The sequence below is a fragment of the Narcine bancroftii genome, chromosome 1, assembly GCF_036971445.1.
Source record: "Narcine bancroftii isolate sNarBan1 chromosome 1, sNarBan1.hap1, whole genome shotgun sequence".
In the NCBI taxonomy this organism is placed as follows: domain Eukaryota; kingdom Metazoa; phylum Chordata; class Chondrichthyes; order Torpediniformes; family Narcinidae; genus Narcine; species Narcine bancroftii.
Window position 1 is genome coordinate 470,500,394 of NC_091469.1, and position 144,179 is coordinate 470,644,572.

The 144,179-nt window shown below is 41.0% G+C and overlaps 1 protein-coding gene across 2 annotated transcripts; it reads right to left on the reverse strand.

The window, feature by feature from the left end:
* Nucleotides 1-18,317: 18,317 nt before the first annotated feature.
* On the reverse strand, nt 18,318-118,187 carry dnajb6b (DnaJ heat shock protein family (Hsp40) member B6b). 2 transcript variants are annotated; one of them, XM_069914735.1, is made up of 11 exons: nt 118,060-118,187; nt 100,674-100,771; nt 84,495-84,604; nt 76,345-76,404; nt 74,329-74,433; nt 70,263-70,373; nt 69,208-69,349; nt 66,493-66,563; nt 33,405-33,617; nt 31,140-31,229; nt 18,318-19,716 (listed from the first exon to the last, which is right to left on the reverse strand). In XM_069914735.1, exons 2-10 carry the CDS (start codon nt 100,736-100,738, stop codon nt 31,141-31,143), a joined length of 966 nt encoding a protein of 321 aa, XP_069770836.1. In that variant the 5' UTR covers nt 100,739-100,771; nt 118,060-118,187; the 3' UTR covers nt 18,318-19,716; nt 31,140. The 2 variants fall into 2 exon arrangements, with proteins under 2 accessions (XP_069770836.1, XP_069770837.1); XM_069914736.1 differs by lacking the exons at nt 18,318-19,716; nt 31,140-31,229; nt 33,405-33,617 and having other exon boundaries at nt 65,811-66,563; nt 118,060-118,183.
* Nucleotides 118,188-144,179: the final 25,992 nt, after the last annotated feature.

Here is a 144,179-nt window from a genome sequence, read left to right on the forward strand (position 1 = left end):
ATAATAAAATGTAAAACCTCATACTTGTCTGAGTTAAATTGGGGAAGCTCTACCCTGACTGACACCCCCACTGCACTGAGTTAGGTTGCACAGACTGATAAGCTGTTCTTACCTGTTCAGGTTCAGGTTCAGAGCCTTTAATGCATCTTGAACCAAAGCCTCAGCCCTTGACTCAATCGCAGCACTTCTTCTCAATCACTGTCATTCCTAAAATAGCTGCCCCCCCCCCCTTTTTTCTTATTCTCCTTTTATTGGCTACTGTGCCTCAAAGAGCCAATCAAATGTGAGCTCCACCTCATCTCTTCTCCAACCACAGCAGCTCCTCCTGGTTACTGCCGTTTCCAAGGCTCAAGGAACTGGAGCTAGAGTTGGACGAACTCAGGATCATCTGAGAGGCCGAGAAGGTTATAGGTTGCAGCAATTGTCAATGTGGTGTTAGGTCTGCTTTGTTCATGAATGAGTGAGACAAACACCAGACTGAGTCGTAATCAGGGTTCTTTGTTCTTTATTACCGGATTGTAACACTTGCAACTAACCATGTTAGTCGGAGAATGCATTCTGCCGTTATCAGCAAAATGATGATTTTTTATACCCTTGGATACGTGCTTAGAACATCATCATATCATTACTTGTCCAATGACTAAAACTGTTGCTATCCTTTCCCTGCTAGCTTCCTGCCTCTCAATCCATCAATGTCTCTCTTATCTTGTAAGTACAAAGATGCATTCACATCTTGTTACAGCCCTGCACAGGGTAACTCCTTACACATTCCCATCTCATGATGTTTTACCTAACAGGAGTACAAGGACACCTCCCCTTCTTGTTACAGCCCTGCACAGGGTAACTCCTTACACATTCCCATCTCATGATGTTTTACCTTACAATGGTCACATGGAAGGAACAAGCGGCACTAGGATGAGTAAAGGGAGGAAGCAGAGAATATAGGGATCCCCTGTGGCCATTCCCCTCAGCGAGAGCTGCTGCCATCAGGAAGGAGGTACAGATGCCACATGACTTCGACCTCCACGTTCAGGAATAGTTGCTACCCCTCAACCTTCCTGAACAACTGACTCATTTAGAGTCTCATTTGAAGGATTTGTACTTTGCTCATTATTTATTACTGAGCATTTATTCTTCAATATTTGCCCAGTCTGTTTCCATTTCTTTCTTCTTTGCAGTTTACAGTTACCAATAATTAGAAGTTCTGCCCAGCCCGCAGGAAAAAGAATCTCAGAACTTTGAACAAACTTTAAACAAGTATATGGCTTTAGATACTCCTGAGGGAGAGGGGGACAGAATAACCTATCAAGAGAATAGCAGTAACAGCGAGGTCATTTTACTACCACTATCACTCCACCTGACCACACTTCCTCATTGAAGCTAAGACCGTCTCTGAGACTCAGTGGGGAAGCATGAAGTCTGGTAGGATCACTCAATAATTAGGGGAACAGATGTTTCTGTGACTGCAAGCAAGGCTCCAGAATGGCGTGTTACCTACCGAGTGCCAGGATCCAGGATGTCTCCAAGCAGGTACCGGGTATTCTGAGAGGCCAGGGAAAGAGGCAGGAGATCATGGTCCATTTTAGTACCAATCACAGAGTTCAGTAGAAGTCCAAAAATCTGGATGCTAGAAATCCAGACCACCCAAGAATTTTGACTTTTCAAAAATTCTCAAACTTTTTTAATTTTTGTAAGCGCCACAGATGCAGAATTTTTCTTTTTCTTTTAAACTGCTTGTTTAAATAAATGCTGTATTTGTTAATTAATAAATGATCAAAATTTACCTGTTCATCTCTTATTTATTCCTCCTTAAATTTGAATTTTAAAAGTACTGCCCGAGAATCCGGAAAATTCAAAAATCTGGACCGACCCAATCTCTAAGCAGTCCAGATTTTTAGGCTTCTACTGTAACAAGTTACTTCCAGTGTCATAATCTTAGGATTACTTCCTGTGTCACATGCTAGTGAGGCAAGAAACAGGAAGGTAGTCGATTTTAACGTATGGCCAAGAGGCTGGTGCAGGAGGAGGAGGTTCAGACAGTTGGATCATTAGGCTTTTTTCCAGGGTAGGTGGGACCTGTACAAGAAGGAGAACTGGAGAGAGACGAAATCCTGGTGGAGAAGTTTGCTCATGCTACTTGAGAGGGTTCCAACTTGAGTGCCGGGAGCGAGAATCTGAGTAACAGAGCACCAAGTGGAAGTGCTGATGGGATGGCAGGAAGTGAAACACGAAAGTCTGCTATGACAGATTATGTTATATTGTATATAAATACATTTTAAAGGAGATAAATTGTGGTAGGTTTTTGTGTAGGTCACAAACAAACACTTCACAACACAGATCTCATTTAAAATGCCAGAGCTCTGCTCAAGCCAGACAGTCCAGGCTCCGGGTGCCATTGCAAAAACTTTGAAGAATGCTTATAAGGATTTCACAAGTAGGTGCTAGTTGGACATACTGTGGAGTAATGGATTGTTGTTTAGGAAAGCAACAGATGAATGGACTCGGAAGATTGAGTCCAGTGCTGCAGTCTGTCTGAATGCAGTTTACTGTTCTAAAAGGATCATGTGGTTTTCTCAGAGAGAGAGTGAGAGAGTGTCTGTGAGAGAGAGAGAGAGAGAGAGAGAGAGAGAGAGAGAGAGAGAGAGAGAGAGAGAGAGAGAGAGAGAAGAGGGAGGGGAAATTCAGTTCAGCAATAGCAGCTGGGACTGGAACAGGACAAGCTGGCAAACTTGTGGAAAATCCCCATTTTGAAGACAGGTTCTGAGTTCAGCCTGTTCAAACCCCTCATGGTCTATACAAGAGGAAATGACTGGCTGTATAATGTTTCACTTGAAATAAGGGAAATAGAAAAGGAACTCTGTGGTGACCTGAAAGAAAGAGGTTATCATCTGGAAAACCCTGATGGGGCAAGTTTCTTTGGCAAGACACTGAAGTGGCTGATCGGAAGGCATTAGTTTGTGTCCAACGAGCATCAAATCTCTTTCTGAAACCTAACAAGAACCCTCCTGAGCAGTAACCATTTACCTTTCAAGCACCAAACCCTGGTGAAATTCATATATGTTAAATTCTGTGCACAGTATAAGAATTGTCTGAACTTGGAGGAATGAAAAGTGAGATTGGACTGTGAATCAAAGAACTTTTTTGAACTTATACACATGTGCACTTAGAATTAGAAGGGGGTTAAATTAAGTTAAGTTAATAGTAATAAGTTAGAATTTGATCCTGTTTTTATGTTTAAAGAAAATTAAAAGTAGCTTTTGTTTAAGTAACCATTTGTCTTGGTGAATTTCTATTGCTGCTGGATTTTGGGGTCCTCTGGGCCCATAACACTGCAAACGCTGTGATTGTAATAAAAACAGAAAAATTCTGGAAGCACTCAGCAGGTCTTCCAGTGTCCATACGAGGTAAAGATATATGACAGACAATGGGGCCTGATCCCTTCTTCAAGGGAAGAACAGGCAGACAGGCACCTGAATAAAAAGGTTGGAGCAGGAGGGAAGAAAAGGCAGGAGGAAGAGCACAGCCCTATAGGCAAAAGGCCATCATTGAATGTGGATAGGAGGAAAGGAGAGGAAAGGTAGGGGGTGGCTCTGTAAACATGGTGAAGGAAAGAAGACAGAGGGAAAGAGAGAGAGGGGGGAAGGAGACATAAGGAATGGGGTAGGGGAGAGATGTGGTGGGGGTGGTGGGGTAACAGAAGCCAAATGTTGATGTAAATACCATCTAGTTGGGGCGTCCCAGATGGAATACAAGGAATGGCAGAAAATCTGACTGGAAAGGGCAGGTCACTGTGAGACTGAGGTACTGAAATATGTTTATTTATCTCATGGTGTATTGTGGGGAAGTAAGATGAACAGAGCCTTATTTGGTACTTGGAATTATGATGTTGTGGCTGTTACAGAGACATTTCCACAAGAGGGACAGGACACACAACTCAATGCTCCTGGGTTTCGGATGAGATTGACTTTGTATCAAATTGAATTTTTATGTTTGGCTTTGGCTGTTTCTAAAAAATGTTTGGCAAAACATGAAAATCTGATTTGGTTTTAGGAATGCCAAGATGCTATATTGAAATGAAATCCTGTATTCCTTTACAAAAGATAATGTATAATTTGAGTGATAAATATCATTTTTTGTAAAAGTATGGAGCCATCTTTAAAAACTCTTGGTATTAAAATTTGATCTCCCAATTTGCTCCGGGGGACATCTCCATTTCCACAACTAAAAAGTTGATTATGATGGTTTTTAGTGACAATCTCCTTCTTTCTTTCTTTGTAGGTGGGTGGGGGAAGAGGGAGGGTGTTTGTGGGGTGGACGAAAGAGGTTGGGGGGGGGGTTTTCATTTAATATATAATGTTTTGTATCAATATATTATAACTAATGTCATGTGATTTAAATTGTAAATAAAATATTTTTAAAAATATGCTCCTGGGTTTCGTTTGTTTAGACACGATAAAGAAGGAGGTCGAAGAGCCGGAGGCACAGCATTAATTAAAAGGGAGAATGTTGCAGCTGCACTCAGAAGGTGGGCTCAACCACTGAGGTGGGGTGGGTAGAGATCAGGAATAAGAGAGGTGTAATCAAGCCTATACTATAAGCCTCAGAGTAAAGAGGAATAGATATGTAGACAATGTAGACAACAATTTTTTCAAAAGGTTTGCTTCCTGAAAGAAAATTGGAGATTGTGGTAGACAACTTCAAGCTGAACATAAAGATAATTCCAGATAATTTCACGTGGCAAGTCGGAGAAACATTAAATTAACTTTGATTGAATAGCATATTTAATTAGATAATGATGCTGAGACATTGCATTAGTTTAACTGACCTAAAAGTGTTTTCCTACTGATAGTCGGCCAGCATTGATGGATTCCAATTGCCCTGATAGAGATTTTCCATGGTCGCAGTGTCCTAGTGAAACTTTTTACTATGTTCGTCACTGACCGCACTGAGATCAGCAGAGAAGTCCAAGTGCGAAGGCAGAAGATGAATTTTCAATGACATGTTGCATTTCGTGGTTTTGTATGCTTGAAGTAAACTTAAAATTTTAATTAAATTTAGATGTACAGCACGGTTACACGCACTTTCGGCCTATGAGCCCGTGCCACCCAATTGACCAACAACCCCCAGTTCGTTTTGAATAGTGGGAGGAAACCAGAGCCCCCAGGGGAAACCCACGCAGACACAGGGAGAATGTACAAACACCTTACAGACAGCGTGGGACTCAAACCCCATATCCAACCGCTACACGAACTCTGTCGCAGGAAATCACAAAAATAGGTTTGATCCAAAAAACGGTATATGATAGGAAATTTTAAGGTGATTTTCGTGATCAGCAGCCCAAAATCCATGAAATTCACCCAAAAGTGTTCAGGAAGCAAAATCCTCCTTGTCCAGTGTTATGGAAAGTTGCAAAAGCAACAGGGTTGTCATAGCAGGAGATTTTAATTTCCCCAGTATTGACTGGGAAGTCAGAGGCTAAGATAGGGCACAGTTTGTTAATCTCTTTTAACAGGGGTTCTTGAGGCAACTTGTAGATAGTTCAACCAGGAAGGGGGTCTTACTAGATCTTGATTTAGCAAATGAGCCTGGCCTGGTGATCGATTTCAGTCGGGGAAATAGTGATCACTCATACACAGATTTTAAGGAAGCCATGAACAAGAAGGAACATGGGCTTTGTAGAAAGGAAATAATTTTGTGGTGGTGGGGGGGGAGCTTAAAATTGTGACATGAATAGACAGGAGCCAGGGAGATACCTGGGAGGGAGCAGCTGTTGTGGGCAAGCAAGCCCATAAATGACACGGTTACGTTCATTAGGATGATTTAATTAGAGTCCAGGACCAACATATTCCTATGAGAAGGAAAGAGACAGTTGGCAAAGTAAGAGAATATTGTATGACAAGAGAGGTTATGAACTTAGTATAAACTAAAATGTAGCATCTGTGAGGATCAGAAAGCTCCAATCAGACAGGGCCCTGGAATAATATAAAGATTGCAGGAAAGAATTCAAGCAAGGTATGAGGAAATCCAAAGGGAAATGCCCTTGGCAGACAGGATTAGACATTGAAACATGAAAGTCTGCAGATGCCTGGATTGGAGTAAAAACACACCGAAATGCTGGAGGACCTCAGCCGGACAGACAACTCAATGCTCCTGGGTTTTGGATGAGATTGACTTGGTATCAAATTGAATTTTTACATTTGGTTTTGGCTGTTTCTGCCGACCTTTCAGCATTAATTGGAGACACATATATATTGCCAACGTTTTGGGCCTGAGAAGGGTTCAGGCCCCCAAACGTCAGCAATATATCTTTGTCTCCTATGGACCCTGAAAGACCAGCTGAGTTCCTCCAGCATTTCGGTGTGCTTTTTTGCAGGATTAAATAGAATCCCAAGGCATTTTACACTAATAATAAAAAATAAAAGGTGCGATTCTCACAAAACCTCTTTTAGGTTGCATTGCAGCATTGCATTCTGATAGGTTTGCAGATCAATCTGTTTTTATCTGTAACTTTGTCACATGCACGGGGACTGTGTTTTCAGGCAGTGCTTTAAACCCTCTGGTGGGCTAGGAAGGAAATGCACAGAAATGCCTTTGGAACCCGGCTGGTCTCGCAGCGCTTTGAGACAAGCTGAGCTCCTCCAGCATTTCTGTGTTTTCACTACGATTATAGCGTCTAAAGAATTTCATGTTTCAGAAGGAAATGCAGATAGCACTTCCAATGGAAAACATCAAAAAGAAATGGAACATGTTCGTTATATATTTTTGAAGACCACCTGGTTCATCTACCAAGATTCGTCAATTCTGCTACTAGTTTATCATGGCTGGCATGGATATTGCAGGCTGAAGGGCCTGTTGCCATGCCATTCTATGTTTTTTTTTAAATGTAAACATACGGCATGGCAACAGACCCTCTTGGCCCACGAGTCTGTGCCACCCAAATACCCCAATTAACCTACAACCCCTGTACATTTTGAAGGATGGGAGGAAACCTGAGTGCCTGGAGGAAACCAAAGTGCCTGGAGGAAATCCAAGCAGACACAGGGAGAACATACAAACACCCTACAGGCAGCACCGGATTCAGCCAGGGTCATTGGCATTGCATTAGCATTGCTCTAACTGCTACACCAACCGTGCCACCCTACTTGTTTCATGAATTGCTTTACACCTGAAGTCTACTCCAAGCGAAAATTCTTTCTGCCTGAAGAAGGAATGCTTGCATTAGTCCAGGTTACACTGAACCTGAACATAAGGAGAAAAAGGCCATTAACTCTGCTCCGACACTCAATTAGATCATGACTGATGTTTCACCTCAGTATCACTTTCCCGTATTAACCCCGCATTCCTCAACTCTCTCAGCATCTTGTCCTTTTAAAATGCTTCTCAAAATTAATTATTTTTCTGCATTTACTGTTGTGGTCATCTCTAAATTTGCTTGCAAACTCCCTGGAGCAAAGGCAAATCCCAAACCCCAATACTATAAACCCTGTGGCTGCTCTCTGCACAAGCACCATTGATAATAAAATGTGGCACAATGAGCTATTTCATCAGAATTTATTGTCGTGAACATGACATGAAATTCATTGTTTTGCAGCAGTATCACAATGCAAACATTATATAAACCAACTTAAAAAATAAATAAAAATAGTGTTGGAGTGTCTGTCTCCTAACGCTACTAGCTCCTGCGTAAGGTCAGAGGGATTGCTGTCCCCGACGCCCTGTGAGTTAAGTACACGAACGGCCCGTTTGTGCCGGTTGAGTTTGAAAGAGTCGAGTAAGAACTGATGAAAGATATTTGCATTCCATGGTGGTTCACAAAAGAGTTGACTCTTGCTGCTGTGACTGGATCCAGGGCACTGACAACGTGCCAGAATTTGGTGTCTTCAGCCGTTACGCCTCGTTACTTGAACTGTGCCTCAGCTAGTTGCAGCCAACTGCGCAGCTGGTTGGCCCAAAATGGCAGCAAGTGGGCGCCCATGGCATTCATCATAGACGGCACGGAGCAGAAATGGCCACGACTGTGGCAGGTTCATCGCCAGCAGCTTCAGGAGCCACTGAAAAGGCGGTAGGGTCCATGCTGCTGCACGCTCGGTAGGTCTCAAACTTTTGAAATCCATGTGGGGTCACCACTGTAGCACCCACAATATGGTGGCGCTGCAAAAAGAAAGGAACACATCTGCACCGAGCAGAGTGAACCAGTAACTGACTGTTTATTCAAACAGACTGCACTACAAAAGCAATAATGCAAAACCCCCACCCCGCCGTGCTGGCTCAAGGGAGTGACGCCAGTGCACAGTCTCCAGAGCAGCGCTCACTCCCCACAGTCCGCTCTTTAACCCTGGCACTTCTCCTCAGTGAGGAGCCAGTCCCTGCGCCGTGTGTAGGCTGCAAGCTGTGGCGATTCGGCGCCTTGTGTACTGGACCGCTACACCAACACCCCCCCTCCCCCATCCCCCCCAAGAATCGCAAACAGTTCTCACACTCTTTAGGAGGGCAGCCATGTTGCTGCAACTGAGGAGTAGGGAAAGGTTCCGTGCCGTCTAAGTGGGCTCCATTTCAAACGATCCATAGTGAACATGTCCTGTCTACACCCAACGTCCAGAGTAAAAACCCTTTTACGCACTTTTAAAGCTCCATCATAAGGGGGTTCTTGGATACATGACTGGCCCTGTTGCGTCATTTAACTGCCAGTAGTCTCCACACGGGTGCCATCTTCCAGAGTTCTTGGGGACCACAGGTAGTAGGGAGGCCCAAAGGCTGTTCAAGTAGGGGACGATACCCAACTTTTCCATGGTTGCAAATTCGGTTTTGGCTAGGAGGTGGTCGTCCTGGGGAAGTCGTCTTGCCCTCATGCAAACTGGTGGTCCAGTGGTCTCAAAGAAATGCTACACACAGGTTCCGCATTGTGGAAATTCAGGGCTAGGTGCGATGGAAAATCAGCCAGTAGGGAGGTGTGCTCGTTCTGATTGGAGGCTTGGACTCCCATCAGCTGGAAATTTAATTGGGGAACGATGAGGGGAAAAACCTGGGAGGTTGCTGCGTTCACTAAGGCAGCACCTGGTTAAATCCACCAGTAGTTCATTGGCCCACAGAAAGTCTGCCCCTAGGAGGGCCTGACCCATGGAGGTGATTGTGTGCTCCCATCGGAAAACTGTGTCCTTGGTGTGGATAGTCACAAGTCGAGTTCTGTAGCTGGGGATTGTAGAACTGTTGGCTGCCTGAAAGGTAAAACCTTGGGGGTTGTTTCTCTGCTTGAAGAATGTGGGCTGTGTGAAGCAGATCTCGGCACCAGTGTCTACGAGGAAATGTTGCCCAGTCTTCAGGCCCCATAGGTAAAGGAGGCCCTTTCTGGTGCTAACCACCGAGGCCACTAACGACGTCCTGCCGGGTGTGGATCCGGGGAAATTACAGGCAGGGATTCAACATCGGGCAGTACGGCCCCATCGATGGTGGTAGAAGAAGTAATCAGTAGTCTCGTTGGGACGGTCGCCACACTGCGTCTGCAATGGCTGCCGGGGTGGGGGACGGAGTGGTCCTCACCAAACAAATAGGCTGGACATGGATTGAGTCTGGCTGAGGGGTTTGGATAAGTCAGTCTGCTTCCTTGGCCACGAGGTGTGGGTGAGCAAAGTCTATATTAGAGATGGCTGGACTATCAACTTCAACAAGAATAGAGCTTCAAACAGGAAACATTTGGGAGTGCCCGTCTGCTAACACTACTAGCTCCTGCGTAAGGTCGGAGGGGTTGCGGTCCCCTAGGCCCTGTGAGTTAAGGACATGAACAGCCCATTTGTGCTGGCTGCATTCGAAAAAATCGAGTAAGAACCAATAAAAGATACTTGTAATAAAAGATTCCATGGTGGGGTGGTTCACAAAAGAGCTGACTCTTTCTGCTGTGACTGGATCTAGGGCACTGACAATGTGCCAACATTTGGTGTCTTCAGTCATTATGCCTCTATACACAAAATGTGCCTCAGCTCGTTGCAGCCAGTTGCCCCAAAATGGCAGCAAGTGGGCGCCCACAGCATTCACCGTAGCTGGGACGCAGCAGAAATGGCCGCGACTGCGGCAGGTTCATTGCAGGCAGCTTCAGGAGCTGTTGAAAAGTTGGTAGGGTCCATGCTGCTGCATGCTTGGTAGGTCTCAAATCTATGCGGGGTCACCAATGTAACGCCCACAATATGGTGGCGCTGCAAAAAGAAAGGAACACGTCTGCACCGAACAGAGTGAACCAGTAATTGACTGCTTATTCAAACAGGCCACACTACAAAAGCAATACTGTAAAACCTACCCCCACCCCACCCACCCCACACGCTGGCGCAAGGGAGTGACGTCAGCGCACAGTCTCAGGAGCGGCGCTCGCTCCCCGCAGTCCACTCTTTAACCCTGGCGCTTCTCCTCAGTGAGGAGGCAGTCCCTGCGCCATTGTGTGCTGGCTGCACGCTGTGGCGATTCAGCCCCTTGTGTACAGGGGCGGACTGGACTGCTACAGTGCAAGAAAAAATTCAAAGTAAGGCAGTGTCTGTGGTTCATTATTCATTCAGGCATCTGACGGCAGAGGGGAAGAAGTTGTCCTGGTGCCGCTGGGTGTTCGTATTCAGGCTCCTGTACCTTTTTCCCAATGGTAGGAGAGTGATCTGGGTGGTGGGGGTCCTTGAGGATAGAGGCTCCTTTCTTAAGACACTGCCTCTTGAATGGAGTGAAGACCAGTGCCCATGATGTTGCAGGCTGAGTTAACAACCCTCTGGAATACTTTCTTGACCTGAGCATTGGCACCTCTGTACCAGATGGCATTGCAACCAGTCAGGATGCACTTCACAGTGCACCTGTAGAAGTCTTTGTGAGTCTTCCATGACAGACCGAATCTCCTCAAACACCTCACAAAGTATAGATGGTGGCCAGCTGTCCAACTTGATTTACCTTCCTCTAATTCGTGTTGCACTGAAGTGACTGTGAAGTTCTCTTGGCTTGTTCATTTCTTTTCTCATTATGCTGTCTATTGGGTCGACAAAGATTGCTGGTTTTCCCCCATTTTATCTTGGTGAGTCTCACTACTATTGGTGAAATGTCCTGCCTGTCTGCTTTTCCCTGCTCAGACCACATCTGGGGTATCGTGCTTGCTGACTCTTTGCTCGGCTACTGTATGGATGATTGAATTTACCATAAATAATTAATTTACCACAGACTGTGTCAGCTTATAACTTTTCAAGAACACAGATGGTGATCGCCTGATTTCTCCTTTGTGATCTCTAATTTCCTCAAAGATTGTGAATGCCTGATGAGTTTCCCCACTAGTTGCTCTCACACCTGTGAATTTGCTGCATTTATAAAACTGTTCAGTTTATCTAGGACATCCCATCCAATTCAATCAAATGCCTTGGTGCAATATTTTGGGATAGCATATAGTTCAAGTCTTCCCTGATGGAGTCATAAAGCCATGCCACATGGAGCAGGCTTTATCCCATTTGGCCCCTATACTTCCAAACTATTCCAATCTGCCCAAATGTCCTTTGAATGCTCCCTCACCACCATTTGGGACCCCAAACAGTCCTTTCAAGAGAAGCATCACTACACTTGTGTATCCGCGGGAGTTACCTACTGCATCTTGCCTTCTCTACATCTGGGCACAGACTGAGAGACTGCTTTGCTGAGCACCTTTGCTCTGTCCGCATCAGTGACCGTGATCTCCCAGTGGCCAACCACTTCAATCTGTGGCCTACTGACATGCTCACATCGGTTCATTGCCTCATGTACTATCCCACCAAGACCACCCGTAACTTGGAGGAACAACACTTGATTTTTCTGTGCGCTCTCCAAACAGATAATATTAACATCGACTTCTCCAGTTTCTGCTGGTGTATTCTCCTTTGCCTGTTTCATTCCTCCAGATCTTCACACCCTTCCCTCTCCATTCACAGACCCATCCCTCCTACCCTTGCTTGCTGGTGTACCCTCCCTCCCTTATCCATCTATTACTTGGGATCGTGGTCTTCCCCTGCATCTCCCCCCCCCCTCCCCTAACTATTGTGTATGAGTGCCTGCTGACATTTTTCATACCTGATGAATAGCTCATGCCCGATATATTGGTTATGTAACTTTAACTTTGCTACAGTGGGGCAAGGTTTAAACTAATTTGGCAGAGGTATGGGAACCAGAGTGATAGGAAAAAGGGTAAGGAAGATAAAGTAATGGCCATGAAAAGTAAAATAGGAAAACTAATGTTGGGAGGAAAAAGTAAAAAATCAGATGGTGCAGTGAGTTTTCAAGTCAATGGTAATCTTAAGAAAATTACAAAGAAAAATAGTGGGCAGAAAAATCAAAAGAAAAGGTTACAGAAGTCACTAGATATTAAAAGGACAAAGAGCATCAGGGCACTTTATCTGAATGCCCGCAGTATTAGGAATAAGGTTAGTGAACTTGAGGCGCAAATCGGTACCCATGCCTATGATTTGGTAGCCATCACGGAAACATGGCTACAAGGTGACCCTAAATGGGAATTAAACTTTCAAGGGTATCAGGTGGTGCAAAGAGATAGACAGGATGGTAAGGGAGGTGGAGTTGCACTCTTAATCAAAGAGGAGCTCCAGGCAGTAGTGAGGAATGATATAAGATCTAAAGAGCATAATGTTGAGTCCATTTGGGTAGAGATAAATAACAAAGGGAAAAAATTATTGGGGGTGTTATCTATCGCCCACCAAATAACAATAGTTTAGTGGCACAGGAAATAAATAGAGAGATAAGTGAGGCATGTAATAATGATACGGCAGTCGTCATGGGGAACTTTAACTTCCACATAGATTGGGAAAATCAAGTTGGTCGTGGGAGTCTGGAAGAGGACTTCATAGAATGCATCCGCGATAGCTTTCTTGAGCAGCATGTTAAGGAACCCACAAGAGAAAATGCTCTCCTGGATCTAGTGTTTTGCAATGAGATAGGTAGAGTAAATGATGTAATAGTCAGAGACCATCTGGGAAATAGCGATCATAGTATGATTGAATTTCTCATTCAGATGGAAGGGGAAATAGTTAGATCTAAAACTAATATATTATGCTTAAACAGGGGTGACTACCATAGGATGAGGGAGGAATTGGGCAGAGTGGACTGGGAGCACAGGCTAATTGATGAAACACTTGAGGAACAGTGGAAGATTTTCAAAGAAATATTTTGTAATGCTCAACAAAAATATATTCCGGTCAGGAAAAAGGGCAGCAAGGGAGGGAAAAATCAACCGTGGTTAATAAAGAAGAATATAAAATTGAAGGCACAGGTGTACAAAGCTGCAAAGAGCAGTGGGAAACTGGAAGATTGGGAAAACTTTAAGAGACAACAAGGGGTTACAAAGTGGGTAATAAGAAATGGGAAAAAGGATTATGAAAGTAAATTGGCACAAAATATAAAAACAGAAAGCAAAAAATTTTATAAATATATAAAATGGAAGAGGGTGGCCAGAGTTAACTTAGGACCCTTGGAGGATGAGAAAGGAAAACTGGTAGCAAAAAAATGAGGAAATGGCCGAGGCATTAAACTAATATTTTGTGTCAGTCTTCAAGGTGGAAGACACATCCAGCATGCCCAAGTGCGGAGTTAAGGATGTGAATGTTGGGGAGGGCCTTGATAAAATAGTTGTTACAAAGGAAGTAGTGATGGAGAAACTAATGGGACTAAAGCCAGACAAATCACCTGGTCCTGATGATATGCATCCAAGGGTTCTGAAGGAAATGGAAGAAATTATAGTTGATGCATTGGTGGTCATATACCAAAATTCCTTGGATTCTGGGCAGGTCCCGGCAGACTGGAAGACAGCAAATGTCACGCCACTTTTTAAGAAGGCAGAAGACTGGAAATTATTGGCCAATTAGCTTGACGTCTGTAGTTGGAAAAATGCTTGAAGCCATCATTAAAGATGAAATAGTGAAACTTTTGGAACGTAAGGGTTCAATCAGGCAGACGCAGCATGGTTTTAGAAAGGGAAGATCTTGTTTGACAAACTTGTTAGGATTCTTTGAGGATATAATGGGTGCAGTGGATAGAGGGGAACAGGTTGATGTTGTATATTTGGATTTCCAGAAAGCGTTTGATAAGGTTCCTGTAACAGTAAGTTACAGGAAAGTGGAGTCCAGGGAAGTATATTGGCCTGGATTGAAAATTGGTTGTCTGACAGGAGGCAGAGAGTCGGGATAAATGGGAGTTTTTCAGGTTGGCAGAGAGTGGTAAGTGGGGTGCCGCAGGGGTCAGTGTTAGGCCCACAACTGTTCATCATTTACATTGAAGACTTGGAGGTGGGGACAAAATGTGGTGTAGCCGAGTTTGCGGATGACACCAAATTGAGTGGAAGAGAAAATTGTAATGAGGATGTGGAGAGTCTGCAGAGGGATATAGTTAAGCTGGATGAGTGGGCAAGGGTCTGGCAGATGGAGTACAATGTTAGTAAGTGTGAGGTTATCCACTTTGGTAAGAAAAATAAAAGAGCTGAATATTATTTAAAGGGTGAAAATCTACAGCATACTGTTGTGCAGAGGGACTTGGGAGTGCTTGTACATGAATCGCAAAAAGGTTAGGTTGCAGATGCAGCAGGTTATTAAGAAGGCAAATGGAATGTTGGCCTTCATCGCTAAAGGAATTGAATTCAGGAGGAGGGAGGTAATGTTGCAACTGTATAAGGTACTGGTGAGACCGCACCTGGAGCACTGTGTCCAGTTCTAGTCTCCATATTTGAGGAAGGATATACTGGCTTTGGAGACGGTCCAGAGGAGGTTTACTAGGTTGATCCCTGGGATGAAGGGGTTGACTTATGATGAAAGATTAAATCGTCTAGGATTGTATTCGCTCAAGTTCAGAAGAATGAGAGGAGATCTTATAGAAACATAGGATTATGAAGGGTATGGATAGGATAGATGTAGGAAAGTTATTTGAGCTGGCTGGGGAAACTAAAACAAGAGGACACAGTCTCAAGATTTGGGGGAGTAGATTTAGGACAGAGATGAGGAAAAATAGTTTTTCCCAGAGAGTAGTGAATGTTTGGAATTCTCTATCCAGGGAAGTGGTTGAGGCTGCTTCATTAAACATATTTAAAATTCGGTTAGATAAATTTTTACATGACAGAGGAATTAGGGGATATGGGGAGAAGGCAGGTAGGTGGAGTTAGGTCATAAATTAGATCAGCCATGATCGTATTGAATGGCGGAGCAGGCTCGATGGGCCATTTTTGGCCTACTCCTGTTCCTACTTCCTATGTTCCTATGTGTATAAAGTACACTGTTTGAAAAAAACACAATGCTGGAGAAACTCAGCTGGTCAAAGAACCAGCCTATCCAACCTCTCCCTGTAACTCAACCCCTCTAGTCTCTGCACCCTTTGCAGCTTACTGATATCCTTCCTCGAGCTGGACGACCAGATCTGTACCATAGTACGCCAAGCAAGGTCTCACCAACACCTTAGAACCATATAACACGACAGCACAGAAACAGGTCCTATCAGCCCTTCTAGTCTGTGCTGAACCATTTTCTTTTTGTCTGGTCCCACTGATCTGCTCCCAGTCCATAGCTCTCCATACTTCTCCTGTCCAAATTTTTCTTCAATGTTAACATTGAGCCTGCATTCATCACCTCAGCCGGCAGCACGTTCCACACTCCCACCACTCTCTGCGTGAACAAGTTCTCCCTAAACCTTTCCCCTTTCACTCTTAACCCATGTCCTCTAGTTTGTATCTCACCTACCCTCAGTGGTAAAAGCCTGTCTACATTTACTCAGTCTACCCCCTCATAATTTTAAATACCTCCATCAAATCTATCCTTGTTCTTCTTTGCCGCAGGGAATGTTAGGTTCTGAAATCTGGACAACTGAGTAAACACCCTTCTACATCTGCATTATTAAGTGCTAACTTTTATAATTAACATCCTGCTCAGGCAAGCATGACAAAAACCTTCATCATCGCTCTGAATCACCACTTTTAGAGAAATAAAGAAAACGCCTAGGTTTCTCTTGCCATACACCAGGCTCTACAACTTACTGTGGAAATCTTGCCCGGGTTTGACTTACGAAATTGATACCTTGAGGAAAAAAGCATTCAGAATATCTATCAAATCACTTGTTTAGTTTAAGATTCTTATTTTTTTTTCCCCGATCACATTAATGTAAAAACCAAAGGAATAAATTAGGGCATACTTGCTGTCTTTGTCTGTAACCCTTTTGTGCATGATACTCTGTTTACCGGGCGAGTCTTTCTCCCTCTACGATTGGCAGAGACCGCAAGTCATTTCCCCTTCAGTCTTAAGACATCTATTTCTGTTCAGGCTTGTTTAGTGTCAGTTCACTGCAGCTGCCATGAGCCAGGATTACTCTTTTAAAGACATTCCAATGGTCTTGTCCTCGAATGTTGATGAGCATTCTCTTGCAAACCATTTGTCTCAAATCTATTACTGTTCAGATGCTGTGTTCGCCTGAAGTGCACAGAGCTGGCCTTGTGCCATAATTTGAGCTTGGCTCATTAACATCTTATTAAACAGTTCTTGGCACACAGTATACCAGGGTCAACTCATTAATGTAGTAGCATGCTCCTGCTGGTACAGAGCACAGCAGGGTCAGGGCTGCTGATTGACCTTGTGTGACAGTCGAAGTGATTGGAGCACCTTTTCTACCTTTTACACAGCTGTGGCTATCATTTTTTGGCATCACCAGTGTGGCCAACACAAAACATAAATTGGCATGTTAATGCTAGCATTTACTAATCTTTAAGCTCTTTAGGAACAAAATATTTTTTGCGTGCAAATGCTAAACGTATGCATGAATATTACAACACACCAAAGTGCTGGAGACACTCAGCAGGTCACTCTACAGGAAGTACCGAGTAACCAACATTTCAGGCCTGAGCCCTTCATCAAGATATGAGCAAAAAGCAGGCAGACTCCTGAATAAAAATGCAGGGGGTGGGATGGGGAGAAAGGGTCAGGGGGAGAAGCACAGGCCAACAAGTAAGAGGTGGATACAGGTGGGAGGTCGGAGAAAACGGCTGAGAAGTGATGGGGGGAGGGGTAGCTCTCTGAATTGGGATGGAAGGGAGTGTGGAGCTGTCTCCTTTCCTCCAACAAATCTCTCTGTGGTTGCCATCATTGGTTCTGGCACACTGCATGTTAATTAAGAGGGCACGCACATTGACTGGTCTCAATGACTGGGCTGAGGGATTTGGGCGGCACCATTCTCTGCTTGTTATTTTAACTATGAACTACTGTATATACTCGTGTAATAGTCAACCCTGCGTAAAAGTTGACCACCCCCCCCCTTCCCTTTTGGCCCAAAAATCACATATTTTCCACATATCGCATGTAAATGTCAACCCCCCCTAGTTTGATCCTGACACCCCTCACCCACCTCCCCCCCCCCCCCGCCCTATCAAAGCTCCTGACGTCTGATCATGAATCTACACCCTGGCCACCCACCCATCTGAGCTCCTGACACCTCGACCACAGATCCTTTCTCTGGCCACCCATCCATACGAGCTCCTGATGCCCCGACCACAGTTTCACGCCTCAGCTGCCCACCCACCACAGCTCCTGATGCCCCAACCATGGATTCTCACCTCAGCTGCTCACCCACTGCAGCTTCTGATGCCCCAACCACGGATTCTCACCTCAGCTGCCCACCCACCGCAGCTCCTGATGCCCCGACCACAGTTTCACGCCTCAGCTGCCCACCCACCACAGCTCCTGATGCCCCAACCACGGATTCTCACCTCAGCTGCCTGCCCATCAAAGTTCCTGATGCCCCGAACGTGGACTTACCGGGGGCAAAAGTAGTAGCCATGTAAAAGTCTACCCCCCCTACACATTTGACTCAAAAAATGAGTCCCCAAAACTTGACTATTACACGTGTATATACGGTAGTGAGTCTTCCAGCAGTCATAAATGTTGCTGCAGGTTAAACTTTGTTCTCTGAAGCCATCAGATCATTTCAAAAGCTTGAGGTGGGTGGGTCTCTCATTAAAACGACTTATCTTAAAAAGCTAGAACTTGATTTTCTTCGATCTCCAGTATTTACTGGCATCTGAGAAACCTTTCCAGATTTCAACCTGGAGCACGAATTACATACAAGGCATGTGGCCTCTTTGTAACACGAAAATAGACAACCTATCTCATGAAACAAAGTTGGCTGCCTGAACTCCCAGTCCCAGTGAAACCAGAAACAGTCGAGGCGGTTTGGATGCATTTTGAGAGACAGATTAAAATCACTATCAGTATTTTTTCTTTGGTCTTTGTCCTGAGACTTTTGTGGGGCCCAAATCCTTTACCTAGATCAAGTTTTGAGGAGAAAAAAACACACACGGCTTTGATTTTGTAGTGTTCTTTTTATTTTGTTTGAGGCAAAAGGGGAGACCCCACTTTACTGAACTTAGAAGGATCTGCAATCAAACTTGCCAGTTGTTATTCAGTACTTCGATAAGCAGAAGGCACAGTCATACCAATTTAATGATTAAAAACCAGAAGCAGAAACTAAATAGTAACACAAGCTCCCTCTTGCAGAATTTCAGTACTGATATTTATCATAGTAATTGGCTACATTTACACAATTTTAACTTTAACCAAGTGCAACACAAATTGCTACCAAGGTACCAACGTTTTACCCAAGGTGTCCCAGAGGCAATAAAAATTTTAATTACATGTAGTGATTACCTTTTGGCAAAACACCAGCATTTTGGTAAACAAGTGAAGAAAGAGGTCAGCTAACTTAATTCAAGAAAGTTTAAAAAAGTAAAGCGAAATAACAACATCTTTGCAAGAATGCAATTAGGAAGAAATATTACACCATTAGAAGTATGAGGGAAGCCATCCCAAAATATAAAGCTTATTTTTAAAACAAAGCATGCATGTATGCATTCCTGCCTGCAGTATTTTAATTTTACTAGCACAAGAGTTGAATTGGCAGCATTCAGTGAATTAAAAGATTACGGGATAAAGCTCCATTCTGTAAATTGATTCATTACATTGTGCAAAGCTTTGATGTGGAGTTGTTCTGTAGGAGGTTCAGACTTTTAGTGGAGGATATTAAACTTTAACCCCATTAAGCAACTGAAGGAGATTTAAATGATTCTCTGGGCTTATCTGAAGAGATGTGGGACCACCATACTCAACCATTACTATGAGAGAAAAAGTTATTTCTTGAATTTCTGTTTGTGGGACATTGTGCATCCATTGGCTGTGTGTTGGTCTTCATAGTGATCAGACTTTGAAAGGAAATGTATTTACTGTAAACTGCTTTCTGATTATTTGTAGAGAAGGGTATTCTTCAAAGTCTTGGAAGCCTCTACCCTGACAGCATCTTTACAGAACAGACAGCCGCAGTTTACTTTTGGTCGGCAACCAACAACACGCACATTCTCAGCATGACTTTTTTTTTGCACAAAATAGCAGATAAGATCTGCGTTAGAAATTCATTTAACTTTTGCCATTTGGGATTTCTACTATCCAATCTGTTTTGCCCTTCAGATACAGTCATTTCACATTTACAGAATGGCTAAAAATTAGACAAGAAGCAAGGGGTTTCAGCAAAAATAGACAGGAAGTCACCACACAGCATCACTTAAAGATGATCTATTTTATCAACACTGCAATTTATTTATGTTTTTTGTTTACTTTCCTTTAGAATATTTTTAGGTATGCTTCTCTTTCTCTCGTGGAAGCTTCAACCACATCACGATTTATTCCATGACTGCCTTGCTGTCTTGACCTATATGAAAACATTTTTTGACAAGTCATTAAATGATGGTTAGTGCAAAACTCTGCGTCTGAAATTCCATTGTCAATACTTTTCATACAGATATTAGATTACTTCCTTGTGGTAACTTAGTACGTTGAAAATATATCTTGACTGAATCTGAGAATTGTATGCTCAGTGTCAAGGTCTGGCCTGCTTTTGAAGTGGAGTGGGAGTTGAAAGAATTGGGGAGAAAGCTGACTGCAACCATTTGTGCAGAGTATCTGCTTCACACAGATACTCCAACTCACACGTGAGTGCACAAGAGCTTGAATTTATAACAATATCCTTAAGCTAGTGAAATGCCCTAAAGCATTTCAGATATGCTACCAAAAGTATCTGGCTTGGAGCGACTAAAAGAGAATTTAAGCACTTTGTCAGAGATGTGAATGTTGTTTCAGAAAGGAGGGTGATGTCGATGGGCAGAGAAGTTTAGGGAAGGAATTCCAGAACTTGGCATCAAAGCAGCTAAAGGCATGACTGTCACTGATGCAGCTCCGCAAATCAAGAGTGTATTGATGCCACATGCATGGAGATCCTGAAACATTCTGGGAAAAGAGCACCTCTTAGACTAATTTATTTTTCTCTTTTCAATTAAAATTCAGATTCATTGATTAACTAATACGAAATTACCCCTCATGTAAGGAAATGTAAGGGCGACATTGTAGGCACAGCGGTTAGTGCAACACTGTTACAGCACCCAGCAATTGGGACAGGGGCTTGAATCCTGCGCTGTCAGTAAGGAGTTTGCCTGTTCTCCCCGTACTGCGTGGGCTTTCCCCAAGGCCTCCGATTTCCTCCTACCATTCAAAACATACCAGAGGTAGTTAGTCAATTGGGTATAATTGGGCGGCATGGGCTTGTGGGCCAAAAGGGCCCGTTATTGTGCTGTATGCATAAATTTAAACATTTAAATTTAAAATTTCAGTTTAATTTAAATTTAGAAATGTCTCTTTGATATATGACAAAATGCTGGTGACACGAATTGGAAAGGATAATCTCAGCAGAGGGGTTCAAGTCCTCCTAATGTTTTGGAAAGAAAGCCTGCAAAAGGCAAGCTCCTTTACATTCCACTGAGTCAATGTCACCTCACAGTTTTGGTGCCATGTGTGCAAAGCATTGTGGTGTTCTACTTTCAGCTGCAAAATGGCAAATTGGAAGCTTCGATAGTAAATCACAAAATTCTGCAGACACTGTGGTGGAAGTAAAAACACAAAACGCTGGAGAAACTCAGCAGGTCAAACAGTAGCAAAGGCAAAGGTACAGAACCGACGTTTCGGGCTTGATCCCTTCATGAAAGTACGAGAAAATGCCCGCAGGGATCAGATCAAAAGGGGGAAAGGGGTGGGGAAGTGGTGTGGCAAGGCAGGAGATGATAGGTTTATAGATTTTATAGATGAAAGGAGGGAGGGGACAACAGCAATGAGGGGAGGGGGATGGTAGGATTGAATGGATGAAAGAATTGGAAGGGTAAGATAAGGGAGAAGAGGAAAGAAAAGGCATGGAGGTTTAATGGAAAGCAATGTTCATGCCATTCCTTATATAATTGGAAACTTCAATTTGAAACACACCAATTTCATTCAATAAACCTAATGCAACTTATTGGCTAGCATCAGAAAAGATTGTAAAACCACGAAGGGAGTTGAACAAGTCTGAATGAGACATGACTGCAGTCCCAAACAATATGGTTACTGCCCTAATAAATCATTCAGTTGAACAGCCACTGCTCCAGGAAACAGACCTCTTCATTTTCTCGAGCAACTAGAAACAAGCAATGATTGCATTTAAAGAACTCACATCTAGAAAACTGAAACAAGAAGAACAAAATGGAGGAAGGCTGGAAAGGCACTCATTGCTGAGTTGAAAGCCAAGCCTGTTTATTGAAAATGAGACCAGTTATGCACAAGCTAGTTTTGAACCAGCCTAATTCAATCGGGATCCACTCATTTTTGAATAAATTTAAATTCTGCCCGACTTCAAAATGGAAATCCTGAATTTTGTTCCAGCTGTCGGGTATTTTTGGGCATGTAGGTGTGACTTGTAGCCCACTGATTTACCCCCACTTATATGAAGTGATTTACTTAATTGCAACAAAGACTTTGGAAGTTGTAATAATTTATTCAAATGATTTGACACTAGCAGAACTCTAGTCCATTGGCGAAAGAATGGTGTGGAGAGAAGTTTTAACAAAATGTTTCGATAAAATTATAAAAAGAAACTGATAGCCTTAATCTAGTCTCGACTTGAGACTGACTACCAAATTATTTGGTCACACAACAGATGCACAAGTCATCATCTTCTCAAAAGAACAAAGAATGGGTAGTGATTGTCAACCACTTCCAGAGAACTGAAAGTGAATAGCTGAATGAAGTAAAACATGTGGGCAGGGAAGAAGCTGGAGGTTAGCATGTTAGTAAAAACAAAAATGTTTCCTACTGCAGAGGCTCCCACTTAAAGCACTTCATCTTTGAGACAGGGTTGCCAGATTTGGCTCCTTTGGCACCAAACAGCAGAAATTTGACGCTTTCTTGAATCGGTTGGTGGCAGAAAGTGCCGATTGGTGGTTTTTTTGTGGTTTTGGAAGTTTTTAGACTCTTTTTAGTTCTGTTGGTACTTTTTACAACTTTTTTTTAATTGCTTGGCGTCAAATCTGGCAATCCTACTTCTAGATTGGTGGAATCTACTGAGAACATACATATCCCCAAATATTAGTATGAGCTGGTACTTCTATCATTGATTTCAACCATCAGGACACAAATATGAATATCTGATGGGCAAAATGTAGGCCTTCAGTCTCCAGACAGATAGAAAATAACTCATTCTGCTTGTTTTAATCTTGTGGAGATGATACCCATCTTCAGTGTGATCTCAGCCTGCTGAGGAACTTCTCTGGTCTGGGATATGTCTTTTAAATCTTGTAATCTTTACAATAGTAATTTTGCACCTTGTTCTGCACCATACTGCTGCCGCAAAACAACAAATTTCAAGACATGTTCATGACAATAAACCTGCCTGATTCTGAATGGAAATTAACTGAAGTATCCCTTGCATGTTCAATTGGTGTTTCCAGTGAAACAATAAACCACGTTATCCAGAATTCAAGCAACCGGCAAAAAAAATTGCGGAGAATAAATAGATAAAAAATACAAAAATTTATAATTGGCATCCCCTAGCAGATTGTTCAATAATCACGCAACACGCAATTTCAAACAATGGGAAAATTCACTTATCTACCCATCTCCAGAGATACCGGATACCGGGAGTTTTACTGGAAATCCAGTTTTCTTTTTCTAGTTGGTGCTCAAACTTCAGCCAATTATTACATTTTAATCTTAACTATCCCCTACATTTGCCTGCACTAGTTACTAGATGCCAGAGACAAATAAGCATGGGTGACCTCTAACTCACCATGGCTCAAAGGACAATCATGTTTAACTACCAGGAGATCTACCAGTAAAAGCACAAGAATTCTGGAGGAACTCAGGATGTAAAGATATACAACCACGTTTTGGGCCTAATTCTTTAAGGTCTCAGGCCCAATATGTTGGTCTTATATCTTTACTTCTTACGCAAGACCTGCTAGGTTCGCATTTTTACAACAATCGCAGCATCTGCTAACTTTGGTGTTTCACTCCATTTGGTTGCTCCACCGAGATGCCTGTTTGAGGGATGATTACCCTGAAGAACTTCTCCCCTGATACCTCAAAGAAGGGCTCAGGCGTGAAACGTTGGTTTATATATATATATATTTTTTTTTTTGTTATTATTTTTTTATTTATATATATATATTTTACCTCCTGTGGACTCTGTGAGCCCTGCTGAGTTCCTCCAGCATTTTTGTGTTTTTACTGTAAGCACGGTGACTGCAGGCTTTCGTGTTTCACTCAACAAAGTTTGCCAGTGTGATCCAAAAGAAAATACTTCTTCAGAATCTACAGAATAAACTTCCACATATCTTAATAGCAAGGTAGAAACTATGATTTACATCTCATTGAGAGCCTCTAACTGGTGGAACACAAAATGTACTGGTAGACACAGGTAGACTAAGTACTGGCAGGAGGCTGCTTAGATTGTTACTTACCTACCCCAACATTAGGGAAAGATTGGCACAGTAAGAGAAAATTGTAACAACACAAATAAATATTTGCATCCTCACTTGTGGAAACCCCTTTCAGATACAGTTGTTTTGTTATTGCCAAAACCTACAATTAAACATGGCAATAACTGAGAAAAATGAGCCAGTTCTGAAATGGAAATCAATCTAACATTATAATGAACATTTCAGCTCAATAAAATAATGAAACAAGCAAAAAGCAAGTCAACAAAAAAGGCTGAAATAAGAAAGTCAGGAGATGTTGTGATTGTGGTAAATACACAAAACTGCTGGCTGGAAAAGCTCAGCTGGTCCTGTAATGTCTAGAGGAGGCAAATATATCTAACCAGCGATTCGGGCTTGAGCCATGACATTTATGAATTACGAATGACGTTAGTGTCACGGTTAGCGCAATACCCACACTCCTGTTTGGCACCGAATCATGGGTCCTCTACCGGCATCACCTACGGCTCCTAGAACGCTTCCACCAGCGTTGTCTCCGCTCCATCCTCAACATTCATTGGAGCGCTTTCATCCCTAACGTCGAAGTACTCGAGATGGTAGAGGTCGACAGCATCGAGTCCACGCTGCTGAAGATCCAGCTGCGCTGGGTGGGTCACGTCTCCAGAATGGAGGACCATCGCCTTCCCAAGATTGTGTTATATGGCGAGCTCTCCACTGGCCACCGTGACAGAGGTGCACCAAAGAAAAGGTACAAGGACTGCCTAAAGAAATCTCTTGGTGCCTGCCACATTGACCACCGCCAGTGGGCTGATATCGCCTCAAACCGTGCATCTTGGCGCCTCACAGTTCGGCGTGCAGCAACCTCCTTTGAAGAAGACCGCAGAGCCCACCTCACTGACAAAAGGCAAAGGAGGAAAAACCCAACACCCAACCCCAACCAACCAATTTTCCCCTGCAACCGCTGCAACCGTGTCTGCCTGTCCCGCATCGGACTTGTCAGCCACAAACGAGCCTGCAGCTGACGTGGACATTTACCCCCTCCATAAATCTTCGTCCGCGAAGCCAAGCCAAAGAAAAAGAATTACAACATCAGCGACACAGTTCAAATCCGGCACTTTCTGTAAGGAGCTTGTGCATTCTCCCCGTGTCTGTGTGGCTTTCCTCCGGATGCTCGTTTCCTCCCACCTTTCAAAATATTCGGGGGATTTGAAGTTAATTGGTGTATTTTTGGGGGGGGGGGGAGGCTCGTTGGCTCGAAGGGTCTGTAACCGTGCTATACATCTAAATTTAATTAAAAATAATAATTTGATTAATATAGTAATTTAATAATCTTTAGTAAAAGGGATAAACCTCAATCGCACAAGAATTTTTAATAGTATAACTGTTGGTCCTTCATTAGGCAGCTACAAGGACAATTATAAATATGTGCTAACCAGTGTGTTATTAAAGAATATTAAACACTTAGCTATTAAATTCTGCAACATATCACAATATTAATAGATTTGATGCAGCACTCTTGGCTCAGTATTGGAATATCCGTATCTACCTGTAAGTGGGAATGAATGAAACATGTTGATAGTTACAGTGGTGAGGCAACAATTTCTCTGGCTCCCTTCCATAAAATATCCTTGGGCTTTCCAGAAGATCAAAGGCTGCACTAAATTTCATACTTACACTGCCCTCCATAATGTTTGGGACAGACACTTTTTCCTTTACGGTATTTGCCCCTGTGCTCCATAGTTTTAAATTTCTAATTAAACAATTCCAAAGTAATTAAAGTGCACATTCCAGATTTTATTCAAGGTTATTTGTAAACATTCTGGTCTCAAAATGGCCTTGTGGACAGATGAGACCAAGATTAACCTGCATCAGTGTGATGGCGAGAGCAAACTGTGGACACAAAAACAACTGCCCAAAAGCCAAAGCATACCATCTTTCCCATGATTTGCATCTTGCAACGTAGCCTCTGTATTTCAGTTCATGAAGTCTTCTGCAGACATTAGTCATTGACACGTCCATACCAGTCTCCTGAAGAAAGTTTCTGATCTGTCAGACATACGTTTGGGGATTTTTCTTCGTCATTTGCAGTGGCGGTCTTCCTTGGAACACTAGTCCCTTTACAATCACTGAGCTCACCAGTACACTCTTTCTTCTTAATGATGTTCCAAACTGTTGATTTTGGGCATCCTAAGGTTTGGGTGATGTCTCTTACTGTTTTATTCTTGGTTTTCAGCCTCATAATAGCTTCTTTGACTTTCACCGGCTTAACTTTAGTCCTCAAGTTGAAAAATGGCAACAACAGACTCCAAAGGTGATCAAAAGCTTAGAAGCAGGCCTAGCTCTCTTATACCTGCACCAATGAAGCAATTAAACATTCCTGAGTACTCACAAATACCTGTGAAGCCAAACGTCCCAAACATTAAGGTGCCCAGAAATGAGGGGGCTATATATAAAAAGTGCTGTAATTTCTACATTGTCAAACCAAAATGCATACAAATAACCTTGAGTAAAATCTGGAATGTGAACTTTAATTACATGTAAATTGTATGATTTACAAATTTAAAACTGTGGAGCACAGGGACAAATAAAGTTAAAAAAGTGTCTTTGTTCCAAGCATTATGGAGGGCATTGTATTTGCTAAAGATCTTCTGAACTGCCTTTTCAGAGCTTGGCATAAGGACAACATTACTAACCAACAAAGTAAACTCTTTCTGGAATATATTTACAACTCATTCATTAATTTACTATTATCTTTAATCTATATTAGTTGATAGTTAATATATTTCTCCCTTTCTCAAAAGATTTGCCTGTGATCCTCTCACAAAGGTGGTGATAAGCAGAGTCCTCCTTGTTGTATCTTAACCACTCTTAGAAATCAGTATCCTTTAAAACAGTGGATCTCTTTTTCTTTCCACTCACTTATCATCTTAAGTAATCCCTAACTAACCAGAGCACCTACGGCATCCTACAGTACGAGTGTTCTGTGGTTAGATACAGGGAGTGAAATATATATGGCTTTCCACATAGCACCAATGTGGGAAAAAAAATATTTTTACATGCATATTGTGCTTTAAACATTCTGCGCTACTCCCAATATTCTATCATGAATCATCCTAAGGAATGTCTATAAAATGTGACAGAGAGAAAAATCATTCGATTTTCTGGGCTCCTCTCAATCCCACCATTTTTAAGCTTGTTTTAGATGAGAAGGTCTAAATTTTTTTTTTCTCGCCTTTGTTTTTGTACAGGGTGATGATGGTGGCATCACGAAGATCCTGAGGCAGTTTACCTTGGTCCCAACAAAGCTTGAAACTTGTCCGTGAACTACTCTTTGCAGATGATGCCGCTTTAGTTGCCCATTCAGAGCCAGCTCTTCAGCGCTTGACGTCCTGCTTTGCAGAAACTGCCAAAATGTTTGGCCTGGAAGTCAGCCTGAAGAAAACTGAGGTCCTCCATCAGCCAGCTCCCCACCATGACTACCAGCCCCCCCACATCTCCATCGGGCACACAAAACTCAAAACGGTCAACCAGTTTACCTATCTCGGCTGCACCATTTCATCAGATGCAAGGATCGACAATGAGATAGACAACAGACTCGCCAAGGCAAATAGCGCCTTTGGAAGACTACACAAAAGAGTCTGGAAAAACAACCAACTGAAAAACCTCACAAAGATAAGCGTATACAGAGCCGTTGTCATACCCACACTCCTGTTCGGCTCCGAATCATGGGTCCTCTACCGGCACCACCTACGGCTCCTAGAACGCTTCCACCAGCGTTGTCTCCGCTCCATCCTCAACATCCATTGGAGCGCTCACACCCCTAACGTCGAGGTACTCGAGATGGCAGAGGTCGACAGCATCGAGTCCACGCTGCTGAAGATCCAGCTGCGCTGGATGGGTCACGTCTCCAGAATGGAGGACCATCGCCTTCCCAAGATCGTATTATATGGCGAGCTCTCCACTGGCCACCGTGACAGAGGTGCACCAAAGAAAAGGTACAAGGACTGCCTAAAGAAATCTCTTGGTGCCTGCCACATTGACCACCGCCAGTGGGCTGATAACGCCTCAAACCGTGCATCTTGGCGCCTCACAGTTTGGCGGGCAGCAGCCTCCTTTGAAGAAGACCGCAGAGCCCACCTCACTGACAAAAGGCAAAGGAGGAAAAACCCAACACCCAACCCCAACCAACCAATTTTCCCTTGCAACCGCTGCAATCGTGTCTGCCTGTCCCGCATCGGACTGGTCAGCCACAAACGAGCCTGCAGCTGACGTGGACTTTTTACCCCCTCCATAAATCTTCATCCGCGAAGCCAAGCCAAAGAAGAGATGAGAAGGGAAAGATTTAAAAGGTTTTCACACAGAAGGTGGTGGGTACATGAAATGAGCTGTCAAAGGAAGTGATAGAAGCCATACAATTATAACATTTAAAAAATATTTGGTCAGCACCTGGTTAGGAAATGTTTAGAGCAGAGATTCTCAACTTTTTTCTTTCCACTCACATATTACTTTAAGTCATTCTTCAAAACCACAGAGCACCTTTGGCAGGGGTATGCAACCTTTTTTTTAGAAAAAATCTCACATTCCACCTAAAGCAATCCCTACGCTATCAGTGTTCTGTGATTAGTAAGGGATTACATAAGGTGGTATGTGAGTGAGAAGGGAAGGTTGAGAATCACTGTTCTGGACTCAAGTGTTACTGAAATATTTTGCTTGACAAAATTTGCAAAATGACTCATTTCCTTTGGAGTTATGAAACCATGCACATAACGAGTCAATTAGATACAGTTAAAACAGTGGTTTTCAAACTTTTTATTCCCACTCACATACCACTTAAGCAATCCCTCACGAATCACAGATCACTTTTGGTGTAATGTGAGTTTTAAAAATAAAGGTTACCCATCCCAGACCTATGGCATTCTATGCCGGAGTTACTCTGTGGTTAGTAAGATATAACTTAAGGTGGTATATGAGTGTAAAAAGATTGAGAACCACTGGTTTTAGAGGGATATGGTTCAAATACAAGCTCAGGAAAACACCATGGTCATCCTGGACAAGTTGTGCCAAAAAGCCTCTTTCCATGCTGCATGAATCTACATCCCTGGTTTTCAAGCAAAACCAGAACCTGCTTGTGTCTTCCATTCTCCTCACTTAAAAACGAGGCCACAGAAATTAAGACCCATTCAAATCTTTCCATTTTCCCTCTATTCTTGTAACCTCCACCAACCTGCACCCTTCACCACACTGGTCCTACCGTACAAATTCTCCTGCCTTTTCCAAATTTCTCCCCATCGTCTATCAAGGTCTCGCTCACTAGAATTCCACAGCATCATCCTGCTAATAGCCAATCTCATTTATATTTCTATGATGAAACCACACAACGACATAAATTTATGAAGTGCCTCAAGGGTTTTTGACTATAGGTGCAGTAAAAGTGAAAATTGTTTTTGGCCGAAGAAAAACTGGCAATATTACAGAATAAAAATCTGCGGCAAAGTGGCTTGCTTGAAGCTTGGGAGAAAATTGCTGAGCCCCCAGAAGAGCTATTTGCAGCATCATAAGAGATGGGTGAGGTACCAAAAGACTGGAGGGTCACTTGTGTGGATTCCTTAATTAAAAACGGCAGAAAGGTTAAGTCAGTGGGTCTGACATCAGTTACTAAAGGAGATTCATTTGAACAGGATATACCAGCATTTGGATAGGCATGACTGATCAGAGAAAATCAACATGGCTTGATGTGTATGGAAATCATGTCTCAGAAATTGATGAGTTTTTGAAGAAGTGATAGAGTATTGGGTGGTGAACATTATCTGTATGGACTTTAGCAAGGCTTCTATCAAGTTCCTACATGGTAAACTCGTTGATTAGAACACAGAATCCAGGGTGCGCTGATCAACTGGACTCAAAATTGGGTTGGTGGTAGGAGGCAAAGGGGAGGTGATGGTGGAAGATTATTTTTCTGATTGGAGGCCTGCAACCAATGGTGTGTCACAGAGGACAGTGCTGGATTCACTCTTAACATCTTGAATGACAAGATAGTTAACATGGTGAGCAAGGTTGTGGACGACAGCAAAATCTGTGGTGCGGTGGGTTATCCAAGTTTACTGACAGAGAGAGAGAGAGAGAGAGAGAGAGAGAGAGAGAGAGAGAGAGAGAGAGAGAGAGAGAGAGAGAGAGAGAGAGAAGCATGAGATAAATCATCTCAAGCTAGAGCAGGACTTGCACAGTTAATTGGAGAATCTGGGAGGTTCATAGAACAGAGAGATGTAGGGATACAGATACAAAGTTGTTTGGAAGTGACAACACATGTAATGAAAAAGGTGTTTGTCACATTTGCCTTCATTGGTAAGAGTTTGTGTGCAGAAATTGGGACATCACGTTGCAAGACATTGGTGAGACTATGTTTGGAGCACCATGTGCAGTGATCAACCAACATGTAGGAAACTATATCAGATGGAAAGGTTGCAGTAAATAGGTTAACATAGATATCACTGGGACGGGAGGGCGTGAGTTATGAGAGGCTGGTTAGCCTGGATACTTTTTCCTGAAACATAGGAGACTGAGGGATGACTTTATAGATGTATATGAAATCTTGAAGGGCATAGATAGAGTAAATAACCATAGTCTTTTTTTCCCCAAGATAGGGATATCTATAACGAGAAAGCATGAATTTATGGTGAGAAGAAAAAGAGTCCAGAAGGTTTTTCTTTTTCTCACAGAGGGAGATGTGTATATGAAGCAAGCTACCACAGGAACCTGTTGAGGAGGATGCACTTGTGAGGTTTGAACCATTCAGGTGGGTACTTGGATAAAGGACTGTAGAGAACTAAAAAAAAATCTGCCTCAGAAACTCAGTGGGTCGAGCAGCAGCAATGGGAGAAAAACGGCTTGGAACCCTACATTCTTAACCATTCTTTCTCCCCCACTGATGCAGCTCGACCCACTGAGTTTCTCAAGTGGGATTTTTTTATTTACAGATTCCAGCATCTGCAGTCTCTCATGTGGTTCAAGGCTTGGAGGTAATTGGGGCAAACCGAAACAAATGCGACTAGTTCAGTTAGAAAACCTGCTTGGCATGGACGAGATGGGACAAAGGGCCTGCTTCTGTACTTTACGATTGTATGACTAAATTCCATGAACTTCTATGACCAACTGGAAGTACTAAAATCAGAGAATTAATTCTCGCATGTCAACCCACTGCTTTTGGAACGCATAACAAATCTCCCCTACAAAATTAGAAAACATTCTCATGTTTTGTATTACAATTAACTTCCGTAAAGAAATATCGATCAACCAGAAAAATAACTGTATTCTGCTGGAATTCAGATGTCAACCACTGCACCTTATAGGTAATGCTTCACTTTTGTTGGCCGCTTCTTCTTCAACTCCTCCTTGTGCCGTTGCTTCCTCCTCTTCCCTCCTTCTCTTTGACCTGTGAAAACAACATGATTTCATTACCCTGTCAGTTGATCATTTTAAATGAGAGGCTGGTCAGTAATGGAGTTATGTCACAGATCATCCAAGGTATTACTAAATGGTAGAACAGGTTATTAAATAGCCTTATTCACGTTACTAATCCAGTAATCTACTATTGCTACACTATACTTGGAAATGAATTACAGAAATGGTAAAGCACGGAGCATTTTTTTCATCTTAAACCAGAATATCTTCTTTGTGTGGGTATCGATAGCTGTTTAAACCAGACTGGGAATATTTAGCAGGGCAAGGCAGCTTAAACATTAACATGAACAAAGTTAACAAAGTTAAGAAAATAAGGAAGGCTAGAGAAAACAAAAGGGAAGGTGGAAAAAGGGAGAAATTAAATGACACAGGAAGTGTCAACGTAATGGGCTAGCAAATAAGATACCTGTCTGGGGAAGATGCAACCAGGGGAAGAAAAAAAAATCAGAAATTAGCAAAGGGGGGGAGAGAAGGGAGGAAAGAAACATAAAGAGATAATAAATCTGAATGAGTTACAAGACTTGAATGAGTTATCATCTACAACTGTTGAATTCAAGAGAATTATGTCAGCAGATGAAATTGTACTCCTCAAACGGACGTTTGGTTTCATTGGAACATTTTGGTAGGTGAAAGACACAGACTGTAAACTCAAGTTTATCCTTCTAGAGTGCATGGAGCATGTTCTGTGGGGCAGTTTACCTACTCAAAATTTGATTGCAGTGTGGCGGCTCACCACCAGGCAGGCGAACTGGCCCCGGCGACCTTGCGCCGTCGGGGGCTTTCCCTTCCTCCCAGCACGGGGCTCACGTGACGCCCAGGTGACGTCAGCACCCTCCAGCGCGGTTCTCAGCCAGATCCGGGCTGGGAGTACAAGTGCAGCCCAGCAGCCTGCAATAAACTAGTCTGCTCACTGAGCTCAACCTGTCTGTTTGTGTGTGTTATTGCAGGAGCACTGTCGCTGCCGCTACAGCAGTATCTTTACAGCATTTCTAATTTTTATTTCAGACCCAGCATGCATTGTTAGTAGATATTTTCTCATTCATTTCAAGTTACCCTTCCAAATTTTATCTTTCCTCCCCCTCTGCCTTGTTAGCAGTATAGCTCTAAAGGTTGTGAGATCTTTATTAAACTCCTGACAACTTTGATCTGTTATGTCCTTTATACACATATAATCAATCCTACTACAGAGAAATCCTGGTATCCAGAATTCAAGCAACAGGCAGCCTCAGGTAACCAGCAAAAAAAATCCATATATTAGACTTGTCTGATGAGCAGAGATCAGTGGATCGTGAGGCAGCGGATGAGTTTTATTTAGCCACCAGAAAATACTTATCTGGCATCTATCAATCCCCATAGGTGCAGATACCAGGGGTTTTACTGCATTGCCAAATATCTTTATTGGATATTCACAAAGTATACCATTCCAGCTTCCCAATCATTATGATTTTGGAAAGGAAGCAAGAATCAGAAATGCTGTGGCAACCCCAGAATGCAATAAGGACAATTAAATGCAGAATAAGTTAAGATAGCTTTTGATAAAAGTTGTAGAACATAGCACAGAAAGCCATTCAGCAATCCTTTGAATATCTGTTCAGCATCTCATATCTCCGTAGGCTTTATATGCCAGAGATTTCTCCACGGCCTGTTGCATTTCTTCCTAGCACTTACCACATATTTAGATACTTAAGGGAAAGTTTCTCCTTGCTGTTGGTCAGAAATTATTTCTTTTAGGTTAAATTAATACTGTCCCTTGAATTGGGGTGGCACGGTTAACGTAGTAGTGAGATCAACAATGTTACAGCGCCAGTGACCTAGATTCGAATCCAGCGCTGTCTGCGTGGAGTCTGTATGTTTCCCTCATGTCTGCAAGGGTTTCCTCCAGGTGCTCCGGTTTCTTCCCACCCTTCAAAAAATGTACGGGGTTTGTAGATTAATTGGGTGTTATTGGGCAACATAGAAAGGCCTGTTACCATGCTACATATCTACAAATTAATGGCCTTGTTTACCAAAAAGTGAAAAGCCAGAACTAAGGCTAAGAGGTTCTGAACAAGAACAGTAGTCCTTATCTAGAAAACCATTTTCCTACTTTGATCAGAGCCCAATTGCTCATTGACAGTTTCACCCATCTCGTAATTTGTTTGCACACCTGCTGCATTGGAACTGGCAGTTTCATCTGGGATACTGTAGACCATTGTTGGTGACCCGGCATCTTCATCCTCTACAACGTGACACTGGTAGTCATGTTTTAGGTAGGATGTGGAATGATGACGTGAGGGGTGGGTGTACGACGAATGACCTGGCAAGGCCTGCTGTCCTCGCTGTCGAAGCTCTGTTGCTAAGGCATGTTCATCTTCAACTCCTGAAAGAGAATGTAAACTCATCAATACAATTTCACCAGTGTGGAATTAGCCAGCACTTTCTAAAACAATGTCAGGTTGTATTTGGCTTTACGGCAGAACCAAATTATTAAGAGGCCGAACTTCATTTAAAGGTGACCACAAATCTAGGGACACGGAATTTGCAGAGCAAAAGAGAAACAAACTCCTGGAGGAACTTAGCAGGCTAAAGCAGCAGACGGTAGAGGGAAAAGAATGGGACTTGGCTGAAATATCAACAATTCCTTTATCATCAGTAAATCTAGGTTAATAGTTCTGACCAGTACTAGGAGAAGGCAGTACGAGGGCAGAAGCTAAGTTTCAGATGAAAAATTAAATCTAAATGACTTCTTGTGTGGATCCAAAAGAGCCAGTGGTAATATTTAATGATGAGAAGTTTTCACAGGGTTCTGCCAATACTTATTCCACAGCTAACATTATAAACAAACAATTAATTTGGGTATTACCTCCAGTAGACTTTGTAGATCCTTGAGGTGTGCTACATTTCCCATAGTACAACAAATACATCATGGACGTTCCTTGATCGCGAAGTCATTTGAAATATGGTGGCATCATGAAAGGAGCTACATAATTTCTTCTTGATATTTGGGCTAAATTTGTGGACAGTTTATTAAACCCTATTTTACAATCATACTGATTGAATTCTTCTGTCTTTGAATTCAAAGAGTAGGAAGATAATGTAAAATAATTCCACTGTATTTCAGAATCAGAATTTAGTGTCATGAACAAGTCATGAAATTCAGTGTTTGCTGCAGAATCATGAACCATCTTACACTAATATATTTTTTTTTAATTAGTAGGGCATTTAAAGTAAGACAGTATCTTTGGTTCATTGATCATTTAGGAATCTGATGGCAGAGGAGAAGAAGCTGTCCCAGTGCCATTGAGTGCTCACCTTTAGGCTCCTGTCCCTCCTTCCCAGTGGTGAAGATGGTATTTCCACAATGAGTCCAATATAAACATTTTTAATTACTAATTGATACTGATATACTCTCTGAACTTCATTTGAATTATTCAGTAACCATGCTTAACAAATCTAACATAGACCTAAGTTATTGCATATGCAATGAGAATTATTCATATTTTTTTCAGAAATAGCAAATATTGCTTGAGTTTAATTAAATTTCCACCAATAGAAATTGATTCGCAAGCAGATTGGCTAAAATTGTGGTTGGCACAAAACTAATGAAAGTGGTACCCATCAATGTTGAATGAAAGTCACAGGAAGATTGAAATATACTTGGGATTAATAGAGACAGATAGCAGATGAAATTCAGAGAGAAAATTGATTTGTAATACATGGGGGACATAAAGATCCAGAAAGCAACCATCAGGACCATAGAATGCACAGAAACAGGATCTTCAGTTAAACTAAAAATTTGCCTATTTCCACTGCCCTGAACCCAGACCATAGCCTTCCATGCCCCTCCCATCTATGTACCTATCCTACATTTTTCTCAATTGTCAAAATTGTGCCTGCATTCGTCACTTCAGCTGGCAGCTCGTTCCACGCTCTCACCACTCTCTGCGAGTGGTGATCCACGTCCTTTAGTTCTTATCTCCCCCATCCTCAGTGGAAAAAGCCTGCTTCCATTTACTCTATCTATACTCCTCATAATTTTGTAAACCTCTATCAAATCTCCTCCCCTCTTTTTCCAGCGCTCCAGAGAATAACGTCCTAACACCTAACCTTTCCCTGTTACTCAGCTCCTCAAGTCCCAGCAACATTGCTGTAGATCTTAGCAAAAGCGTAACAACGGCTCAGAGAATTTTGATTCATGAAAATTTTCTGCTTTTGGTAAAAGTAAAAAGAGTGGATAAAATAGTAAAACTGATTCATCTTTGTCTGGAGCTAAAAAGTGATAGCTGCACTTGAAATGAAAATCAAGTTATTTCAATGATCAAAACATGCGAAGAGGACAATGTTGCTCATTCATTCAAATAGATAGCACATTTTCAGAATTTATTGCTCAGAATACCATGGTAGGGAGGAACAAATTACTTTGGTTACACCCTCTTTAAGAGAGAAGAAAAATAATTTGTTCTGAAGCTGTCGAGATTTTACACCATGAAATGGAGAATCGTAAGTAGCAAACCTTGCTCCTATGACTTTGTATCCTACCTATTAATACAAGGACACAGAAAAGCTTTTAAAACCACGCATCTTTGCTGAGAAACAACAATTAAATCCTTTAAGGAAAGTGATGCTTATTTTGTGAAATCACCAGGCTGAACTTTGCTCTCATTAAATCTAGAGAGATAATTTCCAAGTGTTTCAAGTCCTTCATAACTGATGCATTGGGTGAATTTAACACACGATAATGAATAGATGTTGCTCTGGTGTCTAGAAAATATATGCAAATAAGATATGAAATTGTCAGATATACAATTAAATAGAATTGACTAGATTATGAATAAAATCCCACACAACCTTTGCATAGCAATGCATGACTAATTCACCTCAGACATTGCTTTAACTTGAAAGGAGCATACTAATGGAATACAATTTCACATTGCTCAGAAATTTCAAGACAATAATTCAGTTGTCTATTAAAATCCACTTGCATTCTTAGCAAAACAATAGTTACTTATCTTATGTCATATGACTTAAATTAAAATATCGAGCACACAGATTATAAAAGCAATTTAGCATTTTCTGAGAGGTGAGGGAGGACTATTGTAAATGCAAATAATTATTTTGGAGCTGTTCCAATCAAGCTTTGAATGAAACACAGGGAGGCCTCACATTCATACATTTCAGATCTCAATTATAATACAACCTAACAATTGGAAGTTTAATCAAATTGATGAGCTTTGTTGTAATTCATGTCATTTATCTACAGGCCCCGTTTGCACCTGGAAACTGCATGAACTAATTTGTCACAATGAATGGGACAAAACTGTACAATTTTGTTAATGAGTTTAGGTATGGGTGGCAGGGACCATGGATATTATCCACTTTACAAGGGTTAAGTCCATGAAGTCGGTTGCCCACCAATTGTCAATCCAAAAATAGAGAGATTATTTTTGTCAGTTTTCATACTTTTTAATCCATCTTCAGTCTTTGATACGATCGGCCTCCTTCAATTACCTCGCCACTTGGATGGTCCATGTGTAGTCAGTTTTTGCATCTTATAAAACTGGAGAAGGCCTATCCATTGAGCTGTATTGTTAGCTTTGGCCAATCGTGTTTGCATAGGATGACACAAGGGTAAATGTTGTCAAGCATTTATGGGGATTCCACTTTTCCAGTAGATGTAGTGTAATAATAATAATGCTAATAAATCACAGTGAAAACAGCACAACAATGTTCTGTGGCGTTTGAAAGGGTACTCAGTATTTACTACTAGTTACTCAAGGTGCACTGTAGCAAATCTCACACTAAACAAACATTTCCTTAGCAGCCTCACAGCCCCCAATTGAAATGAGTTCCCTATTAACCAGTTAAAATCATTCCTGCAGTTTACTGTTGTGATAAGGCCTTAAGAAACGATTATTTTACTAATATAATACTCCTGCCATTCATCTCACCTTGACCGGGGTGGGGGGCAACTACAATTGAAATTTGTAAAAAAACTTTTTAGCTCTTTCCAAGTACTTCACATGATATTTACATGGTCTAAGAAGATAAAAACTTTGGAGCGCAAAAAGTTTTTCATTAAGAATTTTAGTGAATGAGGATAGAATGCCATTTTGGCCTTGCACCAAGAACATAAGCAATAGGAACAGAAGGCTGCATTGCCAAATTCATAAATTAAACCAAAAGGAATTTTATGCAAAAATATTCCGCTGGAGAAACTCAGCGGGTTGAGCGGCGCCAGTGGGAGAAAATGAACTGTTTGCGTTTCAAACTGGAACTACTGAAGATCTTTCATCAGTGGGAGGGAAAGTATGGTCAACATTTTGGGTCGGAACCCTTCATTATGACCTTGATCTCAATTAGGGATACCGACCCAACGTTGACTTCTTTTTCACCCATTGATGTTGCTCGACCTGCTGAGTTCCTCCAGCAGGTTGTACTCCGCTCCAGATTCCAGCCCCTGTGTGTCCCAAGAGGAATTTATGTCTGATATAATTAACATTCAGTAGATTGGTCCAAAAGTTAAAGCAAAGGGGTAACTTGAATTATTTTTTGGTTTTATTTGCTGCTGTAGGGTATTTTTTATACCCAGCATACATACTGTATTTTTGCTGTGTAGATTATATGCCTGTTATTCCAATTGGCAATTTGAAATGTTCCATCTAGGAAGGAAATCAATTAATTTTGCCTTTTCATGGCTGTTTCAATTCAATGCAGGTCACAGCTATTTAAGAGGCTAAGTGTTTCTGTCTTTCAATTAGTTGGCCCTTTTATGGATGATTATACCCAAATGGAAAACCGAGAGCTGCAAAGCAGAGCTAAAAGAGGAGCGGGGTCCCAAGAACTGTCAGAGGTCTGCATGCAACATTTGAGTAGCATAATTGGTAATATCTGGGTTTGTAACTAAAACAAAAACAAAACCAAGTGTCTAATTTTGAGGATTTTTTTTTCAGAGATTAGCTACAGTGTATAGCAGAAGAGGAGGCTGTTTGGGCCAATTTTGTGTTTATGCACCAATCTTTTCTCAGCTAAATCCATCAGTGGTAACCCCCTATTTTCTTCTTCATCTTATGCTTGTATCTAGCCTCCCCATAGATGTATCTGCATTATTTCCTTCAACCATTTTGTATGTAGTAAGTCTCATATTCTCATCACTTTTTAAGGTAAGGACTTCTGAATTCCTATTGCATTCATTGGTAACTATCTTAACAATGGTTTCCTGTTCTGCTCGAACAACGAAGAGAAATATTTTCTCAACATCAAATCCTATCGTTAATTAAGTGCAGTTCTGGTTACTCCATGACAGGAAAGATGTAGAGATTGTGGAAGAGATTTAACGGAATGCTGCCTGGATTAGTGAGCATGAGCCAAAGGACTGGTTGCACAAACTTAGATTGTTTTCTCTGGAGCATCGGAGGCTGAGAGGAGACTTGATAAAACTTAATAAAATTACGAGATGTATAGATAAATAAGGCAGTCAAAATCTTTTTCCTAAATAAAAATATCAAATACTAGAGGACATACATTTAAGGTACACATAGAACGATAGGAGCTTGACATGGGCTGTCACGGATAGTGGTGCAAGCCGAAAGGATTGTGTTTAAGAGGCTTTTAGACAGACATACGAATATGTATTATGTGCAAGCAGCGCAAAGTTCATTCTCCTCGTTTGTGTGTAGGTACCCTCCTAGCGCCCCGGTTTCCTCTACCTTTCAAAACGTACGTTGTTTTAAGAACATTGTGTTCAGCGCAGGCATAACGGGCAGAAGGGCCTGTCTTTGTGCTGCAATGTTCAATGTTCCATCATTTTAAAGGCCTTGGAAATGAGTCAATCCCTCAGCTTTTGATGATGTTTCCCAAGGGGAAAGAATGACAGTCTATCAATTTTAGAAAAAAACCCAAGTACTTGTTTAGCTTTTTTGGGGGCTTATAAACTTGTGGCTATTTTTTTGTGATCAGTATCTTCATCATCTGAGATAGCTTTGTTACTCTAGACATGCATCTACCAAGTAATAAGTGACCACTTTATTCTTCCGACAAAAATATACTATTACGTACGTTTCTCTAGAAAATGCTATTTGCTGATTCTGCATGTTTGCGCCCTCCTGCAATGTGTCAGTCCTCTTCAGTATTGACAACCCCCTCCAAAATGGTATCATTCACAGATTTAGAAATTGTGTTTTTGATCCCCAGATTCTGAATTGTTAATGTTGACTGTGAACAGCAGAGGTCCCAGCAATGATCCTTGGGGAATGACGGTAACTTTCACCACATTGTAAAGCTATCCTGTACTCCCACCTACTGAATTGTCCTGAATCCTTTCTGCTGCTTGTTCCCTGGCTCTACACATTCTGACAAACAGAAATAAAACCAAGCATTGCAACAGGTACATGGGTTGAGCTGAAATCAGTCAGATAATTTGCCGACTGATTTGGTCAAACTTTAAAGAATAAGCTTGTAAAATATTGTGATTCCAATTATGTCTTCACAAAGCATGCCTTATGTTCTTAGTGCTTTCAGTATTGTTACATCAAAACAGTAGCTGGCATAGCAAATGCATTGGCAATTAATGTTCATGCTCATAGTCAAGTTCACTTCACTAATAAGCTATTGTGCACAAGTGAGGAGATGTTGTACGGCTAAACAGCAACTGCACTTCCTGAGAAGACTGAAAGAGGACAAGGCTACTGGCCACCATTATGTCAACCTTCTATAAGAGCTCTATCAAGAGCGTCCTGGCCCACGACGTCACAGTGTGGTACAGTTACTGCAGAAAAGTGGATCGGCACTCAATCCACAGGACCATAAGATGGCAGAGAGGATCACTGGAGTCTCCACAATGACGTGATCTACCAGGATCATTATCTGAAGAGGGCATGCAAAATCATTGAGCACCCTTTCCACCCTGCACACAGCATCTTTCAGCTGGTCCTATCAGGAAAGGGATACAGGAGGGTCAGAGCCAGCACCACCAGGCCGGGGAACAGCTTCTTCCCACGGGCAATGAGAATGCTGAACGACCGAAGGAACTGCTCTCATTAGCCATCTGAGAAACAAAATATTTTTATTTATTTATATGAATACTTGTCCTGCATATGTATTCTTTGTATGTGTATTATGTCTGGTGGTCTGTCTGCGTGCTTTGCACAAAGGACTGGAGAATGCTATTTCGTCGGGTTATACTTGTGCAATCAGACGACAATAAACGACTAGCTATTGCGATCATGTGCATAACATTTAGAGAGATAACTATACCTCATGAATACTGAAAAAATATTCATTCACATAATACATTCACAAACTGTTTCTATCATCAGTTTATAGGCTCCAAATATACATTTATTCAACCACAAATGGAACTGTAATAGCACATGGACAAAAGTAGATAGTGTATATATCCAAAGGCACGTTTCTGCCGTCGCAGTTGGTACTGACTTATCAACATAGTGCACTTCACATTTATTTAGAACTCACCGAGAGCCTAAAACCTTTCTCGTATAATTTTGCTACCTTGATAAGGTTTGTTTAGAAATACAGTATCGAGTCGAGTTAAAATTTCAAACGTTTACGCTAAGTCCTGCAGCCATTGTTTTACAAGTGGCTTTCTTCCTTGGAAATAAGACTGTTGGAAAAAGCTTCAGTTATAATGAGCTTTCTTCTTTGGCTTGGCTTCGCGGATGAAGATTAATGGAGGGGTAATGTCCACGTCAGCTACAGGCTCGTTTGTGGCTGACAAGTCTGATGCGGGACAGGCAGACACGGTAGCAAGGGAAAATTGATTGGTTGGGGTTGGGTGTTGGCTTTTTCCTCCTTTGCCTTTTGTCAGTGAGGTGGGCTCTGCGGTCTTCTTCAAGGAGGTTGCTGCCCGCCGAACTGTGAGGCGCCAAGATGCGCGGTTTGAGGCGATATCAGCCCACTGGCGGTGGTCAATGTGGCAGGCACCAAGAAATTTCTTTAGGCCTCTTCTTTGGTGCACCTCTGTCTCGGTGGCCAGTGGAGAGCTCGCCGTAGAACACGATCTTGGGAAGGTGATGGTCCTCCATTCTGAAGACGTGACCTACCCAGCGCAGTTGCGCTGAGTTATAAGGATACATGTACTTATTTAACGTGGTCAAAACATTGCAATTTCTGAACCAACGACTGCATTACAGGTTTGTGCGATTCCAATGCTGTTACAGCGATTGCCCTGAGAAAAGACTTCTGTCAAACTTACACTACAGCAGTCTACGTTATTTATTTTTTGAAGTTGCTTGACCTCAAAGCTGTCTCACATTAACCTTTCCATAGCAACATGAAACAAAGCTATTGGGATCGGAGATGTGCCAGGCTGAAGCAATAGTTTCAGAGGGGGAAAAAAAAGATGGAAATTATGCATTTACAGAAGCAGGACAGTGAAATAATTTTGTAACGAGAAATGGAAGCAAATAATTGTGAATTGTCACAGGAGAAAAACTTAAGATATATACACCATGTAAAAAAATCCAGTGGAAATATGAATCAGCTCCAATTACTGTGCAAACTAGCAATTTAATTTCCTACTATCTGCTTTGCAATGCTCAACAGTCCCAATGTTATTATGACGAGAAGTTGTACTAAGTTTGTGCAAGGGATCTTGCACCGTTCTTTGCAAACGCCATTCGATAACCAACAGACGTATTACCCAAGGGAAAATTATTCCTCAGTGTTTCCCACAGCAACACAGATTGAAAGGTAATGACTTATCAGTCACGGGTGCTCCAATGCACGCTGAATGATGGCACAATAAAAATATCAGAAGCTAAGTTCCTGGCTGTGATTTTTGTAACAAAAGCACTACATAGTTCATGTAAAAAAAAATCCACTGCAAGGACTTAATTAAGACAAAAATGAATTCTATATCAGAATCAGAATTTATTGTCCTGAACAAGTCACGAAATTCGGTGTTTTGCGGCAGCGTCACAGGGCAAACGTTCATATTATGAACCATTTTACAACGCTAATATATTTTTTAAAATGGCAGAAATGTGTTTATGGTCAAGGAGTCCATTGAATGTATCAGTTAACTTCTTTAGTCATAGGTCTCCAGTTACTCCAGGTAATGGTAAAGACTATTGTAAAATTCAACTGATTTAATAATGCCTGGCATGAAATAGTACTTGCAATGGCTATCCAACACACCATTCATCTTCTAAGCTCATTTGAAAAACTTTATTGACTTTTATTACACAGAAATAGACTATCCAGACCTGTGTTTCTACACCGCATCAGCCTGTTTTGAGTCTTTGATTATTTTCTCCCTTTTTTCATCTATAAGCGTATCAACATTAAATGACTCAATTACTCCTTGTGATAAGTTACTCAATATTCTAAAAACCTTTGGAATAAATGTTTTGTCTCTGTTCTTTATTGAATAAATTAGCAGCCATCTTTCATCCTATTAGTTCTGGCTTCCTCTTAAGTGGACACAACGCCTTTGAAAATGAAAAAACTTTGTTTTGAGTAGTTTACCTAAAAGAAAGTTTTTGGCGAAAAGTGAGTGGGTTCTGGCCCAAAATGCTTGACCTGCTTAGTCCTCCAGCACACCTGGAGAAACATTATCTCGTCTTTACTGTGAAAGCATGGTATGAATGATAAATAAAGGTGACTTGACTTGAAAGCACAAACCTAGCCAAGTGTATCACAGGCACCAACCTCCCGACCAGTGAAGATATCGATGTGAGTGGCTGCCTCAAGAAGGTATCCCTTCACCCTTTCTAAACAGCTGTCAGGCTCTTGAACCTACTTGCACTGCTAAACCATAAATTTCTCCGGGACCACCAAATGTCTGCATTATTAAAAAATGTCAAATAATTTTCCTTGTACTAACTGCAACTGTGAATGTTTATTTATTTATAATTTTTATATTTATTAGCTCTTTTTTTCTTGGCATATTTTGGTAATTTATACCATTGAAGTTGGAGTACCTTGTGCTCTGTACTTAGACAATGTCAATAAACCCTCATCATCAGAAGGAAAACATGTGTGATGTTTCAAAATACTGTGAAACGCATCGTCACACCCAAATATTGTGAAAGCATTATGTGGAGAATTAAATCTTGGTTACAGTAGAACACTACAGCACAAAAAAAACAAACCCGTCCGGCCTTCTAGTTTGTGCCGAACTCTTATTCTGCCAAGTCTAATTGACCTGCACCCAGGTGATAGGCGTCCATACCCCTTCCAGGCATGTACCTATACAAATTTTTCTTCGACGTCAAAAGCGAGCCTGCATTCACCACTTCATCTGGTAGCTTTTTCCACACTTGCACCACCCTCTGAGTGAATAATGTTCCCCTTAAACAATTCACCTTTCATCCTTAACCCTTCACTGGCCACTATTATATCAAAAGCGTCCGAGCCAGCTACATCACAGAGTGGAACAGTTCCTGCAGAGAAATATATCGGAGGTCAGTCAATCCATAGGACCATAAGAGTGGCAGAGAGGATCCCTGGAGTTTCCCTCCCCCTCCCCCTCCCCCTCCCAACAATCGACGTGATCTACCAGGATCATTCTCTGAAGAATGTGTGCAAAATTATTGAGGACCCTTTCAAGATGCACACAGCATCCTTCAGCTGCTCCTATCAGGGAAAAGATACAGGAGTATCAAGGCCAGCACCTCCAGGCTGAGGAACAGCTTCTTCCAAAAGGCAGTAAGACTGCTGAACAACCAAATGAACAGCTCACACTAACCATCCGAGACTCTAATTTCTACAAAACAAAAGCTATTTTTTAATTTTTTTATTTTTATAGGTAAAATGCTTGTCCTGCATATGTATTATTTGTCCGTATGCATGTTACGTCTGGCTGTGTGTCTGCATGTTTTGCATCGAGGACTGGAGAACGCTGTTTAGTCAGTTTACACTTGTACAATAGATGACAATAAACTTGATTTGATGTCCTCTTGTTATTTCAGACAATCTCAGTAGGAAAAGCTTGATTGCATCCACCCTATCTATACCCCTCATAACTTTGTACACATCTCTCAAATCTCCCATCATTCGCTGACACCAGGGAATAAAGTCCTAACCTATTCAACCTTTCCCTACAACTCAGCTCCTCAAATCATGGTAATATCCTTGTGAATTTTCTCTGCACTCTTTCAATCTTATAAATAACTTAGTTAGGTGACCAAATCTGCACAATATTCCAAACTGGCCTCATCAATGTCTTATACAATGACATAACATTTCAACTCCTGCACTATAGACTTTGATTTATGAAAATGACCCTATCCACCTGTTACATGACTTTCAAGGTCCTGCTATTCTACCGCACTCCACAACACCCTATTAATTGTGTAAGTCCTACCCTAGTTTGTCCTCCAAACATGCAACATCTTAAAATGTCCAAATTAAATTCCATCTGCAAATTTGGAACCCTTTTTTCCAGCTGGTCCAGATCCCATTGCAAGCTTTGAAAGCCTTCCTTGCTGTCCACTACAGCCCAAATCTTAGTGTCATCTGCAAATTTGCTGATACAATTTACTACATTATTATCCAAGTCGCTGATATAGATGGCAAACAACATGGTGCCAGCACTGATCCTTCCAGGGATGGCCAACCTTTTAATTTTTAATTTAGACATACAGCACGGAGACAGGCCATTTCAGCCCACAGGTCTGTGCCACCCAATTAACCGATGTACTCGTGCCGAAATGACGCCCTTCAATCCTGAAGTTGTGCCCTCTTGTCTTAGACTCTCTCACTGTGGGAAACAAACTTTCTACATCTCCTCTATGAAATATTTCAATGAGATTCTCCCTCAATCTCCTAAAACCCAACAAATACAGACCAAGATCTGTCAAACATTCCTGATTCCCTGAACCATCCAAGTGAACCTCCTTTGAACCCTCTCCAACATCAGTACATCCTTTCTTAAATGAGAATCCAAAAACTGCTCACAATGCTCTGTGAAATCTTACATTATAAAGCTTCAATATTGCATCCTTTCTGTTATATTTTATTCCTCTTGAAATGAATGTCAGCATAGGGAAGATGGCAGAGCAGCAGTGGATGGAGTTTCTACAAGAAAGAAGGAACATGCATGTCAAAAAATAGGAAATATTCAAATGGTAAATGTAACAACTGTGGCTGACAAAAGAAGTCAAGGTCAACTCCACTACAAACTCAAGTTTACCTTTGGGATATACTGCATGAGGACACCCAGGTCTCTGCATCTGGGTATTTTCAATTTTCTCCCCATTTAAAAAATAGTCTGTCCATTTTTTTTCTAGCAAAGTGTATGATCATATACTTTCCAACATTATATTTCATTTACCACTTCCCTATCCATTCTCCTCATCTGTCTGAGTCCTTCTGCAGCCTTCGTGTTTCCTCTCCACTACCTGCTTCTCCACATACCTTCTTATAGTCTGCAAACATGGCCACAGAGCCATTCATTCCATATTCCATTTTCAGAGAAACATTACTGGAACAGCAGCATATTGGGACCAGAAGTAGGTTGACCATCTTGTAACTAAGACAGGATTGAAATACAGTAACCAGAAAAGTTACATGTTACTTCTGGTCAAAGGAGAACACAGAATAAGTGGCTTTTGAAGGAGGAAGACTGCTTCTGACTGTCTCATTAAGAGGGCAGTTCAACCGTGTCCTTTCCTATTTGGGCACTTCATTTAACCCTTGTCTGTGTTTGCGAAATCATCGTGGGAAAATAGCCACCTCACTGACTCTTTGGAAAAGAGCACAGACTTATTGTGTGGAACACAGATTTTAAAATCTCCATGCAAGAGAGAGAAAATTGTTCGTATGAAGAAACAACTCTACAAAAGTTGAGAGTTTTAAAAAGGTCTAATGATTTGATGTTTCAACATACTTCATTATTGCTTTTGAGTAACAACTCATCCATGCGAACGAGGCTTTCTAATTGACCTAGTCCCATTTGCCTGCATTTGGCCAAGATCCCATTAAAGCCTTCCAATCCCTGTCTAAATATCTTTTAAATGTAGTAATTGTATCTTCAACTGCTTCCTCTGCCTGCTTGTTCCATATACAGTGGATTTAAAAAGTTGTTCCTGGGTATCTTTTTAAATATTTCCCCTCCAAATTTAAACATGTGCTCTCTTGTTCTGAGCAACACTGCCTTGTTGCTTCAGGAATAAACTATTTCCGTTCTCTTGATCCCAAATGTGATAACTTTGAAAAGTCTAGAGAGTGATGCAGTCACTCTCCATTGAAATCCATCCAAAAAGGAAAGGAATGCATACAATTACATTTGGTTTGAAGGGTTTCCCAACAAAAGGTTCAGATGATGCTGTGACTACAAACAATATTGTACTTTGTGCCTTCTGTCATAAAGTAGAAGTTAGTCACTGCCTGCCCCAAGTGCACATAGATGGGTAAAGTATTATTAGACATAATTTTAAGGACAAATTCAATGTAATGCCTGTAATTAAAAATATTCCAAATGATTTAAAAATGCTATTGGAATCCTTGTAACTCTATAGTAAGTATGTATAATCTGTGAATAAACATCTTCCAGTACTATTTGAAGCAAACCAGTGTTTTTCTGGTAACCCCTAATGAAATATTCACACTAAAAATAGATTAAGTATATTGCAGTTAAGATGATCTATGTTCACAGACTATGCCACAATAACAAGAGCCCTACTACTTCAGAATAAGAAACTCATTAAGACATGTCCATGCAAGCATCCTGCTCATAATATATGCACAATTGTTTTCTTTTTGTAAACATTACAGATAATTGTACGACCCTGCCTGCTTCAGTAGATTATTGCTGATGCTCTACCACCAAAGTGGCAGAAAACATTCAATTTCAACCAAGTGCAAATGAGTAATAAATCCATCTAAAATATTATAAAACTCCAACTCACAGAGTAATGCACCATGGGAACAGTTTGTGCTGACTTCAAACACATCTATTTACAACAATCCTTCCATAGTCCACACAAAAATGCCGGAGAAACTCAGCAAGTCGCTTGGCATCCTTGATGTAACAAAGATAAAAGATTTTCGGGCCTGAGCCCTTTGTCAAGGTATGAGCAAAGAGCAGGAAGACACCTGAATAAAATGTTGGGGAAAGGAGCACAGGCCCACAGGCAAGAGATCATAGGTTGATAAGGGTGGGAGGGCACAAGAGAAAAAATGTCGAGAAGTGAATGGAGAGTTGGAGGAAAGGACAGAGAGATGGGGAAGAGAGGGAGACAGGCCAACAGAAACTGTTGGTCAATGTTAATGGCGTCGGGTTGGAGAGAACCCAGACAGGCTCCTCTTAATTTGCAGATGGCCTTGGTTGGGCATGAGGCACTTCAGCATGAATGGGGTTCAGAACTGAAATGGTTGGCCACAGAAATATTTCTGCCATTGCAGCAGACAAAGCAAAGGTAAACACTGCCCAACCAAGGCCTCCTGCAAATTGAGGAGAAACACCTAATACTCCATTTGGGCACACTCCAATCGGAATGGCATCAACTTCTCTGGTTTTCGTCAGGGACCTCCCCTGTCTCCTTTCCCTCCAGCTCTCCACCCCTTTCCCTCTCCCTTTAGAGAACCATCTCCTCCCCCCAAAACCTCACCTTTTTTTCTCTTATGCCCTCCCACCCATATCTACTTACGACCTCTTGGCTGTGGACCTGTGCTCCTCCCTTTGCCGCTCCCACCACCATTTTATTCACATAACTGCCTGCTTTTGATTACATCTTGAAGGGCTCAGGCCCGAAACGTTGGTTGATAGATGCTGCTTTCATAAAGAAAGGTGCACAACTTGTTGAGTTTTGCCAGCACCTCTGTTTAAACTACAATCATAATATTGCAGTCCTGTTTAAATCCTCATATAGTCCTTTTTTTTTTTTAAAATGTTTTTCCTTATTTCCATCAACTTCACCCAGATCCAACAAGTCACCTGCTCATTAAGCCAATCCTGACCCGACATGTGGAAGGAAACCTGAGTATCTAGAGGGAAAAATAACATAGATCCTGAGTAGACTTGCATCTCTGCTTCACAATAGATGTTCAAAGTTCAGATTTATTGTCAGAGAACATACATACAACCCTGAGATTCTTTTTTCCTGTGGGCCAGGCAGAAATGTAAACACGAAGACAGTACAAACTACAATACAGAAAATAAATATTCAATAATAAATAAGGTCCTTAAATTAGTCTCTGAAAGAATTTGTTGTTTCGGAGTCTGATGGTTGAGGGGTAGCAAGTGTTCCTGAACCTGGTGATGCGAGTCTTGTGGCACCTAGACCTCTTTCCTGATGGGAGCAGCAAGAACAGAGCCTGTCCTTGATAATTGGTGTTGCTCACCGACAGCAGCATTCCATGTAGATTTCTTGATAGTGGTGAGAATTTTTGCCTGTTATACTGGCTTTGGAGACAGTCCAGAGGAGGTTTATTAGGTTGATGCCTGGGATGAAGGGGTTGACTTATGATGAAAGATTAAATCGTCTAGGATTGCATTCGCACGAGTTCAGAATGAGAGATCTTATAGAAACATATAGGATATGAAGGGTATGGATAGGATAGATGTAGGAAGGTTTTTTGAGCTGGCTGGGGTAACTAAAACGAGAGGACAAGTCTCAAGATTCGGGGGAGTAGATTTAGGACAGAGATGAGGAAAAATAGTTTTTTCCCAGAGAGTAGTGAATGTTTGGAATTCTCTAACCAGGGAAGTGGTTGAGGCTGCCTCATTAAACATATTTAAAATTCGGTTAGATAAATTTTTACATGATCGAGGAATTAGGGGATATGGGGAGAAGGCAGGTCGGTGGAGTTAGGTCATAAATTAGATCAGCCATGATTGTATTGAATGGCGGAGCAGGCTCGATGGGCCATTTTTGGCCTACTCCTGTTCCTACTTCCTATATTCCTATGTTCCTATGTTATGTACTGGGCTGCGTCCACTACCTTCTGCAGGGCTTTCCACTCAGAGGTATTAGTGCCTCCATACCAGGCCATGATGCAACCAGTTAGCATGCTCCGCTACACGACTGAAGAAATTTGCCACGGTTTTCAATGTCATACCAAACCTCAACAAACTCCTGAGAAAGTAAGGTGCTGACATAGATCCTTTATGATGACATTTGTATGTTGGGTCTAGGAAAGGCTCTCTGAAATAGTGACTCCCAGGAATTTAAATTTGCTCACCCTCTCCACCTGATCCCCCAATGATCGTACTCTGAACCAAAGTAAAAGAGACTGCAGATACTGAAAAACTCAAGAGGGTCAGACAGCACCCTTAGAAGGTAAAAGATAGTTGACGTTTCAGGCTGAAATCTTTCATCAGGAATGCAGTTTCTCCAGCATTCTGTGCATTTCAACCCAGAACCAAGATTGCTGGGGCTATGTGTCAGAATCTTAACCAATCTGTGCTACTGTGCCGCTAAAATAGTGATGAGGCAAAAGCAAATGATTGAGTGTGACAACCAGGAAACCAAGGGCATGAAGTCAGTGTAATACACCTATACAGCATGGAAGGAGGCCCTTCTGTCCAACTTATTCAATGAGACCCAATTGCCATTAAATACAGAATTTGCTTGACAGTAGGAGATAGAGGATGAGACTGTGGTTGGGTGGGGGTGGGGGTGGTGGGAGGCAGGGGATGTTACTTACATGGTGAAAGGTACCCAACTGATGAAGGTCATAGAACTGAGTGACGACAGGACGCAGGGACATATTTCCATGCAAGAGGCAACACAGATAGACAGGTCAGTGAGGGAGGCATTTGGCACATTTGCCTTTGTCAGGGCATTGAGTACAGGTACGACAGTATATTACAACTATGCAAGATGTAGATGAGACCATACTTGTGGAGTATGCACGCAGTTCTGGTCATTGACAATTGAAAAAAGAATGGTCAACATTTCTAGCTGGAGCCTTTCATCAAGCCTGGGAATGCTGGGAGATAAATTAGTATAAAGAGAAAAGGGTGGAAACAGCAGGGCAGGGAGCCTTATGGGATTGGTGGACCAGAGAAGGGGCAAAGCATGGCAGACAGAAGTACAAAATTGACAGATGTCAGAGAGAGGCATGAGGAACAAAGGGGTCACCCAACAGCTTCTCTTATCAGATTCTTGCACCAGAAACCTTTGTCTTTCAATCACCCACTTCACCCTCTGATTCACCTTCTTCCATGTGACCTTTATTTTTCTTCTCTCTCTCCCTTTCTGCCAATATTCTGCTTTGTCTCTCCCTCATTCATTAATCCCATAGGATCCTCTTCTGCTCCTCCCACTTTGCACCTTTGTACTGGCTTCTCTCTGAGTTTCCCAGTCTTGAAGGACTCCAGCCCAAAGCATTGATCATTCTCTTTTTCTCCTCCACCGATTCTACTCAACCAGCCGAGTTCCTCCAGCAGATCGTATTTAGCTTTAGTTTCCAGCATCTGTGCTATCCTGTGTGTCTCCAGCAAAGATTTAAAGTAAGAAAGGAAATATTTAAGAAGTACAGCAGGGTACCTTTGTGACAAAGAGGGAGTGGGTACATGGAGTGAGCTGCCAGAGGTCATGACAGAGGCAGGTACAATTGTAATGTTTAAAAGACATTTAGACAGGCATGCGGATAGAAAATATTTAGAAGATGGGCCAAATGCAAATAGGACTAGCTTAATCAGCATGGACAAGTTGGCCCCATCTGATTGCATTTTTATCAGTAATCCCTGATTCCTGGTAACTGGTCAAATGTTTCCTCTGGAACTCAGCTCATAGGATATGTTTGGATTCAGACTTTGTTCAGGTCTAAAATCTAAAAGGTCCAAACTGGGATTGGTGAGCATATTACTCCTAAGTACATCTGGTGAGATCACTACTCTTGGTGGAGAGGGCCTTGGGCAATAAATGACTTTTACAATTATCAGCTTCAACCTAAGCTTCCTTTTCTTTGTGGCATAGGATTTCAGGTGCCTGTTCAGCCATTTCTTTATCCTTGAGGAAATCATGAACACCTTGAATTCTGGCTATTTAACTCCTTGATCATTCTGGATGTTGTTCCACGGTGTTCACAGAACTCTGCATTTTACCTCTGGTTCTTGTTGATATCCCCTTACTTGCCCAAATACAACAGACATGTGGACACAAGGTTCCTGCTTTTTGTACATTATGTACCTTGAATATGTTCTATGTTGTCAGGTAGATGTCAATAAGTGCACTGGAATAGCTTTGCTAAATATGCAACTAGTTCTAACATGCAGGTCTCCAGTAGCAAGCTAGATTTAGTCCAATTGCCATCGCTGCATACAGTACTCTTAGTCATTTTTTTTGCTATCATATGGAGGACCAAGTCAGTTCTATATAGTGCTGTGATTGATATAGTGCTGGGATTAATACACCAATTATGGCTAAACATCATTACGAATGTCTCTGCTTGAAATGGACCCTGTTATTGTCAAGTTGTTTGGTTTATCACAACCAGTGATGACCAGCTATGGCAGGATGAGAGCTTGACTCTAAGCCACTGGTTGTGGGAGTATGTCTCACCCATCTCCTCCCCCACCTCCTCCCCCACAACATTACCTCTTATGTATCAGATAATTTTTTTTTAAGGTGCAGCCAGTGTTACTCCAGCATGCTCAAAAATAAATGAATATATTTTTAAGTACCTAAAAGGCACACAATCTTTTACTCATTTCATAATTTGTATTGCCTAAAATATATTTTTTGGTGCTCAACTAAATTCTGTGAAAATAGCGCCAGATAACCAGAATGGCCTAAATTTAGAAGCAGTGCATCCCCTGCTGGCAGATCCAAGTTATTGCATAGACATTTTTTGCAGGGGGGACGTCACGTGATGCTGTAGGGTTAGGTGTAGGAGCCTTACCCTCCTGGTTAAAAAAAAATCGCATAAGAAATGTTTTAAACTATTAAAACCTTTTAAAGTACATTTTACTGTAACATTTTAAAAAGTAAAGAAAGATAAAGCTGCTGTTGCCTTACCTGGAGCCTGACGTGAAGTGAAGACCAAGAGAGATCTGAGGCCTACCACAAGTCAGAAGTAGGGAGTTAACGTTCGAGCTACTCCCTGGTTGAGTGATCCTGTTGAGGGAGCGTCTGCCGATGTCACTCACCCACAGCAACAGAGAGATGGAGTTGGAAAAGAACCCAAAAGCGCATGTGCAAAAACCCAGGGCCTTCAGAAACACCATTGGAGGAAGAGTCAGGCTCGCAATTGACCAGCAGTGAACAGTAAGATCAGCAATTAGAAGAGGAAGTAATGAAAGAAGCTAAAAGTTGTAAAAGTAAGCACAGAAGATGTAACCAGGATCGATTTATTAATAAGAGAATTTCATGAAATGAGAAGTGAAAGGAGAAATAAAGTTCTGGATGTCATTCATAAAATGAAGATAAAAATTGATAAATTAGATGGGAAAATTTAAAAATGCAGGGAAAAATGGAGCATGTGGATGTAGAGTTACTAGAGTGGAAAATTCCATCACTGCTTTTAACTACAGAAAATCAGAAGCTTCGGCAAAAAGTGGATATATTGGAAAATTTTGGTAGAAGAAATAACATCAAAATAATGGGTCTTTAAGAAGGTGTGGAAGAGCAAGTTCCATTAATGAAATGGATTCCTGACATACTGGACCAAATGAATTTTGATTGCCCTTTAGAGACTGAAAGAACACAGAGAGCTCTTAGATCAAAACCGCTTTGAAATTAGAACCCATACTCTGTGCTAATTAGGTTTCTTCAATACTAAGACAGAGAGATTTTAATCCTAGTGGCAGAAGGGGCAAGAGCAAGGAAAGGCCCCCTTGAGTATGCAGGAGGTAAAGTTTTACTTTACCCAGATATCAGTGCTGATTTATTAAAAAGAAGAGAATTTAACCCAGTTAAGATGATTTTTTTGGAAAAGGGATATTGATTTGTATTGTGTCACATGCAACTTTGAAGATTTTCTTGCCTAAAGGTGAAAATAAGTTATTTTCAAGCTTTGTGCAAGCAAAAGAATTTGTGCAAAATCTTCCAAGAGTCCAAGTGGATAGAAGAATCAGAAGTTATCAATATGTTTTGATGGATTAGAATTACCTGGCAGTTCATGCAGGATTTTTTTGGCAAGAAACACATTTAATTGAGAAAGAGCATTTGAAGCTAAAGAAGGATTGGGCTGGGTATGTAGCAGCTTCTTCATTTAATTCTAAAGAAAGAAGAATGGCAATTTTGGTGAGAAAAAAATATTCCAACTAAAATACAAAGTGCAGAAATTGATCCTGCAGGGAGAAACCTGATGGGACATTGTCAAATATATTCTGAATTATGGACCAATTTCTATGCACCAAATGCAGATGATGAAAAATTTATACAGGAAACATTTCTGAATTTAGCAGGGACGCATGAGAATATTTTAATAGGAGGAGATTTTAATTTTTGTTTGGATTCAATTTTAGAACTGCTAGAGGAATGTCAAAAGCTAAAGCAGCAAAAGCTACATTGGTATTAATGAGGGAGTTCAATTTAAAAAAGAGATATAGGAAAGCTAGAGGAGTGGGCTGAGAAATGGCTGATGGAATTTAATACAGATAACTGTGAAGTGTCGCATTTTGGAAAGGCAAATCTAAATAGGTCATATACATTGAATGGTAGACAATTGAGGAGTGCAGAACAACAAAGGGATTGAGGAGTTATGGTAAAAAGTACCCTCAAAGTTGACACTCAGGTAGATAGAGTGGTGAAGAAGGCATTTGGAATGTTGGCCTTCATAAATCGGAGTATTGAATTCAAGAGTTGGGATGTTATGATGAAATTGTACAAAGCATTGGTGAGGCCAAATTTGGAATACTGTGTGCAGTTTTGGTCACCAAATTATAGGAAGGATATAAACAAAATAGAGAGAGTGCAGAGAAAGTTCACGAGAATGTTCACAGGATGTCAGGGTTTGAGTTACAGAGAAAGGTTGAGCAGCCTGGGGCTTTTTTCTCTGGAGCATAGAAGATTGAGGGGGGATTTTAAAAGGGACAGAGAGAGTCAATGTGGATAGGCTTTTTCAATTAAGAGTGGGGGATATTCAAACCAGAGGCCATGGATTGAGATTGAAGGGGGAAAATTATAAGGAGAACATGAGGGGAAATTTCTTCACGCAAAGGGTGGTTGGGATGTGGAATGAGCTTCCGGCAGAGGTGGTTGACGCAGGAACGTTATTTACATTTAAGGAAAGACTGGATAATTACATGGAGGGGAGAGGATTGGAGGGGTATGGACCAGGTGCTGGTCAGTGGGACTAGGAGGGTGGGGATTTGTTCCAGCATGGACTAGTAGGGCCAAACTGGCCTGTTCTGTGCTGTATATAATAGATATATGGAGAATTCATTCTGGGGAAAGGGATTATCCTTTCTACTCAAATAGACATGATTCCAATTCCAGAATTGATTTATTTTAAATTTCAGCACAATTAGAAGGTTAGTTAGGAAGGTGCAGTCTTTAGGTATAAATTTTAAAATAGTCAAATGGATTGAACATTGGCTGAAAGGGAGAGGCCAGAGAGTGGTAGTGGATAATGGTCTGTCAGGTTGGAGGCCGGTGACCAGTGGTGTGCCTCAAGGATCTGTATTGGGCCCATTGTTGTTCGTTATATACATTAATGATCTAGATGATGGGGTGGTGAATTGGATTAGTAAATATGCAGACGATACTAAGATAGGTGGAATTGTGGATAATGAAGAAGGTTTTCAAGGATTGCAGAGGGATTTGGGCTGCTTAGAAAAGTGGGCTGAAAAATGGCAGATGGAATTTAATGCTGATAAGTGTGAGGTGCTTCATTTTGGTAAGAAGAATCAGAATAGGACATACGTGGTAAATGGGAGAGCATTGAGGAATACAGAAGAGCAGAAAGATTTAGGAGTGACGGTACATCGTTCCCTGAAGGTAAAAACTCACGTGAATAGGGTGGTGAAGAAGGCTTTTAGTATGCTGGCCTTTATCAATCATTGCATGGAATATAGGAGTTGGGAGGTGATGTTGAGATTGTATAAGACGTTGGTGCGGCCTAATTTGGAGTTCTGTGTGCAGTTCTGGTCGCCTAATTATAGGAAGGATATAAACAGAGTGGAGAGAGTGCAGAGAAGGTTTACCAGAATGTTACCTGGGTTTAAGCATCTAGAGTATAGGGAGAGATTGGACAGATTAGGTCTTTATTCTTTGGAGCGTAGAAGGTTGAGAGGGGATTTGATAGAAGTATTTAAGATTATGAAAGGGATAGACAGAGTGGATGTGGATAGACTATTTCCGTTAAGAGGAGGAAAGATTAAAACAAGAGGACATGAGTTAAGAATTAAGGGGCAGAGGTTTAGAGGTAACATGAGGGGGAACTTCTTTACTCAGAGAGTGGTAGCCGTGTGGAATGATCTTCCGGGAGAAATAGTGGCGGCGGAGTCAATTGTATTATTTAAGAAAAGGTTGGACAGGTATATGGATGAGAAGAAGATGGAGGGTTATGGGCATTGTGCAGGGAGGTGGGACTAGAAAGGGGTGTTTGGTTCGGTGCGGACTAGAAGGGCCTAATGGCCTGTTTCCGTGCTGTAATTGTTATGTTATGTTAATATAAAGTGAGAATCTTGTCTGACCATTTGCCTCTATTGATGACAATTGTAATGCCTGATAAAGAGAAATCAGCTTATAGCTTGAGATTGAATAAAAAGGACAGATGTTCAGGACTTAGAGAACAAATACAGTTATTCTGTGGTGCAAACATGAACTCATGAATGATAAATTTGTAATATTGAATGATTTGAAAGCATATTTGAGGGGTCAAATTATAAGCTTTACTTCCAAAATCAAGGAGGAGTTTCTGAAAGTGGTAGACCAATTAGAACAAGAAATAATGATTTTAGAAAAAGATCTTCAAAAGAGAATCTCTGAGGATATATGAAGGGAACTAATAAAAACTTCAATAATGCATTACAACTTATAGAACAGAAAAGGCAATTACGAGGTATTATGAGTTAGGTGAATGATCACAGAGTATCTGCAAGGCAACAAAGTGGAACAGGTATCGAGAGCGATTAATGTAATTAAAAATTATTTGAATGTTGTCAGTTACAAACCACAAGAAATAAACAAATCTTTTAAGAAATTCTATTTATAAATTATATACGTCAGAGTCTTTAAAAGATGAGAATAAAATAGATAGATATTTATCTCAGATAATTTACCTAGATCGAGTATGGAAGAACAAACAGAATTAAGTGCTAATTTTACACAAGTAGAAGTGAAGGAGGCAACTGGTTCATTACAAAGTAATAAAGCACCAGGAGAAGATGGTTTTCCACCTGAATTCTATTAAGAGTTTAAAGATTTATTGATTCCTATCTTTATGGAAATGCTTGATCAAGCATCAATATCATATACTCTTCCAGAATAAATTTCAACTGCAATAATTAAAAAAGAGATTCTTTGAAACCTTCATTATATAGACCTATTTCATTATTGAATGCAGATTATAAAATTCTTGCTAAAATACTGATGAATAGGATGACTAAAAGATTACCTAAATTAATAAACATGAATCAAACAGGCTTTGTAAAAAACAAGACAATTAGCAAACAACAAGGGCAGCTTACTTAGTACAGTGAAAGCTCGTTAGAACGTGATTCGTTAATCTGCGGAATCGCTTATAGCACAGGTGTCTGTGGACCCCAAACATTGATTTTAGGATGCCAGGTTAACAGTGGCTAATAGCCACAAACTCAAAAATGGACTCTTATGACTGATTTACAAGATGTAGGGTCTTAAAGGTTTGAGTCACAGAATTCTGTTTTTCTTGCTTCCTGAATCATGAGATATATTCATCTGTCCTGTGACTTGGCCATAATGCGGAATGAAATCTTGGACCCCAACTAACGCGTTCTAATGAAGTTTTACTGTATTATACATTTAGCACAAAAAAAAATCTAAGTGTTGCCGTGGCTTTAGATGCAGAAAAAGCTTTTGATAGATTGGGACTTTTTGCTTAAGGTGTTGGACAAATTTGGGTTTAGTCAGACTTTTATAAATTGGATTAAGGCATTATATAATGATCCCAAAGCTAAAGTAGTAACTAATGGAGAAATATCAGCTCTACTCCAACTTGCAAGATCAAGTAGACAAGGTTTTCCCTTTTCCTCAGCTTTGTTTATACTAGCTATAGAACCATTAGCAGAAGTTATTAGGAGTAATTTGGAAATTAAGGGATTTAAGGTTGGTCAAGAGAGCATAAAATTAGTTTACTTGCAAATGATATTTTAATATATTTGACAGAACCTGAGACTTCCTTGCAAAGGCAACACATTCATTTGGAAGAATATGGTAAGATTTCTGGTTAAAAATAAATTGGGACAAAAGTGAAATTATACCTCTCACGGAAGGAGATTATAGTCATTATCAAATACTCAATTTAAGTGGCCAAAAGATGGGATTAAATATTTATTAATTCATGTAGATAATAATCTAAGATATTTATATAAATTGAATTATTTCTATTACTTAAAAAGGCTAAAGATTTCTTTTTACATAGATGACTTTACCTATAAAGTTAGTAGGAAGGGTTAATTTTATTAAGATGAATTCAGTATCTCTTTCAAAACTTACCTATATTATTGCCACAAGTAATTTCAAGAATTAAATAAATATGTAAGGAAATTTCTTTGGAAAAATAAAATGGTAAGTTTCTATAGAGAGACCAACATGGAAATATGAATTGGGAGGCCTTCAGCTTCCTAACTTTAAGAATTATTACAAAGTGGCTAAAATGAGATTCCTTACTTCTCTTTTTGATGGGAGTAGAAAAATCAGCGTGGATTAAGTAGGATTGGATAAAATAGGAGAGGAATTTGTATATAAATGGGATTCAAAATTAATAATTGGTGTTAAAGAGATACCATTGTTGAAGCACTTGATTATTGTTTGGAATTAGATAACTGATAAAACTGGAACAAAAGGAAGTAGATTACCCAAAATGCTTTTGATTCAATATCATCTTGTACCTTTTATCAAAGGACAATTGATTTTTAAATATTTGGTTTAGCAAAGGTATTAAAAATATTGAAGATTGTTATGAACAAGGCCAACTAATGTCATTTGAGCAATTAAGAAATAAATATGGAATATCTAGTAAAACTTTTTTGTTATTTTCAATTGAGAGGATATTTAAGGGAAAAGTTAGAACTATTAAACAAGGAGTACATAAATCTAGACAGAAGTGGGAGTTAGATTTGAATATTAAAATTGATGAGCAAAGATGGTCAGATCTCTGTCAATATTATATGACAAATACTATTATGTAAGATATAGCTTAATTCAGTATATTTTTTTTACATCAATTATATTTGACGCCACAAAAATTGAACAGAATGAAATCAGATTTATCAGATCAATGTTTTAGGTGTGCTCCAAGGTAAGACATTTTTGGGTTGATTTACGGAACTTTTTACAAGTTACAGGTGAAACTAAAAATTGCATTCAAACTTTTCAGATAAAGACTTGGTGATGTTAAATAGTTGTTCCTCACGAAATAGAATATCCATTTCCTACTTGTCCAGTGTGGCATGAAGTCATTGATGCAATGAACATCAATCAGTTTTCCATTTGCAATGCTCCAAAACTTCAGAGAGCATCTCCAATGTTAGTTTGCAGGCCTTTGTCTCAGGCGTGTGGATCATTTCCTCAAAGTTATATCCTAAACACACCTATAAGGTTGGAAACAGACCTCCAACCGCATCTAAGTCAAACAGTCTTGGGCTTTATATTCTAGCATTAAGAAAACAAACAGGAATCAACTGACCACAAACCAATTCCCCCCCACCCCCCCCCCACCCGCCCCCCCCATTGAACATCATAACTTTTACAACTACTTTTTTTTTAAATGTGTCACTTTGGCTAGATAAGGAAACCAAAAATCTAGCAGAAATTGACTTCAAAAACCCAGTGATTTGTCAAATGAAAAGCTCTAGAAAATCCAAAATGTTTGGTATGGCAATCACAAAGGCGGCTCATTAGTAGACCTACTTCACGAGTTTGAAGAGAATTGGTATGTCACCAAAGGTTCTTGTAAATTTCTACAGATTATACCATGGAGAGCATTCTGACTGGTTGCATCACCATCTAGCATAGAGATGCCAAATGCACAGGACAGAAAAAGACTACAGACAGTTGTTAACTTGGCCTGCACCATCATGGGCATCAGTCATCACTCCATTAAGAGGCGGTGTCTTAAGAAAGCAGACGCTATCCTAAAAGAACCCTCATCACCCAGGCCATGCCCTCTTTGCCATCAGAAAGGAGGTACCAGAGCCTGAAAACAAACACCCAAAGGTACATAAATCACTTCTTCCTCTCTGCATTCAGATCTCTGAATGGACAATGATTCAATATTTGCACCTGCAATGATGCCAAAAAAACAACAAATTTTGTGGCATATTCATGATTCTATATGAAAAAATATCTCAATGTGGATAGCAAGTTATTTAACAAACAAAACAAAAACATTGCTGCTCTGAATTTTTAAAAAATTAGACAGCATATAATCAAATACACTAGAGACTGCTTCTAAACTGCAATTCCAAAAAAAAATATATATATATCTTTTTTTTCTTTGGCTTGGCTTCGCGGACGAAGATTTATGGAGGGGTAAACGTCCACATCAGCTGCAGGCTCGTTTGTGGCTGACAAGTCCGATGCAGGACAGGCAGACACAGTTGCAGGGGAAAATTGGTGGGTTGGGGTTGGGTGTTGGGTTTTTCCTCCTTTGTCTTTTGTCAGTGAGGTGGGCTCTGCGGTCTTCTTCAAAGGAGGTTGCTGCCCGCCGAACTGTGAGGTGCCAAGATGCACGGTTTGAGGCGATATCAGCCCACTGGTGGTGGTCAATGTGGCAGGCACCAAGAGATTTCTTTAGGGGGGTGTGTGTGTGTGTGAAGGGGTTGTTTAGATTCTGGTCTCTCAAATCAAAAATCACGAGTTCAAATCCTAAACGACAAAATGTGGAATTAAGTTTATGGGCTGTCAAAAATTGATATACAAATACTATTTTTAAAAAAATATTAAGATTTAATAACTCCACTGGTGCAATACAAGAAAATAAAATTGGTATAGTCAAGATAAAATTCATCTCCTTGAATTAGAAGTTAATTTATTGTAAAAGATGTTTTGCCTAAGGTTCGTCTTAAACAGTATTGCAAAGTCCAATAATATCCAGTAATAACCATCCAAAAAAAGGAAAATTTTAAGAAATCTACAACTTGTCAACACTTAACAGATCCAAATTCTAAATAAATACGCTAAATATGCTGCAGTACTTTGGTTAAAATTTTGAGGGAATCAGTGTAGTTTTGTGAATCGAAAATCTGGTGTCACAAGGAAAATTATGAAACAAGAACAGTAAGCATGGACTTTAATGAGGCTTTGACATAATCCTTCCTGGAAGGCAGGTTCAAGTTAAATCACATGGCACCCAAACTGGGCTGGCAAACTAGATCCAAAAGTGATTTGGCGAGAGGAGGCATCGGGTAGTTATGAAGGTTCACTTTTTTGACTTGAAGTCTGTAACCAATGCTATAATGCAGGGATCAGTGGTCGGAGTTTTGTAGTTTGTCATACAGTAAAACCCTTGACATTTTGAATTCAAGCAAATGGCAGCCTCAACCAAAGGGTATGAAAGGTTACGGACAGAAGGCGGGGACGGGGTACTGAACTTTAAGACCAGCCATGATCTCGTTGAATGGCGGAGCAGGCTCGAAGGGCCGAATGACCTACTCCCGCTCCTATCTTCTATGTTTCTAAATGGCCAAAAAAGGAAAATAAAATTTTTAAAATTAAAATAAATAAGAGGTAAAAAAATGCAATTTTAAAATTATAAAGGATCTCTGAAGTAACACCAACACCTTTGGCAAAGATAGGAGCAAATATTCACCTAGTGGAGTGCCTTGGTCAAGTTTTGCCAATAGCAGCTGTTCGAATAAAGCTGTATGAAACACAAGAGCTGGTTGATCATTCAGGTGGCTCTCAAAGTGTCTCCATATCCCTGCTAGATAAGAGTCAGTCTGCTCAGAGGCTTGATCTGTAAACTTTGTTGGGGGGGGGGTTAATTATCTATAAATGCTGTTTATTTTTCGGCAGTTCCGTCGAATGGGAGGAAACTACAGATGCAACAGTTAAATGTTTTCAAAGACTGTGAATGAAAAATAAAGTAAAATGCTTTAAGGTTTATACATTCATGCAAGTGAGTTTAAATCCAATATAGTATTTTTGTCTTTTTTCTTTTAACCTGTTTATTCTTAATCCTGGTGCATTAGCTAGACAATGTAAGAGTGAGCCTCAAGCAACCAGAAAATGCACTTATCCAGCATCTAACATTTTCTGTGCCAGATACCAAGGGTTTTACTGTGTATCGCAATGAGTTAGATATGAACGTAGGTAGTCTGATCTGCAAAGTTGCAGACAACAAAAATCGGAAATAATTTTTTGTATTACAAAAAATACAAAATACAAGAATACAAAAGGACATGGAGGAGTTGCAAAAAGAATTTAAGTACCAGGGATGTCAAATATTAACATGACAAACTGTAAATGGGAGCATAGATGAATAGACAGACGTTAGGGTACACATTCATAGTTCAAGGCATGAAGTACAAGAGAGTTGGGACATCACATTGCACCACATTGTATAAAATTTTGATTAGACTGAACTTGTTTTAGTTGACCACACAGTGAGTGTTGCAGCATTTAAAAAAAAGTTAAAAGATTCACCACAATGTTGCCTGCTTTAACTCCAAGGAGAGATTGGATAGTCTGGTTTCTCCTCCCTGGATCAAAGGAACAGAAAAGGGAATTGAGGAAAATATAGATCGATTCCATTAGAGGAAAAAGACTAAAATTAAGGTAATGGGGAGAAATTTAAAGATCTGAATATTTTTCCACGTAATTGTGATTGATTGGCCATTTTACATCACCAAATAAATTGAGCGTAGAACAAACTGTAGTCCTGGAAGGAGCAGAAATAAATTGTTGGAGAAACTCAGCAGGGTGTTTATATGGAACATGTTATCAGAAAGGGGTGGTAGAAGTGGATACAATTGTAATGTTTAAGAGGTATTTGTTTAGGAATTTAGGGAGGAAAGGAAAAGAGGGACACAGGTATAATGAAAAATAAAGGCATTATAATAGATTGGCCCAACTCATTCTTATCGACTGTGATGCCAAAAGACCCATTCCTGTGCTGTCAGCTCAAAGACAGACATCCTACTACCCTCCAATTCGTCATTAGCCTGACCTTCTGAGTATTTCCAGAATATTTTTTTTGAAATATTTTTAAATGTAGGCCATCAAGTGGTATTGAAGTAGATTACAAGCATTTGGAAGGACAGATTTCTGGGCATCCAATCACTTTAGATATCAAAACTCTTTTCAATACAAGAAAAATTACTGTGCATTCATGCAATTGGAGCATGTTTTAATGTAATCTGCGTTGTGGCATCATTACTGATACACTGGCTGGTCTTTCTTTTCTAGTCAATTGATTTCCAATAAATTCTCCAATAAGTCACCATTTTAAAAGTTATTTATGAAAGAATTGGCCGAGGAAAGTACAATTTGTAAGAGCATGAAGCACTTCATCAGAATAATGGAGAAAGTCAGTTTTATTTTTAAAATACAGGAAAAGAAACATTCAGAACCAAGCAAAGCTAGAGATTTGGAATTCAGGAACAAACTGAAAAAAGAGCTGAATGACTTCTTTCTACAGTGCAAACTTTGAACCTGTTTTCTCTGCAATGGCCTAACCTAAATGTTATTCCTACCCAATAGAATGAAACAAAAAAGCATTTATTGTTTCATATTAGATGACTAATTTTTTTTTTATATGAAGCTAATGTTTGTGCTGTGATGAAAGAGTTGAAAAATTTGAAAGCACACAAAATTCCTGCTTGAAACTGTTGAAAGACATTGAAATTACAAATTAGAGACTTGTGTATTTACAATCAACAATATTTCAGTTAACCAGTAATGCTAATTTACTCATTAATGACAGATTTGGAGCCACTTCACTGTACAATTCAATTAAGGTGCTTTATTTCAGAAACCTTTTGTGAGATGTAAAGTACTTTTAACATTGCAATGAAAAAAAAATCAGAATGTACACCACCAAATAAATTGGACACAAGCTACTCCAGACGCTGAAATCTGGAGCAAAAGAATCTGCTTGATGGACCCAGCAGGTCAAACAGTAAGTGGGGATAAAAGATTCATTGATCTTTCACGTCCAGACTTGCCTCTGGGCCCTGATGCAGCATTTCGAGTAGAGACCTCAGCAATCCACGGGATCATAGACCTCTGAATTGTGAGCAGGAATTGGGACGAGCAAATTTCTGGAAAGATTACAGCAGTTGCAAGAAGCACATGGTTGTGGTGGTAGGAAATTTCCACATACTGACTGAGACTCCTATACTGTAAAAGCACTGGATAGGTTCCAATTTGTCAAATGTTTTCAGGAAGGTTTCCTTAATCAATAATGTAGAGGTCCCAACGAGAGAGGTGCAATACTGAATCTCTAAGGCGTTGGAAGTGCAAGAGAACATCTTGGATCTAGTGATTTGATTAGCTTCAAGATAATAAATGGAAAAAGGGAAGGTTTGGATTACAGGTTGAGATTCTAAATTGGAGAAACCCAAAGATTATGGAATGCTATTTACAATTCCTTGGCATCAACAGAGACTAGTAGAACAACTTGACTGCGAAATGCAGTTGTCTTATGAATCTGGCAATTTCTTATCAGTACCCCCTCCAAATCAGTTTATCATTTCACGAATAACATAACCCAATTATGCATTGAGCAGCTTCAGCAAGCAAGACTTTCAATCCATCGTACACTGCACTTGGGTGATAATTAACTTCATTTAATTTAGACTTCAAAAGGTACTTCATTATGAACTGTGGAGATTCGTTAAAACAGGAGATATTAAGTGAAAGCTCCTAATACTGCTGACAACAGTTGATTTATCATGCTTCACATTACTACAGGAAGGTAATTCAAATAAATTGTTCCTCAACTTATGGATGATATCAAAGTCTATCACTGTCCAAAACAGGTCAAAAATTGCATCTTTGCTTAGATATGAAACAAGATTATATTCCAATCCAGTAAATGATATACAACATGCAACTCAAACAATTTATCAATATTAAATTGTTAAATGGGAAAGGTAGTGTATGTGATAATGCAGTCAGGCCACAACAAAAGCAAACAGCTTATTAGTATGCATAAGTAGGCTGAAGCAATAGAGAATATCACAGGAAACAAGATTCTGGTTATGATACAAAACGAATATCGGAAATTAAAGGCCCTAGAAAATATTTGGGTGGGTTGGCAATAGTCAAATTTATGTTCAGCTATAAAATCCTGAATTATCACAATGGATTCAGAGATCCTGTTTCTTTGGCTGACAGGTTAAACCAAAAGGACAGGTTATTTTAGAATAAAATGGTGGCATAGTTGGCATATCAGTTAGCACAATGCCTTTACAGCGCCAGTGATTGGGACGGACCAGCGTTTGAATCCCACGCTGTCTGTGAGGAGTTTGTACATTCTCCCCATGTCTGTGTAGGTTTTCTCCCACTGTTCAAAACGCATCAGGGTGTAGGTTAATGGTGTGTAAATTTGGCAGCACGGACTCATGGGCTGAAATGGCCTGTTACCGTGCTGTATGTCTAAATAAAAATGTATTCTCTCAATAAAAGATTAAAGGGTGATATTGAGCAGATAACAGTTGAAACCTAAGAATTGCATAAGGGAATTCTGAAAAAGTTCATTAAAATTAGAGCTTGATTATAAAAGGTGATATCAAAAAATACACCTTTATACAAGATTAATGGTAACTGGAATAGGCAGATGCAAACTCAAAGAAAATGTCAAAATAGAAGTTGAATAGATTCCAGTAGAAGGTCATCACTACATCTGAAAACTGATGCATAACTTCGAATGCCTCATTTCTATTTGCTAACACATTCCAGAAATAGAATTGTTTTATTTTTTCAGTGCTACAAAGTGGCATTTGTGGAACATACTGTGATCAAGGCTGAAAAGGGAAGGAGCTTAAAGATTTATATGGTTATTTGTGTTCAGCCTAATATAGTTTTTCTTGCAGCAATGAGTTAACATTTGCCACTGCTACCGAAAATATTGTCCATGTCGAACATTTGGATCCAGTCCCAAAAATTACATTTTATTTTTCTGGTTATGAATGCTGGTTATACAAAGAATTTGTAATTTTCATTGCTGTTTAATGCTTTGCTTCTAATAAGTATTACACAGGAAAGCCAGGAAAGTTCATTAATGATGCCAAATATGACTATTTAATATTAAATCGTTATATTAAACTTTCTTTGTCATTCAATTCCTCAAACATGCATCCCTAATTTCAAATTCCCTCAACAGACAAAACAGATTTTAACTGATAGTTATCTTTCTATGCCCAATAATTTGTAAAAGTAATTTGATAGCATTAGGAATTATATTCCACAAGATGCTCAAGAATTTTTTTTAAACCATCAAGTGATTGTAAGCCCAAGTACAAATAAAAGGTGCAAAAACTGAAAATAAACCAAATCACCACATAGACACATTATATTTTTCCATGCCCTTTTAATGGTTGTGCCACAAACATTTTCATGTCATTTGTTAACAAGTATCAAGATTTAATTCTGCCAGCATCAATGTGTTAAGTTGTCAAGGGTGATCAGATTACAACAGCATAAACACCAATAGTCCCCAAAACATTATTGATGTGGCATACATGCAAACTAAAACCACAAAAAGACGCAATTTAAAGCAAAATACGCAAACTATGTCATTAAATATACTTAATTGTATTTACTGGCAAGTACAAAAGAGCATTAGAAAAATGTTACAGGTCCAGCAAGTTAGACACCAAATTGCATTCATTTAACTGAAAAATTTTGGAGTGGAGAAGTCTCCTTAGGTCCACAAGATAAAGATGCTCAATGGAAACTGTTATACAGGAAAGTGCATCAACAAATTTGAATTACAAGACAACAAAAAAAAAATTCAATACTTGATGGTCCTATTCTCTGGTCCCATTAAAGTAAACTCCCAAGTATGGCATAAACTTCATATTATTGGTGCCACGAGCAGCAGAACTGATTTGAACTAAATATAACGCAAAATGCAAAGTTCCTTCAAGGATATTCCCAAAAAATCCTTTCCCCATGAATGCTCATCCATTTTCATTTGTTAAATATGAGGAAACATTTACTTGTTATCCAACCGCAGTAGCTGCTCCTTACCATTTATTGTCAAAGATTTTAATTGGCCATCTTCTTCTACTTCCACTCTTTCTTGGCCGTTTTCTATAATCCTGAAAGTTTAAAAAAGCCAGGCATTGTCAACTTTAAAATAAATTTGAAAAACCAATTCATAAAATTGACTCTTCTGATATTAAAATAACAATTTTATTGAAATTTGGTGCTCCAAAAGCACCTAAACTCTCTCCCTAGAATTGTGTAGTTGAATTATCCAGAGATGATATTACGTGCATTTTTTTTGTATAATGATACAGGAATAATTAGTAATTTGCAGCAAAACCAGAGAAATTCTGATTGAGTGACGAAGTGGCTGAAACAGCAATGAAGTAGCTACAGGTTAAAAACTAAGTGTTCAAACGATAAATAGTTTGCAAATAATGCAGACTAATATTAAATTAAATACCAATGAAAGAGTAGCACCAAAGACAGAGCCCCTGTACTTGACTGCCAGATTCAGTTGCTAAAGATCTACCACTAGTTCTAATCTAATAAATTACTCTAGATTTTAGGGTGGCTCTCGCATTTTGGAAAAGAGCAAATCTCAAGCTGATGCTCAATAAAGGAGAGAGAAAACTGTATATTATGGACCGTCATCAGTGTGACAGAATATAGATATGTTTTGGGGAGATAAGTTGGGGCAGGGTTTTTGGTGTAGGTCACATACAAACACTTTAAAACAGATCTTATGAGCTCTGCTCATGCTAGACATGTCAGGGACAACAGTCTTGAGTACAGACATAATAGAGAAGCTTTGTTAGAAGTGTATTTTTTTATATCTTTCTCTCTCTATCCATATCTATTCATCTATATCTATCCATCTATCTATTGTGTGTGTGCGTGTTGTGTTGGCAAAGATGGTATCAGGGCTTAATGCATATCAACCACTATTTGAAGGAATGTGCCCGTGTTTACTGATGACAAAAAGATATGATGAAAGAATACCAAAGCTATTCAACTTTTTCTTTCAAAAATGGGGAGCTACTCCAAAATGTTCTTCAAGGAGACTTAACAATTTCTCAAAAAAATTTTGATTTTTTTGATTAAACAATTAGGAAAGCAAATATTGACCTTAACTTTGTACTGTACAGTGTAATGTAAAAAGTTACAAAGCGTTAACACAATTGTAAAAGGATTTGATGTGGCCACACATGTAATTCTGTTTATAGTTTTGCTCTTACCCCAAGGATATTCCTGTTTTACAGGGAATTAAAAGATTCTCAAATAAAAAGATTAGAATGGGCCTGTATTCTCCAGAATTAAGGTCAAATAAGTCATGCAGGGATTTGTTCTGGGTCCCCTGCTCTTTGTAACTTGGACAAGGAAGAGAAAAGGATGGGTTAGCAAGTTTGCACATAACATGAAGGTCGGCATTATTGCAAATAGAGTGGAAAGTTGTCGTAGACTATAACAAGATTATGGACAAAATACAGAGTTGTGCAGGAAAGTGGCAGGTGGCATTCAATCCAGAAAAGTGTGAAGTGACACCCAAACATAGTTAATGGCCGAATTCACACGGAGGGACAGAAAAATATTGGGAGTCCAAGCCAATAGATTCCTCAAAAATTCTGTGCAAGTTGATAAGGTGGTTAAGAAAGCATATGGTGTGTTGGTCTTCATTAGTGAGGGGATTGCAAAATAATGCTGCAGTTCCATAAAACTCTGATTAGACCAGACTTAGATTATAGTGTTCCATTCTGGTTGCCTCATTGTGAGACGGCTGTGGGAGTTTTTGACTTGGTCCAGAAAAGATTTACCAGGATGCTGCCTAGATAACTGAACAAATCTTATAAGGAAGGGAGGAGTGAGCTAGAGCTTTTATCTTTGGAATGACAGAGGATGAGAGGCGATTTAACAGCAGTGCATAAAGTTACGATGGGCATCGTTAGAGCAGAGAGCAACCATCATTTTTCTAGTGTGGCAATGACCAATATCAGAGGATGTCTGTTCATGGTTAGTGGAGGAAAGTTTAGGCAAGATGTCAGAGGTAGGTTTTTTTTTCCTTAAAAACAGAAAGCACTGGATATCTGGAATGCACTGCTGAGGCTGATACAATAGGAAGATTGAAAAGACCCGTAGATAGGCAGATGGATATCATAAAAATAGGGTGGTATGGACGGAGAGGGAGGACAAGGTTGGATTGATCATGGAGGTTTATACGAGTTGGGACAACATTGTGACCTGAAGAGCCTATATTTTTTTATGATCAATGTTCTAATTTGACAGGATGGAGGAGAGTGCAACTGCATTTGCAATTTAGAATTATGGAGCAGATATTGAGCACAAGAAGTCTTGGGAATCGCTTTACTCAGAGGATCACAATTTTTTTTACAATTCTCTACCCAGCAATGCAAGATGAGCACATTCATGGATTCAGGGAAACGGTTAGACAAGCAATATGTACAGTTAAAGCGACATAGAAGCAATTATTTCATTAATGAGTAGAACAAAATCAAGGTCCATCCCGACTCCTAATGTTCAAAATGTTTTTGTGTTCTAATGCAAGTTCATTATAAAATTACATGCAGAGAAACGGGACTGATAGATCAATGACTGCAATGGAGTTTGCACTGAAATTAAAACAAAGCAACACTCAAAGAGGAAAAATTGGCTTTATTTAAAAACAAGTTTAGTAAGTCTTATCTGCCAGTTCAAAAACAAAGTCTTTTATACTGAATAACAAAACAATGTTTAGAATACCTCTTTGTGGTGATTTTTCTGCCATTAATAAACTTTGTGGATGTTGATACGGATCGGAAGTTACCCATTCCACTACCTCCAAATGAAGAAGAAGAAAATGATGCTGTTCCAAGATTTCCAAATGAATTGAATGAAGTAAAACCTGTAAAAGCAAATTGACAATTTAACACTAATTTAAAATTATACAATTTAAATCAAAATAAAATTTATGAAAGTTCATGCATGTACTCTGCTATAAGATTATCTAAAATTAAAATGCAATCTAAATCCTGATGAAGTGATTACGCTTTAACTCTGCCTCTTTTCAGTTAATGGAAGACTTTGCTGACAGCAATGAATATAAAATTGATCGGGTTGCATGCAAATGCAAACTGTAGTATTTTGTGCAACTTCGACTCCTGATCAGTAGAAATACCCTCGCTATAGAGCAAATGTTCACCATTCTGACTCCTGGGACGGCAGCACTGATGGACAGAGGTAAGGTTGATTAGACATAATTATGAACTTGAAGAGAAGGAGGAATCTCAGAAAATGATATAGTTGTGACAGACGGACAGTCTAGATCCAAAATGGTGGCGGAGTCCACAACCGGGGTCGACATCAAGGAAAAGGAATTGAGTCAGAAATGTCTTTACCAAAAATTGATGTGAGCATAAAATTCTCCAAAGAAGAAAAACTGAAACCAAATAAAGTGAAACACGAAAGTCTGCAGACACAATGTTTGAAGTAAAAACACAATTCTGGAGGAACGCACATTTTAGAGCAAAGATGCATAACAATTAAATATATTCAGTTATCCTTCTTAGGGCTGAAGGCTTAGCATCAATTTCAAAGTGTACAATGATAACTTTCTCAAATGAAAAATATGTAACCACTGTTGCTCATTATAAATAAACCATTTCTCACACACAAAACCTTGTGTTAAAACTTATAACTGATTATTTTTTTTTATGGACATTTTAAAATAGTGAAGCATCACATCATCTAAATTTTATAGGTCTCATTTAATGTTAGCAATGTTTATGTTAATAAAATTATATGTCATAAATATTTACCAGTATCAAATGCAGGAAATCCACCAAAGAAGAATGGCCCTCCACCACCCCTGCTTCTCTCAACTCCGCGTCGACCCCGATGTCCAAAGAAATTTTCGAAGGGATCGTCCACTGTTTCAAAACAGTTATGGTTGAAATTAAATTCTGGAACTCTATTTTACTACATCTTCAATTATAGTATTTTAATGAAAAGATGTATATTAAATCCCTCCTCCAAAAAGATGGGGTAGAAAAACCAAGCCTTGCAAGAGTTTCTGAAATGTTGGAGCAAACATGTGGCACACAAAGTAAAATGTGAGGAGAAGTTATCAACTTTAAACTGAAGAACACAAAAGGAGAATATTAGTCAAGCGTTGCATGCGCTACACCATTCTTCAGTGTGTTTCCCAGCATGTATTTGTGCAGCTGGGACGTGCCAGCCACAACATTTCTTCATGGATATTTCCCTGTGCCAGAAGACCAAAAGGTTTTGGGCTGACCAAAGAGCATCTTTCACCAAGTTAATGTTTTTTTTCTAGTGGCACTGGATGTCTGTCTCTACATTTCTGGGAAAAGAGTCCAGTTAGGTAGCTGTTTAAGATGAATTGTGACAAGAACCCCTTGTATTCTTCTCCAGACCCTCTTCACAAATTCACTTTGCAAAGAGGTGGGCAAGTGTCACCTCCACATTGCACTGAGGGCAAAGTGTGACGTGGGTAATATTCTGGTTGCATAAGGATCTAATTAGGAGGGATCCTCTCATGGCCAGCCAAGCAAGGTCTTGGTGCTTGTTGGTGAAATCTGGCAATAAGGCATTCTGCAATATGATCTGGACAGTCGACTCAGGTAACCTCCCCACTGCATCCATAGAGTCCTTTGGTTTGTGATCATAGGTGTTTGTCTGGAAGCCTTTATGAAGGACCAGTCTACTGAATCTAAAGAGGCTGAAACTGGTGGGGAAGCTCCACAAACAAGGGTGCAATAGTGCTATATAGGACATTGATGTACATCATCTGAAGGTATCATAATGTACATTATCTAACTGCATAGAACATATCACTTAAAAAAATGTAAAAAGCTTTTGAACAAGATTTCCCTTTGCACTTTTTCCAATTGTAAATTAAGTTTATTTGTGAATTTTTTTTTATATAAAATCGCTGAATACTGGAGTTCAAGGACTTAAGAATCCTTGTAAAAGAGAAATTTTATAGGATGCAAATAAGAAAGAAAACTCAAGTTGAACTGTTGCACAGGGTTTGGGAAGACTACACCTTGGAGCACTGAAGATTTTTCTAAGGAAGGATACACTTCCCTGGAACCTGTCAGAGAAGGTACATCAATAACAGGTGAATTCATTGAAACGAGGCGGAGGGGGGTGCACGAGGCGGTGCACGAGGCGGTGCACGAGGCGGTGCACGAGGCGGTGCACGAGGCGGTGCACGAGGCGGTGCACGAGGCGGTGCACGAGGCGGTGCACGAGGCGGTGCACGAGGCGGTGCACGAGGCGGAGGGGGCTGCACGAGGCGGTGCACGAGGCGGTGCACGAGGCGGTGCACGAGGCGGTGCACGAGGCGGTGCACGAGGCGGTGCACGAGGCGGAGGGGGCTGCACGAGGCGGTGCACGAGGCGGAGGGGGCTGCACGAGGCGGTGCACGAGGCGGAGGGGGCTGCACGAGGCGGTGCACGAGGCGGAGGGGGCTGCACGAGGCGGTGCACGAGGCGGAGGGGGCTGCACGAGGCGGTGCACGAGGCGGAGGGGGCTGCACGAGGCGGTGCACGAGGCGGTGCACGAGGCGGAGGGGGGTGCACGAGGCGGTGCACGAGGCGGAGGGGGCTGCACGAGGCGGTGCACGAGGCGGAGGGGGCTGCACGAGGCGGTGCACGAGGCGGAGGGGGCTGCACGAGGCGGTGCACGAGGCGGAGGGGGCTGCACGAGGCGGTGCACGAGGCGGAGGGGGCTGCACGAGGCGGTGCACGAGGCGGAGGGGGCTGCACGAGGCGGTGCACGAGGCGGAGGGGGCTGCACGAGGCGGTGCACGAGGCGGAGGGGGCTGCACGAGGCGGTGCACGAGGCGGAGGGGGCTGCACGAGGCGGTGCACGAGGCGGAGGGGGCTGCACGAGGCGGTGCACGAGGCGGAGGGGGCTGCACGAGGCGGAGGGGGCTGCACGAGGCGGAGGGGGCTGCACGAGGCGGAGGGGGCTGCACGAGGCGGAGGGGGCTGCACGAGGCGGAGGGGCTGCACGAGGCGGAGGGGGCTGCACGAGGCGGAGGGGGCTGCACGAGGCGGAGGGGGCTGCACGAGGCGGAGGGGGCTGCACGAGGCGGAGGGGGCTGCACGAGGCGGAGGGGGCTGCACGAGGCGGAGGGGGCTGCACGAGGCGGAGGGGGCTGCACGAGGCGGAGGGGGCTGCACGAGGCGGAGGGGGCTGCACGAGGCGGAGGGGGCTGCACGAGGCGGAGGGGGCTGCACGAGGCGGAGGGGGCTGCACGAGGCGGAGGGGGCTGCACGAGGCGGAGGGGGCTGCACGAGGCGGAGGGGGCTGCACGAGGCGGAGGGGGCTGCACGAGGCGGAGGGGGCTGCACGAGGCGGAGGGGGCTGCACGAGGCGGAGGGGGCTGCACGAGGCGGAGGGGGCTGCACGAGGCGGAGGGGGCTGCACGAGGCGGAGGGGGCTGCACGAGGCGGAGGGGGCTGCACGAGGCGGAGGGGGCTGCACGAGGCGGAGGGGGCTGCACGAGGCGGAGGGGGCTGCACGAGGCGGAGGGGGCTGCACGAGGCGGAGGGGGCTGCACGAGGCGGAGGGGGCTGCACGAGGCGGAGGGGGCTGCACGAGGCGGAGGGGGCTGCACGAGGCGGAGGGGGCTGCACGAGGCGGAGGGGGCTGCACGAGGCGGAGGGGGCTGCACGAGGCGGAGGGGGCTGCACGAGGCGGAGGGGGCTGCACGAGGCGGAGGGGGCTGCACGAGGCGGAGGGGGCTGCACGAGGCGGAGGGGGCTGCACGAGGCGGAGGGGGCTGCACGAGGCGGAGGGGGCTGCACGAGGCGGAGGGGGCTGCACGAGGCGGAGGGGGCTGCACGAGGCGGAGGGGGCTGCACGAGGCGGTGCACGAGGCGGAGGGGGCTGCACGAGGCGGAGGGGGCTGCACGAGGCGGAGGAGGATGCACAAGACAGAAGTTTCACTGTGGGGAATATGAGACTCAAGATAAACAGTGGCTTATTGAACAATGAGTAAGAATTTCTGTTAAAGTGTGAGATTTTCAATACAACTGGGAAATTTCAGTCATACCTGAGAGTCAAGGCTGGGAAATATCTGAAGTCAAGGGGATTAGCATGACTTTGGGGACCAGAAAGTGAGCAAAACAAGGTGAAGAGCAAAGATAATTTATGGAATGGCATGACAGCCTCTCGGGGTTACAATGCCTATTAATACTCCGATGTTTTCAATAAGGGATATGAGGATATAACACTCCATGAGAGTATACAAAATACTTATGCACTCCAGCCATACAAAATAAACTAGATGAATCTGTCAAAGGTGATTACAAGTGTTCCAATGAAAACTAAGAACTTTTCCAGTGCATTTTGAGATGAATGAAATAACTGAAATTTATTATCCAGGAATCATACATTAGTGAACTATTTCACCAGTTAGGTCAAATCTAGTACTTAAATATTCTTCAATTAAACATTACTTGATTAATAATACAAAATCCTCACAAAGTGTGAGGTGGGCAAGTGTCTCCTCCACATTGCACTGAGAGCAAAGTGTGAAGTGGGTGATATTCTGGTTGCATAAGGATCTAATTAGGAGGGATCCTCTCATGGCCAGCCAAGCAAGGTCTTGGTGCTTGTTGTCCACCTCAAAATCCTCATGAGACTAAAAGGCAATACACAATCTGAAAATTATAAACATTTTTTAAAATTTGGAAACAAAACGAAACATACCATATTAATCATGTTTGTTTCAACTGCTCTCTGAAATTGCCATGGTTCTATTTTAATAACTCTCAAACTCTACCATCAATATTCAAAGTTTTATTGAAAATGTGACACTGTCACCACACGTTCGAAAAAAAAACTTACTGAAGAAATCTGCAAAGGGATCCCTTCCTCCAAAGAATTCTCTGAAAACATCTTCAGGATTGCGGAATGTGAACCCAAAGTCAAAGCCTTCACCATGATGGCCACCTGCATTATTTTTGGGGTAGAAAGTAGAGATAAAGGAAAATAAGGATCAACATCTTGCATTTCAAGTTTGATCTCTCAGTTATATAACAGAATTTCAAATTCACTAAGTTTTTCTACAGATATAGCACCCCATGTACCCAAGTTTCATATGAAGGATAAATTATAAGGTAAATGGTTTGAAATAGTTAATTGAAACAGTCAAGAACAAAGAAACTTGGGTCCAAAAACAAAAATGGATTAGGCCAAGAAGTACAATGCGGCTAACAAACAAGGTCACAGGCAGGCTCTAAGAGAAGAAAATATATTCAATTATGCTTACGTCTTATGCCATGGTGCTTCAGCCAGAATGAAAGAAAATGCTCAAAACTAGCTTGATATTCAGCACAAAATGGTGCAAAGCTGTGGAAGTTTTAAGCTACTTGCATTTAAACTGCAGCACTTGGGTCTTGATTCTGAACAGAACTATCTCTTCAGAAATGAGTGTGTGCATCCCACCACTGGATTTGGACAATTTAAACAAGGTATTTAAATTACTCTGGAATTTTAAAAAGTTCACTGAGTGATGTGATTAGCAGACAACTGTGAATTGAGTTTTTATTGAAGTGGCCAAGAGGATTGACAAGGGCAGAGAAGCAGATGTTGTGTAATGCCTTTGACATGGTCCCTCATGGTAGGGGGGCTCAGAAGGTTTGATCACAAGGGATCCAAAGTGAAATATGAAATTAGATACAAAAAGTCAGAGGTTAGTAATGGATGGGCATTTTCAAAATTGGAGTCTTGTCACAGGGATCTGTGGTAGCTCCCCTTGTGTTTGTCATCTCTTAATTTGGATAAGAATTTAAATAGCAGGGCTAGTAAGTTTGCAGATGACATCAAAATTGCGATGTAGTCAACAGTGAAGATTGTCCAAGATTACAACAGGATATAGATAAACAAATAGGCAAAGAAATGGTAGATAGAATTTAACTTAAGACAAGTGTGAAAATTAAAACAGGACTTGCACAGTAAAAGGCAGGGCATTGTAAAACAGAGATAACAAAAGGTACAAGTAGATTCTTCCTGGAAGGTAAACAAGATGCCAAAAGTGTTAAGTACATTTTCCTTTATTAGTCTGGAAACTTGATTATAAGAATTGCAACACCATGTTACAGCTGTACAAGATACTAGTGAGACCATACTGAGAGTATTGTATGAGGTATCTGTTGCCCAGAAATGGAAAGGATATTATACAGCTGGGAATGGTGTAGAAAAGATTCACAAGAATGTTGCTGGCACTGGAAGTCTTAAGTTTTAAGGAAAGATTAGACAGGTTGGGGCTGTTTATCCTGGACCACAGGAGGCTGAGGGATGACCTTACAGATATTAAGATGAATGCTCTATTTTTTTTCCTCTCAGGAGAGCAGAGTATAAACATAAAGGGCATTGGCTTAAGGTGAGAGGAGAAAGATTCAAAGAGGACCGAGGACCCAAGAGGCAACTTGTTCTCCCACAGAGAGTGGTGGGTATATAGACTTCCTCAGGCATTTCATTATACTGACACATAACATCACAGCCTGGTTTGGTAATTTGATCGCCAAGAAACAGAGAAGGCTCCTGAAGGTAACAACCTAGATTATGACTTCCCATCCATTAACTGCATCTTCGAGAGGTGCTGCCTCCAGAAGTCAGCCAACATTATAAAGGACCCAAATCACAAACGTTTTTCACTGCTATCTTCAGGCAGAAGATATAAAAGCCTGAAGACTAGCATCTTTAGGTTCAAGAATGGTTTCTTTTCAACAACTATCAAAATCTTTAACTTCCCCTTGTGATACTATTCAGAGCCTGCTCCAACACCACAAAAGGATCGTCTACACAAGTAATTAATTGTTCATTACTTCAACCATTTAGAAATAAAGGCAGGTAGCTTACCTCCACCAACATTAGACAGGCCTTCTTTTCCATATCGATCATAGATATCACGCTTCGAAGCTGTGAAGAAAAAACATTTTTGGTACTGATTTGGTTTTAATACATCAATACATTTTACACAAATGAAAAACTTTGTTTGTCAATAATTGCTTTCATAACACTAACATTCAGTGCTGAAATAAGAAGCTAAACTTTGCTGACTGTAGCCAACAGATCCACCCACTTGACTATTTAAATAAAGAAACCATGGTTGAGAGATTCAAGCAGGTTCCAGATTCTTTTGCTTATTCCTTGAAAGGCTCAGGCCCAAAACATCAGTCTATACATTTTTACCTCCGATTGACTTTACGAGAATGACTGAGATCCTCCAGCATTTGTGTTTTTACCCAGATTCTTACTGATAGATGGTGCCATTATTGTCACAAGTGCCTGCTAAAGAATATGCAGATCAGATACAGTACCAATGTTGGACTTACTGGGATGGGAGGAAATCACCATCATACCCTTAAACCTGGCAAAAGGATTTCAGACCCTCTTAATTCATTGGTCTCTCTTGTCCTGGGAAGGGTTTTATTTTTCAGTTGTTTTGCTTTTGTTTCATGCTTTTTATTATTTGTAAGTCTGTTTACATGTTTTTATTTTAATTAAAACTGAAGTTTTCAGTTTGAATGTCCAACATTAAAAAAGTTAAATCCACAAAGTTGGCACACCCTTCTCCATTTTTCAATCATGGCTGATCCATCATTCCTCAAGATTACTTTCCTGCCTTTTCCCCGGGAAATTAGCATTTCCTTAATTGTTACTAGGACTATCTTGCCTAAAGAAATCTCTTGGTGCCTGCCACATTGACCACCGCCAGTGGGCTGATATCGCCTCAAACCGTGCATCTTGGCGCCTCAGTTCGGCGGGCAGCAACCTCCTTTGAAGAAGACCGCAGAGCCCACCTCACTGACAAAAGACAAAGGAGGAAAAACCCAACACCCAACCCCAACCAACCAATTTTCCCCTGCAACCGTGTCTGCCTGTCCCGCATCGGACTTGTCAGCCACAAACGAGCCTGCAGCTGACGTGGACATTTACCCCTCCATAAATCTTCGTCTGCGAAGCCAAGCCAAAGAAAAGAGATAAGGACTATACAGTGGTGTTCTGTACTAATCACAGCTAAGAGCATTACAATCACATCTTCATTGTTTTAGAAAGTTATTTTTACCGAGGACGGTTCAAGATGAGGAATAAACACTGGTCTCAGAGACGAAGCCAACTTTGTGTATCTTTTTGATTCTCTTGTGGGATGAGGTAGCTCAGTCTAGTCTCTATACAATGTCTTTCTTTGCCAAGGAGTTTCAAAACTCTTAATCCTCAAGAAGAAATTATTCCTCATCTCTTTAAAAGGCATTCCCAATGTACATTCTGAGACCACACCCTCTGGCTCTGGCTCTTCCATGACAGGAATCATTCTAGTCATGGAGAATGCCCAACTCACCCATGCCAACCAAGATGTCATTCTGGACTCGTCCCATTTTTTTGTGTTTGGTCTACAATCAGGGGTGGGCAACCTTTTAATTTAGCCATACAGCATGGTAACAGGCCCTCTCAGCCCGAGTATGTACCAAGGGTGTAGGTTAATTGGGCCGCACAGACTCGTGGGCTGTTATCGTGCTGTATGTCTAAATTAAGAATTCAAAGGTCGCCCACCTCGACATCCTTCCAAGCCCCTCCTTTCCATACATCTTTCCAAATGATTTCTGAATATTGAAATTGTACCCACTTCACCAGATTCTTCAGGTAGCTTGTTCCAGATATGGACTTGCCTTTGAATGAAAAAGTTGCCCTCTTAAATCTTTTCCCTCTCACCTTGTATTTATGATCGCTAGTCCTAGAACCACCTACTCTGGAAAATAAGGCTGTGCATTTACTTTATCTATGTTCCTCATGATTTTATTAATCTTTGATATTACCCCTCCTTCGCTCCAGGGAGTAAAGACCTAGCCCTTCTAACCTCTCCCTATAGCTTTGACCCTTCAATTGTGGCAACATACTGGTGAACCTTATTTGGTCTTTCAAATGATTGATATCCTTCCTTTTGGTGGGCATCAAGAACTGTAGACAGTAATCCAATTGTGGGCCCACCAACACCAAGCACACCTGCACAAAGGATCCCAAATTTTGTACTCATTACCCCATCCAATGAAAACAAATGTACCTCTTTTTTTTACTATCCTACCACACTCAAGTTGTCTCTTTTCCCTGGGTCTACAAGTCTTCAGCAGCCTGCCTTTTACTCTACATTGGTTTGACTTAATGCAATGCAACACCTGTTAGTTAAGTTCCATTTGCCACATCTTTTCTCACCTTCCCAACTGATCTCAATAACTATTGTAAACTTGGGTATCCTTTCTTGCTCATCTAGATTCATCTTAACTATTAGGTCAACTGTAAATTTATTAATGTTAACTACATTGTCATCCCAATATTAATATGAATATCAAAGTGGACCCCACATTGACCCCTGCAGAACACCATTGGTTATAGGCATACAATTAGAAAAGTACCTTCTGCCTCTTTCCACTATGTTAGTTTTCATCTATTTAAAACATTTTTATTGAGTTTAACGTAATAATCCATATACAAGTGATTAATAAAACAAAGCAACGCTAACAAATACATACCATATAATTAAAGTAAATGCACAATATGACAAATTTTAAATTTCATCCCTAATGGTTTGTTAAAATAATTACACGTATAGATCAGTTAAATATTATAACAAACCTCATTATACTTTAATATAGTATCAAAAAAATATATTATCTAGGATAATCATAATTAGTGGGACCTTGCCAAAGGCCTCGTTGAAATCCGTACATACAAGATCCACCACCTTGCGTTCAATAACACTCAGCCAAAAAATATCTATCAAATTCATACATAAAGCTATGCTGGCTACTTCTGATCAGTGTCCGACTGCCCAGTAGCCAGTAGATGTGGTCTCTCAGAATCCCCTCGAGTAACTTTGCATTATCGATTCCAGGCTCACTGGCCTGCAGATCCCTCACTTTCCTTGCTGCCCTTTTCAAGTACAATGGCATTAGTCATCCTATAGTTTTCGGGTGCTTCACCCAAGACCAAAGATGAAGTAACTATTTCTGTAAAGGCCTCTAATTTCTTCACTAGCTTCACACAATGTCTGTGGAATCTGTTCATTAGGCCCTATCCACAAAAATGTGCTCCAAGACCACAAAACCTTGTATCTGCTACTTCATACTTGGCCCAAGACATTACAACTCGCTTACTTCAGTCCCTAAGCTTCCATGATCTTCTCCACAGTAAAAAAAAATTATAAGAATATTCATTTGAAATTTCACCCATCTCCTGTGGCTCCACACAGAGACCACATTGGCCTTTAATGGGCCCAATCCCAAGAGCTTAGACCCAAAACATCAACTGCCTTTTATTTTCCATTGCTGTTACATGATCTGCTAGGTTTTGCCATTACTTGTACTTTTACTCAAGATGTTCCTATACCTTGCTTGCCAGATCCATCTTGTGTTCCATTTTTGCTCTTGGTTTCCCAATTAAGCACACCTCTTGTACTGCTTAAATGTTATGTCTACCTCCATTTCCTAATCAGACCCTTGACAACCCATTTCCACAGTACCCTATACTTGCCAGTCTTGCCCTTCACCCCAAAATGAAAATGCTGCACCTGAATTCTTACTATTTTAATTATAAAAGCCTCTGACTTCCAGACATCCCCTCAACGGTAAACATTATTTCCCAATCAACTTCTCCTGTCTAATATCTCCAAAGTTGGGCCTTGCCCCAGTTTCAGACCTTAACTTATGGACCAGTCCATCATTCTCCATAATTATTTTAAAACTAAAAGTGTTACGGTCACATGTCCTAAAGTGCTCCCCGACAGTTCAGTCATTTGCTCCATCTCATTCCGAGAGGAGGTCCAAGGTTGCACATTCTCTAGTAGGACCTTTAAAATATTGATTTAGGAGCTTTCTTGGATATTCCCAACACTTGCACCATCCAAGCCCTTTGCACAATGGGTACAGAGTCAATATTTAGTTTTAAAATGTTCAATACACTCTCCCTTGCTCTCTGCACCTCTATCAAGCATATAGCACACACCCTCAAATATTCAACTACCAATCTTTTGTTTTTGTCACTTTGTTATTACTTTATTCCAGTCCACCAAGCAAATCCACACTGTTAGTTGCCTGTCAAGTCTCTTGCATTGATATTAATGCAATTTCAAATGGTCTTTCCTCTCATCGACAGTCTCCCACTTGTCCTGTCTACTAAACTTGTTCTTTGACCACTGTATTGGTCTCCAAATTCTCATCTGTATCATCATCTCTGATAGATTTTCCACCCTCCAGCTAATCTAGTTTAAATCATTCCAGGTAATTCTCACTTCCAGGTTATTAGTTCCCACCCAATTAAAGAGCAATCTGCCCCTCCTGTACAAGTTGTGTCTGTCCCAGAAGAGATCCCAATGAATAAATAGCCTGAATCCTTGCACCCAGCAGCAGATCCTCGGTCTCACTTTTATTAGGCATTTTTCTATTCCTAACTTCATCAGCATTACTCAAGGAGCTTTTTTTAAAAAAAGACTCTTTCCTAACTCCCCATATTCACCCTGCAACACCTTATCCTTTTTCCTCCATTATGCCAGCTATGCCAATATCACAACAACCTCTCGCTGTTCGCCCTTCCACTTAAAAATATTCTGCAACTATTCAGACCTTGGGATCCAAGAAGCAATACACCATGTTTGTATCTTACATGCAACCACAGAACCTCCTGTCTGCATCCTATGGAGTCACTAATCATCATCTCTGTCCAAATGCATCCTTCACTGCAATCTCAAACCCTGTTGTGGTGTCACTCACCTGGCTATTGTCGTCTCCCCCTGAAGGATAATTCTTCTCCCTTCACTCTAATAGTATCCAAAGCAGTATACTGGTACATGTTTCTGAGGAGAATGACCACAGCTGTTCCTGCAATGTCCACTTATTCCCTTCATCTTTCCTCATGGTCACCCAACTGCCTGTAGCCTGTACTCTAGGAGTGACCACATCATACAATTGTTATCTATGATATTCCTAGTATCCTGAATGATCCAGTGTTCCTCCAATTCAAGCTCCAATTCCTTACTGTGTAGAGTAGCTGCAGTTTGATGCACTTCCCAAAGGCGTAGAAAGCAAGGACACTTTTCCTGATATCTCACATTCAACAGAACCATAACCTTCCCCCTATTGACATCCCAAATGCAGTCCAAGATTAAAAACCATAACTCTCCTTGTTTGTATCTCAGCTCATCTCTCTTGCCAAAGCCTCAGCACTTTCCTTCAATCACAGCATCATGAGGCAAAGCCTTGGGACTTGCCCTCACAGCCCTTAGACCTCAAGCACTACCACTCCCAAACCAACTACCCCTCTCTAGTTACATTTCATCCACTTGCTGGTTGGACAAATACAGCTGTTCTCCTGGCACTCAATCTTTTCCTGTTGGACAAACACAATCTGTACACTGACTCCCCTAAAAATGTTATGCTTCAATGAGTAGTCCCAACATGCTTTAGGATATCCTTTCCAGGCTGTCTTCCAATTAAATATTTTTAAACAGGCAACCAAATTGTTTGCAGTAGTCTCAATCATGCTTTAACAGTTGCATTACAACTTTCCTATCCCTGGAAATAAACACCAACAAGCCAGTAAAGCTCCATATTCCCTGTGACACTTGCATGTTGATTTTGTTTCGCACAAGATTCCCAAATCCCTTTGCGCTATGGCTATCTGCAATTTCTGTTTAACTATTACTTTTGTCCTTTCCAAAATGGAAAAACTTCCCTTTTTTAAATCCATAGTTCTCCATTTGCCAACATTTTGCCTGTTTACCCATCTCTCTATCCTTGCAATCTGTCTTCCCACCTATTTTTATACAATTCATAAATCTGGCTGCCATATATTTGCTTTCTTTCTCCACATCATTAATGAATATTGCAAAGAGCTGCAGTCACAACACTAATCTTATTAACACAGGCTGTCAACTGGAAATGCCCCTGTAATTGCTACGTGCTCCCTCCTGCCTGTAGGTAATCCTGTATCCATTCCAATGTGTGCCAACATATAACCATATAACCACTTACAGCACAGAACAGGCCAGTTTGGCCCTACTAGTCCATGCCGTAGCAAATCCCCACCCTCCTAGTCCCACAGACCAGCACCCAGTCCATACCCCTCTAGTCCCCTCCTATCCATGTAACGATCCAGTCTTTCCTTAAATATAACCAATGATCCCGCCTCGACCACGTCTGCCGGAAGCTCATTCCACATCCCCACCACCCTCTGCGTAAAGAAATTTCCCCTCACGTTCCCCTTATAATTTTCCCCCTTCAATCTTAAACCATGTCCTCTATTTGAATCTCCCCCTTTCTTAATTGAAAAAGCCTATCCACATTTACTCTGTCTGTCCCTTTTAAAATCTTAAACACCTCTATCAAGTTCCCTCTCAATCTTCTACGCTCCAGAGAAAAAAGCCCCAGTCTGCACAACCTTTCCCTGTAACTCAGACCCTGAAATCCTGTCAACATTCTCGTGAACCTTCTCTGCACTCTCTATTTTGTTTATATCTTTCCTATAATTTGGTGACCAAAACTGTACACAGTACTCCAAATTTGGCCTCACCAATGCCTTGTACAATTTCATCATGTGGCAATAATGACAAAACCTTTTGTGGGCACCTTGCTGACTGCAAGTTCCAATACACCTATTGTCTTCCCTCTACCCACTCTGGTTAAGACTGCCTTACAAGACAATTTTCTCTTTAAAAAGCTATGCTGACTATGTGATAATATTAAGGTTTTCAGCTGCTTCCTAAATATTTTTCCAATAATTGTAATTGGAGAAAACCCCTTTCTGCTTCCCTCCCTTTCCAAAAAAACATACTCACTTTACACCTACAACTGTGGGGCTCAGTACGCTAACACTATCCACAAATTTACTGACACTACCATGGTAGTGTGTTGTATATTAAAAATAAAGGCAATGAGTCAGAAGACTAAACAGTGCACCAACAACATTGCACTCAATATCACCAAGAAGCTGTATACCAAAGGTATACAGTGATCATTGGGGGGGGGGGGGGGGGGGGGGGTGGGGGGTGGGAATCAGAGGTGAAGAGGGTGATCAAAGTTCTTGGGAGTCACTATTTCAGAGGATATTTTCTGGACCCAAGACACTAATAGCATCATGAAGAAAGCAGGTCAGTGCCTTCAATTCCTCAGGAGTTTGCGGAGGTTTGCTATGACATCAGAAATCCCGGTACAGCCATCCAAAAGGTAGTAGACACAGCCCAGGACATCACAGACAAAACCCTCCCCACTATCGAGAACATCTACAGGGAATGTTGCCATCAGAGAGCAGCAACAATCAAGGATCCTTTCAAAATACAAAAAGCCTCGATGAGATCTCCTTTCATTCTCCTATCCTCTCCAATGAATACAGCCCAAACGCTCCTCGTATGTTAGCCCTTGCATTCCGGGAATCATCCTAGTAAATCTCCTCTGCATCCTCTCCAACAACAGTTTGCTCCCCCCTTTTGTATCCCTCCCAGTTCGGGCTTGCCGCCAATCTGCAGGGCTGGCGTGTTTAAAGTAAACACTATGGTAGCCCCGTGCCTTCTAGAAAGTGACATGACAGTGCCGCTACTTGCAGCAAACACAGTTCATTGCTCAGGTGAGTGAGCAGCGACCCGGCCCGTGGCTCCACGCATCCACTGGATGAGCCACCATCGCGACGGTTCACAATACCGCGCTACACACCTGGTCAGCCCATTACACAGCCACTCGGCACTCTACAAAAGACCATTTTGAAAACATTGTGAAGCTGTCGGGATCGTCATTTATTGGACATCCTCAATCACAGCATCAAAAAACAAAGACATTACAAGCAAATAAGTTGTAAGCCATAATGTTGGTTATTTGAGACAGTGGATAAGCTTCCTTTATCTAATTTGAATCAAAAATAAATTAGATCCTTCCACGTAATTATTTGACCACAAAACAAATTTAACTGATTGCCCAAGTTATGTTATACTGCTTTTAATTAAGTATTTAATTTGTAATAAAACTTACAGTCAGAAAGAACTTCATAAGCTTCTGCAAGCTGTTTAAATTTCGATTCTGCCTCTTCCTTGTTGTCAAGATTCTTATCAGGGTGCCATTTCAATGCCAGTTTGCGGTATCTATGAAAAATTCAGACAAATTTTTTTGAAAAATTATTTAAACATGATTCATCATGTATATAAAGGCATTGCACATAATCTTCTTGATCAGCCAACATAGAACCTGAGGATGAAATGCAATACATGATTCATCATGTATATAAAAGCACTGCACATAACCTTCTTGATCAGCCAACATAGAACCTGACGATGAAATGTTATGCACATAATCGGACAATTTCAAAGTGTACATTTGGAATTAAATTTCCAATATTGCAATAGCCATTTTTTTTTAAATGCATTACAGAATTTTCAGTTGGAAAATTAGCCATTGGTGTAGGTGTGATCAGGTGACCAAGGGAGCAATCGGAGTGAACTGAGGCAGAGTGGCAAGGCTTTAGCTCAAAAGGCTTTGGTGAGACCAAAGCAAGAGGCAGGGATTAAAATTAAGTGGGCATATTGTTCAATACTATTAATGCTAATGGATTCGGCATTATGACTAAGGTTAGTGCTCTGCTTAGCATCGGATGTGGGGTGCCTGGGAGACAGCCTCCCAAATGGTCACATCTGTACCAGGTGCAACAAGGTGCAGCTTCTAAGAGACCATGTTAAGGAAATGAAGCTGCAGCTTGATGACCTTATGGCTCATTAGGGAGAGTGAAGAAGTGATAGATTGGGGCCAGAGAGTGTATTTGGGGAATACCTCTGTGGCTATCCCCATCAGCAACTGATGTATAATTCTGTATAGTTTTGGGAGGATGACCTGACAGGGGACAACTGTAAGGACCAGGTCTCTGGTGCTGAGCATGGCTCTGTAGCAGAGAGGGGGAAAAAGAGGCATGCAATAGTGATAGGAGATTCCATTGTGAGAACAGACAAGAGATTCTGTGAGCTCGAGAAGGACACCCAGGGTATGGGATGTCTCAAATCAGATCCCAAACATTTTGACAGGAGAGGGCGAATAGCCAGAAGTATTGGTCCACATTGATATCAATGACATAGGTAAGAATAGGCAGGAGGTCCTGAAAAGGGCATACAGGGAATTAGGAAGGAAGCGGAGAAGCATGATCTCCAGAGTGGTAATCTAAGATTACTGCCAATGCTACATTCTAGTGAGGGGAAAAAAAAGTGAGTTCAGGCAGATAAATACATGGCTGAGAAACTGGCGCACAGAACAGGGCTTCAGATTCTTGGATCACTGGGATCTCTTTTGGGGAAGCTACAACCTTTACAGAAAGAATACGACCTATACAAAGGGGACCAATATCCTGGCAGGCAGTTTTAATATAGCTGTTTGGGTGGGTTTAAACCAGTAGTTCTCAACCTTTTTCCTTCCACTCACCATCTCCATTTTACTATATGGATATTGCAACTACTTTTGAGATAGATTTATTGGAACACCTACCAATTCATTCCTCCCCAGAAACATTGATTTCTTTTAAATTAACAATACTTTTTAAACTAGATATTTTATTGCTGGATTAGTCAATTATTTCCAACTGGGTGCTCATCTGGTCTTAACCAAAAGTACTTCAGATACCAAATCTAATGTTTGCTCTGTTTTTTGAAATATCAAAGTTTTTATTTAAAAAAACAAATGAGTGATTCTTCTTTCCCTCTCCTTTGCATTGACCTTTGTTCACAGTCCTCTTCTGATGTTCAGATTTGTGACTAAGTTTGATTATGGTTTTCACATAAATTGATTTCTTCAAAGTACATATGCTGGATGCTGCTATGTAAAATGGAGAGGTTACCTACATTTTTGTATAAGTATTTCATATATTGAATTTCATTTTTTTTTAAATTTTATTTATTAGTATCTTCATACATTTCAAATTGACTTAACTATAACATTACAAAATAGATACTAAATAATTTTTAATCTTCAACCCCCCTGCAGATAGAAAAAAAAAAGAAGAAAAGAACACATTCATCGTAATAATTATTCTTTGGCTTGGCTTCGCGGATGAAGATTTATGGAGGGGTAAATGTCCACGTCAGCTGCAGGCTTGTTTGTGGCTGACAAGTCCGATGCGGGACAGGCAGACACGGTTGCAGGGGAAAATTGGTGGGTTGGGGTTGGGTGTTGGGTTTTTCCTCCTTTGTCAGTGAGGTGGGCTCTGCGGTCTTCTTCAAAGGAGGTTGCTGCCCGCTGAACTGTGAGGCGCCAAGATGCACGGTTTGAGGCGAGATCAGCCCACTGGCGGTGGTCAATGTGGCAGACACCAACAGATTTCTTTAGGCAGTCCTTGTACCTCTTCTTTGGTGCACCTCTGTCACGGTGGCCAGTGGAGAGCTCGCCATATAACACGATCTTGGGAAGGCGATGGTCCTCCATTCTGGAGACGTGACCTACCCAGCGCAGTTGGATCTTCAACAGCGTGGATTCGATGCTGTCGGCCTCTGTCATCTTGAATACTTCGATGTTAGGGATGAAGTCGCTCCAATGAATGTTGAGGATGGAGCTGAGACAACGCTGGTGGAAGCGTTCTAGGAGCCGTCCGAATCATGGGTAATAATTATATAACCACATTAATAATACCCTGATATTTCTTGATAAAAGTATATTTTCAGGGGTGGGGGAGGGATTGGATTAGAAGGTCTGAATTAGTCTATATTCATAAATCTCATACAAGGCTCCCATATTTTACAAAATTTATCATAAATCATCTCTCATATTATCAGTAACTTTTTCTCATGGGAGACAACATTTTATTTCAATAAACCATTCTTCTATTAATTAACTGGTAAAGAGGGAATAAAAGGGTCCTTTTCTACTGGCTACCAGTGACTAGTGGTGTTCTGCAGGGGTCAGTTGCATCCACTACTCTTCATGTTGCTTACAAATAATTTAGATAATGAAATTATTGGCTTTGTGAACAAGTTTGCAGAAGACAAAGATAGGTGGCAAAAGTATGCATAATGCAGATATGTCAGTGAAAAGCAATCTCTTCTCTGGTCAAATGCTGTATGGATTATTCCTAAAAGGAACTTGGAGTCTACAAGACTATGAGAGCCATAGATAGCCAGCACCTTTTTCCTGGGGCCAGAGTAGCAAACATCAAAGAACATCTGAACAAGGTGAAGGGATGACAGTTTAGGGGAGATGTAGGAAGTAAATATGCTTTTTTTAAAAAAAAACAGTAGTGGGTGCCTGAAATGCATTACCAAGGGTGGTGATGGCTGGTACAATAAGGATATTTAAAAGACTCTTATACAGTCACATGGATGCAAGATAAATAATTTGTTGTCAGATAACATAAGTCAGCACAATATCATGGACCAAAGGGCCTGTACTGTGCTGTAATGTTTTATGAACTCTTGTCAAATAGAACAACTATTATAAGAATTACACTTTTATTATTGGAGTCTCTCTGTGATGAGAGCAATTAAAATAATCCCAATACTTATTTCTACCATATGGAGAAATATCGGGGTACAAGATCAACGCAAATAAAAGTGAAGCGATGCCAATGAATAATGCGGATTTCACAAAGTTTAAAAAAGAATCACCATTTAAATGGCAAACACAAGCAATCCGATACCTAGGTATTAGATTAGATAATAATTTAGGCCACCTATACAAATTAAGTTATCAGCCATTAATGAAGAAATTACAGGACGACTTAAACATTGAAAAGAATTGCCACTATCACTGATAGGAAGGGTAAATTGCATTAAAATGACTATCTTCCCAAGGATACAATACCTATTTCAATCATTACCAATTCCCTTAACAGATAAATTCTTCAATGAACTAAAGAAAATAATAAGGAAATTCTTATGGAAAGGGGGGAAAAACAGAGGATAGCGCTAGATAAATTAACAGAATGATACAAACAAGGGGGCTTACAGCTACCAAACTTTAAAAATTATTATAGAGCAGCACAATTAAGGTATCTATCAGATTTTTATCAAACAAGGGAAAAACCAGATTGGACCAAGATAGAGCTAGATAAAATAGGGGAGAAGGTACCAAAACATATACTTTATAAGTAGGATGAAAAACTGGTGCAATATAGAAGTTCACCAGTACTGTACCATCTGCTCAACATTTGGAAGAAGATTCACGTAGAAAGGAAAAAAACAAATTACCAACTACAAAAATTATTATTGACGCAAAATCAACTAATCCCTTTCATAATAGATAACCTTTCCTTTAGAGAATAGGAGAGAAAAGGAATTAAAAGAATAGAAAATTGTTTTTTGGGAAATAATTTATTATCATTTGAACAAATGAAGTACAAATATGGAATAACTCATGGTACAATGTTTGCATACCACCAACTGAAAACCTACTTGAAGGACAAATTGGGAAACAGACTGAGTTACCAGAAGGAAGTAGATTTGAATGTGTGATTACAGACACAATGATAATTAAAAGATTTATAACAAACATGTACATCAAACTGCAAGAGAAAGAGAACGATGAAATAAGCTGTAAATCCAAACAAAAGTGGGAAAAAGATTTAAACATAAAGATAAAAAATGAAATATGGGAAAAGTTATGCTCTGGAACTATGAAAAATATAATAAATACGAGGTTACACATGATACAATATAGTTGGTTACACAGGCTATATATCACGCCCCAAAAGTTAAATAAATTGGATCCTACATTATCAGATAGATGTTTTCGCTGTAAGAAGGAAACAGGAACAACAGTACATGCAATTTGGGCATGTGAGAAAGTTGAAAAGTTTTGGGAAGATCTAAATCAGGTATTAAATAAAATCACAAAAAGCAACATACCAAAAACTCCAGAGATCTTTCTTCTAAGTAATATAAGTAAAGAATTAGGCCTCAAACTGGATGAAGCGCAAAGAAGATTTATTATGATAGCCTTTGCTGTAGCAAAAAATGTATAATGTCAACTTGGAAATCAGAAGAGAGTCTGAGAGTACAGCATTGGTACATGGAAATGAATAAATGTATTTCATTGGAAAAAATAACATACAATTTAAAAAATAAAATCACATTATTTGAACAAATTTGGGAACCATACATGGAACACAACAGAGAGGGCCTACCGCGGACCTCCACCCCCCTAAAATGATAGAATGAGAAGACAAAATGACCTGATCCAGTGTGTAAAATATGGCACAATTTTCTTGTTTATTTTCATTGTGTGATGACATTTTTAATGGTTTTATTGTACTGTATATGTTGAACATTTAATGGGTTTGGAGGGGGTGGGAAGGTGGGAGGGAGGTGGGAAGGTGGGAGGGAAGGGAGGGGGGGAAAAAAGGGGAGAAAATCCACTGTGTATATTCAAGAGGGAAATGTTTGTATGTATTTTGATTGATATGGTTCATAGTGTGAAAAATAAAATCAATTAATAAAAAGAAAGATACCCTACAAATAATGGAATTTTACAATTCGTCCTACATTACTTTTGCAATCTTGTAGAGGACTTTGGGGAAAAAAAAATGTGAAGAGATCTTGCTGCTCCCCCCCACCCCCCAACCCCCGGTTTATTTTTTAGCCACTTGACAGACCAAATCAACAATGAAGTTGCATGATGCTCCAGCAATTTCTTTTTAACCAAAGTTTTCCACCAACCTATTTTTGTAATTGATTAAATACCATAACAGCTGAATTTTTTTTTCCTCCCCACAGAACACTATGGATGGGGACTTGTAAGATTTTTCTTTGTAAGATCTAATTTACAACCACAAGGAAAGCAAAAGCTTAAAGTAGACATAAATGGAGTGACACAATTACTTGAACCATTGCCTCATAGGGCAAGCACCCTCGGTTGAAATCTGACTTTCAGTACTGTTTCTGCAGATCCTGCCTGTGACCACGTGGGTTTCTGCAGATCCTGCCTGTGACCACGTGGGTTTCTGCAGATCCTGCCTGTGACCACGTGGGTTTCTGCAGATCCTGCCTGTGACCACGTGGGTTTCTGCAGATCCTGCCTGTGACCACGTGGGTTTCTGCAGATCCTGCCTGTGACCACGTGGGTTTCTGCAGATCCTGCCTGTGACCACGTGGGTTTCTGCAGATCCTGCCTGTGACCACGTGGGTTTCTGCAGATCCTGCCTGTGACCACGTGGGTTTCTGCAGATCCTGCCTGTGACCACGTGGGTTTCTGCAGATCCTGCCTGTGACCACGTGGGTTTCTGCAGATCCTGCCTGTGACCACGTGGGTTTCTGCAGATCCTGCCTGTGACCACGTGGGTTTCTGCAGATCCTGCCTGTGACCACGTGGGTTTCTGCAGATCCTGCCTGTGACCACGTGGGTTTCTGCAGATCCTGCCTGTGACCACGTGGGTTTCTGCAGATCCTGCCTGTGACCACGTGGGTTTCTGCAGATCCTGCCTGTGACCACGTGGGTTTCTGCAGATCCTGCCTGTGACCACGTGGGTTTCTGCAGATCCTGCCTGTGACCACGTGCGTTTCTGCAGATCCTGCCTGTGACCACGTGGGTTTCTGCAGATCCTGCCTGTGACCACGTCGGTTTCTGCAGATCCTGCCTGTGACCACGTCGGTTTCTGCAGATCCTGCCTGTGACCACGTGGGTTTCTGCAGATCCTGCCTGTGACCACGTGCGTTTCTGCAGATCCTGCCTGTGACCACGTGGGTTTCTGCAGATCCTGCCTGTGACCACGTGGGTTTCTGCAGATCCTGCCTGTGACCACGTGCGTTTCTGCAGATCCTGCCTGTGACCACGTGGGTTTCTGCAGATCCTGCCTGTGACCACGTGGGTTTCTGCAGATCCTGCCTGTGACCACGTGGGTTTCTGCAGATCCTGCCTGTGACCACGTCGGTTTCTGCAGATCCTGCCTGTGACCACGTCGGTTTCTGCAGATCCTGCCTGTGACCATGTGGGTTTCTTTTTCCGTTTCCAGGTGATCGGAGGTTCTTCCACATCACAAAAATTGTGATACTGTATTTTATATGTTAACTACGACTCTAAATTACCACTAGTGCCTATGCAGAATTGTGTGGTGGGGGTGTAATTGATAGAAACATAGGAAAAATTATATAGGTTTTGATTGGTGTCAAGAGTCAATTGTCAATTTAATTGTCAATATGGACACTCTGGACCAAGGATACAGAGCTGTGTGTCTCTAACTAAATTCTCAGTTCTGAAATAAACCATTTGGTGTACTACCAATTCCAGTCAACAGATGTCATCAAAGGATTTAACAATTTTTAAGATCACAATTCCTGCAGTCTAATGTCCAACTTCTAGAGTTTGCTTTCCAGTGATTTTTTTTAAATATATTATTTGAGCAAGTTGCTGAATGTTGATAATATCAAATGAAAATATTTACCCAGGCACAAAGTTAATTGCAGAGAAATAACATCAAAAATTATTTGGCAATAGGAGGCACAAATTTATGGGGAGGCAGAGGTTAGTGGGGGATGATTGCTTTGCAGAATGAAAGTCTGCAAGAAGTGACATATCACAAGAATGTGAGTTGAAGCCCTTGATGCCTTATGATTAGAGATGAATGAATTAGATCTGAATGCATACGGCATGATGGGCAAATTTGCAAATGATAGAAACTTGTGTTGAAGATGGTGACCAACACTTCTAAGGCTACCGCATAATACTGATCAACTGCTAAATCCAGTGAAGCAATAGCAGATATCATCTAATCTTGACAAAATTAAACGTGCTCCACTTGGGAAAGTCAAATAAAGACAGGATCTACTCAACAACTAGAAGGGTGCTAAAGAATATTGATAGACAGAATTCCTTGAAAAAGACAGCTCAGGCAGACAGAGCGGTGAAAAAAAAAAGCATGCTTACCTTCATCAGCCATGGAATAGAACACAAGAGCAGGGACAATGTTACGACAATGTTTCGCAACTTTATAAAACATTGGTGAGGCCACACCAGAACATGGTGTACAGTTTTGATCACCTCGAAGTAAAATCTAATCGGCTGGAGGTTACAGAGTAAATTCACCAAGAAGTTGCTGGCATGGAGCATCAAAGTCATAAGGGGAGATTGGATACCCTAGGTTTGGTTTCCCTCGAGGAGAGGAAGCTGAGGTATGAGTTATAGGTATACAAAATGGGTATACGGTTGGATAGTAAAAATCTTTTTCTTCTGGTGGGGATGTCTAAAAACAGCATAGATACAAGGTGAGATATTTGTGGTTACTTGTGGATTGCTGGGGGAATTTTTCCCTCATATGGAGTGTCTGAAATCTGGAATGGACTGCCCAAGTGTAACAGTAGTTCTATAAAAGTGGATGTACAAGTCATTTAATTAGGATTATGACAGATTATAGATATATTTTTGGAGATAAATTGGGGGCAGGTTTTTTTTTAAGTGTAGGTCACATACAAACACTTTAAAACAGATCTTATTTAAAATACTGGAGCTCTGCTCATGCTAGACAGCCATTGCAAAAAGTTTTGGAGCGTGCCCAAGAGACTTCAACAATGGATTGTTGTTTACAAAAAGGCAACAGATGAAAGAACTCAGAGCCGCAGGCTGCCTGGAGTGGAACTTGCTGTTCTAAGAGGGTCATGTGGTTTTGCAAACAGAGAGAGTAAAATTGGCTTTTTCTGAGTGTGAGAATGTGTGTGAGAGAGAAAGAGAGAAAAAAGAATTCTTTTCTTTTTCAATCTTTTTATTATTATTATAATTTATAAACACATACAGTTCAAAGAGATATAAAAAAAATAATACATAGTAAGTAATGAATTAATAGAGATATTAAACAATAATATTACAGAATAAAAATATATCATAAAAAAAAATTTTGATCAGTTTAGGGTGTGAACTATCTCTAAAAAAAAGATATAATTAATAACAATATATGAAAAAAGAGAGAAAAAAACCCCAAAAAAGAAGAAAAAATAAATCTGAATTAAAAAAAACTTTAAAAAAAACCTACAGATATAGCTAAACCATGCCGATCACTCCGATCTCATCTTACAGCCCAATTATCATACATAATCACAGAAAGAAAACAGAGCCAGATCAACTCACCACAAATGAAAATATTGAATAAATGGTCGCCAGGTTAACTCAAACTTAGAAGGGGATTCATAGACAGAGTTTCTAATTTTCTCTCAATTTAAACATAGTATAGTTTGGGTAAACCATTGGAAAACAGTGGGAGGATTTACCTCTTTCCAATTTAATAGTATAGATCTTCTAGCCATTAGTGTAAGAAAAGCAATCATACGATCCGCAGGAAGAGATAAATAAGTCAAATCTATCATAGGTAATCCAAAAATTGCAGTAATGGGATGTGGTTGTAAATCAATATTCAAAACAGTAGATATAATGGAAAAAATTTCCTTCCAATAATTCTGTAAAGAGGGACAGGGCCAAAACATATGTGTAAGGGAAGCTATTTCCAATTGACATTTATCACATATAGGATCGATATGAGAATAAAAGTGATGGAGTTTATCTTTAGACATATGAGCTCTATGAACAACTTTAAACTGTATTAGTGAATGTTTTGCACATAGAGAAGTTTACCAGTCGCAGAATTTTATTCCAATTTTCATTAGAAATATGAAGGTTGAGTTCTCTTTCCCAATCATTTTTAAACTTTTCAAAAGTCCCAGAATTTATTTTTGTAATTATATTATATAATTTAGATATCACACCTTTTGGAGGGAATTTTGAATATAGTATATCCTCTAAAACAGTCGTAGTCTCCCGATTGGGAAAAGAGGGTAAAGTCGAAACTAAGAAACTCCTAATCTGCAAATATCAAAAGATATGAGATCGAGGTAAATCATATTTCATGGATAATTGTTCAAATGACATGAAAGAGTTATCCAAGAATAAATCCGAAAAGCATGTTATACCTTTAACTTTCCAGAGTAAATAAGCTTGATCAATTAGAGAGGGATGAAAAAGGAAATTTAGTACAATAGGAGTTTCCAAGATAAAATGACTTAGGCTAAAAAATCTCCGGAATTGAAACCATATACGTAGTGTATGTTAGCCATTGGATTATCAATTTGTTTATATAATTTAGTAAGAGTAAAAGGGAGAGCAGCTCCCAAAATATAGCTAATTGAAAAATTTTGTATCAGTTTAATTTCTAAATTTACCCAATGGGGATTTAGAGATAATTCTGAATAATTCAACCAATACCTTAAGTAACTAATATTAATTGCCCAGTAATAAATTCTAAAGTTGGGTAATGCCAACCCTCCCTCTAGTTTAGATTTCTGTAAATATTTTTTCCCCAATCTAGGATTCTTGTTTTGCCAGATATATGAGGACAATTTAGAATCGACCTTATCAAAAAAAGATTTAGGAACAAAAATAGGTATAGCTTGGAATATATATAAAAATTTAGGTAAGATCATCATCTTAATAGCATTAATTCGGCCTATCATGGATAGGGATAATGGTGACCAATTGGTAAGTAAACTGCCGATCAGGTCCAATAGAGGGAAAAAATTAGTCCTAAACAAATCTTTATGTTTTTTAGTAATCTTAATCCCTAAATATATAAAATGGTCTCTAGCTATTTTAAAAGGTAAACTATCATAAATAGGGACCCATCCATTAAAAGGGAATAATTCACTTTTATTTAAATTCAGTTTATATCCCGAAAAATTACTAAATTGGGCTAATAAAGATAAAACGGCAGGAATAGAATTTTCAGGATTGGAAATATATAACAATAAATCATCTGCATATAGTGATACTTTATGAATATCCCTGCAACGAATAATACCAGTAATATTGGGTGCTTCTCTGATAGCAATTGCCAAAGGTTCTAAAGCTAAGTTAAATAATAAAGGGCTAAGGGGGCACCCTTGCCTGGTGCCCCGAAATAATCGAAAATATGGCGATCTTTGGGTATTAGTAAAAACCGAGGCAACTGGGGAATTATAAAGAAGTTTAATCCAAGATATAAATATCGGACTAAAATTAAATTTTTCAAGAACTGTAAATAAGTAAGGCCATTCTACTCTATCGAAGGCCTTCTCAGCATCGAGTGAAATAACACATTCTGAAGACTTATGTGAAGGAGTGTAAATAATATTCATCAATCTTCTAATATTAAAGGAGGAATAACGATTTTTAATGAATCCAGTCTGGTCTTCAGAGATAATATATGGTAATATCTTCTCTAGCCTTGTTGCTAGAATTTTAGAGAAGATCTTAGAATCAACATTCAACAAAGAAATAGGTCTATAAGAAGAACATTCGGTCGGGTCTTTATTTTTTTTCAAAATTAGAGAAATCGTAGCTCTGTAAAATGATTGTGGTAGTTTACCCAATGTGATAGATTCATCAAACATCTTAATCAGCCAGGGAGAGAGAGTAGAAGAAAAAGCTTTATAAAATTCCACAGAATATCCATCGGGACCTAGTGCTTTCCCCGAGTTCAGTGAGAAAATAGTATTATTGATCTCCGAATCTGTAATGGGTTTACTTAATTCTAAGTTATCTTGAGGTAATACTTTTGGGAATTTCAAATGTTCTAAAAAATTAAACATATTACTAAGGTCTTGAGGGGATTCTGTACTATATAAGGATGTATAAAAATTTTGGAAAGATTGATTTATCTCTTCCTGGTCAACAGTCAGTTCTCCATTCTGTTTGCGAATCTCCACAATTTGGCGTCTAGCTGAAATATTCTTCAGATGATTAGCCAACAGTTTACCCGATTTCTCACTATGCACATAAAAATCAGATTTAGATCTAATTAGCTGGTTTTCAATCGAAGATGTAAGTAACAAATTATATTCCATCTGCAGTTCAATTCTTTGTTTGTAAAGTTCTTCAGTAGGATCAGTCACATATTTCTTATCAATGTCTTTAATCTTCTCAACCAATAGATGAATCTTGTTTTTGATGCATTTCTTCAAAGCTACTGAGTAAGAAATAATTTGACCACGAATATAAGCCTTGAATGTATCCCACAATATTCCATAAGAAATTTCCGTAGTGTAATTTATTGAAAAGAAAAAGTTAATTTGTTCTTTCATAAATTTAACAAAGTCTAAATCTTGCAATAATGTAACATCAAAACGCCAGTGCTTAATAGTAGAAACAGAGTCTTTGAATTTAAGAGAGAGTTGTAATGGAGAGTGATCCGAAATGGCTATAATGTCATACTTACAAGCAGTTACAAGTGAAATAAAACGTGAATCAATAAAAAAGTGATAAATTCTCGAGTATGAATGGAATACATGAGAAAAAAAGGAAAACTCTTTATCTGTCGGGTGAAGAAATCTCCAAATATCAACAGCTCCAGAGTTAGTAAGGAAAGAGTTAATATATGTAGCCGATTTATTCGGTAGGAGCTGTGAAGGTTTCGACCTATCCAGCAGGGGATTCTGACAACAGTTAGAATCCCCACCCATTATTAAATGATATTCATTTAGATTGGGTAAAATAGTAAACAAAGATCTAAAAAACTCAGGGTGATCTACATTCGGGGCATAAACATTAACCATGACAACCTTAATATTGAATAATAACCCAGTAACCAATAAAAATCTGCCGTTAGGGTCTACAGTGATGTCATGTTGAACAAATGTAATAGAGGGATCAATAAAAATAGATACACCTCGAGTCTTAGAGCATGAGTTGGCATGAAATTGTGGGCCTTTCCAAGATTTAAAAAAACGCAGATTATCCTCCTTCCTCACATGAGTCTCCTGTAAAAAAATAATCTGTGCTTTCAGTCTCTGGAATACTTTAAAGACCTTCCTCCTTTTAAACATGTTGTTTAGACCATTAGCATTCCAAGAGACAAAATTAATGTTTTGATCCATTACTTAGGTCAACCCTCCAGTATATAAAGGGTTAACCAAAGCAGGGACCCATGCGCCCGGAAGAAGAATTAAGATATAAGGAAGGACCGGAAATGACGACGTGTCAGCCATATCTGTAGTTCTAAAAGAAAAATCAAGAAAAAAAAAGAAAATGAAACATAAAAACCCCTGAAGGAAAAACAAAACCCACCCCCCACCCACAAAGCCCCCCATCTGACCAGAGAGTGATCAGAGAAAAAAGAAGAGATAATACTAAACCTACCCCCATGTCTTCAGACGGCAGCTCCAAAATATTAAGATAAGATCCACCACCTAAACTTATAAAAAGGATAACTCAAGCTAAAATCAAATACTAAATATTGAAAGAAAAATATTTAAAAAGAAATAAAAGAAAAATCGTAATTGTGTAGTACCTACTGATAAAACAAAGTCATAAAGAGTTAAATAATTTTAAAATTAGTTTATGAAGAAAGACAAAGAGAAAATGGCGAATGTAAAAAAAACCATGAAAAGTTTTAATAAACAAAAAATAAAAAAAAAAAATCGCCATTTTCAGTAATTCAGAAATAAAATAGTAAAGAATATAATCATATTATTAGTATAGATTAATATAAAATTAAACATACACTTATATATTTTAAAAAAAATTTCTCACAGAGAAAGAAAATATATAAAAATGTGTTAAAGATGAACAGGATAATTAGAGCTATAATGATCTATTACTTTTCGAATGGTCAGAAATCAGAATCTGACTATTAACCTGAAAAAGACCGATATCTACCGCATTTTTTATCGATCACTCGGGCTGAGAGGTCGCGCTAGACGGGAAATTAGCCGACAGGTAATTCCGTGCTGCAGACACGGAGTCGAATATTTGACGAGCTTGGTTCTCCGGAGAAATCCTGAGCCTCGCAGGATACAGGAGCGCAGGTTTCAGTTTCTTCTCAAAACATTCGGACATCAGATCTTTAAACAGTCTTCGAGCGCGTACTACCACCGGACTAAAATCTTCATAGGCTCTTAGACTAAAGCCACGAACAGTCACATTTCCAAGTCTTCTGGCTGTACGAATCAATCTATCCTTTGTACTCACGTAATGCATACGGACCATCACCACTCTGGGTTTGGAAGCTTCAGCATTTCGGTTCCAGATACGATGTACTCTATCAAGTAGCGGTGGATCAGCAGGGAATTCGGATGGGTATGCTTCTTTTAAAAGCTCGGCAAAAAACGTCAGGAGATCTCCTTTCTCAATGCCTTCAGGAATTCCAACCAAACGAATATTTTGTCTTCTGGAACGGTTCTCTGAATCAATGCTTTTCAGCTGGAGTACTTCTAGTTGTTTAATTGCTTTGGAAAGTTTCTGTTCGACCTCAGTCAGTCTAATCTCTTTTTGTTGAACTTCAGTTTGAAGAGCTGCAATTAAGGTATGTTGTTTTTTGGCTTCAGCTTCTGAGGCAATTAAAGCTGTACGAAGTTCAGCTAGGTCTTTTTTGCGACAAACATCTTTGAATTCATCACGAAAGAATTTTAAAAAGTCAGTGAAGGTCATCTCACTTAGTTTAATGTCTGGTTGTTTCTTCTCTCGTCCGTTACCTTCTTCTGCCCGGGTTTTAGCTCGTGTAGCTTTTCCTTCAGTCATTTCTTCAAAATTTTCAGACTTAAGTATAATTAGAGAAATAATAAAGATCTTTCTGACTTCTGTGAAGTTAGTTCAAAGGTGGATACAGGTTAAAAATAGTATATTTTATGGAGCAAAAACCAAAACGTGTTCACTCCATGAGCGCCACCTGGAGACTCCGAGAAAAAAGAATTCAGTTCTGCAGTGCTTCAGTCACCATCTGGAAAGTTGTGGAAAAACCCCATTTGGAAGACGGGTTGTGAGTGCTTAGTTCAGTCTGGTCAAAGCCCTTGTGGTTTATGCATGAGGAGAGGACTGGCTGCCTAAATGTTTCACTTGAAATAAGAGAAACAAAAGGGAACTCTGTTGTGACCTGAAAGAAAGAGGTTATCATCCTGAAAACCCAATGGGGCAAGTTTCTTCGGCAAAACACTGAAGTGGCTGGTTATAAGGAATCAGTTGTGGGTCTCCAGCGAATAACAAATCTCTCTGAAAACTGACAAGAACCTTCCTGAGCAGTAACTATTTACCTTTCAAGTACCAAATCCTGGTGAACTTCATAAATGTCAAATTCTGAGCACAGTATAAAAATTGCCTGCAACCAGTGAACTTGGAGGAATAAGGAGTGAGATTGGACTGTGAATCAAAGAACTTTTCTGAACTTATACACATGCACTTAGAATTAGAAGGGGGTTAAGTTAGGTTAGTTAAGTCAATAGTGATGTTAAAGTGCGATTCTGTTTTCATGTTTAAAGATAATTTACAGCAACTTTTGTTTAAGTCACCATTTGTCTTGGTGAATATCTATTGCTTATGGGTCCTCTGGGCTCGTAACAGGATGAAGAACTGAAATGAACTTCACAAAAAGCAGCCTTAGTGACACAGAAAACATTGATACCTATAAATAACATGCCAACAAAGAATGTATTATTCTTGACAATTTTTTAGATGGGGTTGGAGACATAACTTGTTCAGTAGACAATAGAGAACTGTTGGAAGCAGTTTAGAGTGTTAGGATTTTCATTCAACGTTGGACAATTGACTGCTGCACAAGGATACTGAAATTCAGGAAAATATTGATACAAATTGAAAAACAGTAAAAAGATCAAAAATAGATGGATCAGCTCATTTTTCATGATGGCATTCAGAAATCAATGGCATCACCTTAAAAAAGAAATATTTTCATTTTGCCATCTATAAAATTTTAATAAATTTCAATATCCTTTTTCTCAAATAGAATCAATGAGATCAATAGAATATTCCTGATATAACTGCAGTCCGATGAGAAGACAACAGGTCATTTCTTAATTCTAATTTTAAAATTTTGAGGGTTTGATGGAACAAAAGCATTTCCAATGTTTAGAGCTTCTGGGTAAGGAATTAGAAAGATTTCCTTACTATATTTGAAATTCTCTTGACTATAAGCTCTTGGACATTTAAAGACATGTGCATGGGAATCAAACTTCAAAAAGACGCAGGAGTCTCACAAGCAATCTAAATTGTGGAACTATCAAAATGTTACCTGAGATGACTCATTTGAGAGCAATATACATTAGAATGGAATATTTTTGTTTTAAAGCAACTGCATAAAGAAATAGAAGGTTGAACAGGGGCCAAAAAAATGTCCAATAAACATTACAGCTTCACAAGCGGAACTATTTTCCACCTTCTCGATCCTTGCTTTGAATAATCGATACTTTGTTAAAAATAATTGGCATGCGGACAATATAGACTTACGATTTTTTTATTTCTTCCTGAGAAGCATGTTTTTGTACTCCTAGTACCTGGTAGTAGTCCACCATCTTTAACAACTCAGTTCTTCAGGATGGGAAACCCTACAAATGATAAAAAACACAAATCAGAAGTTTGATTTTAGTATCGCAATGTGTTTTTAATTTTTAAAAAAAGGAGGTTGACAATGTTCATCTCCTCTTTCCAAATCATATAACCATTTACGGAGTGGAAACATGCCATGTTGGCCTTTCGAGACCACACCGGTTCACTGATTTTGTGCGTTCTTTGTACATTTTCAATTTTATTGATTACGAACAAAAATACTTTGCACTGCTATAAAGCATACATAGGTTTTTGCCACTGCTTTGAAACAAACAAAGTTTGTACAATCATCCTAGCACGTCAGCATAAATAACTCCTGTCAGTTTGAAATTTTTGGCCTCGTGATCATCATGTACTCATTATTCAAGTTCACCAATGGCCTGTTTCCAACTTCAGACTGTACCAAGCAACAAGATATTCCATTCACAAGGATTAACAATTTGAAATTGAAATGAAGCGACAGACTGAAAAATATTTAAGTACATTGAATTTAAGTCTGCAATTGATCAACTACATATTTACAGTAGTTATATAGCAGCCAAGCCCAATCATGAATTTTCATGATTTAATAATAAAAATATGGTAGAACTATACATTCTGGTTTAAGAGCTAAGGCAGAAAAGCTACAATTTTCTATTGATGGAATGTTAAGATATTTCCAGAATTTTCAAACTTTTAAATTAAACCTTGATTGCAAGACCAGGGAAAAAGGCAATGTCATGTGCCACTACCACTCAAAGCCTTTTGGGCAGAACAGAGGAAGTAGAAACACTAATCAATTAAGTAGCACTGAAATGCAATCAACAGATTAAGCCAGCATTAATTAACTATCAAATTACATCACACTAACTCAACACAAGGGGGAACAAAATTCATGATTCAAACACACCATAAAAAAATTATTGAACTGGTTTCCAGTCTTATTTCAAATCTGAATTGAATTGTTTATTGAGCATTGACTGAGATGCAGTGAAAAACTGTTTTGTGTGCTATACAGGTAAGTCAACACACAAGTGCAGCAGTTAGTACAATACTGTATATTCTTGTGTAATAGTTGAGTTTTTTGGACCAATTTTCCAGATCAAGTTTGGGAGAGTCGACTTTTAAACTGGTCATACTTTTGACCGCAGTAGGTGTGTGTGCCGTTCAAGGCATTGTGAGCTCAAATGGCCAGGACTGGATGGTAAGCCTATATTCAGGGTGGAGGGAGGTCAGATGGGCAGGCGGCTGGGACCAAGGAGATAGTCTGTGGCCGGGGCGACGGGAGCTCTAGTGGGCGGGAGGCCAGGGCAAGGATCCTCACGGTTGTGGCATCTAGAGCTCTGGTGCGTGGGCGGCTGGGACCTCGGAGAGAGTCTGTGACCAGAGCATCAGGAGCTCTGATGACCAGGTGGCCAACCAGGGAGAGGGTCCACGGGTGAGGGGAGGTGGTTTTCAGAAGCTTCATTGGGGGGCGGCCGAGATAAGGGTTTGCAGTCAGGGCATCAAGAGCTCGGTTGGGTGGAGTCAACTTTTATATGGAAAACACGATTTTTAGGCCAAAAAGATGGGAAAGTCAACTATTACACAGGATCGACTATTTCACAAGTATATATGGTGATAAAACAAAGGTATGGGTGTCTTACAATATGTCAGAGTGCAATGGCAAAGTTCAGAATGTACGGTTGTTTTCCAGCACTTGTATATTGCACTAGACTCCATCATCTGCAGATTTTCTTGTTTAACACCAGTAAAAAACAGTGCAAGTGTCATCTTTTACCCATGAGAGGTCTATTTAAGAGTTTGATAATGGCAAGATTATTTCACACAAACATTACTTTCATCAAATTTATTGATTTTCTTGCACTTGGAAGAGTTCCACCAATTACCAATAAAAGGAAAAATTATTTTTATACAATTGAGGACCAGATATCTATTTATTTAACCCAATTGCATGAGATATCAAATCCACAAGAGAGCAAGTTATGTCATTGGCTGACATTTGCACCTTGAAAGTAACCTTGCAATTAAAGAAAGGTGTGCTTTCTCTGGTATATTCTTAAACAAAGGGACATTATCATCTTAACATAACTGATTGGCTGTGCTCTGATTGTGGAAATGAAAATAAGATCAAATAAAGTGGATGAAGATTATTTTATTTAGAGACTAATTCAATGATAACATTGTCATTATACATTGTAAAATGAACATGTGCACCAAAATTCTTACTTCCAGCTGAACAGTGCTTAGTTAAAGTGCCACACACATATAGCAATGTTAACCAGCTACATGTATGTACACACACCCACACACATATGTAATTATATAACAATCTTTAACAATGCTCTACCCATGGAATTATTTGAAAAAATATTAGCATGGGTAGAGCATTGGCTAGTTGGCAGTAAACAAAGTAGAAATAAAAAGATCCTATTCTGGTTGGCTACTGCTTACCAGGGTCAGTGTTAAGGGCTACTTCTTTTTAAGTTGCATGTTAATGATTTGGCTACCGGTTACCAGTGGTGTTCAGCAGGGGTTGGTGTTGCGGCCATTCTTTTTACTTGGCACGTTAATGTTTGAGATTGCAGAATAAATAGCAATGTGGCTAAGTTTGCAACTGATTGGTGGAGAGACAGGTAGTGAGGAGTAAACAAGAGGCTGCAGAGAGTCTCAGATAAATTAGGAGAATGGGCAAAGAAGTGGTAAATGAAATACAATGTTGAAAAGTGTAAGATTGTGCACTTTAGAAGAAGGAATAAAAGGCCTGACGATTATTTAGATGAGTGAAAATTCAAAATACAGAGGAAGAAAAGAACTTGGGGGAGGGGAGGCCCTCCAGATTGAGTCAGTGGTGAAGAAGGTAAAAGCAATGTTGGCATTCATATCTAGAGAAATAGAATACAAGAGCAGGGATGTGATGTTGAGGCCTTTAGAAGGCACTGGTGAGACCTCAGTTTCAGGCTGCCATTGGAGAGGGCTTAGAGAAGATTAACAAGAATGATTCCTGGAATGAAGCGATTATCATTTGGACTGCATTCGTTGGGGTTCAGAAGAATCAGGGGGAACTTAAGAATTTTGAACGTTGAAAGGTCTTGACCAAGTAGATATGGCAAAGTTGTTTCCCCTGGTCAAGGAGTTTAGGACAAGAGGGCACAACTTCAGGATTGAAGGGCACCCATTTAAAACAGATATGGATAACTTTCTTTCGCCAGAGAGGTGAACCTCTGGAATTAACGACCATGGGGGCCTCTGGAGGTTAGTCGTAGGGTGTATTTAAGGCAGACATTGATAGATATCCAAATTGTCAGAGCATCAAAGGTTATGGGGAGAAGGCAGGGGAGTGAGGCTGAGTGAGAGAATGATCAGCTCTTGATGGAATGGTGGAGCAGACTCAATAGGGCAAATGACCTCCTTATGTTCCCTTAAGATATAATATATTAAATTAAAAATAGCAATAAATGTTATGTAATAAATATTCAGTCACAACAGTACAAGAAGAAATATTAAAATAGTGCAGACAATCCTTTATGTTGTGTTAATATAATGATTAGTGTTGTAGGGGAAGTTCATGAGCCTGATAGCCATTAGAAAGAAACCAATCTTGTGCCTAGACAACTTCAAATTTCTGTGTCTTCCAGAAGATAGCAGTGAGAAAAGGTTGTGACCAGGATGATAGGGGTCATTTATGACATTGGCTGCCTTCATGAGTTAATGTCTTTAATCAATTAGAGGTCAGTACACTGATGGCCTTTACTATGTTTGCCCTCCTGGATGCTCAAATTACCAAACTAGGTTGTGATGTAACCTGTCAATAAACTTTCCACAGTGCATCTGCAGAGTTTCGATACAACACTCAACATGCCAATGTTGAGGCAATGGTGTGCCCTCTTCATTTTTGCCTTGATATGCTGCCTCTAGGAGAGGTCTTCTTATATGAACTCCCAGGAACTTGAAGGTACTAACCTTCTCCACCTTCATCCTCACATTTCCACATGAACCATGCAAAAGTTGATCTCCTGTTTTTTGCCTGACCACCTGCCCATCTGAGCTCCTAACACCCTGATCACCTGCCCACCGGATCTCTTGAGTGCCAACAGCGAACCCGCATGTTGGCTGCCCACCTATCCAAGGTCTTGATGCTCCACAAGGTCTTGACTCTCTCCTGGGCCCTAGCTGACCGCCAATCTGACCTCCTGTACATGGACTTGCCACCCAGTTTTGACTATCTGAGTTCCTGACACCTTGGTGCTGTCAAAAGTAGTATTCATGTAAAAGTGAAACCCACCCCCACAAATTTCACTCGAAAAGTTCGTCCCTAAAATTTGATTACTGCAAGCAATTTTCTTTTGCCAGTTACTTTAATTCCAGATAACTGGGGTTTTATTATATACTGACAATTCATTTGCATATGAAACTACTGAAAACACTGAACAAAATAGCTTTCATGACGTATAGTAACTTCAAAATCCATGCAATCTTCCCTTGAGATTCTGATTAGTTTTCTTGCAAATTTTTAAAAGCATTGAAGTTTAACTTAAGCAATTTAAAAAGAGCATACTATTATCTAAAACTTGGAAAGAGGTACCATAATGGTCTCTGAAATTTTTTTTTTTTTTTTTACTTAGAACAAATGCAAAAATTTAATGATGAAGAAATGCTCCTCTTAAAACTAACAAAAGTTATTTGCTTTAATGATACAAGAATTAAACCAGCACTGATATGATACAAGAATTAAACCAGCACTGATATCAAAATGTTAAGTAGGATGCCCGTATAAACTAGGGCAACTGAATGTGAAGTTTTCTTCGTGACCTTGTATCTATTTTTAAATTATTGCTATGAATGAGATACTTAGTCATAGGATGATGAGAAAACTTAGTGCCAAGGATGAATTTAGAACTGCAAGATATATTGTTCTATTTATAAAGGGCTTGCAAGATTTCTAACATGTCAGATAACATTTTAGGAGGTAAATATGCTGGAGACCAAGGCAAATAGAACGTTATTGCCCAGGCTGATGTTATTTAAGAAAAATATTTGGTGCACATGTTGTAAACTTCCAATTGTATTGTCATTCAGTTACAATAATTTAAGTGTTTTGCCAGCATCAACGTAAGTGACGTGAGGTGAAATATTTTTTACCACAGAACAGATCCACAATGAACTGCCAAAGTAGTGATGAATACATTCAATATACAGGGAACAGTGCCGTCAAAGAGCAGCAGCAATCATCAAGGATTCACAACATCCACGTGCTCTGTTCTCGCTGCTGCCATCAGGAAAGAGGTATAGGTGCCACAAGACATGTATCACCAGTTTCAGAAACAGTTGCTACCCCTCCACCATCAGACTCCTTAACAACAAATTCAGAGATTCATTTAAGGACTTACTTTGCATATTATTCATTACTGATTTCCCCCCCTCCCCTCCCTGGTTTTACAGTTTGATTATATTTCTCTCTTTTGTACACACATCTTGATGCCACTTTAGTTGCCCATTCAGAGCCAGCTCTCCAGCGCATGACGTCCTGTTTTGCGGAAACTTCCAAAATGTTTGGACTGGAAGTCAGCCTGAAGAAAACTGAGGTCCTCCATCAACCATGACTACCAGCACCCCCACATCTCCATCGGGCACACAGAACTCAAAACGGTCAACCAGTTTACCTACCTCGGCTGCACCATTTCATCTGATGCAAGGATCGACAACGAGATAGACAACAGACTCGCCAAGGCAAATAGCGCCTTTGGAAGACGACACAAAAGAGTCTGGAAAAACAACCACCTGAAGAAACACACAAAGATCAGCGTATACAGAGCCATTGTCATACCCACGCTCCTGTTTGGCTCCGAATCATGGGTCCTCTACCGGCATCACCTACGGCTCCTAGAACGCTCCCATCAGCGCTGTCTCCAACATTCATTGGAGTGACTTCATCACCAACATCGAAGTACTCGAGCTGGCAGAGTCCGCAAGCATCGAATCCACGCTGCTGAAGACCCAACTGTGCTGGGTGGGTCACGTCTCCAGAATGGAGGACCATCGCCTTCCCAAGATCATGTTCTACGGCGAGCTCTCCACTGGCCACCGAGACAGAGGTGCACCAAAGAAGAGGGAGGACTGCTTAAAGAAATCTCTTGGTGCCTGCCCCATTGACCACCGCCAGTGGGCTGATCTCGCCTCAAACCGTGCATCTTGGCGCCTCACAGTTCGGCGGGCAGCAACCTCCTTTGAAGAAGACTGCAGAGCCCACCTCACTGACAAAAGGCAAAGGAGGAAAAACCCAACACCCAACCCCAACCCACCAATTTTCCCTTGCAACCATGCCTGCCTGCCCCGCATCGGACAGGTCAGTCACCAACGAGCCTGCAGCAGACGTGGACATTACCCCTCCATAAATCTTCGTCCGCGAAGCCAAGTCAAAGAAAGAAGAAACACACACATCTTGAGTACATTTTTTTGCAAAAATAACAAGTATAAATTCTGACTCGCCTGGAGGAAAAAGAATCTCAATGAAGTATACGATGTCATGTATGAACTCTATGACAATAAATCTGCTAAATGTATGGCAACGTTGTAAGAAACCAAGTTACATCTGACCTCATTATTTTATTCAAACATGATGTAACTAAAGATTTTTACAGTAATTTGGGGAATACAAGTAGAAAATGGGGTAGCCAGCAATCACTGTGCAAGATTTTCAGCCACTTTAAAGACTGAAAGTTCCTTTCAAAACTTCATTCATCATTCCCTTCTCTAGAAATCTATCTCATTATTTCCACATGTCCCTTCTCCATTCTTCCATTGCTAATCCATTGACACTGCATTTAATTATTCTGACATTCTCACAAAGGCTCCAAAGGTTATCATAGCTGAAGGGTAGTTGCGGGGATGAGATCCCACAAGCAGATGGGGCTTTTTAACCACAGACAGTAACTCATCTATGAGAGGGAAAACTCCGATTTCACATCTCCATTGACTTGTGGCTATACCCGCTCACGGGAAAGGCTTTGGGAGTAAACCCCTGAGGAAAAATCCAGTCGGACTCCTGAAGGCGGCTGTCTGCTGTGCCCAGCACCGGCTGTAACTCCTCCGATGCTGCTGGCACCAAACTGCATCAACTTTTGTTGTTTCTTTGGGCCTGCCATTAGCATGGAGAAGGGAGGAAGGGGGTTCCCACTGCATGGGCAACAGACCTCCATATCAACTCTGCCCTGGCTTGTGCCCTAGAGAGGCCTCGCCACAGTGACTACCAGAAATGCAGTACCCATGGTCGACCACAACCGATGGAGGCCACAGATTCTCACAAATTCTCTTCCCAAATCAGATTTTTGATCCAATGCCATTCTACCCTTTCACAGATCCTTCACCTTCTAAGCATTATCTCATCCAAACCACTACTTCCCATTTGCTTTTCTTGAACTATACTCACTAATTTATAGCTCATCAAGAGGTTTATTATTCCCCAAATCTTGTAATTTATGTTTTAATATCCATTTGTTTCATTTAGCTCTTGCTTTCTGTAACATTCTCCAACCCTAAACCACTCCGAACAATTTTCTTGTGGCTGCTTCACAATTCATCTACTTCCACTGCCTTGCATCAAACCATTTGAAAAGTTCAGGTCCGTGTTTTGAATAGATCTTTGCAGATCTTTCTCATCACCATGTTTTAATACTATACTGCGCAATGTTGGGAGATTCTTTAAAAATTAAGCTTGTTGCAACTATTAGTTAGGGGAAAAGAAAAGAATTCCAGCTGATTCAAAAAGAATATGATGGTATTTTAACACACATTTTTAGATTACCCCCTGATAAAAATAGAAAGGAATTATTAAATCTAATTTATTATCAGGAACTGCATCGTGGCTGATTCCAATTGAGAACATTGCTTAAATTGATATTTTAGCTGTAGATCATGTGAACAAAGAAACATCTGTGAATCAGTAGCCCAGGCTTCTAGATAGCAATGCAACGTATCCACTCCCCCTATAATTAAACAAAAATAAAGGATCACTATGAAAATAACATTCAAAATTCCATTGATGAATTCAAATAAGCCCTTCAAATTAATACCATATTAAAAGGGTGACACAGTTAGCCTAGCAATTAGCACAATGGTGCTACAGTGGCACCAACCTGGATTTGAATCCAGTGCTGTCTGTAAGGAGTTTGTTCATTCTCCCCATGTTTGCGCAAGTTTCTTCCAGGTGCTCTGGTTTCTTTCCACTTCAAAAAATGTACAGGAGTTGTAGGTTAACTGCGTGCAATTTGGTTGCACAGGCTCATGAACAAGAAGGGCCTAAATTTTAAAATGAGATCAACCATTACCATTGCACGCGCGCACGCTTCTGTCTTCACCTCATCCCCACTTCTTCATAGACTGTAACCAATATGCTACACATTAAGGTGAATGGATAAAATTAAATTGATTATAATTAAAGCATATCAGCATAGCTACTTTAAAAAGGTACAGTACAAGATCAGATTCTCAATTATTTAATATATTCCCAAGATGACCCTCATTTTTTGCCTCATCTGTCTTAAATGTTGACACCCAATTCTAGATTCTCTCAAACCAGAACATCCTCTCACCATTCACCCTGGTCAAAATGTGATTGAAGAATGAAGATACTTCTCATTAGCAGCACATTTAGTGTAGCTTTAGCGCCAGTGCCAGTAACCTAGGTTAGAATCGATGCTTTGTAAGGAGATTGTATGTTCTCCCCGCGTTTGTGTGGATTAGATCCAAGTGCTCCCACCCTTCAGAAAAAATGTACAAGGATTGTAGGTTAATTGGGTGTATTTGGGTGGCGTGGGCTCATGGGCCGCAAGGGCCTGCTACTCTACTATCTCTTTGGCTTGGCTTCACAGACGAAGATTTATGGAGGAGGTAAATGTCCACGTCAGCTGCAGGCTCGTTTGTGGCTGACAAGTCCGATGCGGGACAGGCAGATACGGTTGCAGTGGTTGCAGGGGAAAATTGGTTGGTTGGGGTTGGGTGTTGGGTTTTTCCTCCTTTGCCTTTTGTCAGTGAGGTGGGCTCTGCGGTCTTCTTGAAAGGAGGTTGCTGCCCGCCGAACGGTGAGGCGCCAAGATGCACGGTTTGAGGCGAGATCAGCCCACTGGCGGTGGTCAATGGGGCAGGCACCAAGAGATTTCTTTAGGCAGTCCTTGTACCTTTTCTTTGGTGCACCTCTGTCACGGTGGCCAGTGGAGAGCTCGCCATATAACACGATCTTGGGAAGGCGATGGTCCTCCATTCTGGAGACGTGACCCACCCAGCGCAGCTGGATCTTCAGCAGCGTGAATTCGATGCTGTCGACCTCTGCCATCTCGAATACTTCGACGTTAGGGATGAAAGCGCTCCAATGAATGTTGAGGATGGAGCGGAAACAACGCTGGTGGAAGCGTTCTCGGAGCCGTAGGTGATGTCGGTAGAGGACCCATGATTCGGAGCCGAACAGGAGTGTGGGTATGACAGCGGCTCTGCATACGCTTATCTTTGTGAGGTTTTTCAGTTGGTTGTTTTTCCAGACTCTTTTGTGTAGTCTTCCAAAGGCGCTATTTGCCTTGGCGAGTCTATTGTCTATCTCGTTGTCGATCCTTGCATCTGATGAAATGGTGAAGCCGAGATAGGTAAACTGGTTGACCATTTTGAGTTTTGTGTGCCCGATGGAGATGTGGGGGGGCTGGTCGTCATGGTGGGAAGCTGGCTGATGGAGGACCTCAGTTTTCTTCAGGCTGACTTCCAGGCCAAACATTTTGGCAGTTTCCGCAAAACAGGACGTCAAGCGCTGAAGAGCTGGCTCTGAATGGGCAACTAAAGCGGCATCATCTGCAAAGAGTAGTTCACGGACAAGCTTCTCTTGTGTCTTGGTCTGAGCTTGCAGGCGCCTCAGATTGAAGAGACTGCCATCCGTGCGGTACCGGATGTAAACAGCGTCTTCATTGTTGAGGTCTTTCATACATCTAAATTAAACAACAATAGATGCAAGTCAAACTTATCCAACCTTTCTTTCTGTGGCAAAGTACCTATTCCAAATACTGGATTGGCAAACTTTCTTTGATCTGCTTCCAACTCATTTACAGTACATTTCCTTAAATAAGGAAAATAATGCACAGTTATAATGTCCTGAGGACAACCTCAAATCAACTTAAAACAAGCAACCTCCATTTGGATTCACTCCTTTATATTCCTCATATTTCTTTGCAACATAGGTGCCATTGAGTCATCTAGCTTTCAAAGCAATACCCTCATGCCATTCATCCCTCTTCCCCCCCCACAAATTAATCTATTCTATCAGTTGCATCCTTCAACTTCTCCCACCCCCATCTCAATTCTCCCATCAGTCACATACATTAGGATAATTTACAATGGTCAAAAAGCCTAACAACCAAAATACAGTAAAAATCCCCTCTATCCTGAATTCAAGTAACTGGCACCTCAAGCAACGAGCAAATAAAAAGCATTAAATAAATCAAAAACTTAAAATTGGTGCCCTAGCAATCAGTTTGCCAATCACGCAATCTCAAGCTCTGAAAAATTCACTTATCTGGCCGGCATCTCCCAATCCCCATAGGTTCCGGATACCAAGGGGCTTTACTGTTGTAGTGGGAACAGAAGCACCAGCAGGAAATGTATGCAGACTAGAGTAGTAGATTTCTAAGACACAGAGGCCCTTCAGCCCACCTTGCCCAAGCCAACCAAGCCAGTTCCATTTGCCTGCATTTTTGGCCCATATGCCTTGAAACTTTCTCTATTCATAGAATTGTCTAATAGTTTTCTCAATGTTTTAAATATCTCAGTTTCTACCTATTCCTCTTCCATATATTCATCACTCTGTGAGAAGATGTCACTCAGGTCCTTTTTAAATATTTCCCCTCAGATCACAAATTTAGTTTTAGATTCCCCATCCTGAGGAAGTTTATTTTTCTTACCTTTGCCTCAATTTTATAAACCTCTAAAAGATCCCCCTTAACTTCCTACACTCCAGGGAGAAACGTGCCAGCTGATCCAACCTCTACAAATTAAGCCTACCAGTCGCAGCAACAATTTTCTGATTCTTTTCTTACCAATTTAATGATATCTTTCAAGAATAATGAGTAAGCTCCACCAGAAGTCAGGATTCAACCTGGGTCACTGGACTGAGGAGACAATTTCAGGATTCAAGATTCCTTTATTGTCGTGTAATAAAAAAAAGTACATCATATAGAATTTGTTTTAGACTACTGGCAGACAGATTCACCATCAGCAGAAACTGCACAAAGCACCTCTTTCAGTCAGAGAAAGAGAAGCAAAAGAGAGTTCCCCCAAAGTAACTGAGTGTCCATGGATTCACCTCCCAGGGCTTCCGCAGCCCTTGCTGCCTCACACAGTCCAGTCCAAACCGAGCTCCAGATTTGAACCTCGACACGATCAGAAAACCTTCAGTGCCCTCAATACCTTTGCAGATCCTGGTTCTAATACCTGGTAACCCTTCAGCCACCCTGGTGTGAATCCCTCGACCACACTGCGTAGGTTCCTCGCATCGAGTCGCCAATAGCCTGCAGTCCGTACATTCTTCCGCCACCATGGTCTCCATCCCGGAGGTTGACTCCTCTGCTTCTCCTTCTCAACCGAGGGGTGGGGGGGGGTCTTGCGCCAGTCCTCTGCTTCCTCGGAGTATGAAACCCCCCCCACCATGGCTACTGTCAATCAGAGGCACTGCTATCTAGGGCACACAAACCCTGCAGTCACAGAATTTTTAAATAAAACCACCGTCGGATCTATTGACAGGCCAATTAATACAGGTCTGATGGCAGTTGGACCCCGCAGGAACATTGCGTCTATGCCTCTGCTCTCTGCAGGTCTGCACCAGCACTGCTGTTACAGAAGCTCCTGCAGTGCTGTCATTTTTCAATTTCTCCACCTGCATTGTTGCTGCATAGTCCACATTACGTCGTCACTAATACAGGTCTTTTGTGATTCATGCACAGCCAGGTCTCTGCATCTCAAGCTTTTTGCAATCTGTCACATTTCATATCTTTTCATGCCAAAAGAGCAGCTTCACATTTTCCAACATTATAATCCAATTGCCAGTTCTTTGATGATTTCCTTAAGCTACAAATATTCCTCTCTTGACTCGTGTCCTCTTCACAAACTCATATCCTTTGTGTCATATGCAAATTTACCTCCATTCAAATCATTGGATTCTATTAGCAAGGGTTACAGCACACACAGAGCAATGATAATGGTGAGTGAGATGCTCCAGCCCTTCCAGGATGAATGTTAGCAAGTAAATCATGCAATATGGAGCAAACAGAAGATCAAGATCAGTTGGCATCAGTCAGGTTCGCTCTGAGAGGATCTGGAGTTTCAAAATAGCGAGGAAGGCTATTAACGACTGAGAAGAGGTCTTTAAGAGTGTGAGCCCCAACGTTCAGTTTCTCTTTAAGAGCATGAAAATAAAGCAGAGAATGGGTGAGAGGGGTAAAGAAAGAAATCAAGTGTATAAATGATAAAAGGGAAGGTAATTGAAGGTGGAATCCACATTTCACCTCTAAATTAAAATCTGAGCAGGATAGACAAAGATGGCCAGTCTTTTCCCCACGGAAGGAAATTCACAATTAGATGAACTAGGTTTAATGTGAGAGGGAGGATTTAAAGCAGTGGTTCTCAACCTTTTTCTTTCCACCCACATTCTTTGGCTTGGCTTCGCGGACGAAGATTTATGGAGGGGGTAAAAGTCCACATCAGCTGCAGGCTCGTTTGTGGCTGACAAGTCCGATGCGGGACAGGCAGACACGGTTGCAGCGGCTGCAGGGGAAAATTGGTTGGTTGGGGTTGGGTGTTGGGTTTTTCCTCCTTTGCCTTTTGTCAGTGAGGTGGGCTCTGCGGTCTTCTTCAAAGGAGGTTGCTGCCCGCCAAACTGTGAGGCACCACTTTAAGAATTCCCTATGCCATAAGTGCTTTATGATTAGTAAGGGATTGCTTAAGGTGGTATGCGGGTGGAAAGAAAAAGGTTGAACACCACTGTTTTAATTATACCTATGACCTGTTACGTGCACCGTTTCCCAACTCCAAAGGAAATGGGCCAATGACAATTTTTCTCAAGCAAACCACTGATTTAAAGGGACCCGATGGGTGCTTATCTGTAGAGCATCTATTGGTTATGTGGAACAAGCTGACAGATGAAGTGATAGAAACAGGTACAAATGCAGTACAGTATCCCACATCCAAAATGCTTGGGGCCAGACTTCTTTCAGTTTTTTGGAACAATAAAACTCAGTAGCATCAGCAGAATATCTGTATCAGCAGGTTAAACAGGAACTACAAACAATGGCAGGCTTTTTGAGTGCTTAGTACCAAAAAAACTTAAGACCACCTCCCCACCGCTGTCACTCCCTGCTCCCGCCCAGGAGCCCGAATCAACTTCTTCAAAGCGGACAGCATCATACCTGATGTTGAGAATGGAATCATCGACTCCAGCTCCAGCCGATACCGACGACTTGGACTCAGCTCTGTTTGGCATCTTACTGGCTAGAGCAGTTTTCAGCTTTTTTTCCCCAGTTATTGTAATCAAACTGGCACCAACAGAACGTCAGAGCTCCACATGGGCAAGTCAGGCATTGAATTCTTTTCAACTTGTGATATCACATGGCACTAAATTTTTTGGTTTTTGGATCTTCGAATATGGGGTACTCAACTTGTAGAACATTTAAAAGGCATTTGGACAATAAATAGAAAGGCAGAGACCAAATGCAAGCACAAGCCTGATTGAATTCTTTGAGGATGTAACAAAGCACATCAATGAAGGTAGAGTGGTGGATGCAGTGTATTTGAGATTTCAGTAAAAACTGATAAGATTCCCCATGCAAGGCTCATTCAGAAGGAAGCATCAGATTCAGGGAGGCCTTGCTTTGTGGATACAGAATTGGCTTGCCCACAATAGGCATAGGGTGGTTATAGATGGTTTGTATTCTGCATGGAGATCAATGTCCAGCAGTGTTCCACAAGGACCCCTCCTCTCTGTGATTTTTATAAATAACGTGAACGAGGAAGTGGAATGGTAGGTTAGTGAGTTTGCAGACGACATGAAGCTTGATGGTGTGAATAGTCTTGAGGTTATAAGAGGGGCACTGATAGGATGCAGAGCTGGGCTAAGAAGGGGCATATGGTGTTTAACCCAGAAAAGTAGCTTAATTTTAGTCGGTAAAATTTAAAGCCAGAATATAATGTTAACAGAAGATCTGAGCAGTGTGGAAGAACAGAGCTCTTGGGTCTGTGCCCACAGGACAGGTAGATAATGTTGTTAAGAAGGCATATGGTGTGCTGGCTTTCATTAACCACTGTATCAAGTTCAAGGGCCGTGAGGTAATGTTGCAGCAGGACAAGACGTTAGTTAGAAATATTGTGTTCAGTTCACTACAGAAAGAATGTGGCTGTTACAGAGATTACCAAGGAAACTATCTGGATTAGAAACATGTCTTATGAAGAAAGGTTGAGAGAAATTGGTATTTTCATCTTGCAATAAGAAGCATTAATTATAACCAGAGGCCCCCTCCCCGACCCCCAAAACCGGGCTGAAATGGGTAGCACAAAGGGGCATAGAATTTAAGGTGCTTGGGAATAAGTACATGGGAGGAGGGGGATTCAAGAGGTAGTCTTCTCCCACACAATGAGTGATGTGGGTGCATGAAATGTACCACCGGCAATGGTGGTGGAGGCAGGTATATATAATACAATCTTGTAAGAGACACAGAACTGAGAAAACTAAAGAGTTAAGCAGTAAGAAAATTCTGGGCAGTGCTTAACTAAGTTTTCTTAGGTCACTATGGGCTAAAAGGCATGTACTGTGCAATAGATTTCCGTGTTCCAAATGAGACAACCACAAGTAGACGCTTTGGTTGACCTGGACAAGTTGGGTTGCAAGGTCTGCTTCCATGCTGTATGACTCTACTGTTTCAAAGCAGTTCAATATCTTTTGCATTACATTAAACAGGAGCAGAACTTCATCACAAAGTCTAATCTGAAATACACTCTACCATAGCCAAGGCACTCATCACAACAATCTCTCAATCTACATCTGTACACTTATCTCTCCAGATGGAATTTGATCCATAACCTTGATTTCAAATGATTAATAGACACTATCTCCCTATTAAAAGAGCAGAACAGGTGCTCCAGGTTCCCACACCCTCTTAAAAACATACGCAGTTTATCAATCAGTGTATTTGGGCATCACAAGTTCGTAGGCCGTGAGGGCCTTTTGCCGTGCAGTATTGCTAAATTGAATTAAATTAAAAGTTAATAACTTTGTGGTGGTCCTTTGCAGCTCTCCCACGGCGCCTCACAAAATGCAGGACAAATGCGACATTCCAGCAGGCTGCACAAGGCCCACAGCGCTGCTCTCCAATGGGCCACAACCAAAAGAGCTTAACTGGCCTATAAGGAAAAGCATGTCACAAAGACACCAATCAGTGCTGAGAGGGTTTTGCCCACACCCCTCATCTTGAGAATAAAAGCAGGGCTAGTGTCATTTTTTCTGGGAACAGTGTGTTCTTTCTAACCTAACCTGCATACAGCTATAAACTCTCCAGTGCTATAGGCTCCATAGAGTCATAGCATGTAGCAGCTAGCTCTAACTTCAGGTTTTTTTTTCTAATTCTAACTGCAAAATGAAGAAGCATTTTTATACAAATATTCCATATAACCATTTACGAAGCGGAAACAGGCCATGTTGGCCTTTCGAGTCCGCACCGGTTCACTGATTTTGTTCCCTTCCCTACAATCCTCAAGTTTCACATGCAAAACAAAATATATTAGACTTGCTGACTTGATCAAACATTCAGCATTTTTCCCATTTAAAAAGATTGAAATATATCCTGTTGTCGTTTGCGAACTTCAGTTGGCAGGTCCTGTCTCCAAGTCAACAGTCTCAGGTCCTCTGTGCCAACTTTCTGCCATTGATACAATTACAGTATTACATTCCTGAACTAGTGATTCAGAAAGAAGCAAACCTGCATTTACTGATTTCGTGGGGGGGGTGGGGGGGAATCCTGCCCTGAACTAGTCAATTCGAAAGAAACAAACCGGGACGTTTGGCTAGTTCACGACCAACTCGTGAACAAGTGAGAGAATAAGGAACAAGCTCACATTTTGCTGATTTAAGGACTTGGAAGCCCCGAGCCAATTCCTCCCACCGTTTACTTAAAACCGTGTTTAAAATATAAAAGACAAAGACCGGAACAGAAAAACACAAGAAAGCCTGACTTTATCCAGCCGGTCCGAGGCAAGGGGGACGAAGAGATTTGGTGATGGGTTAGTACTAACACAAAGGAGTTTAGGTCTCTACCCACCCCACTCCACTTCCCCCCCAACCCCCCACTCCCCCCCTCCACTTCCCCACTGCCCCCCCCCCCGCTAAAAGGCATTATCGTTTTTAACTGACAGAGCCAGGCCTTGAAAGATCCCCGCTTCCGCGGAGGAGCCGGTGGGTGAGGAAGGGGTGGGGGGGGGTGAGGAAGGGGAGGGGGGGGGGAGGAAGGGGAGGGGGGGGGGAGGAAGGGGAGGGGGGGGGGAGGAAGGGGAGGGGGGGGAGGAAGGGGAGGGGGGGGGAGGAAGGGGAGGGGGGTAGCGGGGGGGGAAGGGGGAGGGGGGGAAGGGGGAGGGGGGAAGGGGGAGGGGGGGGAGGAGGAGGGGGGAGGAGGAGGGGGGGAAGGGGGAGGGGGGGAAGGGGGAGGGGGGAAGGGGGAGGGGGGAAGGGGGAGGGGGGAAGGGGGAGGGGGGAAGGGGGAGGGGGGAAGGGGGAGGGGGGAAGGGGGAGGGGGGAGGGGGGAGGGGGGAGGGGGGAGGGGGGAGGGGGGAGGGGGGAAGGGGGAGGGGGGAAGGGGAAGGGGGAGGGGGGGAAGGGGGAGGGGGGGAGGGGGGGAAGGGGGAGGGGGGGAAGGGGGAGGGGGGGAAGGGGGAGGGGGGGAAGGGGGAGGGGGGGAAGGGGGAGGGGGGAAGGGAGGGAAGGGGGGGAAGGGGGAGGGGGGAGGAAGAAGCGGCCTCCTCGCCGCACCGACGTTGTGTTGGGGGAGGGGAGGTCGGTATGACCGCCATCCAGCCAGCTCGCCGCCGACGTTTCCGAGTGAACAGGCCGTCTCTTGAGAGAACAACTCCAGCCCGTGGCCCCTTTCGCCTTCCTCGCACCCATCCCCGGGCCGGAGAATGGTGGTGGAAGCCCTCCCGGATTGAGCCCATCGGCGCTCATTTGGTCGCCCTCTCACTTCGTCGAGTCCAGCGAGGGGCCCTGTGCCCCCCCCCCACCACCGCCCCCCGTCCTCACCTCCGAACCCACGACGCCGATCGTTTCGGGCCGCGCCGAAAAGTCCAGAAACATCCGCCGGCCACCGAGCAGAGCAGGGAGGCGGGAGGGAAAGGGGGAGCCGACGTCACTTCCGCCTCGGTTGTGACGTCAGCGATGTCACCGCGGTGATGACGTCAGGAGGATTTCCTGGAAAGGTGACGCACAACGCGGTGAGTGGCGTGTAGTGCAGTGCACAAAAGCGGGGGGGCCCGGGGCCCGGCGGGGCGGCCCGGGGCGGGGCGGGGCGGCCCGGGGCGGGGCGGGGCGGCCCGGGGCGGGGCGGCCCGGGGCGGGGCGGGGCGGGGCGGCCCGGGGCGGGGCGGGGCGGGGCGGCCCGGGGCGGGGCGGGGCGGGGCGGCCCGGGGCGGGGCGGAAGAGTCACCTCTTCTCATCCATGGCAGTGCCCACACCTCCCACCTCACCTTCACTCCAGCCCCCAGACAGTCCCTCCCAGTCACAATCACAATGTATTGTGATGAACGTGTCACAAAATTCATTGCTTTGAGGCGAACCTTGAGATAAACCACCTTACAGCAATAAATGATGATAGAGCGTGAAGTGCCCAAGTCGGGCAGTGTCTGTGGTTCACTGATCATTCAGGAATCTGGGAGAAGTCCTTGTGCCGCTGGGTGCTCATCTTCAAGCTTCTGTGCCGGAGGTGTACGGTCCTGTGCTCAATGGGGAAATCGGAGGTGGGGAGGAGGAGCAAAATTCATGGGAGTCACAATCGTGGAGGATCTTTCCAGGACTCAACACACTAGTGGCATCCCGAAGAAAGCACGTCAGTTCCTCAGGAGTTGGCGGAGGTTAGGCATGACATTGGAAACGCTGGCAAATTTCTACAGTTGTGCGGTGGAAAGTGTGTCCACCGGCCGCATCATGGTCTGGCACAGGGACACCTGTACCCTCGAGTGTAAGGCCCTACAAAAGGTAGTGTATTGCAGCCCAGGAATCGCAGGCAAAGCCCTCTCCACCCTCGAGAACATCTACAGGGGAGACTGGCATCAAAGAGCAGCAACAATCATCACGGATCCACACCATCCAGGTCTCGCTGCTACCATCAGGAGAGGAATGGGTGCCACAAGACTCCCACCCCAGATTCGGAAACAGCTGCTACCCTTCCACCATCAGACTCTTCAACAGCAAACTCAATCAAGGATTCATTTTGAACTTTATTGATTTTTTTATTCTCTATTGCACAGTCAATTTGTTTACATTTTTATTTGTTTACCATTGCTGCTGGGTTTTTTGGTCCTCTAACAACTCTGATAATAAATCTGAAATCTAATTACTTTCATTTGTTTTAATGGCCAGCCTACATAGCATGACTGCCTGATGCTAGCCTCCCAAAAGCTATACTCTATTCTGCTGCCGCCAGGAGCTCAAGGTCCACTGCTGTCGCCACTGGGAGCCTGAGGTCCGCTGCTGCGTCCGCCGGGAGCCCAACGTCTGGATCATTTTGGCTCCGAAAATAATTCTGATAAATGAGGATTTCTGATTTGTTTCGGATATCCTCATTTATCGGTTAACCAAGGATTAACCGAGGATTTTGAAAAATCTGATTTCTGATCATCCCACAACTACCTCAACTACACTTCCTCACACCCTGACCTCTGCAAAGATTCTATTCTCTTCTTGCAATTTCTCCATTTCCTCTACAAAAAAAAACTTTGATGAAGGGCTCAAGGCTAAAACTTTGGTTATTTATCTTTGTCTTTGCTATACAGTATAAAGGACACTGTTCGACCTGCTGCTGAGTTTTTTCCAGCATTGTGTTTGTCCTTCATCCATAGTGTCTTCAGACTTCAATGTTTTACCTCCAATTTAAAAATCTAATTGGTCTTATGTACTCTGTATTTTTCAGTGTGGAACTTCAATTTCAATAAAAATTGAAAAAAAAATTTTGTTATCAGGCAAGTGTGAGCTGTTACAACAACAGAGTTGTAAAATGGAGAGATGCCTGCACTCCTGCATGGAATTATCACATGCTGCTCTTTTTCTCATTGCAGTTTTAACAGCAATACATCCCGATAAAATAGGAAATGAGCCTGGATATATCAGAGAATTAACTAGAGTTTAAGAGCTTTATCATGCTTCAACAATGAGAATGGCCAGAAATATTGCTCCAGCATTTTTTAAATTTGATAAAGTATGGGAACAGGCCCTATATGTCTGTACAAGACCTTTAACGCCTCTGTCCCCACATATTAATATCTCTAATAGCTTTATTTTCAAACATGATGGTGACGATAGCTTTAAGAAATAGCTTAAAGGAATAAAGAAAGAGGTTTAGCAAAGGAATTCCAGAGTTCAGAGGCTTGACAGTTGAAGGTTTAATTTCCTCAGATGGGGTGATTAAATTCTCAATTGATGAAATATCTGAATTTGAAATTGGAGGTCCAGAAAAGATTATGAAGTAGGGGAGAGAATTTAGTAGCAAGAAAAGAAACTTTAAAATCAAGGTAAAGCAGAGTGGAAATGGTTGAATGAGTTGCAATGTGGCCCAAAGAGTTTTAAGTGATTTCAATAATATATTGGATGGAAAGTATGAGGCCAGAAATAATGTGGAATAACAAAATCTCAGGGTGACAAAGTTTTGGATGAGGGTTTCAAGAGAATATTAGCTGAGCTAATATTCAGTTATTCAATGAATATATGGTGCTAGGTAGCAGACCAGTAGCAATGGAAATTCACCAAGGCAGTGTTATTATTTTTCTTTTAATTCACTATATTTATTAATTACTACTAATGATATAACACATTAGTCAAGTCAGACCCAACTCTGAGTGTGTGTGTGTGTGTAAAATACCCAAACCATTATAGCCAAGGCACATTCTGGAAAGTCATTCCAATGTTCAGTCTAAGAAATTCATTGTCTTTGGATTCAAATGTTTCATTTTCTGATGAGGTTTGGGATTCCATTTGAAATGTGATTAATACTACTTCCCTTTGTGCTTGACATTGTTTATTGCAATTTGAAGTGGTGTATAGAGTACATTTATCTAAAACAGCTTGTTTTTATTCTGATATAAATCCTCTATGTGACAAATGCAAATTTGCGGATGCTCTCTTGGTTTACATTTTGGATTTGTCCCAGTCTAGAAAAATTTTGGAAAGATATTACTACCGGTGATTCTCAAGGTTGAATAGGAACCCTGCCCTTTAATTCCTCTATTTGGATTATCTGATAATGATGCTTTGCTGATTTCATCTCAAAACTAAATTTTATCCTTTTCTTCATTGATAACCAGATGTGCATTATTGATCAAATGGAAAGATAACACTCCACCTACACATACACAATGGTTAAATGATATTATGCCCTTTTGAAGTTTAGAAAAGAAATAGATGTGCCATTAAAGATTAAAATACTAATTTCTTAAAGACATGGGGTCCTTTTATGGACCATTACCATAATCCAAAGTTTTAAGACTGATCTAAACTTCGATGCTGTGTTGTTGGTTTCCGAGTTGTCGTCACCTGATATCCGCAAGTTAGGATTTTTTTTTTCTAAATGGAAGGGGTTTTGACCAAAAGTTCTTTTGTTTTTTTTTTTATTTTTTCTTCTGCATTTTTATCTTAAAATATTTAATTTTTATTAATTTAATAATTTTATTGATTTTATATATATTTAATTTAATAATTTTATTGATTTAATATATTTTATATATATATAATATATATATATATATATATATATATATATATATAAGGTACAAGGACTGCCTAAAGAAATCTCTTGGTGCCTGCCCCATTGACCACCGCCAGTGGGCTGATCTCGCCTCAAACCGTGCATCTTGGCGCCTCACAGTTCGGCGGGCAGAAACCTCCTTTGAAGAAGACCGCAGAGCCCACCTCACTGACAAAAGGCAAAGGAGGAAAAACCCAACACCCAACCCCAACCCACCAATTTTCCCCTGCAGCCGCTGCAACCGTGTCTGCCTGTCCCGCATCGGACTTGTCAGCCACCAACGAGCCTGCAGCTGACGTGGACTTTTACCCCCTCCATAAATCTTCGTCCGCGAAGCCAAGCCAAAGATATATATATATACACACACACACACACACACACACACACACACACACACACACACACACACACACACACACACACACAAATATGTGAGAACAAGTAAAATGTACTGTACAGGTACAAAGTAATGACAATCCTAGAATAAAAATGAACATTGCAACTAATGATAAACAAACAGACAGAATTCAATATTGTATCTTATTACTGCAAAAAAATACTGTGACTAACTTATCCTAAATCTATAACCTCTAAACTAAAAAGAAAAAGCTGCTGGGACACCTTAAACCATCAAAAGGGTAACAGTAACAGTACTTTAGTGAATTGGCTTATATGAAAATAAGTAAGTTGAAGAGATTATAAATATTTTGTATGTTATAGGCAAAATAGTAAAGCACTGTATTATTCCTTAAACATTAAATTATTCCATAAAAATGTGCCATATTTTATCAAACTTCAGTTTTCAAAACATTACATCTTCTCGAGGTTCAAGCATGTGGAGGTTTGGGTCGTCCATTGTGTGAGCAGGGATAGAGTCTTTCCATCTTAGCAAAATAAATTTAGCCGTAATATAGCTAAAACAGACTGTCCAGAATGGACATCTATGGAGCTGAAAGGTTTAAACAAATTTGCTCTGGCTACACTACTTAGTGTTCCCCTTCCATTTTCTTTGGTAAAGGTGAATAAATTAATAGGCAGTTCGATAGTCAAAAATTTGTTACGAATTTGCTTTCAATTCAGGTGCTGTTTTGAAATTTTTTTAAATATCTTTATCTGCTTCAGTTATTAATTTTTTTCCTCCTTTTTACCCTTGATTGTGTTTTTAATAAATGGAGAGAAAATGGTATAACTTCATTTTTTTAACTTATTTGTAGATGGTTGTTTTATGACTTTTGAGCATTTAACACATAAATTTAATCTCCCTAATTTCCATTCTTTTAGATATTTATAAATTAGAGATTTTCTGAGAAACCAAGTTACTACTTTTCTGTTCTCCCATGATAGTAATTGCATTGACTTGAATAATTGCATTGAATAAACGACCTCATATAAAGCTGAGATTGAAAAATGTTGGCAGATATCAAAGGAACTAAAATTTAAATCAACTGAGCCAAACATTGCACTCAATCCTTTGGGTCAGCTGTGTAGTACTCTGCTTTCTAGATTACAGACATTCCACAGTATGAATGGATTATTTCCATTCAGCTAAATTTTTCAGCTAAATCCTTGTCAAAATGGTTTAAAAGGTTTCATTTATGGATTAATTTCTAAAATATGTTGCATTTTAATGAATAAAATGAAGAGTGCATGGGACAGTGACTTACAAATTATTCTTTCCAAGGATATATAGACCAAGTGTTTATCATTCACTTATTCAATTCAAGATAGTACATAGAGCACATTTATCCAAAGATAAATTAACTATGATTTTTCCTACTATCAACCCTTTATGTGACAGATGTTGTAATGGGGTTTGCTTCCTTATTTCATATGTTTTGGTCCGTAGCATTAGATCATTATTGGAAGGAAATTTATAATGAATTTTCCCATATTTTCTCAGTTACTATTCTACCCCATCCCATTACAACTTTATTTGGTGTGGTGATAGAGTTGGATTATCAGTATTGGATTGCCATGTAAAAGCTTTTGCCACTTTAATGTATGGTTTAATTTTGTTTCATTGTAAACTCCAATAAAAATATTTTGAAAAGAATTCCATTGTTGAAATGCAGACTTTTAAACTGATGCACAGAAGTAATCACGGAGGAGATGGAGAGACTGAGTGACCGGACTGCCGAAAACTCATGAAACCTCGTCAAGTGGCTTCCAGAGAAATATCCTTTTGTACAAACGGTTGTCACAATTCCCCCTTTTCCTTGTGTAGAGGAAACAAAATGCGTGACTTCCACGATGCTTCCAAAGCCCAGGATGGTCAATCGAGTTGACTTTTACTTTGGTCACAATCTGATGCAACAATTCTCCTTTTCCTTTGGTCATAGTAGGGTTCAATAATTCCCCTAACCAGGAGAATCAGTCGAATTGGCCATTATCACACAGTCATTCCTGCTCCTTGTTCAATGAGGTGGCCACTGGTTATGAAGTACTGTTTCTTCAGTGTTCCACCCACATGACTATTTGTTTATTCATTTATGTATTTATTTAGTTCAGTTATAGTCAATTCCCAGAAAAGTTATGAAATCTGTGGCTGGAAAATGGAATTCTCAATGGAAACCAAAGGCAACGTTCAGTTGGAAAATCTTTCCTCTCATTCAATAACAGATGTCAGATAAGCAGTATGAGATCTAGGGGATGGTCAAATGTCTGGCTGCATAATTTAATTTGCTTGGTTTGCATTCTCTTTTTTGATGAATATTTTTAAACTTGTGTGATTTGGTGCCCCCTGGTGGATTGTTGTAAAATAAATGATAAATTAACTTTAAAGTCCTTGACATCCCCATTCCCCCGCCCCCCCATGACATTGATTGGCCCATTGAGTTCCTCCAGCAGGTTGTGTTCAGATTCACATCATGAGTATTAGCTTTGTGAATAAGGTTTTATTCATGTCGCCTCCATGTTCTTTTACCAGTTACATTAAGACTTTGTCCGTCCAGGAATCCATATACATATTCTTCTCATCTCAAGTCAAGTCAAGTTTATTGTCATCTGATTGCACAAGTCCAACCTGACGAAACAGAGTTCTCCAGTCCGCAGTGCAAAACACGCAGACAATCAGACAAGCAATACATATGCAATTTATACAAAAAAATGTTTCATGAATAGGAGTTTCGGGTGTTTAGTGTGAGCAGTTCCTTTAGTCACTCAGTATTCTCACTGCCTGTGGGAAGATGCTGCCTCAAAGATATTCCTATATCTCTTTCTCAATGGGAACAGATGCAAGATACTGTGTGTGGGGTGGAAGGGGACCATAATGATTTTGCATGCCCTCTTCAGAAAACATTACCTAAGTTGATGGAAGGAGAAGGAAAGAAAAGAATGGACTCTGTAGAATTTCTGGTGTATTTTTGTTGAATGACAACATTGTCTGACTGAATTAATGCAACCTAGATTGTATACCTAAAATGGATGAGGGGGGGGGGGTGGGGGGGTGGCTTGGGAGGAGGGAGGGGGGGGAAAAAAGACACTGTAAATGTGTGAAAAAGAAAAAGTGTATATCATGGCTAATGTGATTTATGGTGTGAAAAATAAAAAAAATTTTAAAAAAAGAAAACAATCCCAGCAGATCACATTGAGGGAGGGGAGGGAGACTCCAGTGATTCTCTCTGCTACTCTTATGGTCCTGTGGATTTACTTCCAATCTATTTTTCTGCAGCAAATGTACCACCCATAATGGTGGTCAGTAGCTTTGCCCATTTTAGTCTTCTCAGGAAATGCAGACACTGTTGCGTCTTCATGACAAATGAGGAGCTATTGAGTGTCCACAATCTGTCATTAGTTCAGTAAACTCCAAAGAACTTAGTGCTCTCCACTCTCTCCACTACAGAGCTGTTGATGTATAGTGAAGAGTGGTTGTTCATGGTCCTCCTGAAGTCCACAATCATCTCTTTCATCAATATGAACAAATACTCTTTCCTTCAATTGTGGATATCCCAGGGGGTCGTGATGTGTTGGCATAGGTTGGAGATGTGAAAATATGCCCCTTCTGGCAGAATTAAAATCCAAATGGAATTTTTTTTTAAATTTAGTGATGTTAAAAATTTGTCTTAAACCTTAGTGGCTGTGAAAAAAATGACTACAAAAGAGGTTCGTAAGATTGAAGAAATGGGGCTGACCTCAGCAATCAATCCTGCCAACTTGCTTCCCTCTCCCTCCGAGGACAGCCCGACAGATGACGGCTAAGGTGCATGCTACTCCAATACCACTTCCCCAGGGAGCCGACGACGATGGTGCTGGAGTGAGGAAGTAAGTTTCCGAACTGGCATCGCAGGACATGCGTGGGGTTCCACAATACGCACTACGGAAGCAACTGTTCTTTACCAAACTACGGAGCCTGTAGAGCCCTTGTTGGCTAGCATCATTAGTCAGACTAGGACAAAATAAAACACCCGTAGATGGGTCAAACAGATTACTACATCAACCGAAGAAGAAGAAATAAGAACAGAAGAACAGCATTGACAAGAATTAGAGGGAGAGGAATTGTTATATCGTGGATATAGGCCCCAACCTCAAAAAGTTACTCAAGAAAGTAAATTTGAAAACTCTCAAACTACTCCTCAATCTGTAGATCCTTCAAATCAATTTATTTTGATCTTGCAACAAATCCAATCACTATCTAATCAACTGAATCAAGATTTTGTTTCTGTTAAGACACAATTTCATTCATAATTTGAATATATTAAAGATTAAATTTCTACTATTAAGACATGGCAAAATATGCTAAAGCTGTGGATAAGATTAAAGTCAAAGTTCAAAAAATTGAAGATTTTCAAGACTCATCTTAATGTAGAACAATGTAAAAATAGAGTTAATAAAATAGAAGATTCCGTTATAGCTTGGGAAGTTCAGAGGAAATATCTTTTAAAGAAAATTGATGTTTTGGAGAATTAAAAGTCGTAGGAACAATATAAAAATTGTTAGACTGCCTGAAGATTTTGAAGGTCCTAATCCAGTACAGTTACTTAAACAAAGTCACAGTCCAATCTCACTTATCATTTCTCCAAGTTAACTGGTTGCAGGCAATTCTTATACTGTGCTCAGAATTTAACATTTATAAAGTTCACCAGGCTTTGTGCTTGAAAGGTAAATGGTTACTGCTCAGGAAGATTCTTATTGATTTTCAGAGAGAGATTTGTTGTTCCAGGACATCCACAACTCATTCTTTTTTAATCAGCCACACCAGTGTCTTGCTGTCAAAACTTGCCCTCTCAGGGTTCTCCAGATGATAACTTCTTTCATTCAGGTCACCACAGAATTCCTTTTTGTTTCTCTTATTCCAAGTGAAACATTAGACAGCCAATCCTCTCCTCTTGCATGAACCACAAGGGTTTGACCAGGCTGAAATAAGAACTCACAACCCGTCTTCCAAATGGGGTTTTCCACAAGCTTCCCAGCTTGTCCTGTTCCAGTCCTAGCTGTTGTTGCAGGCTGTAACACTGTAGAAGTGATCTCTGTGCCTTTCTGTCTCTCTCCCTCTCTCAGAGAAAGCCTGTTTTACTCTCTCTTCTTGCCAAACCACATGACCCTCTTAGAACAGCTCCAGATAATCTGCAGCTCCATCAAGCTCTTTCATCTGTTGCCTCTTTGTTAACAACAATCCATTAATGACATCTCTTTCCAAAGCTCTTGCAAAGGCTCTGGGGATGATATGTCTAGCATTAGCGGAGCTCCAGTATTTCAAATAAGTTCAGTTTTAAATTGTTTCTATGTGACCTACTCTAACAAACCTTTCCCAATTTATCTCTCAAAACACATGTCTATATACTCTGTCTCAGCTGTTTCCCATATAATAGAGGGAAGTAATAGTGGTTGTTTCTGTTAGTACCTTTTTTTCCCCCTTTTTATGGGTTTCTTGCTTTTCTTTATTAGGAGATATTATTTATTTTTAGAAACTGCTGTGGAGCTAAGAGATGCTGGGATAGGTGGCAAGAGTTATATACTTTTAGATATACAATATAAGAATAATTTGAACTTTGTAACTTATAATGTGAATGGACTCAATAATAAAATTAAGAGAAAGTAAATTTTAGCTTATATTAAAAAGTTGAAAGTTGACATTGCTTTTTTTTACAGGAGTCTCTTTTAACTGAGAAAGAATGTCAAAAATTAAAAAGGGAATGGGTTGGTCAAGTTATAGCTTCATCCTTTAATTCTAAAGCAAAAAGAGTTGCTATTTTAAATTACAATCTACTGTTATTCATTCTGCAGGAAGATTTGTTTTAGTAAATTTTGTACCCTTATGAATATTTATGCATCTGATGTAGATGATGAGAAATTTATTCAGGATTCTTTTCTTTACCTTGCAGAAGCATATGAAAATTTGATAGTTGGTGGTGATTTTAATTGTTTCGATCCATTATTGGATAAATCACAAACATCAAAAACTAAAATGAAAACTGCAAAGAGAATCTTAACATTGATGAAAGATTTGAATTTAGTTATTTGGAAAAGATTAAATCTGAAGGAAAAGCATTATTTATTTTATTCTTTCAGATTTGATTCTTACTCTAGAATAGATTTTTTCTTAATTTCAGCTCAATTACAAGGACGAATAATGCATGCAGAATATAAGGCTAGAATTTTATCAGATTGTTCACCTTTATTGATTTCATGTTTAGGCTCTGAAAAGATTAATTCAGTTCATAGATGGAGGTTTAATCCTTTGTTGTTAAGAAATGTTGATTTTTGTAATTATTTAAGAAACCAAATTTAGGAATATTTAGATATTAATTCTGATTCAGTGATAATAAATTTATTTTATGGGATGCTTTAAAAGCTTATTTGGGAGGTCAAGTAATGTTTCCCTATTAAAATTAAGAAAGACTATATTAAAGAAGTAGATAAATTGGAGAAATAGAGAATTTCAAGACAGATTTGCAGATAGATTCGTCTTAAAAGAAAAAGATGGATTTAATAAATAAGAAAATGTATTATAATTCAATACAGACTTATAGAACAGAAAAGTTAATTCATAGAACTGGACAGAAATATTATGAATTGGGGGAGAGAGCACATAAGGAGTTGGCTTGACAATTGAAGATACAACAGGCTTCAAGAACTATTAAATCTTAAACATACCAGAACAATTAATTAACCGGATTAAGGCCTTGAATAACAATGCGAAAGCAAAAGTATTGACTAACAGGTATGTCTCAGATTATTTCTCATTAAATAGGTCAACCAGACAGGTATGTCCAATATCACCTTCCCTTTTTGTTTTAACTATAGAACCATTAGCAGAATTGATGTTCAGATAAAACAATAATGGGAATAAAAATAAATGATGAAGAATTTTAAATTAGCCTATTTGCTGATAATATTATTGTGTACTTAACCCGAAAAGTCAATAAAGATGTTATATACTAAATTGAAAGAATATGGTGCAGTATCAGAATTTAAAGTTAACAATGATAAAAGTGAAGTAATGCCAATGAACACAGCTGATTATACACATTGTAAACAGGAATCTGCTTTTAAATGGCAGACGCATGCAATACATTATCTAGGTATTAGAAAAGACAATTTAAATCATCTGTTTAAATTAAACTATCAACCACTATTTGAAAAAAATCCACGATAATTTAGAAAAATTGAAAGACTTACCTATAACTTTGATAGGGAGGTTAAACTGTACAAAAATGAACATATTTCTGAGGTTACAATTTTTTAAAAATTGTTACCTATTTCCTTATCGGGATTTTGACACTAAGATGACGCTAAGCTAGGAGGGGTTGTGTGCACAAAAGAGGGGGTCAGGAAGCTCCAGTGTGATTTGGATAAATTGAGGGACTGGGCAGATCCATGGCAAATGCACTACAATGTGGATAAATGTGAGGTTATCCACTTTGGTAATACAAACCGGAGGGCAGATTACTATTTGAATGGCAATAGATTAAGAGATGGGGAAGTGCAGAGAGACCTAGGGGTATTTGTACACCAGTCTCTGAAGGCAAGCATGCAGGTACAGCAGGCGGTTAAAAAGGCAAATGGTATGTTGGCCTTCATATCAAGAGGGTTTGAATATAGGAACAAGGATACCTTACTGCAGCTGTACAGGGCCTTGGACAATACTCCCACCTGGAGTATTGTGTGCAGTTTTGGTCACCTTATCTAAGGAAGGATGTTCTTGCAATGGAGGGAGTGCAGAGGCGATTCACCAGGCTGATACCTGGAATGGCAGGAATGACTTATGAGGAAAGATTGCGCAAATTGGGATTGTATTCGCTGGAGTTTAGAAGATTGAGAGGGGATCTCATGGAGACATATAAAATTTTGGCAGGACTGGACAGAATGGATGCAGATGGGATGTTTCCAATTATGGGAAAATCCAGAACCCGGTGCCATGGTTTGAGGATAATAGGCAAATCATTTAGGACCAAGATGAGGAGGAATTCCTTTACCCAGTGAATCTGTGGAATTCATTGCCACAGAGGGCAGTAGAGGCAGGTTCATTAAATATATTTAAGAGGGAATTAGATCTATTTCTTCAGTATAAGGGTATTAAAGGTGACGGAGAGAAGGCGGGGACGGGGTACTGAACTTTAAGATCAGCCATGATCTCGTTGAATGGTGGAGCAGGCTCAAAGAGTCGAATGACCTACTCCTGCTCCTATCTTCTATGTTTCTATGTTTTTAAAACTGAATAAATTAATAAGAAAATTTCTATGGAAGGGTAAGAAATCAAGAGTGGCTTTGGACAAGTTAACATGGTCATATTGTTATGAGCACAGAAGACCCTAAAACTCAGCAGCATTAGAAATTCACCAAGACAAATGGTCACTTAAACAAAAGTTGCTTTTAATTATTTTTAAACATGAAAAGAGGATCAAACTTTAACCTAACCCCATTCTACTTCTAAGTGCATGTGTATGTAATGTGTATATAAGTTCAAAAAAGGTTTCTTTGATTCAAAGTCCAATCTCACTTTTCACTCCTCCAAGTTCACTGGTTGCAGGCAATTCTTAAACTGTGCACAGTATTTAACATTTCTCAATTTCACCAGGCTTTGGTGCTTGAAAGGTAAATGGTTACCGCTCAGGAAGGTTCTTGTCGGTGTTCATAGAGAGATTTGTTGCTCGTTGGCCACCCACAACTGATTCCTTTCGATCAGGCACTTCAGTGTCTTGCTGAAGAAACTTGCCCCATTAGGCTTTTCCAGATGATAACCTCTTTCTTTCAGGTCACCATAGAGTTCCTTTTCTGTTTCCCTTATTTTGAGTGAGACATTATATAACCAGCCATCTCCTCTTGTATGGACCACAAGGGTTTTGACCAGGCTGAACTAAGATCTCACAAACTGACTTCAAAATGGTATTTTTCCACAAGTTTGCCAGCTTGTCCTGTTCCAGTAGAACTAAATTTTCTCTCTCTCTCTCTCTTTCTCTCTCTCTCTCTCTCTCTCTCTTTCTCTCTCTCTCTCTCTCTCTCTCTCTCTCTCTCTCTCTCTCTCTCACTCTCTCTCTCTCTCTCTCTCTCTCTATCTCTCTCTCACTCAGAGAAAAACCACATGACCCTCTTAGAACAGCCAACTGCCTTTGGACATCTGCGGTACCAGACCTAATCTTCCGAGTTTGTTCATCTGTTACTTTCTAAAACAATAATCCATTACTCCACAGCATGCCCAATTAACCCCTACTTGTGAAGTCCTTATAGGCATTCTTCAAAGTTTTTGCAAAGGCACTTGGAGCCTGGACTTTCTGGCTTGAGCAGAGCTCTGGCATTTTAAATGAGATCTGTTTTGAAGGGTTTGTATGTGGCCTACACTATAAATAACCTGCTACAATTTATCTCCTTTAAAGCATATCTATATGCAATATAAAATCTAACACAATTCATCACACTTTCCCCCTACAAAGGAATTTTAACTCGAGTTAAAATTCAGTTGTAACTAAACTGACTTTCAAATCACTAAAGTGATAACAATACACAATATATAACATGTTATAACAATGTAACTCAATGTTGAGAGGACATATTTCAATACATGATCAATTTTAACCTCTTGACAAACAATTTGCTTACATTATTTATGCCTCTGATATGATTAATTTGCAGATTTTATTCTTGCAATATCAAAATCCAATTTAACAACCTGTTTTTATTCTTCATTTTATTTAAAAACACCAGAGGATTAGGGTCAGTTGGTTCATGAGTGGTACCGAGATATACATCAAAATTCTACAGAGCAAGTATTATAGACAACAGTTCCTTCTCAATAGTGGAATAGTTCCTTTGATGAACATTGAATTTTTTTTTAAAGTAGGCAACTGGATGGTCAATTTCATCATGTTTTTGTAATAACTGCATGCTGGCATCCACTGCTAAAGAAAATGGTCTGTCAAAATCAGAAGATTTTAAAACAGGGTAATGGCATAGCATCTCCTTTAAATGTTCTAAAGATCACTGACAAACTTTAGTCCACATAAATTTCCCCCTTTTCTTCAAAAGATTTGTTAAAGGAAGAGCAATTTCATCAAAATTTCCTACAATATTCTGCTATTCCTAAAAACTTTCTCACCATTTTATTGCCATTGGGAATAGGAAATTCAGAAATTGCATTCACCTTAGCTTGAATAGGTGCAAGTTTGCCATGAACAACTACATGACCTAAGTATGTCACAGTAGCATGTCCAAATTCACTTTTAGCTCAATTGACAGTTAGGTTTTCTTTGGATAATCTTGCAAACAATTTATCCAATTCCCTCAGATGTTCTTCCCATGTATCACTTTTTGTGACCAAGTCATCAATATAAGCATCTGTATGTGGCAACCCTTGGATTACCAAATTAATCATCCTTTGGAATGTTGCAGGGGCATTTTTCATACCAAAAAGTAACATATTATACTCATAAACTAGATGGAGTTACAAAAGCCAAAATATTCTTTCCTCTCTCAGTTAGAGGCATACACCAGTAACCCTTCAACAAATCCACCTTGGTAAGAAATTTAACATTGCCAATTTTATCAATACAGTCATCTATTCTCGGAATAGGATAAGCAACTGTTTTGGATACTGAATTAACCTTCCTGTAATCTGTACAGAACTGAACATTTCCATCTGATTTAGGTACCAGAACACAAGAAGAACTCCAATCTGAGTTTGGTGGTCTAATAATATCATTTCTCAACATATATTCCACCTCCTGATCCATGGTTTTACTCTTCTGAATGGATGTTGTTTTATGGGACTCGTCTCTCCTGCATCCACAACATGATAAATCACTGACATCCTTTTTGGCACATCAGGAAACAAATTTGCATATTTCAAAATTAAATTTTTCAACTGCATCTGTTCTTGTGACTTAAGATGGCCTAACATTTCCTCCAGATTTTCCAAAATTGCTGAGTTGGACAGGTGCAGAGGAACCATGGTTTCTTTAAGGCTATCCTCACAATATTCTGTTTCCATAATCTTATGATCCATAACATCCTGAACTCTGTTGTGATAGTACAGATCTATCACCAATGTATCTAGTGTATATAGTTACAGTATCTAGACTGTGCTTACAGTGATTGGCTGAGAGCTAAGCCTCGCCTACTGTTTGGGCCTTAAAGGGTTGTGTCCCTAGCCAGGTTGGATCATTCCGGACTGGTCGGCCACCTATGAAGAGCTCCTGTCTTTTGCTAATAAAAGCCTTGGTTTGGATCAACAAGTCTTTGATTCTTTCGACGAGCTCTACATCTGTCAACAGCCAACACCTCTGATACAGACTGTTCTCCACTACCCATGTCCTCATAATAAGATTTCATTAACAATTTACCCTTCAAGTAATATCCACGGGCCACTTCTTTAATCTTTTCTTTATTCCCAGCTCTGTGCCTTAAATCAACAAGACCAGCTTCTGTCTTCTGCTGAATTAACTCTTTCCTTCACAAAGAGAAGTCCTTACTCTCACAATTAACCTGCTCTTTCAAGACTATTTCAGAAGTAATGGGCAAGTCTCTATCAACTGGATCTTCCTCTGCTCTCATTATTTTCTTAGACAAAGACCTCATTACAACACATGCAGGATATATCTTACAATCACCTTCAACCTCATTCTTATTAGGCTTATTTGTTAATCACAAAACTGACCCAACTTTATCCTCTGCTAAATCATTCCCTAATAAAAATAATACTCTTTGTATAGGTAACTTTGAACTAACTCCTACTACAACAGGTCCTTTAATTATTCTGAATTCAGCACTATGCCCTGAAGAGATCTTGACTCCACCTCACCTCCAACACCTCGAATCAAAGTAGTTTCCCCTGTGTCAGTTTTTTCATCAACAGTGACTGGGCAGCTTCAATGTCTGAATTTTAACTGGAACCTGTGATTTTCCCTCCTTTACTGAAACCAAGCCCTCTGCCACAAAAGGTTTGAAAATATCCATATCACCCTTACCAAGTTTGGAAAATCTGCTCTCCTTAAGTTCAACTGTCTGATATATGCTTCTGGTAAAACCTCCTTTTCTCATCTCTATCAACACTAAACAATTCTCAATAACATGACCAGGTTTACAAATCCAGAAGTTCTGTCCTTTCCCATCTTCGCTTCATCCTTTCTCTTAGCATTCTCCCCAGATTTAATTTCAGGTTTACTAGTCTGTGCCATATTAACCTTTTCAACAGGCATACTAATCTGTTCCAGATAAATCCTCTGAAAAGCCTTGCTATTCTGATATTTGTTTTTATGGATATATTAGAACAGGCAATGGTTACACATAAGATCCTGAAAACTTCCTCGACTGCAATAATAATGGTAATACCAAAAAAAGAGATCCTTTAAATCCAGCATTTTATAGACCAATTTCTTTGTTAAATGTAGATTTTAAGATCATTGCAAAAAGTTTGTTATGCTCCCCAGCAGCAATTGGGAGGCACATAAATGAATGGGTTAAGTTTAACACAAAATTTATTAACAAACTAACAATAATAGAATTAACCCAATAAACTTAACACCTGAACATCAGCCTGGCAACTTTATATAAACAATGGATTATTATGTGGCATATGTGGGGGAAAAAACTCAGACTGAAATGCCCCCCCAAAAAATTGCCAAAATTCCCAAATCAAAACCCCCATGTCAGTCATGTCAACACAGTCAAAAAGAATCAGGTCATGGATCTGGTCTTCAGTCTTAGGATTATTTGTTTCCTTGCCCACTGGTCTTTTAGTTTGAGGCTGTATCCAGATGACCATGGTCCCTTTAGCATTTCAACGCTGTCAGGGGAACACGAGACTGGCTTGAGTTTCTAATGTGGCAACAACCATCTTTACTTTCTTCACTTGGGAATTTCACAGTAGCCTCCTGGTCACCACATGAGGTTCACTCCTCCAAAGCCCTCTTTAAGGTTAACAAGTGTTCTGTCACATGAGTCTTTTTAAAGTCCTCTTTAGATTAACAAGTGACCTGCCATGTAAGTCCTCTCCTTTGGACACCTTGGCTTGAGTGTTCCCATGACTCCTGCCACACAAAGTCCTCCTCTTGAAAGGGGACAGGGGAGGCACTGGTCAGTCCCACACACACTCTGCATATCAGAGTTCCCCGAACTGCTGTCAGAACAACAGTGCTGACACCCGTGGACAAAGTAGCTCAGCCTTTTTCCACTGAAATGAATGGGTGAGCTCACTGACATACAGCTCCAGATGGCAGTGCTAGCACCTGTGAACAAAGTATTTCAGCGTGTAGCTGGGGGTTTGCATGCACAGTCAGACTGATTGTCTGACTGCCTGCAGTCTAATCCACCAACTAACCTCTTCAAAACCAGTACACTGGGCTTTTTAACCTGCTCAGTGCATGCCTCCAACTCTCTCCATTGGTGGAGAGAGGTTAACAGCAACAAACTCTCTCTCCTGTGAGCCCACAGACTTCCAGAGGCTGTCAATTTTCCCAAGTGGTAGCCCAGCGCTACTAGAGCACCTAACAGCTGTCAAATCCCCCACAGTAGGTTCTGTCCTGTCCTCAATTAAAAATAAAATGGTCTCAGGTCCATAACATCTTTCACCAACAAATAAATTTTGGTCTGCAGGACCAAAAATTTAACAGTTAACAAAAATGCAAAGCCATTATACAAAGCAAGTTCAATTTTCCATTATAAGCACAAATGAGAATTTCTTCATTTACAAATTTTAACAGTGAGACAATCAGCAATTACATTATCCCTCCCCTTAATATGTGTTATCATTAGGTCATATTCCTGTAAAAATCAAACTCCAATAACTGTCTATTCTTATTCTTCATAGAAAATCTAAAGGATTGTGACCTGGATATACAATAATTGGTCCTTATGCTATACAAATGAGGACATCGAAATGTTGTAAAGCCAACACAAGAGCCAACAATTCTTTTTCAACTATCATGTAGTTCTGGTGTTCATTGAACTTCTTTGAAAAATGTGCCACAGGATGGTCAACCTTGTCACCTTCCTTCTGCAGCCACACGGCACCCACAGTTTTATCACTGGCATCCAAATCCGGGGACTTAAGAACAGGTTGGTGGCATAAGGTGGCTTTTAATTTTATGAATGCCTCTTGGCAATCCTCCAACCAAATAAATTTCTCTTCCTCCACTAACAATTTTCTGAGAGGTATGAAATATCTGCAAAATTTTTGAGAATAGCCAATCATTTCTAAAAATCTTCATAGGCTTTTCCTATTAATTGGGGTAGGGAACTTAGAAATGGTTGGAACTTTTGCCTCCACAGGTGCTAATTGTTCTTGTCCTATGATATAACTGAGGTACATGACAGTCACATGCCCAAACTTGCTCTTGCTCAAATTAACAGTGAGATTTTTGACAAATGAGTAAATAATTCTTTCAGTTCCATCATATGCTCCTTCCAGGTATGCATTTCTGTAACCAAATCATCCAGTGTATCTCAATCCCTGAATTACCAAAGTCATCATACTCTGGAAAGTCCCTGGAGCATTTTTCATCCCAAAGGGCATCAGATTATACTCATACAACCCGGATGGGGTTACAAACACTGAAACTTCTCGGGCTCTTTCTGTTAACAGCACACACTAATACCCCTTTAGCAAATCTATCTTAGTCACAAAAGTAACTCCTCCTACTTTGTCAATACAATCATCAATTTTAGGAATCGGATAGGCATCTGTTTTTGTCACTGCGTTAACCTGTAATTGGTATAAAATATAACCATGCCATCTGCCTTGGGTACAAACACGCACAGTGAACTCCAATCTGAGGTTGACATGGATGATTTAATTCTTTAGCATATAATCAACTTCATGATTCATTAACATACTCTTCCAGGTTCATCCAATAGCATGTTCCTTAATAAGCTTAGCATCACCTATGTCCACATCATGGCAAGCTATGGAAGTTCGTTGGTGTGCATCTGAAAACAAATTCTTGAATTCTAGAAGCAATTGTTTTATTTCTTCCCTTAATTTCAAGATAAGCCCATTTCATTTCCAGGTTCTGTAAAACCAGAGAATTGTCCAATCTTGGACTTACCATTTTCTGCGTTCCATGATCTTCCTTGAAACTAAATTTATCTGATCCCTCCGGGTTAATCACTAACACCTTTAGCAAGGGTTTTGTTTCATTAGGAGGCACCTTTTCAAAATGTGGCTTGATCATATTTGCATGGCACGCTTAACTTTCCCATCTGCAGTCAGGTGTTTTAATTACTTATGTAACCTCACTAATTTTAGACTTGTGAGAGCTGCTGTGTGAACAATTCTGACGCAAAGTCCACAGACTACAACAGGCTTTAATTAGCTTAAACGTACACCAGTTTCAGTATCTTTGCTGGTTCCACGTGTCTGGCACTCCAAAGGGCCAGCTCAAGGCTTTATATGGGCCATTGATTGACCTAACCAGTGATGGGCTAACCTCCCAGGTTGCCTACCTTCAGGTATAGTGGCTTCCCCCTGCAGTAGACATTTTCAGTGATTTATCCCCTGAGTGTCAGCCGATTGCCACTGAGCTGTTCTTACAGCAAAGAGGATCATGAGTTTATCAAAGCTGAGACCCAGAGATTGCTTAAAGAGGGAGTAATTGAACCCAGTAAGAGTCCGTGGCGAACCCAGGTGGTAGTTATGAAAAATCACACTAAGAAACAACTGGCTATTGACTACACCCAGACAATCAACCATTACACTAACCTGGATGCCTACCCCTGCCATGCATCAATGAAATGATTAATCAAATAGCGCAATACAAAGTGTACTCCACTATCGACCTCAAAGCAGCTTACTACCAAATCCCGATTAAATCAGCCTTTGAGGCTGATGGGGAGTTATACCAGATTAAAAGGGGATTTCCACCAGCCATACCATGAGCTACAACCCATAGGGCAATGGGCAGATCGAAACGGGTAACGCTACAGTCTGGAAGACTATTAACCTTGCATTAAAGACACATGGTTACCCTTTTACCCGGTGGCAGGAGGTGCTGCCTGAGGCGCTACTTTCTATTCGGTCTTTATTGTATACTGCCACAAATCAAACACTTATTGCTTTTCCTGGGAAATCAGGAACAGTGATTGCCATTCAGCCTGTTTATCTGAACCTGGAACCATGCTGCTGAAGAGTCATGATCGGACACGTAAAACGGACCCTCTAGTCCAACCAGTTCAGCTACTGCATACTAACCCCAATTATGCTCATGTTAAATTCCCAGACGGGAGCACTGACCCTGTACCCCTAAGAGATCTGGCCTCGCCTGGTTTGCCCTTTCTCACACCTCTATTCAGAGTGAGCCTGAGAGATTGGAATCACCCCCCTGCCTGTGACCCCTGGTCAGCTTTCAGATGGCCATACTGAGGCTCCGCTGCCTCACACTGGTGATTCTGGAGCTGGTCCAGAAGTCTGACCTTCGCATACTACAGACCCAGGACCTGTATCAGTTCCCAAGGTTGCAAAGCGTACAAGACCTACACCGGTTCCTTCTGTTCCACTGAGAAAATCAACTAGAATTTGTAAACAACCTGAAAGGCTGCAGTATTTATAAAACATCCCATTATATTTTGATTGCTTTGCTATTTACTGGCGTATTTTGGCTGTCAGAGAATTCTCAATGCCAAATATGTTATCCATGTATTTCTTGCTTAAGTTTTACCTAGCTGCTGTCCTTTCAATTTTAACCCTTCTACTGAGGGGAGACTGTGATGAATCTCTGCTAAGCTGTCTGTCTTCCTTGATTATTGTTTGACCACATCGTCTTTGTCTATTTCATCAACTGGCACTTCAATATCACCACATTCACCCCCTTAAAAAAAGTAGTATCTACAAGTTCAGGCAGTCCAGCAGTCATTTGTGCCTCTGGGACCATTGCAGGACAGGCTCCTGGTCAATGGTCGGTAGGGGCAGGGCTGCATGAGGGTTGGCTGGGTTCTGGGTAGCCAGTAGTTGGGGGGGATGGTGTCTGGCAGAGTGGGGGTATAGGTCTGGGGTGGGTCCATAGGGAACGAGGTCCTTTGGAGAAGCGGAGAGAGGGTGGTCGGATTCTGGGGAATCCTGTATGGGCCAGGGGTGCCCGGGGTGAGAAGGATGGGCCCCTGATGGTGCCAGGTTCCTGGTTGAGACAGTGTCCTCACCTGTTTACCAATGACACCATGTTCCACAATGCACCCCAGCATGGCAAGGCAGGTTGTGCTGAACACACACTTCTCCCTGTTGGAAGTGAAGTTCAGTGCCTCTGCCATATGGAGAAATCCCTCCTGGTTGGCATTGTGGTTATACTGGTCATGGACGCAGATGGTGACATTGTCCAGGTACGAGAAAGATGCTCTTAGATTGTGCCGATCTACTGAAACATCTCCCACTGGAACATGGAGACTCCATTTGTGACCCCAAATGGGACCCGGTGGAACTGGTGGAGGCACCCATCTGCCTCAAAGGTTTATCCCGGGCAAGGAAGGGGAGCTGATGGTAAGCCAAATTCTGGTCAATTGTGGAGAAAACCCTGTACTGCGCTATCTCGTTGACCATGTTGGTGTTACAGGGCAATGGGTAGGCATTCAGCTGGATGTACCAGTCGATGACCATCCTCAGTTTGCTGCCTCCTTTTATGACAAGGACCTGGACTCTCCAGGAGCTGGTGCTGGGTTCTATAACTCCTTCCGCCAGAAGCTGTCTCACCTTGGCTTTGATAAAGCTCCTGTCGGCTTCACAGTAGCACCTGTATATAGACTTACAGTCTAGCGTCAGGTAGTTGAAGAGGGATGGAAAGGGCACCCATAGGTGGAGAGCCCGCAGGTGGACTGGACGGCAGTCGCTGGACTTTGTGATGTGGAAGGTGAGTGGGGGGAGTGGGCCACCGAAGGTAAGGGTGTGGCTATGGAGGTGACACTGGAAGTTTAGTCCCAGGATAACCAGGGCACAGAGCTTGGGCATGACCAGGACCTAACTGTCAAGTTCACTGAGCAGCACCCTATTGATGTGATGGAGTGGTCCTGGGGCATAGAAGTGATATCGAAGTTCACTAGGCATACTTTGAGTTTCAGCATACAGACCACATTGGATGCACAAAGCTTTTAGTGCAACTACTATCAAACAGGCATTTTATTGCCTTCCCATTCACAACGATGTCCATCATAGAGTGCCCGGGTCCATGGGGAATGTCCTCCGTTAGCCTGGTGGACGCTAGTACTGCCTCGGGGTACGTCGCTGCTTCCCGATGGTGGTAATGCATAGTGGCCAGTGGGTGCCTTTAGGAGTGTGGGGTGTGGCGAGTACGCGATATTGCACACACACGTGTTGACCATGCCATCCGGTGGGTCCGTCAGGCTAGTTGGGGTGGTTTGGGGTCAGCTGTCCCATGATGGTGGTGTCCAGGAGATGCACATGGCATTGGCATGGTCAGGCAACTCAACTAGAAGTGACATTGGAAGTGATGTCGTCGGTGTGGGCAGAAATTGGAAGGTGTAAGATGGCATGCTCGAGGTGAGCACATGGCGGTGTGTGACATTGAGAGATAAAGTGGGGCAGAGTTTGTTAGTGTAGGTCACAGATCTTAAACAAATCTTATTTAAAATACTGGAGCTCTGCTCATGCTAGACATATTGGGGCCTCAGAGTCTTTGCAAAAGCTTTGGAGAGTGCCCAAGATACTTCACTAATGGATTGTTGTTTACAAAAACGCAACAGATGAAAGAGCTTGTCGGAGCTGCAGACGGTCTGAAGGGGAACTTGCTGTTCTAAGAGGGCCATGTGGTTTTGCAAGCAGAGAGAGTCAAACAGGCTTCTCTCAGAGAGAGACAGAGATCACTTCTACAGTGTTACAGTCAACAACAGCAGCTAGGACTGGAACAGGACAGGGTGGAAAGCCTGTGGAAAACCCTATTTGGAAGACGGGTTGTGAGTACTTGGTTCAGCCTGGTCAAAGCCCTTGTGGTTCATGCAAGAGGAGAGGATTGGCTGTCTAATGTTTCAATTGAAATAAGAGAAACAGAAAAGGCAATCTGTGGTGACCTGAAAGAAAGAGGTTATCATCTGGAGAACCCTGAGTGGGCATGTTTCGTCACCAAGCCACTGGAGTGGCTGATTAAAAAGGAATCAGTTGAGGGTGTCCTGGAACAACAAATCTCTCTCTGAAAACAGCCGAGAACTTTCCTGAGCAGTATTCATTTGCCTTTCAAAGACCAAAGCCTGGTGAACTTCGTAAATGTTAAATTCTGTGCACAGTATAAGAATTGCCCGCAACCAGTGAACTTGGAGGAATGAGAAGTGAGATTGGACAGTGAATCAAAGAACTTTTCTGAACTTACACACACATTACATACACATGCACTTAGAATTTGAAGGGGGTTAAGTTAGGTTAGGTTAGTTAAGTCAGTAGTAATAAGTTAAAGTGTGATTCTGTTCTCATGTTTAAACATAATTAAAAGCAACTTCTTTAAGTAACCATTTGTCTTGGTGAATATTTATTGCTGCTGGGTTTTGGGGTCCTCTGGGTTCATAACAGGCGACATGGTTGGACAACTGGGCTGGAAGTGATGTCGTTGGTGTGGGCAGAAGTGGCAGGTGGAATAATGGCGCTGCCCAGCATCTGCAAGTGGAGGCATCCCGAGAGTCAGAAGGCACTCTAGGTAGGTAGCGGAGGGCCGCAGCACTCTCAGTGGGTTTGGAGAGGCACACTTTAGCGAAGTGGCCTTTCTTGCCACATCAGGAGCAATGCGAGTTCCTCGCATGGGCAATTCTTTCGGGTGCGCAGTACTTACAGCGGTGGCGATCACTTCTTCCACATAGGGCCCCTCAGAGACTGCTGTCATCAGCATCAGCCAGGCTGCAGGTTGGGGGAGGCGAGCATCGAAGGCCTCTACATGGTGAGCTGCAGTTTCTAGGGAGCAGACCACCTCCATGATCCTGGTAAAAGAGGCAATATTCTCCTCCAACAGTCTGTCAAGTGGCCCTCCACAACAACCCTCGCATGCAGGCATATTGGAAGAGTCGCTCCACCTCCCCAGCAGTCACCCCAGCTTCGATCATGCATGCACGTGCTAATTCTCACAGAGCTCCCAGGTAAGCGTCTGCCATCTCACCTGTTGCTGAGCAGGTACTAGGCATAGAGTATGTTCGTCAGGGGCCGGTACATTCCTTCCAGGATGACCATCACTGGTTCAAAATTCGTGCAGTCTCAGATAGCCTGAAAAGTGCGATGGCCCATCTTGGTGCATAGTACTATCCTGGTTGGTGTTGATGACCTCAGCCTGTGTGTGGATGATCGCCTCAATCGCATGCTTCCAGATCTTGACTTACACGAGAGCATCCGGGTGTTGAGGGTCAACATCCAGCCTCTCGATGGTGAGGCACTTCTCCATGGTCCTTTAATTTTAAGCTAAATATATTGTGGGCGCTGCTGCTTGAATGATTCTGATGCAAAGTCCACAGACTGTACAACAGGCTTTAATTAGCTTAAACTTGTACATCAGTCTTGGTATCTTTGCTGGCTCCATGTGTCTAGCTCTCCAAAAGAGTCAGCTTGAGTCTTTTTGTAGGCCAATGATTGACAGCCAGCAGGTGGAGCCAACTTCCCGGGTTGTCTACCTGCAGGTCCAGTGGTTGCTCCCTGCAGTAGGCTGGTAGGAGTGTGACCAGTGTAATGGTTGTATCTCCACAAGACTGAACCTCATATGGTCCATAAAACCGAGCCATTAGGGCACATATGTCAAACTCTGGCCCGCAGGCCATATAATTATATTTGGCCCGCAAGATCATATTAAATATATATTAGAGTTGGCCCACTGGCTGCCGCGCCAGTATAGCGCATGCACACTGAAGGTGAAAATGAAGACGCCGGAGGTGTGGAGGGATCTCAGAGTCCCGAATCCTGGGGATCGGAGCGCCGCACTCAGCCCGCCCGGCTCCCGGACACACAAACGCGGCTGGAGTTGGGGACCATCCTCGCTGGGTCTGCGCTTCAGCGGTGACGCCGGACTGAACGTCTCGTTGGCGATGCCTTCCCCCTCGCTCCGTGTGCGGCAGACCCTGCCTCCCGCTCCTTTTGTTGGAGATGAGCCTGGTGCCGTGAGATCGCAGTTTAATCCCTCTCCAACCATGGGAGGGGGGTGGGAGCAACATGCTCTTCTCAGCCAATTCCTCCACCGCCCCGGATGCTGGCGTTTCAACGGGGGGTTCAGGTGCCTTCGTCAGGCGACTGACCTGTTGGTCCAAGACAAGGGGAGAGCGTACAAACTCCACACAGACAGCACCTGAACTCGGGTGAACGTGGAGCTGCGACCCCACATTCCACATCAGGACTGTGTGTAAGATTGAGAGCAGTGAGACGGAAGCTTCTTTTGTTCCTGTGATTTAAGCCTTTCTTGGGGTGGGGGGGGTCCTTCTCTGACCACTTGCCTAACAATTAACCTAATCAGATGTGGAGTTACCACAATACAACAGTTCTCAACCTTTTTCTTTCCACTCGCGTCCCTGTGCCATTGGTGCTCTGTGATTAGTAAGGGATTGCTTAAGGTGGTCTGTGGGTGGAAAGAAAAAGTTTGAAGACCACTGCTTTAATCATCCCTCATTGACTCGTCATGTGCACGGTTTCAGAGCTCCAAAGGAAATGGGCCAATGACAATGACAATGAAAGAGTTTATCCAAAACTATTATTAAACATTTATTTTAATAAGAAAAAGTTTAACATTACATATGTTGAAAGAAGAGAAAACATGCAGATGTTGTTGAAAATTTTCAATAAATATTTAGTTCGGCCCTCGACTTAGTCCAAGTTTTTAATTTTGGCCCTCCGTGAATTTGAGTTTGACACCCCTGCATTAGGGGATTCGATTGGGTAGGGAACAGTACTAACACCTTGTCGCCAGACTTGAAACTCCTTATGACCGTACCAAACTTTCATTCTCAGTTGAGTGGCTTTCAGATTTTCTTTTGCCATTTTACAGGTTTTATTCAATTATTCTTTAAATTAGAAACGGAATCC

Excerpts from the sequence above, each read along its gene's own strand:
- dnajb6b (XM_069914735.1), bottom strand. The coding sequence starts at position 100,738 with ATGGTGGACTACTACCAGGTACTAGGAGTACAAAAACATGCTTCTCAG. Across the intron at positions 84,605-100,673 it reads CAGGAAGAAATAAAAAAATC|ATACCGCAAACTGGCATTGA; the intron begins GTAAGTCTATAT and ends AATTTTTCATAG. Across the intron at positions 31,230-33,404 it reads TGCCAGTTCCAATGCAGCAG|GTCAAAGAGAAGGAGGGAAG; the intron begins GTGTGCAAACAA and ends TTGTTTTCACAG.